At 48.5% G+C, this 125141-nt stretch overlaps 2 protein-coding genes and 1 pseudogene across 12 annotated transcripts; 2 read left to right on the top strand and 1 right to left on the bottom strand.

Annotated features, from left to right (window-relative positions):
* Positions 1–5755: 5755 nt before the first annotated feature.
* On the top strand, positions 5756–60495 carry Adcy7 (adenylate cyclase 7). 4 transcript variants are annotated; one of them, XM_021169503.3, is made up of 28 exons: positions 5756–5966; positions 28272–28379; positions 28810–28917; positions 39402–39822; positions 41448–41651; positions 42500–42667; positions 43343–43492; positions 43798–43946; positions 44998–45109; positions 46857–46984; positions 48217–48375; positions 48508–48640; positions 50626–50817; positions 51064–51098; positions 51565–51645; positions 51840–51912; positions 52934–53031; positions 54698–54782; positions 55018–55143; positions 55857–55955; positions 56553–56728; positions 57356–57521; positions 57678–57833; positions 58271–58417; positions 58998–59102; positions 59298–59412; positions 59918–60042; positions 60225–60495. In XM_021169503.3, the coding sequence occupies exons 4-28, from the start codon at positions 39652–39654 to the stop codon at positions 60369–60371; spliced, it is 3300 nt and encodes a 1099-aa protein (XP_021025162.1). In that variant the 5' UTR covers positions 5756–5966; positions 28272–28379; positions 28810–28917; positions 39402–39651; the 3' UTR covers positions 60372–60495. The 4 variants fall into 4 exon arrangements, with proteins under 4 accessions (XP_021025162.1, XP_021025164.1, XP_029336348.1 ...); XM_021169505.3 differs by lacking the exon at positions 5756–5966 and adding an exon at positions 22413–22513; XM_021169502.3 differs by lacking the exon at positions 5756–5966 and adding an exon at positions 27448–27499.
* Positions 60496–61816: 1321 nt separating this feature from the next.
* Positions 61817–94611, bottom strand: Brd7 (bromodomain containing 7). 8 transcript variants are annotated; one of them, XM_085843723.1, is made up of 18 exons: positions 94318–94610; positions 93931–94139; positions 90360–90489; positions 89964–90021; positions 87047–87191; positions 84337–84447; positions 79202–79386; positions 78142–78265; positions 77458–77533; positions 75903–76010; positions 75235–75370; positions 71900–72011; positions 69579–69635; positions 66578–66692; positions 66212–66355; positions 65358–65501; positions 64956–65020; positions 61817–62094 (listed from the first exon to the last, which is right to left on the bottom strand). In XM_085843723.1, the coding sequence occupies exons 1-17, from the start codon at positions 94364–94366 to the stop codon at positions 64965–64967; spliced, it is 1959 nt and encodes a 652-aa protein (XP_085699849.1). In that variant the 5' UTR covers positions 94367–94610; the 3' UTR covers positions 61817–62094; positions 64956–64964. The 8 variants fall into 8 exon arrangements, with proteins under 8 accessions (XP_085699849.1, XP_085699851.1, XP_085699850.1 ...); XM_085843724.1 differs by lacking the exon at positions 61817–62094 and adding an exon at positions 62171–62303; XM_029480489.2 differs by lacking the exon at positions 61817–62094 and adding an exon at positions 64788–64861.
* A 29223-nt stretch (positions 94612–123834) lies between these two features.
* LOC147002363 (small ribosomal subunit protein eS6 pseudogene) lies at positions 123835–124372 on the top strand (annotated as a pseudogene).
* The last annotated feature ends 769 nt before the right edge of the window (positions 124373–125141 follow it).

Here is a 125141-nt window from a genome sequence, read left to right as displayed (position 1 = left end):
AGGCCAGAAGAGGGCATCAGATCCCCTGGACCTGGAGTGACTGTTGCGAGCCATCTATCTTGTGTTAGGAATCCAGGTCCCCTTCAAGAGCTGTAAGCACTCTTAACCACTGAGGCATCTCTTCAGCCCCTAGAACGATGTCTTAATGTTTAATGTTAACATTAAAAGAGAAGGAGGAGCTGATTAAAAGCTGAAGTGGCCTCTTGAAATGGAATATCCATTTTCAGAAGATTGACCACTCAGTTTCGGCTGCGTACCTCCAGCTTGCACTTAGGGCGCCAGGAATGTGGCTTTTCTTGAGCACTCTTCAAAGGACCGTAAGGAGGGTTGCGCCAGGCCTCTCAGATTAAAATCCACTTCAACACCAAGTGCTTCCAAGTACCAGGCTTAACCTCGTCCCCACAGGCGAGGAGACAGGAAAGACCTGTCTGGAGTGAGGCAGAGAGCAAGGGTCTTGGGCCCTGCCAAGAAGGGTGCAAAAAAGCAAATACTTGGGGGGGGGGGAAGGGGAAGGCGTTCTGAATGTCTCCCCCAACTTCTAGGGGAGCCACTTCCAAAGTGGTGAGCCACTTCTGCCACTTCTCAAGTTATAGGTTTTGAAATTAAGTGTTGACTTCCCAATACCCTTAAGTCTCTGGGCTGGGGCCGCGCATGAGTAGTTTCCTGAGCACAGTGGTCACTGTCGCTATGACTCCAAATGGCTGTTCTTATCAGCGGAGCTGTGCGATACAGTGAGTGGGGCAGGGGACGTGGGTGTTGTACCTGGAATCGCATGCTCTGCGGTGAGCTACACCCTCAGTGTTTTTATTTTTCCAGAAGCGTTAGTTTAACACCTGAGCCTAAACTCCGTGGGTGTGTGAAACCTTGCAAATGAGCCAGCTGCACCAGGTGTTTTGTCACAGTCGCGGGGGTCGCCTGAGGCTTCGGGCAGGTGTGCTTGAAGTGCAGGTGTTCACTTGCCTGAACATCCCCCTCCTCCCCCGAAGCTTGCCTTTGCTTGTGCGCACCACAGCTCAGCTCTGTTTCCTGGACTTCCCTCTTGGTAAAGTCTTGGCTGGGTGTCTGCCCATCTCGTTTCCTGTGCGCAGGCTGTAAACGACTGAAAGGACTCTGCGTTTGTGTTCAGTTGGAAGTTTTGCTGGATATAGAGTTCTGACTGGGAAACGTCTCTCAGAAGCTGAAAGCATCATTTTCAGTGTCTTTAAGAATCCCAGATTGGAAGCAGAGGCAGGCAGATTTCTGAGTTCGACCCCAGCCTGGTCTACAAAGTGAGGTCCGGGACTGCCAGGGCTACATAGAGAAACCCTGTCTCAAAAAGACCAAAAAAAAAAAAAAAAAAAAGAATCTCAGATTGGCATGATCGTTCTTCCTCTCAGAACTTTGGGATTTCCTCCTTTCTGCCACGTTCTGAAACATTACTTTATGGACAGTGAGGTTTCTCTGTTGCACAGGGTACTTCTCATTACCAGGGTTCCACTGGTGGCTCACATCCTTCAGACACCTGAATTCTTTTTTTTTTTTTTTTTTTTTTGGTTTCTCTGTATAGCCCTGGCTGTCCTGGAACTCACTTTGTAGATCAGGCTGGTCTCGAACTCAGAAATCTGCCTGCCTCTGCCTCCCAAGTGCTGGGATTAAAGGCATGCGCCACCACTGCCTGGCGACACCTGAATTCTCATTTACTCCGATCTCTACGGATTTCCCAGGAATTCCACATTTGTTCAAATATTGGGTGACCTGCACAGAGAGCCTCTATTTGTCTATTTTCCTTCCATATTCATGAAGGTATGGCCAAGGTTGCTATGGAAATGTTGATACCAGGAACATGGGATGTCTGCTGGGGAAATTTGTAGGCACCCAGTAGGATAGCCCTAGAGATAGCCCATTTGAGCCACGGGAGGGGGCCCCTGAGGCATCTGGAGCCTTAGATTCACTGTGTGTCTTCTTGGGCTTGGAGCTGTCTTTTGTCCACTTGTATGGTCATGTTCACCCATGTTCACTTTTCTCTTGGCATTCTGGGCTCTGTACTCCTGCCAGAATGGCCTGTTAAGCTCTACTTATAGCTTGCTTTATCCGTCAACACCAAACCTTTCCAGAAACTGAGTCTGAAGGCTGATGAAAAAAAAAATGGCCTGCTAAGCTCTGCTTACAGCTTGCTTTATCTGTCAGCACCAAACCTTTCCAGAAACTGAGTCTGAAGGCTGATGAAACCTGTGGTCAGCTTTACCACACCAGCAGCCCCACTTCTCAGTACCCATCGCCTAGACAGATGTGTCACTTTTCTCGTTGCTATGGCCAAGTAAGTACCTGACAGACAGGGGGACAGGGTTGTTGTGGCCCATGACTTCAGTCCACCAGGCATGGTGGAAGAAACTGCTCACTTGGTGGTGGGGGATCAGGAAGCAGAAAACTCAGGCAAGACTAGAATCAGAGTGGATATAACCTTCGGAGGCTCACCTCCTGTACCTCACTTCTGCCAGGCAGGCCTCACAGACTCCTAAAAACAATGTCCCAAACATGAGCTTGTGGGTGTTTGGTTAACTTTTCTTGAGAAGACAAATTTCTCCTCCTCCTCCTCCTCCTCCTCCTTCCTCTTCCTCTTCTTCTTCTTCTTCTTCTTTTTCTTCTTCTTCTTCGTTTATTTATGGGGGGCTGGAGAGATGGCTTAGCAGTTAAGAGCATCAACTGCTCTTCCAGAGGTCCTGAGTTCAATTCCCAACAACCACATGGTGGCTCACAACCATCTGTAATGGGATCCGATGCCCTCTTCTGGTGTGTCTGAAGACAGCTACGTGTACTCATATATGTAAAATAAAGACTTATATGTTTGGGTGTTTTGCTTACATGTATGTATATGCACCATGTGAATGTCTGGTGCCTGCAGACAGTGTCAGATCCCCTGGAATTTGAAGACATCAACAGTTGTGAGCTCTATATAGGTGCTAGGAACTGAACGTGGGTCCTTCACAAGAGTCACCAGTACTCTACCCATTGAGCTCTCTCTCCAACTCCAGACATGAACAAGTTCTACTCGTCCCAGATAGAGTGCTAACAAGTCCAAAAGAACAACCCTGTCTGGCACAGCCTGGCAAACCACAGGGTTACTTACGAGAGTGTGGGTGACCCTCCCCCCGCCCCCAGGCAGCTGCATTATTAAACAGCTGCACAGAGGATTATGTAAAACCTGCATAGACAGGGTTTCCCCATTCAGCCTTCCGCCTCCCGACAGCCCTTCCCCAGACCACACAGCCAGGCATATACACAGCTGTGATGTGCACCCCGTAACTACAGCACTGGAGGTGGAGGTGATGGAGACAAATGGACACTTAAGAGTTCAGTGGCCAGCTACTCTAGCCAAACATAAATTCAGGCTCAGTGAGAGACCCTTTCTCTTTTCTTTCTTTTCCCCTCCTTATTCTTCCTCCTCCTGCTCTTGCAGACTACCCAAGTTTGGTTTTCAGAACCCACATGGCAGCTCTCAATTCTAACTTTTGCAGGCACATACATAGATGAGGCGAAACACTCATACACAGGGGCTGGAGAGATGGCTCAGTGGTTAAGAGCACTTGGTGCTCTTTCAAAGGACCAGGGTTCTATTCCCAGAACCCACACAGCAGTTCCAGGAGGCCTGACACCTCTTCTGGCCTCTCCAAGTACTGCATACCCGGTGTACAGATGAACATGCAGGTAACACACCCTTACACCTGAACTAATTGGGGGCTGGAGAGATGGCTTGGCGGTTAAGAGCATTTGATCTTCCAGAGGTCCTGAGTCCAATTCCCAGCAACCACATGGTGGCTCACAACCCATCTGTAGCAGGATCCAATACCCTCTTCTGAAGACAGCTATAGTGTACGCCTATACATAAAATAAACAATTCTTTAAAAAAAAAAAGCCTTTAAAAAAAACCTTAGAAAGTCAAGCACTCCAAGCCCTTACTGTGCTGAGTAAGAAACTCAGACCTGCCTCACTCAGTGACTGCCTCCACTGTACTTTTGGGAGACTCTAGTGTTGGTCACTGCTTGAACATAATTACCGACTGGGGTTAGTGTGTCCCATCGGGCTGCCATAGGGATGTCCACAGGAGAGGTAAGGATTGTGACAGTGCCATGTGGGTTGGCGGCGTGTCCTGTTGAGATCCCATTCTCCAGCTCTGATTTCCCGTCTGCTGTCAGACTGGTCACAGGCCTGTGTGATAATGACGTAAAATGACAGAGACCTAAGTCATTGTGTCATTCCCATCCTACCAAAAGAGTGATGGACTCCTTGCAGTCTGCTTAGAAAGGCCAGAGGATATGCCACCTCTGCACCAAGTCATCCCTCCCCCCCCCCATAGAGTTCTGGGACCAATTAGGAGGGCTCCCTGTATTCCAGCTTCTGTTGATACAGTGGAACTGCTAAGGTTCTGATGGGGGCTGTCATCTGACCACTGTCATGGGCTCATCTCTTGGGAACCTAGGCCAGGGCTCTTAGTGAGTATCTTAGTTAGGATTTTACTGCTGTGAACAGACAGCATGGCCAAGTCAAGTCTTAAAAAGGACAACATTTAACTGGGGCTGGCTTACAGATTCAGAGGTTCAGTCCATGATCATCAAGATGAGAGAGAGCATGGTAGCATTCAAGCAGACATGGTACAGGCAGAGCTGAGAGTTCTACATCTTCATCTGAAGGCTGCTAGTGGAAGACTGACTTCCAGGCAACTAGGATGAGAGTCTTAAAGCCCAGGCCCACAGTGACACACCTACTGCAACAAGGCCACACCTTCTACTAGTGCCACTCTCTGGGCCAAGCATATACATACCATCACTGTGAGGAAACCAGCAGACTCCAGTCTAGATAGCAAGTGTCACCTTGGCCATGTCACTGTGGCATGGCCAAAAAGCAATGCCTGGCCAATCTCAGGGAGGCTGGGTAGACTTGCAGAAGGTTGCAGTATGAGCCTTAGCTGGGACCTCAGGTCACCTGGAATGCAAGTCAGTTTACACCTTCCAGATGATTCCAACAGAGCCATCTCTGAGTTGGGTTGCAGGACTACTAAGGGAAGTGGACTTGTGACCTACTGGAGTCTCTTCTCTCTTCTATAAGAAGGGTGCCTGGTCCCAGGAGACCAGACAGGCCCCGCCCCTCTTTTTGTTCCAGGACCGCGCAGATCCCACCAAGGCTGTGCTGTGTTGACTCTGAAAAAAAAAAAAAAAAGAATGTACACAGCAAATGGGCAGTTCCATCAGCGTGAAAAGCCTTTCACAGACACAAGGATGCGGGGACAGCAGGCTTGGGAAGGGTTCACAGCTGGATGACCTACTGAGCAGACTTGATGGTGGCTCAGAGTAGCACCTTCTTGTTTACAAGACCAGCCTCAGAAGCAGAGCAGATTTTCTTCTCTTTCCAACTCTGGTGCCCCACCCCAGGTTATAGGGGTCACTACGAAGTTATACACCTACTTTATTTTGCTGGCTTTGTCCTTCAGGTCAGTAGAGTTGTGCCTGTAGGACAGATGGATGGGTGGTTCTCGCCTCAAACGGTCCTAGGAGATTGAGGTTGGAGCATCTTCCTTTAGCGGGAAAGCATGGGTTGCAGCCTGGAGCCTTCCAGAAACAGGGGCGTGGCCAGAGGGCAGGCGAGATCTGGAGGAAAGCCGCTGAGACATCACTCTCTGGTCTCCTCGGAGGTGGGAATGGGCTGGGCGCCGTGAACCACGTGGGAGAGGTACTTTGGGAACCCGGAGATGAGGTCTGGCTGGTAACCTAAGGCTGCGGGCGTGGCTCCCTCCTGCAGCCTCAGGGATACCGGAGATGGCCCAGTGCCGCAGGTGACAGGGTCTGAGGCGGCTACGCGGGGACCGTGTGGGGACGTTCCCGAGATCCCCAGCCCGCGCCCCGCACGGTCAGTGTGACCAGCTGGGGGCGCCCCGGCTCTCGCGCTCGCGGGCGGGAACTCCAGAGCGCCCGGGCCCTCGGCGGTGGCGGCAGGTGAGTGCGAGCGCGGGCCAGGACGCCCCTGGGCACGGGCGACGGGAGTGGTTGTGGGGGTCCTTGCCTCCGATCCCGCGGGACAGGACACACAGAGTGGGTCATGGGAGGCTCCGCCCGCGCTTCTCCGACCCGGGCGCGGGATCCAGGCAGGCCGCCTCCGATCTGCGCTTCCCCTCTCTCTGAAGCTTTCTTCCCAGCCCGGGGGAGAGGCGGGAGGCGCGAGGCTCTGGACCACCGGGATACCGGTTGCCTCATACCCCTCCCTTGGCTCTTGGTGGCAGGGAATATCTGCTCTGTGGCTGGGGGGCTAGCTAGGGGTCTAGGTGATCTGCTTAGAGTGACTAAGGGACACGCTCATGAAGAGCCATCACCCAGCTGGAGCCATCAGAAAGCTGGGCCCCTCAACCCTGCGAAAAGGTTGGGGTTCGCTGTGAGCCGAGTGGGGACCCCCACTGGCTCCGCATGCCTTCCACCGGAAGGAAATAGCAAGGTGCTGAGGATCTGGCTAGCGCTTGGATGCCTTTCTCAGGGTAGCTGCTCTCCTAAAGAGGCCCAACCCAGAGCTAAAGCTGGAGAAAGAATAGGACCAGAGCCCCGAGATGCTGGATGGAGGATAGGATACAACCAGTAGGGCTGCCTAGCCAGCGAAGTGGCCCAGGGGACTGGCTGGGCAGCCAGCTTTAGGCTCGCAGACAAGGGAACTGTTGGAGCTGATGCTGCTTTTACAAGTGGCCAGGGCCTCATAGCGTACATTGGTGACTTGGAGTTTGGTTGGACAAGGAAGGTCAGTCCCTAGATCTGTGAGGAGACAAGCTCACTCGGAAGCAGCTGCTGGGCCTACGCAGACTGGCAGGCAGCCTCCCCTGAGTGAGTTGGGTCATTGTCTGTGTGGACAGGTATCTCAGAGCCATCTCCTGTGGTACTGAATAGAGAGAGGGTCCTCAGGTACTGGGTCATCTTGGGGTTCTATGTCCTTGGGATTTGGGGAGTGGATTATCTTCTGGGGCCTTCTACAGAGGAGGCCTGAGGGAGGCTGAGTTCTCCAATACCAAAGGGTCCTGGACATGCCTTGTACCAATGTACCCTGAGTTAGGGAAGGCTGGACTCAGCGGCCCCACTGACAGTCGGGAAGGCTGACATTCCAGGGTCAAGGCAAGTGAAGCTAGGAGTAAGGCCTAGTCTTCTGGCCTTCTCTTCTAGTTCTGACGTGATGCTGGCGTGTCTGACCTGTGAACCGAACTCCCATGCCCAAAGGCAGAGTCTCCAATAGGGCTGAGATCACCTGAGGGGAGAAAGGCCATATTGCTTGTCCAATGCCTGCCTGGCCACCTCACCCTTCTGGTACCTTCTATGCACTGCATCTCTGTTCTTGGATGCCCCTCTTTAGTGACTGGGCATAGGGGGTTGGCCTATGTCCCCTTCCTAAAGGAACCTCAGTCACTCTACTGGTCCTACCAGCAGGGCAGGTGGGTGAGTTAAGCTAGTCTCAGGTGGTCCTGCCCTCCAGAGGCCACTGGATGATAGGGAAGGTAGGGGTGGTTTGTCCTTGCCCCCTGTGTCCACACTGCAGCCTGGCTTATCTGTGGAGTGTGATCTTTGTAGAGGAATCTTTGGAGAAGTTCGTTGATGTCATTTATCTGATTTAGGCGGTGTTTTCAAAACGTCACAGTAGGGGAGGAGAGGCCAATCTTTTTCCTTCTATGTTCATTCTGGTGAGTTCTCTACAGCAATCCTGGGCATGTAACACTTGGCTTTGCATGAAGCTGGGCATCTGCTGGAGCTCCCTATGGTGAGGTCATGAGGTGTTTTGGTCCCAACAAAAAGACCTGGGACACAGGCAGAAGGCCCAGCCTGAGGGTCCGCTATGCAGAGCAGGGTCTGGGATGTGTGCTGTGTCCCCTGCTGAGGGGAGGCTGGACAGAGGGCAGATGGCGAGATAACTGAGGGTCAGCAGATTTCCTTCCTGGGGACAGTAGGCCAAGGGTGGAGGTGGCAAGCTTAGTGACAGCTTTTGTTTGAGAGCCAGTGCTTCCTGGTCCCCAGAAGGATGAGTGGGGGTCTGGTTTAGGTTCTGGGGTGACTCCCTTGCCCTGTCCACTGGGCGCTGGCTCACAGTCCCCCTCTAAGACAGCTGAATTAAGTGTAGGCTCAGCCCAGTGACTCCTGCTGTTCTCCCAGGATGCTTCAGGCTGAACCTCCCTATATGCTCTGCAGTTATGTCTACTTCCCTGTCCCCACCCCCTCACCCCCCAGCCTTTGCTCTGGAGTTTCTCCCCCTCTGGCTTGCGCATCTCTAGCCTGTTTTGGAAAGCCTTCAGGTCCTGGCTTCAGAGATGGTGTCATCATCAGCCTGGCTGGTCTGTGGGTCAGGCAAACGATCTGGAGCTCTTGGGAATTTAGGCACTGTCTCTGGAGTGTTTATCCTCTTTTGCCTTTTGAACATAGTGGCCTGGACTGCTGTTGCTGTTCTAGGAAGAGAAAAGGCAAGGGCTTTCGAGATAGCCCAGTCAGTAAAGCACTTGCACATGATGGCCCAAGTTTAATCCCCAGAACTAGAAAAGCTGGATGGGTCAGGTGTGGTGGCACACTCGAGTGGCAGAGGCAGGTGGATCTCTGTATTCTGGGTCAGCCCGGTCTACAGAGGAGTTCCAGACCCAGCAGGGCTATGTTGAGCCCCACCCCACCCCCTCTCAGTTTTTCATGAAGGTTTCTGCTCTGTAGATTAGGCTGGCCTTGAACTCAGAGATTCATCTGCCTCTGTCTCCCAAGTGCTGGAATTAAAGGTGCTCCACCACCTCCTGTCTGACAGACCTCATCTAAAAAAACAAAAAACCAAACCAAAACAAAACAGTAACAAACCACACCACACCAAAAAGCTGAGTGATGTCACACACACACTTGTAAAGCCAGCACAAGAGGGACAGAGAGAGACAGATCCCTGGGGTTTGCCAGCCATTCAGTCTTGCCTAACTACCGAGCTCCAGGGCAATGGGAAAGTCTGTTTTAAGAAACAAGATGGTTTCTGAGAAGTGGACAAATATGTTTGACTTCTGACCTTTACATATACATGTATGTACCCACCGCATCCCCATATCCCTCACATCCAAACAAGAAAAGACAGGTACCTCTGTCCCAGTGGAAGTCTTCTCTGCCTGAGGACAGTGTTGATCTTCCAATGGCTAATTGGGGACACAGAATGAGGAGGTGGCACATGGCCAGGGCCATAGCCAGCCAAGTGTGGGAGCTGAGCAGGACCCCAGGTAGCATGCACAGAAAGGTTCTTCTTAATGGCCACCTGCTAAGTGAGATGGCTGTGCACAGCTGCCACCTGCTGCAGAGGGAGCCCGGTCTCAGCTACTTACAACGGAGGCTGCTGTTGACACACTGAGGCCTGGAGAGAAGTGTACAGCCCTGAGGGGTACCTCCTTGTGCTTAGTCCCCCACTCCTCTTTTCTTGTAGTGTGACTCTGGGCAAGCAATCTCTCTGAGCTAGGCTTTTCGTCTGTAAAATGGAGAGGGTAAGAATTAAAGGCCATGGACCAGCTCCGGCTGAAGGTTAGGAAAGAGACCTGAGAGTAAGCTGCAGCGTGGGAGCCCGGGACTGAGAAAGCTGGAAAGGCTATGACAGCAGCGTACTGGAAATGAGATACGGATGTTTTATGATAAGAACCGTGTGATGGATGGTGGGGCATTTGTCCTGGGTTCCTGCACCAAGCCCTGGGTTCCATCCTAGCACCACAAAAATCACACACGTGCACACACATACACTCACACATGTGCTCTCATGCATATGTGCATGCGCACACACACACAGACACAGAGACACACACATGCACTCATATACTCTTATGCTCACATACAAGCTCACATGCACACACAAAAGCATGCACACACAGGTTTACACACACTCTCATATACACACTCACACACATTCTTGGATGCATACACACACACAGTCTCACTTTCTCTTGTATGTGCATGCACACACACACACACAGGTACACACACAAGCACACACACACAGGTATACACACAAGCATACACACACTTACACATGCTCACACATGCGCACACACACAGGTATACACACACAACTATTAAAGAGATCTATACAGACAGACAATAAGGAAAACAGGTCAACTATACAAATCAGCAGAAAGAGTATAGAATTCTTTAAGACTTTCCTGAAATTTTTATTCTCCTTATTTCAACACACCCCAAGTATGTCCTGTCTCACTGTCAAAATAACTTGAGAGGCAGGTCTTTTTTTTTTTTTTTTTTGGTTTTTCAAGACAGGGTTTCTCTGTGTAGCCCAGCTGTCCTGGAACTCACTCTGTAGACCAGGCTGACCTCGAACTCAGAAATCCGCCTGCCTCTGCCTCCCAAGTGCTGGGATTAAAGGCGTGCACCACCACGCCCATGGAGAGGCAGGTCTTAGTTCTCGGTGTTGCAAGCAGGTCACAGCCGTCAAACGCCAGAGAGGTCGCTTAGTTTGCTCAGGTCCACAGTGCAGACTCCAGGGCATCCACAGTAGGAGCCCAGGAGTGCTTAGGTTTTTTTTTTTTTTGGATCGATTGCTACACAACTTTATACAAAACTACCATTTTCTCTTTTGACCAGGGGTGGGTGGGGCTGGTGCTTACAGAGGGCCCATGTAGTTTCTGCCTTACCTTGGCTTATAAAGGAAGTAGCCACTTCTTTTCTGAGCTTCTGGGTTATTCTCTGTAAAATGGGGACACATACATCTGGGGCCTCCTTCAAGGACCATTCTGCCAATGAGGATAGAATGGCTTTGGACATAGCTGGTCTAAAAGCCTGGGGACAGGGTCTTTAGGCAGGAGAGGAGCTCGTGGGAGGAGTAGTGGCCACAGGCATGGTGTATGTGACCCTATGCATGTGCACTGCAGTTTCTACCTCACAGAAGAGGGACCAGGCCCTGTGAAGATGGAGAGGGGCTTCAGTTGGTGTGACAGACAGGGAAACTGGTTTTATGACCCTCAGGAGTCTTTAACCAGGCCACAGTTGTGATTAGTGGATGTGAGAGCACCTTCTGCCTTCCGGCCGGAAGGCTTTGTATCATGGTCCTTATCTTGGGTTGGCTTTCATTACTAACTTCTGGAAACATCCCAACTTGATTATTGAAATAAAAAGTCAGAAACTACAGTGATAATGTGGGAATGAACCCCTACAGCCACATTTTGCTCCCCTCTTTTTGGGGGTGGGTTTTGAGACAGGGTCTTGATATGTATCCCAAGTTAGTCTTGAACTCTTTTTTTTGTTGTTGTTTTGTTTTTTTTGGGTTCTTTTGTTTGTTTGTTTGTTTCAAGACAGGATTCCTCTGTATAGCCCTGGCTGTCCTAGAACTCACTCTGTAGACCAGGCTGGCCTCAAACTCATAAATCCACCTGCCTCTGCCTCCCCAGTGCTGGGATTAAAGGCGTGTGGCACCACGCCCGGCTAGTCTTGAACTCTTGATCCTCCTGCCTCAGTCTCCCCAAGTGCTAGGATTACAGGTGTGCACTAGCATGCAGGGATTGGGTCTTTTCTTTTTAAAGAAGAGCATTGGATACTGGGATATGTCTTTTCAGCCTATTTCTTAACCTTTGGAGTTTGTACCCATGAGTGCATGCATGTATGTACACACACACACACACACACACACACACACACACAGACTTGTCCTGTCCTGGCTACACTCCATAGATTGAGGCAGGAGGACCACAAGTTCAAGGGCAGCTTGGACTATAGGGCAGGTTTCAGAAAAGTCTGAGCAACTTAGTGAGACCCTGTCTTGACTTAAAAGGTGAGGGTGAGCCTAGAGAGCAAGCTTTGTCAGCAAAGTGCTTGCCGGGCAAGTATGAGGTTGTGATTGGATCTCTAGCTCCTACATAAAAACCCAGGTGCAGGGACACACACTTGTAATGCCAAAGCTTGCTTGGAAGATAGTCTCAGGGTAGGCTAGCCAGCCTGTCTAGCCAAGTTGGTGACCTCCATGTTCAGTGGGAAAGCCTGTCTCAAAAAAAAATAATAATAAGGTGAGAACATGACTTTGGACGGCGTCTTAGTGCCAATAAGCCTCACATAGGGGCACATGTGCATGCATGAAATGACAGCTAGCACATATGTGGTCCCGTACATGAACATGTACACACACACACGCACACACACAGATCAAACAGAATAATCAAAAGCAGGGTTGGGGATGTAATTCAGAGGCAGAGTGCTTGCCTGGCACGTGTGGGGCTCTGGGTTCAGTCTCCAATACAAAAAAGAGCAGCAGAGATTTCCTGACTGCTCTTAAAGAAGAAGGCCCCATGAGCCTGCTCTTTGTGGCATTGGGGACTGGAGACTAAGGGTTTTCAGACAGACCAGCATTCAACCAGGGGAGTTTACTGGTTTTCCTGAGCCCTGCAGCTGGACCTTAAGAGTGTTCCCAATATTTTTCAAATTTGTATTTTTATTTATGTTCATGTATATGTGGTGGTGGTGGTGTGAGAGGGTGCCATATGCATGTGAGTGCAGGTACCCGCAGAGGCAAGGGGCATGAGGTATTGGATCCGCTGGAGCCGGAGTTACAGGTGGTTGTGGGTGGCCAACATGTATGTGGAGAAGGGAACACAGATCCTCTTTGAGAGCAGCCTGTACGCTTAAATGTTAAACTATCGCTTCAAACCACCCTCTGCTCAAACAGCCAGCAACCATATCCTTGCATGTAGTGGGAAACACTTTTTAGGCTAAGCTAAAATGGGTCCCTTTCTTGACACAGCAGTGGCTGCAGACAAACACTGGTTTATGTTAAGCTACATCTGGGGTGTGGACATTGCAGGCTCTGAGTGCTTTCTGCTACCTGGTAAGCTCCTTTGTGGTTGGAGGCTGAGACAGGGAGAAGGAGCTCCTTAGAGAGGGCTCTGCCAGGACAGGCATGAGATGCTGTTAGGACTGGAACCTGTAATCTGAGCCCAACAGATGAGGTGAAGTATGGGGGGTGGGGGGAGGAGTGCTCTGATTGACAGGTGATGGAGAGGCAGAGGCTATGCAACCTACTATATACTTCCAGAAAGACAGTCTCGAAGGCTGGGGGGAGGCTATGTTGGTCTGTCTTCCCTCCCGTTGGGAGCAAGGCACACTGGCTGAGGTCCCATTGAGCCACCATCCCTGTCAGGACCACACATTCCTCACCTGTAGAAGGTGCTACAAGTCACTGGGATGAGCCAACAGGCACCAGAGCTCTGATGGGGATGTTTTACCATTTCATTAAGGACAAATGAGCGTGTGCAAAAGACTCATCCCCAGCCTACATTGCCCGGCTAGCCTCGAGTCATCTCCACCCACACACTTCCCCTTCCAGACAACGGATCACTTCATCCGTAGAAGTTGGAGTCTGTTCTGTTTTACAAACAGATAATAATTCTGGAACACACACATGACCCTCAAATCTGTTCGCACTGATAAAGGAATGCAGTAAATTTATTTTAGGGTGCAGACTCCACACACACCACAATCAGCAGTGTTTTGTTTCTTGTTTCTTGTTTTTTGTTTTTTGTTTTGAGACAGGGTTTCTCTGTATAGCCCTGGCTGTCCTGGAACTCGCTCTGTAGACCAGGCTGGCCTCAAACTCAGAAATCCGCCTGCCTCTGCATTCTGAGTGCTGGGATTAAAGGCGAGTGCCACCCCGCCCGGCATGCGGTGTTTCTACACACTCACAGGGACCTAGCCAGAGAAGAAATAAATCCCACTGTAACAGCATCACAGCCCAGGAGAGTCTTAGCAATACATTTATAAAGGAGACAAAAGCTCTGCAGACTTTATCTGGTGTATCAAGGACTGATGAAAGAAACCGAACCAAAAAATAGATGGACATATATCCCATGTTCATGGATTGGAAGGGTTCATACTGTTAAAATGTTCAAATCACCCCAGATTGAGTAGAACCTCTATAAAAATTCCAACAACAGTTTTCATGGAAATAGGAAAAAATTACTGCAAAATTGATGTACAACCACAAGTGACCCCAAATAGCCAAAGCTATCTCAAGCAAAAAGACTCAGGCTGAAGATGCATCATGTCTTGGTTTTAAACTATGCCACAAAACGTATGAAATTAAGAGTATGGTGATAGCATAGCGGAACTGGATAGGGAACGCCCAGCAGTGAAGCTGTGTATTATGCCTGGTTCCAGCCAGATGCCAAGAAAACACAAAGGGACAAGGACAGCGAAAACTATGAGTATGAAATTAGGCGGTAAGACACACACACACACACACACACACACACACACACACACACACAGCCCAAAGATCAAGAGGCATAAAACCTGAGACTACAGAACTTCAAAACTTCTTGAAGAAGAGAGAGAAAGGGAGGGGGGCTGGGAAATCTGGATTTTAATCTCAGGTTATGCATGGGCAAGGAGGCAGCCATGAAAAGAAATGGTGTGAGAACTAGGAAATATTTGAACATCTAAGAAGGGGTTAATGTCTGAACTATATGAGATAGTAAAATAATAGCAAGAAACTAAGGAGCCTTATTTAAAATGGGCAAAGGGCATGCACAGACACGAGGCTACCAGTGGACAACGGACACACACCGATATGCTCGTTAGTCATCAGGAAAGCATACAGGCAAAACCACAAGGAGAGGCTACGTCACGCCTGTCAGAATGGCTATTAGCAAAACGATGACAGACGACTGTTGGCTGTCTGTGGAGACAGGAAACCCTTGTACAGTGCTGGTGGAAATGGAGTCAGTGTGGCCATTACTGCAAACCAAGAGGAGGCATCTCAAGAAACTAGGAGCAGAGCTAACACATGACCCAGCACTGGGTATGTAGCCAAAACCCTTGAAATCGGTTTGCTAAAGAGACACTATCAACACTCCCATGTCTGTAGCCACTCCATCTACCATTGGGAGGCACAGAGGCAGCCTCTGGTCCCATCAGCAGATACATGGTGGAAATATTTGTTACATAGTTATTCCATGAAGTACTATGTAGCCTATAAAAGGAAGACATTTTATTATTGACAATAGTCAGGAAAGGCCAAGAAGCACAAATACTGCCCACGTTCACCTTTGTGAGGTACAAAATAATCAAACTCAGAAGTAAGGAGTGGGCAGCAGGCCTCTTGATTAGATGGAACACTTTATTCAAGAGAGCAACGGCCCAGTACAGTGATTACTGTTCATAATATGCATGCCGTGCTTATGGGGACTTTCAAGTGCTCTACCAGGAAAAACAAACAATCCTGAGGTGGACACCACTGCTTGTGCTGTAGGTGCCTGGGTGCTCAGGAGGCAGAGCAGAGGCAGAGGCAGAGGCAGAGGCAGAGGCAGAGGCAGAGGCAGAGGCAGAGGCAGAGGCAGAGGCAGAGGCAGAGGCAGAGGCAGAGGCAGAGGCAGAGGCAGAGGCAGAGGCAGAGGCAGAGGCAGAGGCAGAGGCAGAGGCAGAGGCAGAGGCAGAGGCAGAGGCAGAGGCAGAGGCAGAGGCAGAGGCAGAGGCAGAGGCAGAGGAGGCAGAGGCAAGAGGATCTCCAGGAGTTTGGGGCCAGCCTAGTGTACACAGTGAGTTTCAGGACAGCCAGAGTTACATAATGAAACCTCCTGTCTCAAAAAAAACAAAACAAAACAAAACAAAACAAAAATAAGGGCTGGAGAGATGGCTCAGCGGTTAAGAACACTGACTGCTCTTCCAGAGGTCCTGAGTTCAATTCCCAGCACCCACATGGTGGTTCACAACCATCTATAATGGGATCGATGCCCTCTTCTGGTGTGTCTGAAGACAGTGACAGTGTGTTTACATATATAAAATAGATAAATCCTTTTTTAAAAAAAATCTTCTAAAAAAACAAAACAAAAGCTCAGATCCAGATGAGTCTTGTTGCTGCTGTATTTCTCATTTGCTGCATGCATGTGGGCGATGCTTATCTCCTGCCCACCTCACTGGTGGCTCAGTTGGTAGAAGGTTTGCCCAGTATCTCGGAGGCTCTGGATTCTATCTACACTACAACATAAATAGGGTGTGGTAGGGAAGCCCACAGGATTAGGAGTTCAAGGTCACACTTGGCACCGTAGAGTGTTCAAAGCCAGCCTGGGCTAGAGACCTTTTCTTAAAAGGCAAAATAAAATAAAAAGAGGCTAATTGCTGACATACAGTCATAATTTTTAAGGCCTAGAATATCTTCTTCTGATTTTTTTTTTCTATGTGGTCCTGGCTGTGATGTTTTTTTTTTTTTTTTTTCCTCTGTGTGGAGCTGGGTGTGAACCCAGGGCCTGGTGCACGGCAGGCTGCACTCCTTGCTCCAGTTGCTTCCCGGGCTGTGTTGGAAGGGATGGGTCTTCCTCTCTGCCCTCCCAAGGCCATTCTGAACTGGATACAGGAAAGGTCAGGCACTTGGCGGGGGCCCTACTGCCAAATCTTTCAAAGTGAAATCAGACATTTGGCTGGCAGGGCCACTGCTTTCACATCTGTTCGTTTAGGCGTCTCTGCTATTACTCAACATACCGTGACCTGGGTTGCCCTCTTCCTTCTGCAAAAGCCCTCTCTCTCAGGCCTGGCCAACATCTGGTGATCATAGAGCCATCGGGGGCGGGGGGTAGGGCTCTCTTCTTACCTCTCCTGAGACTAGGCCAAGCAGCAGGTAGGACGTTTCTACTCAGGGCCCCTGCTGGGGGGGGGGGAGCTGGATTTGGGAAAGCATGCTGTTTAGTGAGATGGACATTTGGAGCAGCTGTGATGCTCATCCTCCTGGACCACCAGAGACTCGGAGCCTTGAGGCCCTAGCTTTTCCTTAGCTTATCATGGCTTGTGTGACCCTAGTAAGTTCCTTCCCTCTGGAAACCCTGCTGTCTGTCTGTGGTATGAAGGCGTAACCAGAACATTGTCTATGTGCCCGGCCTGGACAGGAAGGGATCTCTGTGTGTCTCTGAGCCCAGGCTGGGAGGAGTTGGTTTGGAAGAGGTGAGTCTAAGCATTGGAATGCCCCTCAGACCTCAGGGAAAAATCCATCTGCAGGGAGGCAGAGTGACAGGACCACAAGGTTGGCAAGCCCCCTCTGACAGGCCAGCGCATGGAGTGACAGGAAGGTGACAGTGGACTGGAGGGAAGCCTGCTGCCTCCTGCAGAGTGGGCTCCATGCGCCTACACTGCACTGTCTCAGGAAGAAACTGCTGTAGTTCAGTCTGACAGAAACACCACGAGGTCCTGTAAATTGCTCTTGCTGGAGGGAAAGTCCCTTCTGTGGGGGCTCTGAGGCAAAAGACTAGAGGTGCTTTGGGTCCTTCTGAACAGGTAGGGCTGCCCTGTGAGAGGGAAAGAGGCCAGTCTCTTGGAAGCACATCAGACACTCTGCTCCAATCCAAGGTAAAGGAAGGAAATCGAACCCGGGGGAGCTCTGGTATGAGCCTTGGGCAGCTGGACCCAGGGGCTCCGATGGCCGTGAAGACCGCTCTGTATAGCTCTCTGGTTCTTTCATTGTGACACACTTCTCAGTACTTATTACCTTGTCTGTTGGCTTTCCCTTGGTTTCAGTGGTCAGACCTTCAGGCCTAGTGGCTCTGATTTGAGGTCAGTTGAGACTGTAGCCAGACTGCCCAGGAAGCTGCAAGCCTGATAGAAGGATTGGGAATCTGCTCCCAAGATGGCTTCCTCTAAAGGGGCTAATCCAAGAGAGAAGCCATGATGGCTTCCCTGACCTCAGAGGTCCCATGTGATTTTAGTAATCTTTTTTGTTTTGTTTTGTTTTGTTTTGTTTTGTTTTGTTTTGTTTTGTTTTTAGTGGTTGCAAAGGGAATAAGGGATATGTCAGATCTGAATACCAGGAAGCAGGGTCCTTGGAGTCCTCACAGGCCCAAAGCCTTATGAACAGCTCCTTATGGGAGTCTTGCTCCCCTATAAGCCATAGTGGTCCATCTAAAAGTCCCACCCATGCCTGTCCCTTCCTTGACTCTTGCTGGTCACAAGTACACCTCCAGGACTCGGGAGATGCCCAGGTTAGTGTTGCCTATTTTCTGTGGAGGGACCCATGGCGGTGAACCTGGGGCCTGGAAGAAGGCTTGCTGTACCTGACTTGACAGGATTTGTAGACCAGGAAGGGAAGGGGCCTGGTTGGATGGTAACGTAAGGGAGACAGGGTGGAAAGGGAGTTGCGCTGAGTGTTGGGATCTGAGGGGGTGAGAAAGGAGACTTGATCCTGAGGTACAAGTTAGCCATGTAAACTCCCACGAGGAGAGTGGGCAGGAGGCAGGCTCCTGGGTTTGGAACTGGGAGGATAACGCCAGCCAGCATCCCTGCCTGTCTCTTTAACTGAACCCTCACAGTCTCAACCATCAGTGTAGGATAGTCTTGACTTTACAGAGGCTCACTGGAATGCTGCGGCTAGGGTGAGGTCACACACACGGAAGCTAAGCTCTGTCTGTGAGGCTTCATTGCTCTGGGGTGAGGAACTGGGCTGGTGTGAGCTTCCAGCCGATTGCTCACAGTGTGCTGAACCCCTGAGGCAGGGGAGGAAGACCACAGCTGTGAGGTGATGGGACGGAGTGAAGGCGGCTTCTCTCCTCACGCCTGCTCCTGCAGAAGCTGCCCAGAGTTTGAAAGGCACTGGGGTGCTGTGGGGGTTTCTCCCGTGGGGGCAGGGTTCCACATCTGGGTTTGACAAACTGGGTCATGCTTTTTGCTCAGCACTCAGTATCATTTGTCGCTTGGCTGACTGTCAGTTGTGCCTCGTTTGCCCCTGCCAACCCAGCACGTGGCAGCAGCCCCATCTTGGGACCTTTCCGTAGAGACCAAACCCTTCCTGGCATAGAGATGACTTTTCCTGAGTTGGGACCCTACATCTCATTGCAGAGCTTTTCCGATCTGTGTACCCTGCTTGTGGTGTGGTTGTCTTCATCCTGCTGACTCCTAGCCTGAGGACTCTAGGTCAGTTTTGTGTCTAGCCCTGGAGAAGAGGCTGGGTGGAGCCCTGGACAGAAAGATTTAGTGGTGGGACCTGCAGAAACCAGTCTGCCTGTCTGCTGCTTCCCAGGCCCGAGGACACAGGGTTCTGGGGGAGTTGGGGGAAGACGGAACACCCTCACAGGTTTGGGAGCCCAATGGGTCAGGGTTTGGAGGTCCTGAGGACCTGGCTCCCATAAGAAGGTCCTGCCTTACTCCCAGGGAGGGTTGAAAGGGGTGGTGACGGTACAGCTGTGGAATCAGGCAGAGGTGACAATGGGTTCCCAGCAAGTTGTTATTCGGAGCTCTGTTGTGCATCCTCTGACCACCCATGCCACCCCACTCTGAGGAGGAGGTGGGGTCAGACAATGGGGGAATTAATGAGTTATTCCTGTGGAGTCAGCTGTGCTGCCCAGAACACAGTCAAGTGTCAGATGTGACCACAGGGGGCACCAGGGGTCAGTGCTGAGAAGACCTCAGGGAAGGGTGACATATGGGGTGAGGGCTGTGCCTGGGGGCGTGGGGTGCCATATCCTTCAAGGACAGATAGACAGGGGCCCAGGAGAGAGCAGGAAGCTCCTGCCATCTCTGGATGTCCAGTCTTCCGGGTCCCTCCTCCCTCCCACAGTTAGGATCCTCACCAGTGACCAAGCTTCTGCATGCTTTCCCCTGCTTCTGAGGTCACCTTTCAGAGTTACCAACGGGGCAGAGGGCTCCTATCTCCATTAGCCTGAGAACTTCCAGGCCCCTGGGTCTTCCCTACCAGAGGGGTGGAGCCAGCCTCCATCCTCTCCTGGGCTCTTCCTGCTTTCAAGCTCCAGTCAGGGTCTGGGTCCCTTCTCATCCTGGCTGTAGCCTCCTTTTGTTGGGCCTAACTCAAGTCTTGTCCTCTGGTGTAGTCCAGGCCTGTGAGTCTTAGAGTGCCCATGCCCAAGCCTCATGAATAAATGGCCATTTATCGGTGACCATGAGAAAAAGATGTGTAATTCAGACCGTCAAGGACACTGATGTGAAGGGGTAGAGGTGGAGTTACACCAGTGTGGTCAACACCAGAGGGAGAGGTAGAGTCCCTCTGACCCCAGAAGGTCCCTTGTGTCCTCTTGTCAGCAGGCTCCCTCGGGGCGCTGCCCTGGGAGCACCCTTCTTCTCACTCTGGTCATTGTGTGGGGACTTCTGATCAGCGAGCCACCTACTTACTGCAGTGTAGCTTGTGTGGGCCAGGTCTAGGAAGGCTGGCTTGTCTCGTCACTGTCCCTGGACAGGCAGGCTGCTTTCAGTTTGCCAATCGTGCACGTGAATCAGATGCGCACCTGAATGTGGAGCCGCGGGGGAAGCATCTGCACTCCAAGCATCTTCCCAAGTGTTTCCTTCCATTCCTGTCAGGAGGATGTGAGAGCTGGCACTGAGTCACATTCTTGTCAACACTTGGCATTCTCCTTCTAAGCCTCACTGTCCCAGTGGCACAGCAGAATCCTGGTGGCTTTTCATTTTTTGCTGGTTTGTGGCACTAGGTACCTTTCCATCATTTAAGCAGCATCGTTGCTGAAACATGTGCTTAATTTTTGTCTATTTTATTTTTTATTATTGTTTGTTTGTGACGGGGCCTCACTAGTCTGCTCATGTTGCTCAGGCTGATGGGAAATTCCTGAGTTGAAGCAATCCTCCTGCCTCAGTCCTTGGAGTATCTAGGACTACAAGTATGTCCCATCATGCTTGGGTGGAGCCTGTCTTTTAATTATTATTATTATTTATTGGTATGTATGTGTGTGTGAGAGAGAGAGAGAAAGAGAGAGAGAGAGAGAGAGAGAGAGAGAGAGAGAGAGAGAGAGAGGGAGAGAGGGAGAGAGGGAGAGAGGGAGAGAGGGAGAGAGGGAGAGAGATCATCTCACTATGTAGTTCTGACTGGCCTAGAACTCACTCCATAAACCAGGTTGGCCTTGAACTCACAAAGATCCACCTGCCTCTGTCTCCCGAGTCCTGGCATTAAAGGTGTGCACCACTATGGCCCAGCAATTCTTTTTGCTACTGGATTGTGGGTAATCTATTTTTTAAAATGTTTTATTACATTTTTATTTAGTGTGTGTGTGTGATGTTCACATGCAGATGCCATGGTGCACGCGTGGAGGTCCGAGAAGAATCTGTGGGAGAGGGAGTTGGTTTTCTCCTTCTTCCATGTGGGTTTCCAGGGTTGACCTCAGGTTCGCAGGCTTGGCAGCAGGTTCCTTTGGCCACTGTGCCATCTTGCTGGCTCTGTGGGTGATCTTAGTATCATCTTCCGAAGTCATTTCCAGCTATGTACGTGGCCGAGGCTCTTGCTTATTCTCTTCCTCTGGGACACCTCTTTCTTCTTTGCTTTGGAGCACCCAGGCCTAGGCGACAGTTGCTCGGTGAAGGGTGTGCTAATGTCTGGTTTCTCTCTGCCCTTCTGTAGCTTCTGTAATAGTCCAGAGTCCTGTGTGGTTCAACAGCAGATCTGCAGGCCACCCAGGATAGCCCAGCATAGGGACTCTGCCTCTGAAATCCCACCCATGTTCTGGTACTTGGCTAGTGTGTTCTGGATGCAGAGACACAGAGGATATAGCTCTCAGCAATATAGCTGCCTGTGGGAAGACAGCCAACAGAGGGGAAGGATGGAAGTTGGGGCTATACCAGGAATGTCCCACATTGTGGGAGGGGGAGCCATGCCTTGCTTTGAGGGGCTCACATGGGATTGGGTTGTCCGGAGAAAAGGTAGGCAATAATCCCAGGTTGGGTGCAGCCTGAGGACCAGGCAGGAGGACAGACAGTGAATGCTCTCTGTCTGTCTGCTCGTTGGCTCCCAGACCTTTGCAGTTTGCTGTGTTGGCCCTGACTTCCTCTGTGACCACAGGAAAAAGGGCAGCTGGATTTGCGTCCTGGGTTCATGATGGCCATGATCATTGTGGGTCTTCAGGCAGGGGCGCTGCTGTTTCGCAATCAGAATCCTAAGGTTGAGCCTGGACCTTACTCTTACCCGAGTCCTGACTGGGGCATATGTGAAGTGCAGAAAGACCTGTGATTTCTCAAATGGGTGCCCCAGGCCACCACCTCATTATGGTGGAATGAGTCCAGTGAGGGAAGGGGCCTCTCTGGGAGTGGCTGAGCCTGAGGCTCAGGCTTGTGCCCAACCGTCTGCTTTTATTGTTCGATAAGGACACATCTGCTCTCTGGTTGAAGCCGTTGTCTTGGGGCTTCTAATGGAAGTTTTCACTTCTTGTTTTATAATTAAAAAAAAAAATTGTTCCAGCTTCAAGCTTCAAATTTCCATGAAGTCATTGGAGCTGGGAGCCTGGCCTGGCAGCTCCCCCACTCCTGTGGCTGGCTTGCAGTCTGGAAGAGGGGCCCTCCTCACACCCCCCCACCACAGCGAGAACTGAGCAGAGCTCAGGGCCCAGCCTTAGCTAACTAGCCCTCTGCCGCTGCTGCGGAGCAGGAAGTGGTGGGCCCCTGATGTGACTCACTCTTACTAGGTAGCCGGTAGAAGGAGCCTTCCCATGAGTGAGACTGGACGCCTCTGGAGCCAGGGTATCAAGGTCCCAGCCATCTTCCCTGCAGGCACGGAACTTGGTTGGGCAGCTTCAGTGCCTCAGAAGAGCCAGGTAAAGTGTGATTCTGGCGTGGGATGGTGCCTGTTCTTTGGTCTGGGCCTGGGGAGCCAGCAGGACAGGCCTTGGGACCCAGGCTTGTGGGAAGGAAGTGAGCCGAGGCCCAGCTGTTGGTAGGGAGAGGGGCTCCTCACCTCCTTGGCCAGGCAGCTAGGAGGGCAGTTCCTCAGTGGGGAACCCAGACCGCTTGGTCCTGGCTTTTTCCAGCTTGGCAAAAAACAAAACAAAACAAAACAAAAAAACCAATACAGTTCTGCCAGGGTTTTAGGCAACGATGCTGCCTGCTCTATTCACTATGTTACATGGAATTCTGTGAACTGCCTGCTCTTAGATGCCCGAGGTTCTTTCAAGACTGTGATCTTTTTACATTTACAAGCGCACCTTGCTTTCCTCACAGAAAATTAAAATTACCAATTGCTGGGCATGGTGGCACACGCCTTTAATCCCAGCACTTGGGAGGCAGAGGCAGGTGGATATTTGAGTTCAAGGCCAGCCTGGTCTACAAAGTGAGTTCCAGGACAGCCAGGGCTACACAGAGAAACCCTGTCTTGAAAAACCAAGAAAAAATATCAATAAAACGTAGTAAACAAAGCAACAAAAAAATAACTCTGAATGTAGACGCTGCAGTGTAGCTCAGAGGCACGGAGTTCCATCCACAGCCCCAAAAATAAATGAGAGAAAAAATTTTCAGAGCATCTTCTGAAAATGGTACATACTTAAGAGACAGAAATCCAAGATGTCTAAGAAAAGGGAACTTTTCTTTCCCCCACTTGTCTGTCTCAAGGTCCCAGGTGGGGCCACCTAGCGGGGTCCCATGCACACAGCAGAGGGTGGAACAGGTGCCCCTTCTTGTTCAGGGGCAGGCCAGGCACCATTTTCCCTGGCCAGCCTCTGGGAGAGAGTGGCATGGTGTCTGGATATGGGAGTCAAGACAGGTCTCAAAGGCTTGGACTGAAGGCAATAGTATGGGCTCAGCCTAGGAGGCCTTACACCCACCCCCCAAGAACTCTGCAGCTCTCAGCTGTGGACTCACAGGTGATGTGAGGGGTGGTGTAGACCCATGGGCCCCAGGGCATGGACCATTTATTGTTGCTTGGGAGATCTCAGCCTTTAAGCGAATTAAACACATTTAAGAATTAAGTATTTAACGTTTGAGTGACTTTGGGGGGCAGAAAATAAAATGTAGAAAGATACTGAATCTGGCATGAAATGTGCTATTGTCTTGGAGAGCGGAGACCGCAGTGGTGAGGGCTGGGTTTCAGAGGAAGTCTGAAACACAGCACACTGCAGGAAGTTCAGCTTTGAGGTCTCTTCATCTCTGTGGAGTGCTGTGTGCTCTGGGACTCCCTGTACCAGGTGTCTGCGTGGGGAGGGAAGGCAGAGGTTGCACTGGAAGGAGGAAACGCCACACTATGAGAGTTGGAAGTGGCTTTGAGAGGTTTCCATGTTAGGACTTGGCCCTGGGGCTCTAGGGAATGGAGGTGGACGTGGTAAGGGGAAGACAGCGGTGACAGACAAAGGCCTCTCTGGGAAGGAAGACAGAGGCCAGCTTGATGCTGTCTGAAGGACATGTGAACACCCTCACCCTCTTTGTCCACGTGGTCAAAGCCATTCACTGCCCAGTTTACAGAAGAATCCGAGGATGGGGGTGTGTGTTCTCCTGGATCAAGTCTCCCCTCCTCCCATCCACTACCTAAGGGTAGTGGGCCACCATGCTGGAGGGTAGGGGTGGGGTCAGGACACCCAGTCCTTTCTGGTAAGGTACAGGGTCAAAGGAGAGAACTGTTGTGGACATGTGGGGGCACTAACAGTGGTGAGCTTCCTTGAAGAGAGGTGCCTGCACATAGTGTGACTGCTGTCTTTCGACTCACTGTGAGATGACTGGGTGACATGGGACTTTCCATATATATGCCTGACCATCTGATGTTGGTCCTTATTGCTGGTGTTATCATATCACAGGGTTCCCGTTTGCCTTGGGTGGGAGATAGGCAATGAAGGTAGGCAGAGCCAGTGGGTAGCTCTGGGACAGTCCATGTCCCTTGTTAGTCCCTTTTCTTCCTCCAGTTTCTCATCTGTAAGATGGAGCTGATGGCTCCCTGGAGGTAAATATGAGGTTCTGATACACACTCTGATGGTCAGCTTGTATAGCATCATCTTCCACTGTAGCTTGGGGGAGGGATGGTCCTCTGCTCTTGTCCTTTGACCTTCTGCCCTGACACCCTGGAGGGGGGGGGGGTGCCACAGCATTTCTGGCTAGCCACAGGCATCTGGCTCAACCCGCTGCTGCTCAGGGTTTCAGCATTGTGTCGTGGCTGGCCTTCACCAGTCTTGGTTCAGACCCACCCTGGCTGATGGGTCTGTTGTCCCTCGAGTCCTCTGCTAGGTGGACATGGTGGTGGGTCGAATGGGTAGCAGCCTGATCGCTGCTCTATTTCCCCAGCTGGCCTTCTTCAGGGATACTTAGAACAGAGCTTTCTTGCTGTCATCTGCTGTCCTTGCAGGATGTATGTAGTGTGGCCCCGGGTGTTGGTTTGGCCCAGGTCCTGTGCTCAGCACAGGATGGGGGTGGCCAGCCTGGGCCGAGTAGGAGGTTCACAGTATTGAGACTTCTAACAGTGTAAGGTTAGTTTCTCCTCTGCAGAGATCAGATGTGATCCCTGTCAGCCTCCCAAGTCTCCCTGTCCTCGTGTTCACTCTTGGCCAGCCCTCTGACTTGCTCACAGCACTGGCTTGGCATTCCCCTGCTGCTTGCCTGTGTGGTCTCTCTGCCCACCGTGCAGCCTCCACGCCGCACGCACTACTGCACTTAACCTGGTTGGCATTCCTTTGAGGGGAGCCCTTTCAGGAGTCCTAGGCTCCATCAAGAGGGCAGCTCCATGTATCTGCCTGGCTCTGTGGGCAACCTCCTGACATCTTTCTTATGCCCTCTCCTGTGTCCATCCCTGTCCCTCACCCCCACTCAGGGCTGGCCACTAAAAGGAATTCCCTGCCTCTTTGAAATCTCGGCTACTGTAGGCCATTTCTCAGCAGTGCTTGCTGAACTGCTAGGGCCACCTTCTTTGCTTTCTCCCTGGACATCAGCACCCAGCTGGTCCTTACAAAGTGGCCATGACAGAGGCCTGGCTCCTGGAAGGAAAGAGCTTATGCCCCCTTTGCGCAATGGCTGGCTGGGGTGTGGGGAGCACGATTCTCTCTGAAGGGTCAGAAGGGTGCCAGTGATGGATGCTTCTAGAGCCTGGATCATCATCTGGCCCACAGTGCCCTATTTGAGGCCCTTGTCTTCCAGGGCCATGGCCCAGCTACCTACTTTGGAAGTGGCTTAGTCTCATGTCCTGGGGTCAGATGACTTACGTCAGCTTCCCAGGCTGAGCAGGGAGAAGCACAGGGCTCTGGAGCACAGGAGGGACAACCCAGGGCCACTGGGCTCTGCAGCTATCAGGCCAGCATGCATTTCCCCATGAGTGCTGTGGGATGGCACAGCCCTGTCTACACGAGTATCTCTCGCTCAGCAAGGAGAATGTAGACTAGGGACCCATCCGATGGTCATGGGACCCATTCAGTGGGCATGTCTGTCCCTCTCCTTTATTAATTAATTAATTAATTAATTATTTCACTTTACATCCTGATCACAGCCCACATCCTCTAGACCCAATCCTGCCCTTACAAGTACCCCCATTGTCCCCCTCCCCTTCTCCTCAGAAAAGGGGAGCCCCCCTTGGGTACCACCATTTTCTAAGAATGCCACCTTGTCCTTTGGGCTTCAGTCTGTTCATTTCCATGGCAGGCTGGCCAGCCCTGCTATCAATCACAGGTGGCTGGGACAGGCAGCCCGCCCCTGCTCCCCACACCTGTCTCCAGGACCCCATCTGGCTGGGAAGGAGGCTGGAGGTGATGCTCTCATGGGGTCCCAACTAATGGGAGGCAGCCTCTTTTGAAATACTGAATGCCCCAGGGAGATGCATGGGGATGCCAAGGGGCTCTGTGGGAGCAGAATGGGGCATGGCTGCATCCCTTTCCCTGCCAGGGGAGTCAGGGGGAAGAACTCCTTGGTGGGTGGGCAGGGGTGGTCAGGCAGGAAGATGGATACCTCTGGGAAGAGCTTCCTGGTCCTTGTATGTCAAGGTTGCTTAGGCTGCAAACCTCATGCTTAGAGTAGGCTGGCATGACCCTTTGAGGTCATGGTGCTGCTGACGGTATGCTGCCTTTTATATGAAGCCCCTAAGAATTAGGTACCACTACCGGTTCATTCTTTGTATCTGGAGGCTGAAGCCCAGAGAGGTTACTAAATGTGGCTAGGCCACACAGCACCTTCCAGGTGTGTGAGCTCAGAACTTGCACTCTGAACCTCTAGGCTCTGCTGTTTTTCCATTGTGAGCACAGGCGGCAGCACCTTGTCCACCCTCCCATTTCCTTTCCTCATTTAGTAGTTGGTCACGTGGGTCCCCTGTCCCCACATGTGTTGCACAGGAACCCTGTGTTATTTTGCTTCTTGTGGCTTCAGCACCTTACCCTGGTGTAAGGCAGGAGTCCAGAGAGGAACTGGTGACGGGGCTGCGGTGGATCCCTCCGTTCTTTTAGCACTTGTAGACTTAGAGGGTGGCTTTATGGAGGTCAGATGGGACCCCCCACACTTGGGCCTGCCTACACTACTCACTGGGTGCTGGCGCTATTGCAATGTGGCATAGGATCTGCACGCCTGCCCTGCAAGATGCTGAGCAGTGCTCAGCCTGTGAGGAGGTACCTCACACCCCCGCAGCAACAGGCTAGGGCAACCCTGGGGAAGCCAGGTGGGAGGGACCAAGTGGTCTTCCTGGAGGAGTTGGCTAAGTGCATGTGCTACGAGGTGGGGTGATGGGCAGCATTTTCAGGCCACTCAGACTCAATGATGAAAGGGCGGGGCTTATTTGGGGAAGCAAAATCAGTCAAAACCCACAGCCACCAGGAAGACCCAAGAAGTTGCCGAGAGAGTTTTGGGCTGGGGTAAGCGAGGGGTTTGGGGGTTCTTGGTGTTCTGGCCCAGGTACAAGGGTCCCTGGAAGATTGTCCTCAAGGGAGGCCAGGGTTTAGGGAGCAGGGCCTGCTGGGACAAAGGCTCCATGTGTGAATCTCTAGTGTCCAGTCTACAGCCTAGCTCTGGAAGGCTGAAGTTTGGGGAGACCAAAGGAGGGTACCCATGCTTCACGTAGCTATGGAAAGGGCCTCTGGGTCCAGGGTGGGTCTAACTTTGGAAGTGAGTCTGTGGTTTAGAAGACACAGGAGTTGCTTTCCCTGAAGGCTTTTCCCTCTCAGGCTCTCAGGCCTGTCCCTCCCTCGTTACAGACAGGTCCTATTGACCTTATAGGGCTCTCAGGAAGCCTGGGAAGAGAGTCCTTCAGGACCTTGGGCTAGGGAGGCCTTTCTACAGCGAGTGCTTGCTGTGTGGGCTGTTGAGACTTCTGAGGTGGGTGGTAGCCTCAAGCTTGCTGTTGGGACAGAGGCCTTGCTGGACTCCCTAGGTGGCCTACTGGGTTCTGGTGGGACAGGCTGCTCACTTCTACCTATCAGTCCTTTGCTGGAAAAGCAGGACAGCTCAGGAACCCTGGAGTGACCAGGCCAGGAGAGGGCAAGGAAATGCCTGGGCCGTGGAGCTATGCAGAAGGAGGTGGAGCTGAACTGTTTTTTAAATTTTGTTCTCTGCCCAGTGTGGCCTGGAAACTGAGGCACATGGTCACACTCTGACACTGGGAGCCATCTTCTTGCCTCCTTTCCCCAGGGAAGAAGGTGTCTCTACCTGGAAGCTCCCAGGAGACAACTGCAGAGCCCACGAGAGCCACAGAGCCTTGACCTCATCTCTTCCCACCATCCAAGAAGGCAAAGTCAGGTTGGTCCTTGCTAGGTCTCTCCACTCTGGTAGTGAGGCCCCTGACTGCCAGAAAGGGGGAGGTGCCACCATGGCCTGGGGAGACTTCCTGGGGGAGGAGTTCTAAGCTGGGTCTGGGAGACTCCAAAGCTAGCATTTCCTAAAGGAAGTTCATTAGTGCAGTGCAGAGAGAGGCCCCTTAACCAGCAGCGGGTCTCCTGTAAGTCAGAGGTTTTCAGCCTGTGGGTCACAACCTTTCTGGCAAGCCTCTACCTCTAAAAATATTTACATTATGATTCACAGCAGCAGAATTACAGTTATGAAGTAGCAGTGAAAATAATTTTATGGTTGTGGGGGGGGCACCATGACATGAGGAACTGTATTAAAGGGTCGCAGTGTTAGGAGGGTTGAGGCCCACAGCTGTTGAATGCTGACTTGTTCATATGTATAGGGGCTTTAAACGGGAGAGGAGAGACGACTCGGCACTCCTCGTGATAAGGCCCTGTGGATGTGTGACTGGCTTGCTCTGTCCTGTGTGTCAAGGAATGCAGGTGCAAAGGTAAGAATGAGCCTGGGGTCTGGAGAGATGTCTCAGTGGTTAGGAACACTTGTTGGCTCTAGCAAAGAACCTACATTTGTCTCCCAGCACCCACATGGTGGTTCACAACCATCTATAACTCTATTCTAGGAGATCTGACACCTGACCACTGAAGGCACCACATGCCATGGTGCGCATACATATGTTCTTGGGCAAAACACACACATAAAATAATATTAACTAATTGGAGATGGAGGGATGGCTCAGGTGGTAAGGGGCACTGGCTGCTCTTCCAGAGGACCCAGATTCAATCCCCAGCAGCCACCTGGCATCTCACAACCGTCTGTAGGTCAAGTTCTAGGATATCAGGTGCCCTTTCCTGGCCTCCTCAGGCCAGGCATACATATGGTGCATACTACATGAAGGCCGAATACCCATATGCATCATGTAAAAAATAGATTAAAAAATAAAGTAATAAATCAAATTGAGAGAGAGAGAGAGCCAGAATGAGAGAAAATATATTAACCTGGACCTTGGAGTGAGGCAGGCCTGAGTTTGAATCTCAGCCATTCCAGGCAGCTTTGGACTGTAGGCGAGGATGACAGAGGTGTGTGCCAAGGTTAGCAGTGGCTCCTGGAGAGCCAACCTGTTTCCCACACTGGAGGCTCTGAGGAAGGCAGACCACTTTTTCTCCTTGTCATGTCCAGAGGCCACAGAACACTTCCTGTCTGTCAGCAAGCCTGAGAGGCATAGGGCAACGGCCAACACTGTTTGGGATGTCACCTGTCAGCTCCTCCTGCTCGTACCAGCATCCTCAGCCTGGTCCACAGTCACTGTATGGCTCCTTCTTTTGGGCCCAGCTGGACTAGACCCAAGATAACAGCTCTGCTGCTGCCTGGTACCCTCAAAGGCATCTTGAGGTGGTGTCGTCTGTTCTGTCCTCCAGGAGCCGGGCCACTGAAGCTGTGGGCTTCAGATAGGATTGGGGGAGGGGCTCCTTTCAGATCACTTCTTTCCATATCTCTGGTCCTTTTTGTTGGTGTAGTAACAGAGTCATGTAGATGTCCTCAATCTGTGCCAGGTGCTGGCTCAACATCTTGTCCTCATGACCCCACGGAGCCCTCTCAAAACCTTATGGTCAGACTGTTCTTCCCCATTTCCAAAAGAGGAAACTGAGGCACGGAGCAGTCATGCAGCCATATCCAATAGAGCCAGGAGTCACTTTTTCTATTAAAACTGTCCTTAATTGCACAGGCAATATGGCAATAGATAGAGAAGGTAAGACTAAGAACTGAGACTTAGCCGTTAGGACCAGAGAAGATTTTGGCAGGGGGCAGGGTTGGGTGTGTGTGTTTTGGTTTAGTATGCATCTACCAGGCATGACGTTGGCCCTGTGGAAGTTTCCCGGAAGCAACACACACCATGGGCATCTGCATGCGTTCTACCACAAAGATGTGTTATATCAGCCCTGAGTGGGAGACACACTTTCAGGCGTTTGTTGTCACCAACCATGGGACTCAGAATGTTGTATGGGTCCCCCCCCACCCCCACACACATGCAAGAGTGTGTACACCATCAATTATAGCAGTAGATTTGCTAAGTCTAAGGTGTCTGTGTGTACTGACACACATTCCTGCCAGGAGTAAATGTGAGGGCCCATTTCACAGACTTTATAGAGTAAGCTCATCTTTGCCAGTCACACTGGTAAAATAGTTTCTCATGGGAGTTTTAACTTGCATTTCCTATACTTTGTATAGGTGACGTCATATTTTTTTCCAAATGTTTAAAGGCTTTTAGGGTTGGCTTTTCTCTGTCCTTCCTGTTTGTGATCTTGCCTTGCTCTTAGTCCTTTTAATTTGAAGCCTCATCTATGAAGGGCATTAGCTTCCTCAGATGTGAGCTGCACACGTATTCCTCCCATGTGGGTTATTCTGTTGATTATTATTTTAACACTTTTTTAAAAATCAAGCAGTAAATGTTGTTTATCTAAATACTTGAATCTGCCAGTCTTTAGGACTCTTGAGTTTGAATCAGGTTAGGAAGGGTTTAGCCAGCCTGGTGGTAGAGGTGGTGCAGGTCTTTCATCTCAGCACTCAGGAGGCAGAGGCAAGTGGATCTCTTGAGTTTGAGGTCAGCCTGGTCTACAGAGTGAGTTCCAGGACAGCCAGAGCTACACAAAGAAAACACAGAGGAACCCTGTCTTGGGGGTGGGAAAAAAAACAGAAAAAAAGGGAGAGAGAGAGAGGGAGGGAGGGAGAGAGAGAGAGAGAGAGAGAGAGCAGCCTTATAGCATGGGAGTGCTTGCAGCCTCCTGCACCCTGTAGAGCTCTTCCTGTGTTGATGGAGACTCTGGCCAGCCCTTTGCCCTCATTAAAGACTCACACACTCATTTTTGCTGCCCTCTAGATTATTAGGGAAACAGCGCTCGACTCCTTCCTTCCATGCATCACGTGAACTCAGTGTCTGGGTGAGGCTGTGTGGGCTGGGTCTGTCAGCCAATGAGGTTGGGGAGGACAGTTAGACCTCCCCTTTCCGTTCTTCCTTATCAAGGGAGAAGGGATCAGAACTGTGTTCTGCATGGGTGTGAAAGTTTCCATTCTAAATGGTGGATGGCAACGTTTAAAGAAAGAATCATGAGCAATGCAAGGGTGGGGCCGGGGCCAGGAAGATGGCTCAGTGGGTAGAGGTGCTTATCACGAAGACTGATGATTTAGGTTCAATCCCGGGATCCGTGTGGTTCCCCTAGCTTGTCCTCTGACTTAACAGAGTAAATAAATAAATGTAAAAAAATAAGAGGTGGGGACAAGTTGATGCTCCTTGGAAAGTCTGGCTGGCCATGTGTCAGTAGGTTAGCACACTGTCTGGCTCCCCCTGATGCAGAGTCTCAGCAGACATGATATGGAGGCCCTGCTGAGTCCTCTGTCCCTTGGAGCTTGGCTTAGGCAGCTTCTGCTGGCCCTGGCCAGGTGCCTGGCATACAGGTGGTGTTACTGTTTTTGGAATGTGTGCCATGGGAATCAGTGAGGAATGAACGAATGACCAGCAGGTACTCCTCAGGGTGGATCCACCAGCCCTCAACAGATTGGTGGCCATAGCTGTTGTATGTGCATTTTAACAGAGAAGCTGTGCTGGCCCACTTCGATGATCTTGGTGCTCAGCATTTCTGAGCCCGAGGCTGAAGGATCTGGAGTTTGAAACAGTTTGAGCAATGTAGTAAGATCTTGTTACCAAAAATTAGGGGGTGAGGGACAGGGCGGGGTGGGCTGGAAGGATAGTTCAGTGGTTAAGGGCCCCCTGCTGCTCTTCCAGAGGACAAAAGTTTAGTTCACAGCTCCTACATCTGGGCTCATGGCTACCTATAACTCCAGTTGCAATGAGATTCGATGCTTTCTTCCAGCCTCCACAGGCGTCCCAATCCCTCCCTGACCCACACGTGGATGAAAGCCACGAGGGTGTGGGAGAGCCTGAGGAGGCTGGCTCCTGTTCAGCAGCGGGAGAAGGGAGGCTTGCAGGCTCAGGACCACTATTTCCCAGCCTGCCCCTGGTTTGTTGTCAGCCTTCAGATTCTTCACCAAGTGAGGCGGCTTCTACCCCAGGCCCAGCAGAGGCCAAGTAAAGCCGAGACCTCACAGGTCTGACATACTGCTTTTTTTTTTTTAAAGAGGGGAAATTGAAGCCCAAGTTAGGCCAGGGCCTTCCCCAAGGCCACACAGCAAATGGTGACTGATGTGACTGGACAGACTGGACCACGGCTGTGGCCCTGGGGCCAGGTGAAGCCAGCCTGGAGGGAACAGGAGGCTGACATTGGTTGCACTGGAGTCTCTAATGACTGTTCTGCCTGGGGCTTGGCAGGCTCTCCTCAGGAGATAGAGGAGAGTGAAAGGCACGCCGGAGCCTGGTCCTACCACACTTACCCTCTAGATTGGGCCTCACTGTTCGGTTTTGGTCCTGAAGGACTTCCTTGGTCTAGGTTGGCTCTTAGCTTTGGATTCACGTGTTTCTTTGTCCTTGCAAGCTTGGTCTAGCAGGCTTGCAACTTTGTAGATCCCTTGTCTATCCAGAGGAAGGTAGGGCCCTTCCAGGGTATGAGTGACACCGTCTGTCCCTCCACCGCCAAGTAGAGAGCTTCCTGAACCCCACCACTTGAGACCTCTGTAGTGTAGCAGGCCACAGGCTCCTCTGCTCTGCTAAGGGAAGGCCCTTGTATGCTTTGGCTGATGGCTGCTTTCTCTGCCTTGCTTGCTCCCTCGAAGGCCCTGTATCCCCACCCTGAGCTGTTAATAGGCTTACACTTGCCATTATTTCAAAAGGCTTGCTGGGACCAGCTGTAGGGCAGACAGAAAAGCATATCCTGTCTGGCCCCAGTGAAGAAGCTGGGCTCTGACCAGCAGATGCTGAACAGGAGGGGAACATGAAAGCCATGATCTCCAGGGCTGGCTGAGAGGGGAGGCACAAGGAGAGAGGCCTTAGGATGGGATTACTTGGTCCTGGGAGTTCCTGGCTGCTGCTGCTGCTTCTAGTAGCATGTGCAGAAAGTGCGGGCTCTTCTGGAAGAGATGGCTTGGCGTGAGACACTCTCAGCAATGAAGTCTGTTGGTGGAGGTGGACCCCAACGGCTGCACGAAGACCTGGGAACAGGGTCTGTTGTGGGTGTGGCAAGAGTAGATTGCCAGGCAGGGTGGAGCTGGGGCCCGGTGGGGCCTCTCTTCCTCACAGTCCTACGGAGGGGCCCTCATGCCTCAAGGCCCCCACTTCCCTTTTCTGAGGACGCTAGGGCCCCAATCCTCCTGCAGCTCCGTTCTTGCTGAGGAAGCTGGACTGGGCTTCCTGCTGGCTCTGTCTAGGTAAGGAAGTGGCTACACGGATGGGTGTTTTAGGAAATGCTGCTGCTGTCTTCCATTAGGGGGTAGAGGGGTCTCCCAAGCAGCCTGAAAGCCCAGCTCTGTGCTAGTCTATGACACCCCGGCCTCCTGCCTCGCATCACTGTCTTACTCAGGAACGTGGGCTAGCCAGGATTGGTGAGGAGGGCCGGGCCCTGCCTGGAGTATAGGAAAAGAATAAGTGTGTGCCTCAGAGGGCTTCCTGGATGCGACATCCCTCCTGGATCCATTGCTTCTTGGGCAGAGGGAAGTATCTGATGACCTCCACTTAACCCCTACCCCTTTCTAACCATCGCATTGTCCTGGGCTTATGGGATAGGGCCAAGAAAGGGGTTGGCATTTTGAGGGGTTATGTATGATCTTGCTGGTTGTTAGCTCAGTGAGGGAGAGAGGCAGGGTGAAGAACGGAGTGTGCATGGCCTGTGTTCAAATCATAGATTTCTGTCTCTATAGCTTTGTGATCGTAGTAACGATTGAGCGCCTCTGTCGCTCCATTTCCCACATCCAGGAAATAGGATCAGCAGGCCTACAGACGAGTGTGCAGAGTTAAGGACGGCGCCTCTCACTGAGCCTGGAGATTTTTGACTAGGTTGGCGGTCACCAAGCCCCAGAGAGCCACTTGTCTGTGTCCGGCCCCCCAGTGTTGGATTTTCAAGAGTGTGCAAGGCCATGCCCAGCTTTTCACACTTCCACTCAGGTCCTCGTGCCTGCACGGTACATTTTCTTACTCACTGGGCCATTTCTTCAGTCCAGCGGAAGGGATGTTGAGGGAACCACGGCCAAGCGTTAATGCATTCGAAGACGAGGAGACTCTACCGAGGAGCCTTGAACCCTGTCCTGGTGCAGTGTGTCTGGGTCTAGCCTTGGAACTGGCTCAGGGTAGAGCCCTGCCCAGGGAAGAGGCTGCTGCTGGGTTGCTAGTCTCAGCAGGCCAAAGGGAAGCTTTGCTTCCAGCGGTAGGCCTGCCCAGCTGGTCCAGAAGTGGGATGAGAGCCTTGGGTGGGCGAATCCTTGTGCCTGGTGCAGCCCATTGTCTGCTTCCGTCGCAGGCCACTGTTGCCCGGGAAGTGGCCTAATTAAATCCACAAATAAAAATGATTACCAGCTCTGATTTCCCATGGGCCTGGGTGGGGGTGGGGGTGAGGTGTAGGGTGGGGGCTCTAGTCGCAGCTCCTCAACCTGGTTCTGTGCTTGAAGAGTCTGGTCATGTCTGGGAGCAGACGTGGGAAGTGCCTGTGCAGAGACTGGGCCTAGCTTTGCTTGAGAACTGTCTCTGGAGACCTGTCTCTGCCATTGGTGTCTGGGGTTTTTCAGCCCAGCCATCCCAGCCCATTGGTGTTTGGCACTGAGCCAGAGGGTCAGGCAAGCCTGCTGTTTGTGTGCTTGTGGTGTTTGGTTGGGTCCCCTAGAGTGGCCATGGAGAGGCCTGGGCCCAGGTGCTGTGGTTTGAATCCCAGCCCTTCTGGCACGCCACCTCCAGCTGGGTGATGTTAGGGAAGCTACTGTGCGTCTCTGGGTTCAGCTCTGCATTTGTTCGGAAATGGTGTGAGTGTGTGGGCAGTTACTTCAGAGCTCCTTCAGGCTGCCCTGGCTGGGCACTGCTCAGGGATGGGCCTTTCCCTCTTCTGCAGCTCACAGCACAGTGCTGGGCACAGACAGCTAGTGCTGAGTTAGCACTTCCTGTGGATCTGTGCCTGGCTTGCCTAGATATAGAAGAGTTCATGCTAACTGCCAGCCTCTAGGAGACAGTATTCTCTTAGATAGCAATCTGCAAACTTGGGAGGCCTTTGGGAAGCCTCGGCTCATGTTCAGGACCCCCGGCTAGATTGGTGCCTCTGGACAGCTGTTTGGGCGTGGGCGCCTCCCCTCTGCCTTAGACTGAGGCCTTTCCCATTCTGTGTCTTGGCCTGTGCTATAAAGGCAGGGAGGGAGAGAGTGGGAGGAGAGCCCAGGGTCCTCACAGCAGTGGGCGCTGAGCCGGCTCCTGGGGACCCTGGGCTTTAGCCACTGGGGGCTTTGTTCTCTCCTGGACACCTCTCTTTGAAGTTTTGATTGGCAGCTGGGCATTTGTGCCTTTGTGACCTCCCCGAGTCTTCCCATGTCCAGCAGCCCACCCACCCTGTTCCCTCCATCCTGTTATCCCGACTGTGAGGCACACCAGGTCAGATGCCTGGTGCAAGCTGTCTCTTCCATGGGAATAGAGCAGCTGTCTCCAGGTGGAATCTTTGTGTGGTCGCTCTGTTGTAAAGTCATTTCTCCTTTTGGAGGTTGAGGAGTTAGCATGTGGGTTAGTCAGGATTCTCTAGAACAGCGATTTGCAACTTGTGGGGCGTGAGCCCTTGGGGTTGAATGACCCTTTTATAGGGGTCACAGATATTTACATTAGCAGTAGCAACATTACAGTTATGAAGTAGCAACAACATGAAGAAATATATTAAAGGGTTGCAGTGTTTGGAGGGTTGAAATATATTAAAGGGGGGGCTGGTGAGATGGCTCAGTGGTTAAGAGCGCCGACTGCTCTTCCAAAGGTCCCGAGTCCAAATCCCAGCAACCACATGGTGGCTCACAACCATCCGTAACGAAATCTGATGCCCTCTTCTGGAGTGTCTGAAGACAGCTACAGTGTACTTACATATAATAAATAAATAAATGAAAAAAAAAGAAATATATTAAAGGGTACACACACACACACACACACACACACACACACACACACACGAGATCTATTAGAATGGCTTATAGGCTGTGGCACAGCTGTCCAACAGTATCTGGCTATCAGTAGAAAGTCCAAGAATCCAGTAGTTGTTCAATCCACAAGGCTGACTGTCTTAGCTGGACTTCAGTATAGTCTGGAATCCTGAAGAAGCAGGCTCTAATGTCAGTGAAGGAATGGACTAGAGAGTGAGAGTGAGAGCAAGCAGACAGCGAGCAGAGCTTCCTTTGTCTCTGTCCTTTGTATAGTCTGCTCTTCCAGAGGACCTGGGTTCAGTTCCCAGCATCCACATGGTGGTTCATAGCTGTCTGTAACTCCAGTTCTAGAGGATCGACACCACCCTCACTCAGACATAGATGCAGGCAAAACACCAATGCACATAAAATAAAACTAAACCATCACAGAATTATTTGTAAAGTCCAGATTAAAGAAGCGTCTTCCGGCTCCGGATAATTTAATTGAGACAGATCCCTCACAGGTGTACCCAGCTGCTTGGGGTTTCGGTGAGTCCAGATGTAGCCAAGTTGACAACCAAGAATAGCTATAACAGCCTGTGCCACAAGCAGGTAGCCTGGGCTGGCACGTTGCAGGCTGGCTAAGAAAGCCTTTGGGAATACACAGTTATGTTGATGAATGATGATGACAAGCATATTGCTGCTAGCTGGAGTCCACCTGTAGTAAAGACTGCCTTGTCCCTTCCTGACTTTACTTTCTGTCCTATGAGGTAGAGTCTGCAAACTTCATAAATCTGTATTGGTGGGCCAGGCATGCTAGCGCATACCTGTAATCCCAGTTATATAATATAGGATGAGGCAGGAGGATGGCATGTTTAAGGACTTCTTGGGTTACAGAATGAGTTGAAGGCTCAATGATAGAGCTTGGGTCCCTTTAAGAAAACACGTCTCAAGCCTGGTAGTGGGGGCATACTCCTTTAATCCTAGCACTCAGGAGGCAAAGGCAGGGGGATCTGAGTTTGAGGCCAGCCTGGTCTACAGAGTGAGTTCCAGGACAGCCAGGGCTACACAGAGAAACCCTGTCTCAAACAGAAACAAACAAACAGCAAACCTACGAGAAAACTCATCTGGGCTGGGGAGTTGGCCTGGTGGTTAAGAGTTATAGCAGTGAAGTTTAGATGAACCACTTTTGTGCTCCCAGCCACCCGCCAGAGTCCTCTAGATTCACAAATCTCTCTCTCTCTCTCTCTCTCTCTCTCTCTCTCTCTCTCTCTCTCTCTCTCTCTCTCACTCATGCCAGTTAATTTAAATGCCTTGACTACCTCAAAGGTGAGCAGTTCTAATCCTCCCCTCTGCTAGCACACATTTCCCTCCAGTACTCTTGGCTTAACACCCTCTAATTCTGTATTTTCTATATTTTATCTTTGTTGTTCTGACTCCTTCTGGGCGGCTCCCTAGTCTTTGCTGCCTGAGGAGCTTTTGGGCAGCTTTTCCAGGGGCCTCATTCCTTCTCACCTACATTTCGGATGATTTCCCTTCTATAGTTCTAAATCTGATCTGTCCCTTCCGAATCCTGGTGACTCCCTCCTTCCTTTCTCCCAATTCCTAGTCTGCGAAAATCTAAAGGTCCCGCCTCAGTCTACCTGCCCAGCCATTGGCTGTTGGCTCTTTATTGATCGATCAAAAAACAATTGGGGACAAGGATATTCAGCATTTGGACACGCAGATTCCCAATTTTGGGGGCTGAATTAATTCAAATTGTTAGAACCAATATCGAACAGATTACTTGGGGCTCTCACAGAGGGCCTGAATCCAGTTCCCATAGCTCATATTAAGTGACTCACAACTGCTCTGGGGCATCTGATGCCTTCTTCCGGCCTCTGTGGGCGACTTTATACATGTGGCATACATACACTTTCACACGTAATTAAAAGTAAAAATAAATCTAAAAAGGAAAACAGTCTCATGTAGGTACCTAGTAACACAGTATAATACCGAGTATGCTGGTTTGTATATATATAATAGAATACCTAGTATGCTGGTGTATGGATGTATAATAGAATACCTAGTATGCTGGTGTATGGATGTATAATAGAATACCTAGTATGCTGGTGTATGGATGTATAATAGAATACCTAGTATGCTGGTGTATGGATGTATAATAGAATACCTAGTATGCTGGTGTGTGTGGTGTGTGTATATATAATAGAATACCGAGTATGCTGGTGTGTGTATATATAATAGAATATACGGAGCCTGTGGCTCCTTGGTGTCCTCAAAGCATCTGGATGCTGAGATTCTCCTTAAGTCTTGGGCTGCCAGGATCTTAGTTTGGGACCCTGTGGATCTGAAGACATAGACGGAGCCCCAGGCATCCAGAGAGTATGCTGTTCACACAGGGACCCTGGGAACAGAGCAGAGGTTAGACCAGATCCCACACTATGGTCATCTGATCGGGCTGGGGGCTCTATGTGAAGCTCAGGGAACAAAGGAAGATGGAGCTAGGAGCTCTGTGGAGATCATTAGAGATTGGTGGCCTAGCCTCATAGCATGCACAGGATGCTGGGAAGTCAGTCACCAAACAGGAAGTGGCTTAGTAAGGCTTTGGGTGGCGGTGCACTGTGCCAGTCTCCAGGTGATGAAAGAATGTGGTCTGTGCCACCCACTGTAGTAGCCACAAGTTTGGTACACCTGTGGCCCTTAGAAAGTGACTGTGTGACTAGGGGGATGGGGGCGGGAATTACTTAGATAGGGTCTTGTTATATAGTCCAGGCTGTCCTCAAACTCAGAATCCTCCTGCCTCAGCCTCCTGCGTGCCACCACACCTGGCTTCCATAATTCCATTTTTAATGACTTTGAATTTACATATGCCCAGGTACTGTGTGGAGCTGTAGTTCTCAAAAGACCTCACCTGGCCCCGTCTTCCCTCATGCCAGCCCTTCTGCTTTGTCTCCACAGAGCTGAGGACCTGGAAGTTTCTGTCAGCTCCTCCTAGACACCCTGAAGACACCAGTGAGCAGAACCCAGTGGCTGGAGCAGGTGTCACATGCTCATGGAGCCACGGGCTCTAGGTGCCTCTGTCCAGTCCTGCCTGATACCCTCAGAAAGGGTAGAAGCCTAGGCCACACACTAAAGTGTCAGCTGACAGATGTATCTCAGACCGTGGGGCTCCTGAGCAGGCTGCTGGATCAGGCCACTGGAGAAGAGGATGCCAGCCAAGGGGCGCTACTTCCTAAATGAGGGTGATGAAGGACCCGACCAGGCAGCGCTCTATGAGAAGTACCGGCTCACCAGCCTGCACGGGCCACTACTGCTCTTGCTCCTCCTGGTGGCCGTGGCCACCTGCATTGCGTTCATCAGCATTGCCTTCAGCCATGAGGTAAGGCCCCGGGCAGTGGCACCAAGCCTTCCCACTCTGATGGGAAAGCTTCGGCATGTTGATGCCTGCCTGGAGCATCATCTCCTTCCTTTGTGAACTGCTAGGTGGGTTGAAAACAAGCCCAAGTGAATTTGATCTCGAGTCTGGTTGATTTTAGCTATTATATTAATTGTACAAAATAAATCACTCTCAATTTTTTTTCACCATGAAATTCAATCTCTTAAAAGATCTGGGTCAAACTGGGTGGTGGTGATGCATGCCCTTAATCCCAGAACTTGGGAGGCAGAGGCAGGCGGATCCCCATGAATTCAAAGCCAGCCTGGTCTAAAGAGAAACTTTCAGGACAGCCAGGGCTACACAGAGAAACGTTGTCTCAAAAAAAAAAAAAAAAAAAAAAAAAAAAAAAAAAAAAAAAAAAAAAAAAGAAAGAAAGAAAGAAAGAAAGAAAGAAAGAAAAGAAAGAAAGAAAAACAAATAAAGAAGAAAGAAAAAGAAAAGAGAAAGAAAAAAAGAAAAGAAACAGAGGGAAAAAAAAACCAGATTATATGTTACTTCCTTCCCTTGTCTGACCATGGCAGGCATCACTAATCAATCTCTGTATTCCTCTCTGAATCTATAATCTCAGAATTTTTTCTTCCTCATCTTCCTTTTCCTTCCCCCTTTCCCTTCTCTTTTTTCTCTTCTTCCTCTTCCTTTCCCCTTCTTTCTCCTCATTATCCTCTTCTTCCTTTTTTTCTCATGTATGTATGTATAGATAGATAGACAGACAGACAGACAGGGTGTCATTATGAAGCACAGACTAGCCTTGAGTTCACATCCTCCTAAGTGCTGGCGTAGAATCTTTACCACTGTTGAGGCAGATACTATGGGCACTGCTCCTGACCCGTCCCCTTGCTTTGCTGAAGCCACTAGCTTTGTGCAGCTGTCAGTCCCTCAGCATGTGGCCAGTATGACTGAGAACCTGTTTTCTGTTTATCTTCATGTTCTTGCTGATTGTAGTAAGTGCAGTCAGAAGTTCCTGAACTAATATCAGAGGCTGCAGGGAGTTCTGTTTCAGGGAGCCAGTGTCCTTCAGGGAGTGGAAAGGGACAACAGGTCCTTGCAGCTACAACTTAGATGCCACTTTCCTGTCATTTGCCAGAGGCTGGTGGTGCCTTCATCCTCCTCTTGCCCAGGCTCTGTAGGGGACCCAAGATCTCTGGGTACATTTATTTTCCTGACCCTTCTCTCTTCACCTCTACTCCAGTGCTGTCCCTGTGTGGGATACCTGTTCTTTGTGCCCCTCCAAAGCCCTCCTTAGACATAAATTCCTCCGGGTACTTAAACAAGGCTTTGCCTGAGAAGAGCCTGGTTCTGGCTCCTGTGGTCACCCTTCCTCCACAGGGAGCAGTGATCTCTTAGGGCGGGGTGGGGATGCCTAAGCTGATGCAGTGGCTGGGAAAGGCACTTCTAGCAAGCAGAAATGAGAGTGCACACAGGCCCGAGGTAGTGGGGAGACCAGGTGTCAGGGGAGCGCAACACTGCTGTGTGGAGGGTGCTTGCTATGATTCTGGGTAGACTTCCTGGATGAGGGGGTGCTCCATTGGAGAAAGTCCGAATACTCTGTGTGTGTTTGCTCTACCCAGGATCTCCGCAGACACCAGGCTGTCCTGGGCACTGCGTTCCTCATGCTGACGCTGTTTGTGGCTCTCTATGTGCTGGTGTATGTCGAGTGCCTGGTGCAGCGGTGGCTGCGGGCCTTGGCGCTACTCACCTGGGCTTGCCTCATGGTACTAGGCTCCGTGCTGATGTGGGACTCTTTGGAGAATGAAGCCCATGCGTGGGAGCAGGTAATGGTGGGAGCTGATGTCCCTGGGCTTGGGTACCAGCATCTGGAACATGCAGTTGGCACATTCTGCCCACTCGTAACAGTGGACTCATGGAAGTGGGCCAACGCAGCCTGTAGCAGGGGCTCTCCCTGCAGACTATGGTGCTGGAATTCAGATGGCCCTGAGTTGTCTCTCTTCTCAGAGGAGGCCCCCTTAGAGTATCTGGCATTTTGGGTAGAACCTGTCTGGTTAGAGGTGACAGAATTCCAACCCAAGGAAGTGAAAGGCATCAATGGGTTGGTGTGCCAGGAAGAACCGAGTAGGGCTGGCTCTTGCCTTAGCAGCCTGGATACTTTGGCCTCTGCTTTCTTCTACTATCCCCAAGTGGAGGCTGAGATGGCTGCTCACTTACTAGGCTAGCCATCCCAGGTAAAGGCTGGCGACCTTTCTCAACCAGCTTGAACCTTGGGGTTGAGTTGCACTGGCCTGCCTGACGAGTCACAGTTGCAGAGAGGTAGCACGGCATACTGTGATCACAGCATGTTCTTTTTTCTGCGGTTGGCTGGGTCAGGTTCAGGAAACCATAGGCTGAAGGGCCAGGGGAGTGAGGCCACACCACCTGTGGGAGGCAACAAGGGACCCAGCCCCATCCAGTGGTTACCAGGCCAACAGCCAAGGGCTCCGACACACACAGTAACTCAGTATTCAGATGATGAGCAAGGTGGTCTAGGTCCTCCTGTCCTGCTGTGTATCTCTTACTGTGCCTCACTGTGTAGGGGAGAGATGAGAGGTCCCAGGTTGGGGATGTCCCAGGTAACATTCGGATGAGGGTCCTAGATCATGTGACTCTCTGGGTGCCCTGTCCCCAGGTGCCTTTCTTCCTGTTCGTCGTCTTTGTGGTGTACGCACTACTGCCTCTCAGCAGGAGGGCAGCCATCGTGGTAGGCGTGACCTCCACGGTCTCCCATCTCCTGGTGTTTGGAGCTGTGACAAGAGCCTTCCAGATGTCCATGTCTAGCACTCAGCTGGGGCTGCAGGTGAGGGTGACAGAGGCTGGGTGGGAGCAGGCTCTGGCCTGGTGGGGCTTGAACTTTGGGACTGTGCTTGCAGGCGGGTGGCTACAGGCAGGACCCTGTCCGGGCTGTCTTAACTGCTGGTCTAGGATATTCTGTGGACTCAGGCCCTAGCTGCTGCTCAGGGTCCTGCTGTGGTGAGATCCTGCCCTGAGCGTCAGTCCCCAGGGTCCTAATGTGGTGACACTGTTGAGTGAATATGCTCCCTGCCCCACCCCCTTCATGTCACTGCGGTGTAGGGATGTGTCTTCCTTCTGACTAGCCTGGATGGCCACTTTTGGGGGAGAGATCTGAGCTCTGGGGAGCCAGCTGGGTGCTGTGCCTTCAGTGGCTGGGTTCGGGGCTCAGTGAAGTGACCATCTCCTTGGACGTCCTTGACATCCTGGATGCTTAATGACCAGGGCATATGTCTGGTAGGGTAGAAGGCTCAAGTCCTGGCCCTGTGGTCACAGCATCTCATTAGGGATCAGTCATTGTCTGGGTTTCAGTTTTCTGCCTAACCCTGGAAAAATGACAACCTAAAGAGTATTTATAGGTCAGGCAGCAGGGACGGATGCCACCATGTTCTCACCATGTGGGGTTAGTACGAGCCAATGTGCCGACTGGACAGTGCTGAACCTTGCGCTTGGCTGCCCTCAGCTCCTGGCCAATGCCGTTATCCTCCTGGGTGGGAACTTCACGGGTGCCTTCCATAAGCACCAGCTGCAGGACGCGTCCAGGGATCTCTTTATCTACACCGTCAAATGCATCCAGATCCGTCGGAAGCTTCGTGTGGAGAAGCGCCAGCAGGTAGGGACCGGCATCCTCTCTCCCGCTCCCGAACTGCTATATGCCCCAGCTTGTCCACCCTTCACTGGGCTGAGTACTGCCTGTGTGGCCCATATGACTGATCCCTTGCAGGTTTTGTTCCTGGGATCTTTGGAGAGAGGGGCGGCATGTACCCCACCATGCCACATAGATATAACTGCACAGGAAACAAAGGCTTTGTGGGCAGAACTTGAGGGAAGAAAGATGTCTAGGTGGCTAGCCTAGGGCCTCATAATACTCTGCTTGTCCCTGCTGATCCCCCCACTGGTCTGCCCTCCTCTGTCCAGGAGAACCTGCTTCTTTCAGTGCTCCCAGCACACATCTCCATGGGCATGAAGCTGGCCATCATTGAGCGCCTCAAAGAGGGTGGTGACCGACACTACATGCCCGACAACAACTTTCACAGCCTCTATGTCAAGCGGCACCAGAACGTCAGGTGGGCAGCTTTGGAAATGTGCAGTGTGCATCCTCTGGGGATTTGGCCACCATTCCCCTGGTTCTAGGGAGATAGTTCACTGTAGGGAGCTTCAGTCTATACAGGATTGGCCCTTCCTTGGGCCTCAGTTTCTCCTTGTTTCTTCGGGGGATGGATTAGACCAGGGTTATCAAAGGGCTAGGGTGGTATAGGGGTAAGAAAACCCAGTGTCCCTCTAAAATGATAGCAATCCATGGGAATTAGCTGGACACTCCGAAGAGGACCTTTCTAACGATTTTTCCTAAAGGAAGTGAAGCCCCCAAGTTTGGTGACCACATGCCCCTGGCCTTACCTGGCTTTACTAATTTGACAGGGGGTAGGATCTCTTGTGAGGTGTAGTGTGGTCACTTTGAGTTCCGCCTTGGTCTCTGCCCAAGGGCCAGAACTATATGCCAGCAGACATCTATCAGCATAAGTCAGGGATCCATCTATCTGTCTGGGAACTTACAGGCCATGGAACATAGTGAGTCCTGAGGGCATTAGCACTTATCTCCTGGAACCTCAATGTTAGTGTTTTGCAACCCATGGATCGAGACCCTTTTGGGGGGACCACCTAAGACCACTGGAAAACACATATTTACATCACAGTTCACAGCAGTAGCAAAATTGCAGTTATGAAATAGCAACAAAAATAATTTTTTGGTTGGGGGTTGGGTCACCACAACATGAGGGACTATAAAAGAGTCACAGCTTTAGGAAGGTTGAGAACCACTACTGTTCAGCTTGCTCACCTGTGGTTCTTCAAGGGCCTGGGGAGGGTTGGAAGGAACTATATTCTAGGAGTTCAGGACTCTTGACTCCCTGGGTGCAGGTTCAGGGAGAGTGAAGGATGCTGGGAGCTGAGCAGTGCCAGGCTGTAGATGGTCTGCTCCGTGCGGCTGTAGCGAAAGGCTCTGGTACTAGGACAGATCAAGCTGGCTGGGGATACCTCTTCTGGCCTTTGGAGCTGAGCGGGGGAAGAGGCAGAGCCACCTCTCAGGGATCTGATCCAAGCCCTGTCCACCCGGACTAGCATCTTGTATGCAGACATCGTGGGCTTCACGAGGCTGGCCAGCGACTGCTCTCCCAAGGAGCTGGTGGTGGTGCTCAACGAGCTGTTTGGGAAGTTTGACCAGATTGCTAAGGTGAGCCTGGGCATGCCATTAGCTGGCTGCTGCCTTTATATGCTGCATGAGCAGAGGGTAGGGGTGGGGGGGGCAGGGAGGGAATGGGGGATGGGGAGGGGGAACTGAGGCTGAATTTTATTGTCTCGATAGTAGGTGGTTTTCCCAAGTACTCCGTGTGAGTGGTGTGCCAAGGCACAGAAACTTGTTCCCACCTTAGCAGGAGAACGGGTTACAGTGTGCGCGCCTAGGGTGTGTATGGGCCCAGAAGTTCAGCTGGGGGCTTAGATTTGCAACCTGCAGGAAATGGAGTCTACTCTGGCAGTTTTTGCCTTACCTGGGGGTCTGGGAGTAACCAGAATGCCTCGGCCTCCTTCAGAGTCTCAGCTTGACAATTTCTAGGTGAATGGTGTAGTGTGAAGCCAGTCTGCTCTACATAGCAAGTTCCAGGCCAGCCAAGACTACACAGTGAGATCCTGTCTGAGAGAGAGAGAGAGAGAGAGAGAGAGAGAGAGAGAGAGAGAGAGAGAGAGAGAGAGAGAGAGAGAGAGAAGCCTGTGGGGAGGGGAACAGGCCTCAGGTGGAACAGGCCTCAGGGGAACAGAGCTCTCCAAGGTATGGACAAGTCTCAGTGTGTGCAGAACAGAGGATGAGGGGACAGACAAGGACACAGTGGTCTAGGCAAAGACTGGGATTTGTCCTTCCTGTGCTGAGAAGCCTGGGAAGTACCAACCAGGAATGGCTTTTCATCCTTTACCAAATCTCTCCGTGTTGGTACTGAGCCATGTGTCTGGGCCCGCCCTCTGGCACTCACAGCCCACGAGTTCTGTGCTTCCAAGAGCAGTCAGGAGGATCAGTTAAACACTGACTGGACACAGAGACGGGCTGGCCTGGACACGGTTGGCCCTCACCCCTGGCGGAGGAACTTAGCGTTGCTCCAGCCCTGCACTCCTCTCCAGGAGAGCCAGAGAGCAGGGCTGCCTGTTGGGGCACCTGGGATAAAGGGGGAGGGTCAGGTGCAAGAAGCTGTAAAGTAAATGCCGGTGTTCACCCCAGGCTCCTCCAGGTGACTTCAGCACTGTGTCTGGTGCGACTGCTGACTCCCATCCAGGGCCCTCCTTCCCTGAACACTCCTGTGGGGACCCAGTTTCACCCTTGGTCGGCCCCTCTCTGCTCCTCCCTTCCCCCAGGTGGAGCAGCTCAGCATCTCTTGGTTTAACTCCTGCTGATCTCTGTGTAGAATGTCTGCTACAATTCCTGCCTGACTTACTCTAATTCAGCCACGCTGGTTGCCCTAGTTTGATTTCAAGTGGGTTCCTGGCCCAGGGGCCTTTGCACATATGTGTTGGGATGCTCTAGTACTGTGTGGGCTGTGGTCTCTTAGGCCCATAGTCTTTTCCTAGTGCCTCATCTTCTAAGTGCATCTCCCAGTTGTATTGATTTAGTTCCAACCTCCTGCTAGCACATGCGCTCCACGGCTACAGGATTTAACTCTGTAGTTTGCTGCTATGTCCTGTTACCTGGCCAGGATTACATGAGATGATGAAACACTGTGTGGAGAAACAAAGGCAGTCCTTCCTGCATAGCCCTTCCCAAACCTTGCTTTCATCTGGGTTCCTGGTTAGGTCTCTCCGGGTCCTTGGCCCCCACTCCTCTTGCCAGGTTCTGTAGCAGCTGCTGAGCAACAGTTGAAGGTGATCCTGGCGGGGAGGAATCCGGCTAACCCCAGACCTGCCCTGAGCGTGCCCCTTGCTCGTTTACCCTGCAGGCCAATGAGTGCATGCGGATCAAGATCCTGGGTGACTGTTACTACTGCGTGTCAGGCCTGCCTGTGTCGTTGCCCACACATGCCCGCAACTGTGTGAAGATGGGTCTGGACATCTGCGAGGCCATTAAGTAGGTACCCAGGGCATAGAATCATGTGCCCTGCCAAACTACAAACGGAGGTGGGGTGGATGGGGCTTACCTGGATTCTCACAGCGTGCCATATGGAAGATTTAAACTCCTTCTGTTGGCCTTCCGTCTCTGGGCCCACCTGTGGCTTCAAGTCCTAGAAGTGTCTAAAAAAAATCTGAGCTAGGCCAGGCACAGAGGTGCACACCTTTAATCCCAGCACCGAGGAGGCAGAGGCAGAGGCAGGATGAGTTTGAGGCTAGCCTGGTCTATATAGCAATTTCCAGGATATATAGAGAGACCTGGTCTCAAAAAGCTGAGCTGGCTCCACTCTTCTTAGGACTAAGACAGTAAGAGATGCTCAGGACAGATAGCAGGAAGGCCTTCCAGAGGCAAGGTCCAGCTCCAGGATCCTGTCTGCTTCCCGCTCCTCTGAGAAGTTTCTGGTGCCAGAGAATTCACTCTCCAGCAATAGGGTGGCCTGGGTCTTCTGGGCCCTTCTGCTGGCATCGATCTGATGGTGAGGCGTGCAGGAAGAAAGGAGCATGAGGTGGTGAGGTGGTCTGTCTAGGAGCAGAGGAAATACCAACCCAGGACCACTTTGCTGTGCCTCCAGAACTGTCCCCAAGTGAGTCCAATAGTTGTGCAGAACGCCCAAGATGCCTGCCATGTGACAATGGCTGGTCACCACTCTGCACTCTATGGAGGCAGCTTTGCTCTTGCTAGCTCTAGCCTGGGTAGCTTCAGCTCATCCCCAGTTCTAGCGATGGACACAGGTGCTGGTGGGCCTGTGTCCCTAACCACCAGCTTGCCTGTGGTGTGCAGAGCTCTGCTCATGCCCAGAGGTGCATCCTTATCCTGGAAGGCTCCACCCTAGAGGCTCCTTATACTGTGCGGGGCTCTCACTTCCTGTAGTTGGGATAGAGAAGCCCCCAGAGTCCTTGTCTATGCTGGGTCTTGGGTAGGGCTTAGCACCCCCTACCTACACCCTGGCAGCCTCTTCAGAGCCAACCAGGACTGCTAGGCAAGGGACTCTAGGGACAGAATGAGTTCCATCGGCATAAGTGGTACCCTAAGTCTTACACCCTTGAGCTGGATGTGAGCTTGCACACTCCTGGAAACAGGATGCTTGGCCTTTTTGAGGAAGCTCTGTCTCCCTCCCTGGTGACCTGCAATACCCAAGACCTTCAGTGAGGTTCTGAAGCAACAGTAGGTGACAGACATCTTTGCTCCAGGCAGGTGCGTGAGGCCACGGGCGTGGACATCAGTATGCGTGTGGGCATTCACTCCGGGAATGTGCTATGTGGGGTCATCGGGCTCCGTAAGTGGCAGTATGATGTGTGGTCCCATGATGTGTCCCTGGCCAACAGGATGGAGGCAGCTGGAGTCCCTGGGTGAGGCTCAGCAGGGCAGGGACAAGGTCAGGGTGATCAGGGTGGGGCTGGGTGTGGAAGCAGAGGATGGAGCAGGTATCCCCCAAGTGGGTGCCTGGGCCATACTGTTTGATCTGACATGTGTCTCCTCAGCCGGGTGCACATCACAGAGGCAACATTGAATCACCTGGACAAGGCGTATGAGGTGGAGGATGGGCATGGGGAGCAGCGAGACCCCTATCTGAAAGAGATGAACATCCGAACCTACCTGGTGATCGATCCCCGGGTACGAGGGCTTGGGGGTGGGTGGGAGATGGGCAGCCTGGGGGCAGGTCCCAACTATTGGTCATTGACCCTCAAGACTGTGGTGAGGTGGTAGAGACTAGTGCCCTCCTCCAAAACAGGAGGGCACTTCCTTGAACTGGGAACATTCAGGCATCGAGGAACGACCTCTTTGTGTTGCTGTAAGGTATGGGAGCAAGGGCCATGTCAGCAACTCCAGGCACATGCAGTTCCATGAGGCTAATTGCAGGAGTCAGGAACCCCTGTGAAGACTCAGGGAAGCAGGGGTAGCCAGGCAGCCTGCTCCTGGAGTCAATAGGTCTGGGGTTCTTGGATGGATGGCTCACATTGCCTTGTCTCTTGGAGCCCATCTCTCCCTGCTGGCCCAACTAGAGAGGCAGCTGTGCTTGTCTGCTGACTGCTCCAAGCTGGCAATCTGCTGCTTTTGCTGTCTGTGGCCTTGACCTCCAGAATCATCCTTGGACTTTTCTCAAGAATGCTGGCAGGGGCTTCTTCCAGCTCTCTTGGTCCTGGCCCTTGGGCATCCTGCAAGCCCACCTAGCCTGCACTTTCTGCTTTGGCTCCTTCATGTCCCCTTTATCTTGCCAATGTCCCCAGGGCAGCCACTGCACACGAGAGAATCCCTCCTCCTTGGTCTTCCGGCCTGCCACGTGTTCCTGTTTATTTATCCTCTTCCTTATTTATTTCACTCTGTGCTGCTAAGGACCACGGGCCCTCCGGCCTGCGGACCACCCAGCTCTGCTCTGAGCATGCACGTGGTGGCTTTGAAATGGATGAAGTCCCAACCTCAAAGACATTTGCAGACATAGTTCCAAAGCCCACCCCCAGGGCTGCCAGACTGAGCCAGGAGAATTGCAGGATGCTGGCCAGACTCCAGCCAAGCTCTAGAGAGACAGCAGCATCTGTGCGGCCCCGCCCTGGTCCCTCTCGCCAGCTCGGGTCCTCTGCTCACTTATGTAGCTGGCAGTTTAGAGGGGACTGTAGCAGTTTCTCCTCGTCCCTGTCTCCAGCCAGCATGGGACCAGAGTTACTAGCAGTAGAGGAGCCTCAGAGGAAGGTTCTCACCTCCAGACCTAGCAGCTCACCCTCACTGTGTGGCTTGGCTGTCCTCTGCATGGACCCTAGGACTTGCGTGATGGTGGGCGGTGAGGGTTTAAAGAGGTTTCTATTCCCAGAGACTCTGGAAGTTTCCAGTAAATTTGCCATTGTGCTTTGGCCCGGTCTGGGGCTGTAGGTGGCTGCTGCCTATTGATGTTGGCAGGTCTGAGGGGACAGACAGCTCTGAGGGAGGGGTCCAGGATGCTGGGAGTGGGAGAGACAAGAGTCTCAGCAGACACAAGGTGGCCTAAGCTTGTGTCTGATGACTTTGGGGCTCTTTCTTTTCCTCTCTTGTCTCCTGCTATACCTGGCGACCCTGTCTGAGCCCAGGCATGTGTTAAGGGGGACTTGGGGCTCAGAGGCACAAGGGCAGGAGTTAGAGCTGGACCCTCACTCAGGGTCTGGCTAAGCCACTGAGATTCCAGCATGTGTTGGGCCCAGCAAGCATGTGGCCAATGAGCCTGGAGCTAACATGAGGCTGGGTGTGGCCTTCAAAGGCTGCCCTAGAGTGGGCCTGTGCCTTAGTGCTTGTGTCTCTGGGTTCAGGCCAGCACACATCTTTTTTCCCGTTCCTCTCACCGGAAGGAGCATGTGTGAGCCACATGTGGGTGGGCCGAGCAGGGCTTCTGATTACCCCTTCCTCAAGAAAGCCCGAGCTTGAGCTGTGTGGCCATCAGCCTCTTCCTGGCCTGGGGCAGGGATGAAAACTGAGGGCTGCAGCTAGTACCCAGGCCAGCCCATGCTCGAAGAATACTATAGGCTCAAAAAAAAGTAACATTTTCCCCTTTACCAGACCAGCCAGTGCTCCGCATGTGTGCCAGGGATGATCAAGAGGGGAACAGGTGGGACACGTGATGTCTGTGCTTACAGAGCCAGCAGCCACCCCCACCCAGCCACCACCTCTCCAAGCCCAAGGGGGATGCTACTCTGAAGATGCGGGCTTCAGTGCGTGTAACCCGCTATCTGGAGTCTTGGGGGGCAGCCCGGCCCTTTGCACACCTCAACCACCGGGAGAGTGTGAGCAGCAGTGAGACCCCCATCTCCAACGGACGGAGGCAGAAGGTTGGTTCTCTCCCACCTGGTTCCTGGGTTAGGATGCTCCTGAGAAGGGGCAGTGAACAAAGGCGCGGTCCCAGCCTTGCCCCTTTAGCTGCATTGTGGGTAGTTTCTGCCAAGCCTCCCTTCTGGTATTTGGAGAATGCTCCACTGGGGCCTGGAATCTCCTAGACTCTCCTGGTCCTTCCAGTCCCATGGTGCATGGGGGACAGTGTTCAGGGAGTGATTACCGGTTCTCTTTCCCACTTTCAGGCCATTCCTCTGCGTCGACACCGTGCCCCTGATAGGTAGGTACACTACCTTCCCTGTACACTGCTTATCAGGTGGAGCTGTGCCAGGCTCCTCCTGAGGGTAGGTGCCCTGAGCAATCTCTGTCTGGGGCAGCTCCTACAGGCCCAGGCCAGGCCAGGCCTCCTTCTCTGGGCGCAAGACTTACAGGTCACAGGTTCTTTGAATGGTTGGGGTGGAATGCCCAATGTGTGTTCACCCCAGGGCCGGGCCAGCGGGTTGCTATGTGTTTGTTGGTGGTGAGGAAAGGTGTTTCTCTGGCTTCTGTGCTGGTCCTGCCCAGCAGAGGTGGCCTTGGTCTGGGGGTTAGGGATGTGTCCTCTGCTTCCTGCTGGGCTGCTGGCCCTTCACTTAATATCTGCTGGCTTCATGAACTCAGGGACCCCATTGGTGAGTCCACCATCCACACCCTAGCCTCCAGGCAAGTGGGTCCTTGGGGTAATAAGGTAGAGGCTCTAATTCTAGGAGTGCATCCCCCAAGGGGCGCTTGGAAGATGACTGTGATGACGAGATGCTGTCAGCCATTGAGGGGCTCAGCTCCACCAGGTGAGGCCTGTGGCCCTCCCTTCTTCCTCCTCCCTCCTCCCTCTTCCCTCCTCCCTCCCAGGGCAGGGCTAGTCCCCTCATGGTAGATATTGAGTACTGGCTCCGGCCAGTAGCTCCTTCCCTTGCACTGGGGCTGCCTCTAAGAGTGTGGCTCTCTCTGGCTCTGTGGGTGTATTGTGCTGCCATTCCCCTAGGCCCTGCTGCTCCAAGTCTGATGACTTCCACACCTTTGGTCCCATCTTCTTGGAGAAGGGCTTTGAGCGTGAGGTGAGGATGGGGCAGCCGCCACAGGAGAACAGGCCTATGCCTGGTGGGTGGGGCATGAACTGCTGGGTCCAGAAAACCCCACAGGGTGGGGAGGCTCCTGGAGATCTCTGCACTGGGTGTTGGGGTGGACAGGGTTCTGTGCGGTCCCATTTGTGGCTCTTTCCCTTGTCCTCACCCCTTTACCTGACACCAGAGATCTGTCCCTGAGGTTTGGGCCAAATCAGTGCTTCAAGCTTCTAGGAGAAAGACACCCCAAATTCAGTCTCCTGGTGGCGACCTGTAGGACCTCCTGCCTGGTGGCTGTGACACTTTTTGTGCTCTAGTGGCCGTGTAGGTCTAGAGCAACTCACGGCTTCTTGAAAGCCCTGGGCCCATATCAAGATCTAATCTACCTTTTACCCCAAAGTGGTCAGGCAGGTGGTTTAGTTAGGAGCCTGCAACCTGGAGGTTCTGAAGCCAATTGTCCTTAGCTTTAGGCTGTGACCGTCGAGTAGTGTCCTGGCCTTCAGAGCCTGGTGTCCAAGACTGAGGGAAGGATCCTTCTCCCTAGGGATCTGAGCAAAGTTAGGAGGAAGAGAGTGGAGGGGCCTTCCCCTGCCTGCGGGTCACATGGCCTGAGTCTTGGTTGTTCCTCTATTATGGGAGCGTGCTGATGTGGTAACAAAGCGGTGCCGTATGGAAGGCAGCCTCCGGGATCTCTACTTGTTTGTCTGGGGTCTAGGCCCAGATAATACTTTTTGGTAAGGGGTGAGCTCAGGTCAGTTACAGCCTCACCTGGGGGCTCAGGCTTGGTTCCTGCCCATAGGGCCTGAGAAATGAAAGCAAAAGTCTTGTTGGATACAGGGCTGCCCATGCAGGGAGGAACAGTATAATGTTGGCAGGCAAATGACTGTGTGGAGCACCACCTTGAACTCCAGGAGAGGTGGCAGGCATTTTATTTTAGAATATGAACTTGGGGTGAGGCATTGAAGGGACTTTGCTGGTAGCTGCCTCTCACACCCATGTCACCCTGCTCCTCCAGTACCGCCTGGTGCCCATCCCCCGGGCTCGCTACGACTTCGCCTGTGCCAGCCTTGTCTTCGTCTGCATCCTGCTCGTCCACCTTCTAGTGATGCCCAGGTCAGCCTGTGATGGGGAAGATGGGCAAGCCCACTGGGGTGATAGGGGTGGTGACTATGGTAGGACCCAGCAGAAACTGGCAAGGCTAGCAGGGAGGAACCAGGGACTTCAGCTATAGGTCCCTCACCACTGGAGCAGGGGGATGGCCCCAGAGTTGGAGTTTCTGGCCCTTCCTTGCAACTGGGTATGAAACTTTCCCATGTTCCTCTGTCTCCAAGTCTTGTTATCTGGGTGGTCTTGGCCTTAGCCTCTGGAAACAGTGGCCTCATCATTCCCTCTTCCAGATGGGGAAGTGAGACTTACAGGGATTTTGACATCCAGCCTGGACCCCAAAGCCCTGAAGTGCCTGCTTCAGGTTCTGGTGGGGACAGGGACAAGTGGCTAAGGCCAGAAGGAACAAAGCTTAGTCACAGATAGCTTCCAGGGGGCAGTTATGACACACACGTGGCTGTCATTGTGGCTGTGCTTAGTAAGGTGTTGAGATGGCTCTGCAGGTGAAGATACCTGCCACCAAGCCTGACAACTTGAGCTCAAGCCCTGTCACCCACGTGGTTAAAGGAGAGAACTGATGCCAGTGATTCTCTTACCTCCATATGCATGCTGTAACATGCAGGTGCCTACACACACACACACACACACACACTCACATACATATTCACATACACACACACTCACACACACTCACACAGACTTACACACACACACACAACACACACTCATACATACACACTCACACACACATACACTCACACACACATACACTCACACACATACTCACACTCACACGAAGGCTAAATAGAAAGCAGGTATGGCCGGGCGTGGTGGCGCATGCCTTTAATCCCAGCACTCGGGAGGCAGAGGCAGGTGGATTTCTTAGTTCAAGGCCAGCCTGGTCTACAAAGTGAGTTCCAGGACAGCCAGGGCTACACAGAGAAACCCTGTCTAGAAAAAACCAAAAAAAAAAAAAAAAAAAAAAGAAAAAAAGAAAGCAGGTATGGCGAGCTAGGCCTGTGATTGCACAGCACTCTAGCAGAGGCATGAGGATCGCTGCAAGTGTGAGGCCAGCCTGGTCCACACAGTAAGTTCCAGGTTGACCAAGGCTGTAAGACCCTGTATCAAAACCAAACTAAATAAAATATTATCTATGGATGCATACACTTTTATTGAATCTATGTATGTTTTGCTTACATGTGTGCTTAGTCCTGAGGCCTTCAGAGGAGGGTGTCCGTCCAGTCACCCAGAACTGCAACTTTAGATGGTTGCGTACTACCACGTGGGTGCGGGGAATCAGATCTGGAGCCTTTTGCAAGAGCAGCAAGTGCTCCTAACCACTTAGCCATCCCTCCAGCCTGCTGCTCTCCAGCCTACTGCTCTCCAGCCTGCTGCTCGCCATACTGATCTCCCCATACTGACGCTTTTGTGTTTTCTGTGCCAGACAGTCCCAGAGGCTCACGATGTGACTCATTTCTTATACACTTGGCCCCTAGGGGGACTTGATGGCAACCTTGACCTTCATGATTGTTGTTTGTGGGACATTTGGATTCATTTTTTTTCAAGGTCTTCTTTGCTAGAGAAAGAATATCCACTGGGGAGGGACAGGTGACCATGTGCTGGAGAACCGGGACTGGTGGAAGGGACTTGGTCTCAAGTTTCCCCTCCTTTCCAGGATGGCAACTCTGGGTGTGTCCTTTGGGCTGGTGGCCTGCCTGCTGGGGCTGGTTCTGAGTTTCTGCTTTGCTACTGAGTTCTCGGTGAGTGAGTGGTTCACGGGAGTTCAGGGGACTCAGTCTCACCCCTATGACCTCTCCTTCACCTTCAGTCTTGCTCGGGGCAGCAGTTGGGTGCCATCTTACCTTCAGGATAACTGAGTCCCTGCAGGCTGTCCCCAAGTCCTCAGCCTCCCAGTCTCCTTAGTGCCACCCATCTTTCCTGAATAAGGCTGTCCTTTGTCCCCTGCTGCTTTGCATGACTTTCCTCTCTCCACAGAGGTGCTTTCCATCCCGAAGTACACTCCAGGCCATCTCGGAGAGCGTGGAGACGCAACCCCTGGTCAGGCTTGTCCTGGTTGTGCTGACTGTTGGCAGCCTACTGACTGTTGCCATCATTAACATGGTGAGTTATGGGGCCAGGACAGCAAGCGCTAGCAGGGCTGTGTACAAAGGATATTATCTCCTGGGGGAAAGGAATCACCTTTGACCTGGGAAACCCAGATCCCAGAATCCCAGTCTTGTTACCTGAACAGCTCCATCTGCCGTGACTCCCTCATAGCTCTGCAGTGATCTGTGAGGTCCCCAGGGCAGGCTTTGGGCTCCTCACCCTTCAAGGGAGGGCTTGAGGCATGTGGCAACTCTGCAGGTATGTGTTGGGAGCCAGCTCCTCCTTCCCACCTGCTTTGGGACTCATTTTCCTAAGTAAGGGATGACGTGCCCTCTGATCCAAGTCATAGGCTGGTAGCTGCAGAGCAGCCTGTAAGAACTCACAACAGATCTCCTCCGTAGTGCTCCTGATATTGAACACTACAGTCTGGGGAGAGTGCTCTATGCCTCTCTCTCAGGGTCCAGAAGAATGGGGCTCCTGAGAGGGCTGACCCCAGCCTTCTCCCATGCCTGCCTGGGCTGCTGCTGCTCCAGTACCTCTATTCTGTATCCCTTCCCACCCCAGCTACTCCATACATGGTGGCTGCTGTGGACACAGCCACTCACTGTGCTCAAAGGCACCCAGCCGCAGAGTACTTCTGGTGTCCATAGTTGTCTTGGGTCACCTCCCTTGGGCCTGGCAGGTCTGAGTCCCTATATATGTTCTAATGGCAACCTGTCTCCCCTCAGCCACTGACGCTTAACCCAGGCCCAGAGCAGCCTGAAGACAACAAGACAAGCCCACTGGCTGCACAGAACAGAGTTGGGACCCCATGTGAGCTCCTCCCGGTGAGCATGCTAATCCTGGCTTCCTCCAGCACCCAACTCCTGGCTCAGTCCTCGGGAGCTACTGGTTCTCATTGGGCCACTGTGGTCAGAGTGGCCCTCTCATGGCTCAAAGCCTGAGTCTAGAGACTGTGGAGAGGGAGAATGAGGCCAGTGTCTTTAGCATACATTTAGAAGGCTGGGTCCAGGTAGCCAGGCTTGTTCCCTGTCTGCCCAATGCCAGGGAAACAGGAAACTGGGTGTTGGTTCTTTGCTCTAAGCCTTGGGGGTAGGCAGGGAGTGCAGACCATCATCAGTTGCACTAGAGGGTGTCTTTGGGTCACTTTCCCTGCACATTGGAGAGGTTAATTGAGGCCTTACTTCAAGGAATCAAGGGCCAGGCTCAGGTCAGCTGACATAAAACACAGTCTGTTGCCCAGAGAGGCCATGAGAAATGGCAAAACAGGAAGTGACCATCAGCTTCCCTGCTGGAAAGAGAGCAATGGGCCAAGGCTGGTACAGACCCCTGGCTTGGAGCCCTCAGCAGGAGGGAGTCGGCAGTGGACTGTTAATAGTAGCCTGCTCCAGGTGACTGACACTGGACGTTGTCCCCACCCGCAGTACTACACCTGCAGCTGCATCCTGGGCTTCATTGCATGCTCTGTTTTCCTGCGGATGAGCCTAGAGCTGAAGGCCATGCTGCTGACAGTGGCCTTGGTGGCCTACCTGCTGCTCTTCAACCTCTCCCCATGCTGGCACGTCTCAGGCAATAGCACTGAGACCAACGGGACACAAAGGTGGGCCTGATCCGCTGGTGTCTTTCTGCAGCCCACTACCGCAAGCTGGTTTGTTTTGACATAGCACCTGATCAGAGCAGGATGCATCTCTGTCCATGGCCCAGTGGACTAGACGCTGAGCAAATGGTGTAGATCCTGCTCCACAAGTGGGATAGTGACTGGTCCAGGCTCCAGATCTTAGCAGTTGAGCTGGGTGTATGGCTTACTGATGGGTTCTTGGGGAGGCCCTCCTATTTCTGGGTCAGTTGAAGGGAGCCCTGAGCCAGCTTAGTCTGAGCTGTGGCCTGGATATCCGTGTCAGACGTGCAGATGTCTTTGCCTCCTGAGCAGGTACACTCCTGTGGGTTCCCAAGGGTTCTGATGCCCTCAAGGCTTTGGACTGAGGAAAAGACTTGACTTTCTTACATCCTATGTGGTTAGAAGCTCAAGGACCCGGAAAAAGAATTATCTGCCTTTCTTTGGCCAGGTTCTTATGCTATTCTAGTGGCTGTTCTCCCTCCTCAAGAAGAGCTACTGGCTGCCTTCAGACCCTCACTCAGCAGATGGGCCTTCTGGAGTGACCCATAGGTCCCCTTGCGGAGGTTTCCTCCCTACACAGCTGCAACTGTTTATTCCCTACCCCCTTAGGACACGGCTGCTCCTGTCTGATGCACAAAGCATGCCCAGCCACACCCTTGCTCCGGGGGCTCGGGAGACTACCCCTTCCCCCAGTTATTTAGAGAGAGACCTGAAGATCATGGTCAACTTCTACCTGATCCTGTTCTATGCCACCCTCATCTTGCTGTCTAGACAGGTGTGTAGGCTCCCTTGCCCAGCCTCTGCTGAGCAGATGTGGAGGGCTGGATGGGGTGGGCAGTATTGCAGATAGGCTGGTCCAGCACCCTAGGTCCCAGGCCTGGGTGGTGTGTCACAGGTGTGACAGGTATGACATTGGTTTCCTGGTTTGAAGATTGACTACTACTGCCGCTTGGACTGTCTGTGGAAGAAGAAGTTCAAGAAGGAGCACGAGGAGTTTGAAACAATGGAGAATGTGAACCGCCTCCTCCTGGAGAATGTGCTGCCGGCGCACGTGGCTGCCCACTTCATTGGGGACAAGGCAGCAGAGGTATGTGAAGGGCAGGGTATTCTAGGAGTCTGTGAGCAGAGCTGCCCTGTGCCGGCAAGGCCTGGGCTATCCAGAAGTACCCCCTGAGAGATTGCTCGGTGTAAAGGCAGGCTTGCTGTCCTATGGCCACCAGGGGCTCTGGACAAGACGCTTTACCTCCTTGGCCTTGAATTCCACTCTGGAAAAACATTGTGAGGTTCAAGCATGCTGAAGGATCCGTACCTCCACGGGGTGCATATGGCAGAGCCTTTCTTATGTAGGACACAGACCCAGTAACAGCTCAGCATAAAACCACCTCCCAACCGGAGTCCTGCCTTAGCTGCTGTCACACAGTCACAGCCCACACAGCCAGCCAGCCTGGACTGACCCCTCCCCCGCAGCACTTGTGCCCCTGGTTAGTGGTCTCCTGGTCTTGTTTCTCCCCTGCCCTGCTGCAGGACTGGTACCATCAGTCTTATGACTGTGTCTGTGTCATGTTTGCATCTGTTCCGGACTTCAAAGTATTCTACACTGAGTGTGATGTCAACAAAGAAGGACTGGAGTGCCTTCGACTGCTGAATGAGATCATTGCTGATTTTGACGAGGTACAGCCTGGCCAGCCTGCTGTGCAGCTCCCTACCTGTGTAGTAGCAGGGGAGGGTAGAGGCTCACTGGTGAAAGGCAAGCTCAGCTATGTGTGAGGCTCAGGCTCCATCCTTAGCCCTGTCAGAGAAAATAAACAGCTAAACCAAGCATGAGGCCAACCAGCTGGAAACTGTATTCCATTAAATACCAAGAGACAAACTTATTTATCCAGTAAGCAGCCTTTTATTAAATCTCTATTGGGCAGGTGCTAACAGGTAGCTTTCAGTCCTTCCAGAACAGATCTGACTAAGGCTAAGCCCATGCTGTCAACCATCTCAGGAAGTTGGCTTGGGCTGAACTTTATGGGGCACACTAAGCAACGTCTAAGTAAATGATGCTGGGTAAGTTTCTCTGAGAAGGATCAGAATCCAGAGAAGGGAAGAGATGAGGACGGTGGGTGCCATGTTCTCACCTGCAGCCATGAACTCGGATGGACAAGGCCATGCATGCCATGTGTCTGCACTGTGTATCGGGAGTGGGGGAAGGGCCCTCTTCCTCTTCTCAGCATCAAGGATACTACAGCTCCTGGTTGTTTTGCAGCTCCTGCTAAAGCCCAAGTTCAGTGGTGTGGAGAAGATCAAGACCATTGGCAGCACCTACATGGCAGCAGCAGGGCTCAGTGCCCCCTCAGGACATGAGAACCAGGTACTCCAGGCCTGTGTCAAAGTAAATCCTATAGGCCACCCCCAGTCCTATCACCTTCTAAAGTTTCTGCATTAGGGGGCAGAGGCCTTTTGTGGCATAGCCTGGAGACCCTGGTGGGGACAGAAACCCCTTGCCCACGGTGTGCGCCCTCAGTCAAGGTTGCATGGAGTAGTTATGCAACCCCATGTCCCGCAGGACCTGGAGCGGAAGCACGTGCACATTGGAGTCTTGGTGGAATTTAGCATGGCCCTGATGAGCAAGCTGGATGGGATCAACAGGCACTCCTTCAACTCCTTCCGCCTCCGAGTCGGTAAGAGCCACAAACGGACGCTCAGCCTTGCCCACACCCTCTTGGTTGGACGGTGTCCCTGCCCTCCCTCTGCTATGAGGTTTCGGCAGGAGTTGGTTCTCTTTCTACCTTGTGGGTTCTAGGAATTCAACTCAGGTCATCAGACTTGATAGTACTGGAAGTACTATCTTGCCAGCCACTAACCCTACCTTTAAAAAATGTAATAATATGTAACTATATAAATGCAGGGCCAAAATCATGGCTGCAAATAAATGACCTTAAAATAGAGAGAATAAGACAAATGTATTAACTCTAACTACCCATAGTTAGCTTTAAGGATAAGCACCTAAAGCCTATTTCTTTTTATTAAGGGGAAATTAGTATACTAGGTAAGAACTAGTGAGTCTGAGTATGGACAAGAGACAGCTGGAGAGAACAGTTCCAAAGAAACCCCCCAGTACTCTCCACCCCTTTCTGTGGGCTCTCTCAATGTCACTATAAATGGCTAACTGCAAACCATCTTAAGGCATAAACCACGGGCCTGTGATTGCTGGAGTGATTGGAGCCCGCAAGCCTCAGTATGACATCTGGGGAAACACAGTCAATGTTGCCAGCCGCATGGAGAGCACCGGAGAGCTTGGGAAAATCCAGGTAAAAGTCCACTGGGAAGGACTGACCCTGGGAAAGACACCCCAGAGAAGGTATCGTGCTCTAGGACCTGGCCCTTCCATCACTTGGCTGTGTGGTTCTGGCCATCATTGTCAGGAATAGACAAGACACTCTGCATGTTAGCCATCCCTTTCCTCTCTGAAGACAGGGCTTTTTCATTTTAGGTTACCGAAGAGACATGCACTATCCTCCAGGGACTAGGATATTCTTGTGAGTGCCGTGGGCTAATCAACGTCAAAGGCAAAGGGGAACTGCGGACTTACTTTGTATGTACAGACACTGCCAAGTTTCAAGGCCTGGGGCTAAACTGAGGTGGCTGGTGGTCAGTCTCCTTCCCCGAGGGAGCCAAGAATGTAGCCCCATGTCTGTCGCAGTGGCTTCTTTGGACTTGCACTACAGGATGGCTTTGACCTGTGCATCAGATTCTGTTTGAAGCAGCTACTACGTTGTACACAGAGGCTCTGTGCTTCAGCCTCTACAGTTCCAAATTAGCTAGACCACTGGTCTACTTCAGGCTGTGTTCATTTCCAGGGTGCTGGGGAAGAGACTTCAGTGCATGACCAAGATAGACATCCACCTTGGTGGCCAGTGAACAGCACTCACAGGAGACAAAAGCTCTACTGGCTACAGGAGGCTCAGCCAGGCTGACTAGCATGGGTTGCTGCTTGCTTTCCTCCCATCAAATCTACCATGGGATGTTATTCTCTCAATTAGGCATTCTGGTAAATGGAGTTGAAAACGGTGTATATTGGTGGGTAGTCTCAAAACAGCAGAGAAAATGTCTGATCTACACTTGTCACTTCTTTCCATCTCTGGCTTATGTTTGAAATGGACATGTCATAAACGGAGTTTTAGTTTTACCACTGACTCTTAGATGCTAGACAAAGATCTCCTCCTTTCTAGTGTATTTTCTCTTGTTAACCACAGACTACATGTAAATAGGTCTGCTGTCTAGTGTCCGTTTATAGGATCAGATTGGCTGCAGGGACAGAGTTCTGAGGAATGGGGCTCATAGCAGCAGCAAAGCTTTGAATTTGCAATCAAGCATTTTTTGATGCAAGTCTTTTGGGACAAGGCTCAGGAAGTTTAAAGTCTAGAAATGAGGTATGATGTTTCAGTTTTTCTGTGTGCACTTTATTTATTTTGGAGTCAGGGTCAGCCTAGCTTGGTCTCAAACTTCTAACCTCCTGTTTCGGTCTCCGGAGTGCTTCAATTACAGATGTGCACTACTATCTCCAGCTGTTTCTGAGGGAAAGCCTGTGTAGACAGGCGTGGACAACCCTGTCCCACTTGCCTTCTCTCCAGTCTTCTGAGCTGACTGCAGAGCTTCAAGAACAATCCACTTGGCAGGAACACGTGTTCAGGACTCTGGCCTGTGAACTGAGCCCCTCAACAAAGGCCAAATGAGTCAAGGCAAAAGCCAGCTTTGTGAGATGGGTGTCTTACTGTGCTTTAGCTCCACAGCATTCCAAGAGAGATGACCAAACACCCCACTCCTTTTTGGAAATGACTTCACTGCCACAGAACGCACTACATCATGGTCTTCTTAGCTAGCAGTCACCAAGGAACCTCCAGAGTCTACAAATGATATAACTGCTGCAGACAGGGTGCTAACCAGCCAGGTTTACCTGGGACTTTAGTCCAAGGCTGAGTAGTCCGGGACATAGAGGGGAGAGATAGGAACTGTTGGCTTGTGCTGTGTCCTGTGGAGTTTTATCAGCCCAGGAAAGAAAGGCTGATTTTAGTTTGCACAAAGGAATCTAGTAGTGGTCAGGGCTTCCCAGCAAGGCATCTCTGGGAAGTTAGTAAAGTTCCTGGTGATGCCCGCAATGCCGTGCAGACAGAGAGCAGGACAGAGCTTCCTTCCCGAGGCTGACACATTTCTACTCTTCCAACAGCCAAGTTACCTTTTCCCTCCAGCAACAGAAATCTTAGCTTGAGTTTAAAAGTAATTGGCTGCCATTCATGCATTGTTTCTTTTCAACTGAAGCACTGTGCCTGGAGTATTTTATTGTTCAGGTCCTAAGAGTGTAACTGACAGAAAACATCACTTGGGACTCATGCATACATACTTGGTTTCTACTTTCCAAGTAATTTCTTTACAGGTGTCTTGTTTTTTCACAGGAACTTTGTTTTCTTTAAACCCTTCTGTGGGCCAAGGATTCGTTTCAGGATCTCTACTAAGGCAACCTTCACTGCCTACAGACAGTAATACGCCAAGTCTTCTGACTTAAAGACACTTCCTGACAAAAAATGATTGTTACTGTGTACTTCATAGATAACAGGTCAATGCTCCGAGTGGGTACAAGCAAGTAACTATGGTTTGTTCTGTATGTTTAATATTTATAGACTTCTAACATTTGCTTCAGAGTTCTGTTCCATTTTCATAAATCATCAGTGCCTGGCTCCTTTTTATATGTTCAACCAACAATTAAAAAAAACCTGAATGTCCTAAGGTGTTTTGAATGAAAGTATTTCTGGGTCTTCAGGAACTACTGGTGAAGAATGGGTTAAATATCTGAACAGGGTCTCATGTAACCCAGGCTGTCCTCAAATCTTCAACTCACAATCTTCCTGTCTCCATTTCTAGAATGCTAGGATTACAGCCAGGTTCCTTGTGTGCATGCAGGCCTGCTTGTGTAGAGATCAGAAGACAATCTTGGCTGTCAGTCCTCACTCAACTCCTACTTTGAGACAGGGTTTCTCGCTTCTGTTAACTTCGAGCTAGCTGCCCTATGAATTTCCAAGTCTCTACCTCCCACCTTTCTATAGGGGTGCAGAGATTATAGACATGTATGCTACCACATCCAGATTTGTACTTGGGTTCGGTGATCCAAACTCAGGCTGTCAGGTTTGCATAAGCACTTCAGCCACTAACCCCCTCAGCCCCACCCCTCCATGGCCAGTTTGTATGGTGCAGAGGATCAGACTCCAGGCTTCACGAATTCTGGCCAAGTACTCTACCAACAGACCTACACCCCTCAGCCCTTCAACTGTAGAGACTAAAGTCAGAATCTAAAAAACTTATATAAACACACTTGAATTGATGTATTTTATTAGCATACCTGCCTACAAAAGGATCACCCTGTAATTTCTGGAGAGAAACAAGTTTTCTTTACTGTTCTTGCTTAATATTAATTTCAAATCAAGAAAATAGGTATGTCTTCCTGTCTAGACGTTTTGCAGACAGGCTCTGTAAAAGGGTAAGACATCTGTTTGCTAAACTAGGTTCTATCTACATTGACATACTTATTTTAAAATCATGTGTGTTCATGTGGCTATGTGCACACAGTACCAGTGCTTGCAGAGGAGGCCAGAGGTACAAGGTTCCCTGAATTGTAACTTATAGGTGGTTTTGAGCAATGTGGGTGTGGAGAACTCAACTCCAGTCCTCTGCAAGTGCAGTGTGTTCTCTTAACTGTTGGGCTCACTCTCCTGCACTCTCATCCTCACCTTTTTTTTTTTTTTTTTTTTTTGAGGCACGGTCTCATAGCCCAGCTGGACTCAAATTCATGGCAATCCTCCTCTCTCAGCCACTCAAATGCTGGGATTATAAATGCAACCTACCATACCCAGCTTGCCTTTTAAAGAGGTTATATCTGGAAAAACTATTATTTCTCTCAGTCCAGTGACGTGTGATATAAGGGTACATATCCGATGGTCTCCTACCTAATGTGCTCAGGCACTTGACCTGTGTATTTCAGAACAGGGAAATGATTTTGGGGCACAAATGAAACACAGGTGGCCTTTGGAAAACTGACCAGGAGCAAGCTCTCCACTAACTCTAGACTCTGATGTGTCTAAGGGTGACTTGGCCCATCTTACTTGGTTCATCCATTTGCAAATGCTCCAAGTAACTGGGAAAAACAGAAAGAAGGAAAAGAAAACACACTAGACACGTTTTATCACCACCAACCTCCTAGCAGAGCCAGCAGCTAATAACCATGAAGGAGGACACCATTCCCATTAGGTACAGAAAGGGGAGCCATAGTGGGAAACTTTAACATTATCTTGAGTGTGTTTACTTTCATGGTGTTAGGCTACAAAGTCTCAGTGGACAGAACTATGCTTAAAAAGTTGGGTCCTCAGCCACTGAGATAGTTTAGTGAATAAAAAATCATTTTCTGAGAAGTCTGATGTCCTGAGTTCAATCCATGGAATCTACAATGGAAGCAGAAAGTCATTTCCTAACAGTTGTTCTAAGCTAGGTGGTGCACACCTTTAATCCTAGGATTCAGGAGGCAGAGGCAGGCGGACCTCTTAGACAGCCTGGTCTACAGAGCTAGTTTCAGGACAGTCAGGGCTACACAGAGAAACCCTATCTCAAAAAACAACAAAAAACCAAAACTAAACCAACCAAACAAGAAACCCCAAAAGGGGGAGGGGCTACATGCATGTACTTATATGTACGTAATACACATTCAACAACATAATAAAAAGTCAGACCATCATTAGTGGCAGTCTGAAAGGCTATCAGGATGCTATGCTCGTAAGGCTACTTTCTGAATGTCACTCAGATGAGCTCTGGTAGGGCAGAGCTTATTACTAGCTGCTTATAATTGTTCTAGTAAGAGTGGTAAATATGAAAACTTGGGGAATTAATTTATTTTGAGGACTGCTCCTTTGAAAGATGACCATGAGAAAGGCTGGTGTGTGTCCTAGGTGTCCATCCTCGGAACCAAGGCAGAGTAAGGCAAAGGGTAATTCAGCTGACACGCCAGCGAGCCTCACAGTCCCAGGTTCAGCTTTATTTCCTAATACAAGGCCAATCTTCGGAACATTAAAAGGAACTGTCCCAAAGCTTAATTAAAACACAATTTACAAATAGTTAATATCTTCTGAAAAGCACCTCCAAGTTCAGAATGAAAAACTATGTACATAATAGAATCAAATACCAGGCTAGTTCAGCTTGCGTCAGGCCCACACTCAGCAGTGCTGGTCTCCTTAGGTTCTTCACACTCTGAAGGAAGAAGACAGCACTCAGCATTTCATCCCACTGTGCTAGCATCCAGGAGAACCACTGCTGCCAGCCCTTCATGCCACACTCACAGCCAAGGAGAAGCCTGGCATTAAGTCATCACAGCAGCTTTGACAAACATATCAAATCTATTCGTTCTTTAAACAAGATGGAAAGGAAACTAAAAGATGCCAAGATAAAACCCATTACTTTGCATGCTAATCTCAAAAATTAAATAAAACAAATCAAACCAGACAAGAGCGCTCAATGTCATCTTAAGGAAAAGGGTCCGTGTCCCTTTTATTCACAGAAGTCTCACCCACACAAACAGGGCACCTACCTTCTGTCAAATCTACACAGCTGTTTCCCACGATGGGGGAAGGAACAGAAATCCCCATTGCTTTTCGAACTCCGTGTATGCTTACAACATCACCTGGAGTCACTTGCTGTGTGAGTTCTTTGAGGTTATTGGTCACTTGTTCAGCTGGGAAAAACAGGGGGAAACACTCAAAGAACCGAAGTGGTTCCTGTCATCATCTTTTTTTTCTTTTTCTTTCTTTTGGTTGTTTTCAAGACAGGGTTTTTCTGTGTAGCCCTGGCTGTTGCTGAACTCAGAGATCCACCTGCCTCTACCTCTCAAGTGCTGGGATCAAAAAGCGTGTGCCACCACCACCCAGCAACATTTTTCTTCTTTTAAAAGAGTATTGCTATGTAGCTCTGGCTGGCTGTAGATTCACAGCAATCCTCCTGCTTCAGCCCCACAGGGGCTGAATGCCACCTAGATGTGTGCATGTATGTAGTATATGTGTGTGAGCACACACATGCACATGCATATGGACGGTATCTTCCCAGTTAGTTTCCATCTTATGTTGTAGGGCAGGCTCTCCCACTGAGTTAGTTCTAGGGACCTGCCTATTCCCACCTCTCACTGAGGTTAGAGATGCACGCCACTGTGCTTTCACACACGGGGATCTGAACTAAGGCTTTCATATTTTCCAGCAAACACTTGACTGACTGAGCCAATTACCTAGCTCCTGATAATTAAAAAAAGAAAAATCCTAAGGAACTGTAAATGTTATCAGTCCTATACTCATGGTGTGGTACTCCCCTCTGCTTACTTCACAGTAAGCCACTCTCTGAAGTCTTATTTCACGTACCCAGCCCTGTGCTACCTCCCATCCCTGGAACACATACCAAGATACATTTCTCTGTAAGAAGGACCCAAGAGACAGATCATATTGGGAGGAGGCCTAGTGCTCAGTCGCTCATTCTGTGCCTCCTGGAGCTCCCTGAGCAATCTTGTTGTCTCATCAAGCTTCCTCTGGAACACCTCAGCCTCTGTATGGTAAGAAAAAGACACTGAAGAAAAGCAAGGCAACCCGTGTTTATCTGTGGTTCCAGGCTCTGCTATGGTTAGCTTCTACTTCAATTGAGGCCAACAGTACAGCTATGTGCTATGATTCTCTGGAGCAAATATTAGGTTCATTAGTGCTGACATGGCAGCACATCTACCTGCCTGAGGTGGACAGTTTCCAGCAACCTGTGGTCCCGGACACTCACCTTCGGAGTCAAAGACTTCAGCTGGAGCACCAAAGGTTGTTACGGCTTGCAGTGCTGTGAGCCTGTCCTGACCGCTGGACTCCAAACGCCCTGTTGGCTCTATTTGTGTAATCTGCTTCAATAGGAAAAAAAGTTACTTATTTTGAGTTTGCTAAACCATGACAGTGCCAAGTAAAAATCAGTATGATGGCTGTGCTTACAAGCAAAGTCATTCCACCTAGTCACCTTACAGCCATAATTTTGGTTATGTCTTCCAAGAACTCTTTTAAAATGCTGTTCTCAAATCTTGGCCAAAAAAGCGTCTGTAAATCCACACTTCTCTGTAATGACATGACAGCTTATGCAATTTGCATCACTCGATTCATATGCCAACCATCCTGAAGTACTAAGAGCCTGTCACTTGTCTAAACTGTTACTTGATTTTGGTGACCATGGCAATGCCTGTTTCAGAGGTAAATGTTTCAGCCCAGCCTGCACTTGCTGTTTGCACTTCGATAGATCTATAGCATTAGCAGCTCCCTGGCCTTCCTCAAGCCCCAGAGCTTGGTTATCAGTGCTGCACAAGAGAACAAGTCTTAAGAGTTTTATTTTTAGACTCATAGGACTCAGAGTTTCCATAACTTCAACACAACTTTAAGGAATGCATCACCCAATTAGTAAGTAACCAAAAGTTCATGGTTCCATTTCTACTTGGGTCCTGACGGCACCTCACCGTCTTCACATGGCTGAAGAGCATGCAGTGCACAAAGTGTGGACTTGTGATTTACCATTGTAGCTGAACCCCTACAACTCTATTCAACAGTTTTGTTTTGTTTTTTTAAATCGGATTTCCTTTCCTGTTCTTTCACTAAACATAAGATCTTGTTTGGATCCTCTTTTCTGAAGACGGTATGTCTGTCTACCTCAGGACCACCTACTTTATTTGGACCTCATATCCCAAGTTATCCTTCCTTTAGCTAAAGCTTAGTTTGAGCCTGTCCTATCTTAAACATCCCTACATACAGCCTAGTGTCCTCAGGTTCTGAACCCCACTGAGGTTCACCCTTTGATTCTTCCATTTCACTGAGACTGCTCAGGTCAAGATTATGATATCACTTCCAAGGGCCCCTCACTGGGCTTATCTGCAACTCTTGCTGAACCTGTTCCATTTCTGTTAACCATCCTTTCATGGGACTCATACATTATTCAACTTTGGATTTTTCCAAGGTTCTACCCTTCAATCTTTTCCATGTAACCCTGGAGAGTCTCACTTGTATGGCTGAAATAAAAATTAATTTTGTATCACACCTGTCCGATTCACATGGAGACTTTGGACTTCCAGGCCCATACCTCCAGTAAAGTTTCCAAAACACTTGCCAAAACAGAAACTCCCTGGGACTCTTCTCTCAGAAGTATGCCCCTTTCCCTGCAGTCTACATGAGCTACTACTGCTATCATATCACCTATCATATCATGTGCCTCCCCAGCAGGTCTTGCTGGTTTTTATCCTGTTATTATGTTTCTCTTTGTAGTGCGGAGGAACCTTTTCTTCTGGTTTATTTCCCCAGTTCAGAGTCTCTTCCTTTATGTTGTTAGGCTAAGTTATTTTTTGCTTAAGACAAGTGCCAGAGCCTTTTTCTAAACAAACAAAACAACAGCCAGGAGTGGTGGTGTACATCTTTAATCCCAGCACTCTGGAGGCAGAGGCAGGTGGATCTCTAGGAGTTCAAGGCCAGCCTGGTCTACAGAATGAGTTCCAGGACAGCCAGGAACAGAAAAACCATGCCTAGAAAAAACTAAACCAAACCAAGCCAACCAACCCTCCTGCAAACAACCCAACAACCCAGGGTCTATTACTCTCTGTCCAACCTGGAGCTCACACTGTAGACCAGGCTGGCCTTGAACTCATAGAGATCCACCTGCCTCTGCCTCCCAAGTGCCAACATCAAAGGCACGCATCACTGTACTCTAAGTCTGACAGCTTTTTAATAGTCTTTCTCTTCATAATCTACCACAGCAGCCTATCTTTTATCTTCCAAGAAGCAGTTCAGCTTTTTACACTGCACACCATTGGGTTTCCACATATTCAGTCTCACTATTTTTTTGGGAGCCCCGAGTCACCTGCTTTCTAAGCTCAGAGCACGTGCCCTGCCTGCTGGGAGAGTAAATGTCTCTCATCTTGCAGGTTTGTTTCTGCTCCTGAGAAACATGAGCTCCCCAACTTTGAGTATGCATGCTCGGAAGTTACACTGTGGTAATAACTCTGGGCTCCCTGTAAGTTCTTATCTACTACATGAGCTACTTATAAACTTCTCAAATGACTTCTTTTACTCCAGATAATACTCAATTAACATATCTTTTATAAAAACAATCATTGTGTGTGTGTGTGTGTGAAGTACACACGCTACAACACATTTGGTATTTGACAATAGGGAATTTTTGTGGAGTCATTTCTCTCCTTCCACCTCTCTATAGTGTGGTGGTTTGAATAGGGTTGGCCCCTGTAGACTCATGTTTTTGAATGCTTAGCTCATGAGGAGTAGTAGTATTAGGAGATGTGGCCTTGTTGGAGGAAGTGTGTCACTGTAGAAGTGGGACTTCGAGGTCTCATATATATGCTCAAGTCTGGCCAGTATGATCCAGAGCCTCCTCCTGGCTGCCTGGGCAACAGTCTCCTCCTGGCTGCCTTTGGATCAAGATGTAGAACTCTCGGCTCCTCTAGCACCATGTCTACCAACATGCTGCCATGCTTTCCACCACGATAATGAGCTAAACCCCTGAAAACATAAGCCAGTCTCAATTAAATGTCTGCCTTTATAAGAGTTGCCTTGGTCATGGTGTCTCTTCACAGCCATGGAAACCCTAATTTAGACCTATAGACTCCAGGATTGAGCTGTCCCAGGCTTGTGTGAAAAGCATCTTTACCTGCTGAGCCATCTCACCTCACCAACCCCAAGTAATACTGCCCAATCATTTAGGTCTCTCAAACTTATTCTCCATTTAAAGGATAAATTGTAAGCACCTCTGCTTCTTTTGCTGTGTCCAATGCTCTGGTCTGGCCTTCATCTTCAGGAGATGACTGTATGGATAAAGGAAAACTTTTATGCAAACAGTATATGCAAAAATCAAGGTAAATAGAAAACTTAACTTTGTGGCAAGAGAAAAGCAGCATACTGAAGTATATGGAAAATAAGGATATATGTACTTTAAATGACTTATTTATTTTAATTTTAAGTGCATTAGTGTTTTGCCTGCATGTATGTCAGGGTGAAGTGTTGAATCACTCAGAACTGTGTACTAACAGTTGTAAGCTTCCATGTGGTTGCTGGGAGTTGAACCCAGGTCCTCTGAAAGAGCAGCCAGTGCTCTTAACTGCTGAGCCATCTTTCCAGCTGCCAAGTATATTTTTAAACCAAAATTAATTAATATAATCACTTTGAGTTTTTTTTTAAAGATTTATTTATTTTATGTATATGAGTACACCATAGCTGTCTTCAGACACACCAGAAGAGGGCGTCAGATTCCATTACATATGGTTGTGAGCCACCATCTGTGGTTGCTGGAAATTGAACTTAGGACCTCTGGAAGAGCAGCCAGTGCTCTTAACTGCTAAGCCATCTTTCCAGCCCTCAATTATATTTTAAAACCAAAATTAATTAATATAATTATTAGCATTCTGAGTTTTTATGAGTTGCTAGTAATGCTAAGATCCATGCCTGATTATATATAGCCGAATGTAGTGGTACATGCCCATAAACTAGCAATTGGAGGCTCAGGCAGAAGTATCATAAATCTGAGGTCAATTAGGCCTACACAGACCCAATCTCCAAAAGAATTATTTTTAAAAGAATAATGTTATATATTTAAGATACTTGGTAAATATTAGATAAATGTCTAAATATATAAAGTCTTTTGAACACATTGAATCTTTGACAAGGATAGGGAAAAACTTTAAAGAGGCAATATTCTCTGACAGTAGAGGCTTACTGTAAAATAAACACACTCCACAAAATATAGATGGTCCCTCATGATTTTATGCACATTAATGTAATGTAGTTCATACATAAAAAGAAATACATCTAGCCAGGTGGTGGTGAAGCCTTTAATCCCAGCACTCAGGAGGCAGAACCAGGCAGATCTCTGTGAATTTGAGGCCAGTCTGGTCTATAAATTGAGTTTCAGGACTGTTATACAGAGAAATCCTGTAGGGGTGCAGGAGGGACATCAATAAAAGTGTTTTATTTCTTTTTTGAAGGTTTATACTCTGATTTAGACCATTTCCACTTTCTAAAACATGTAAGTCATATATTTTTTTACATGTGTAACTCTTGTGTTACTTTGTAGGATATATTTGGGAAGAGAAACTGCTATTCAAAGGACAGAAAGATCATATTTTAAATATATTCCTATCGTCACCAAATCAAAGCAATTTGACTTTAGTTAACTATTAATTCTAATTAGCTGAGTGGAAGGGTCAAGTAGGTTTAATTTTGAACAGATGAAAAAGTATTTTTTAGGTTTGATCAGTAGTTCATGTGGCAGGATTTTGAAGCAGAAGCCACTGACTAGGGTTGCTAAGACACCCAGGGAACCATCACCAGTTGTGCAGTTACCGACAGGGGGCTAAGGCACTGGGGTCATGGTCACCATGAACAGTTATGACTTCCAGGGCTGCCTAAGAGCACTTGCTCCTCAGAGGCCTTAGGTCTAATCACCAGCCCTTACACAGCAGCTCACAACCATCTGCAACTGCAGTTCCAGGAGATCCAACAGGTATGCGTGTGGGATACATGCATGCAGACAGGCGAAACATTCATATAAATAAAAAAAATTTAAAAATTAAAAAGAAAAAAAAAAAACAGATGACTTCTAAGACTCCTCTAATTTTGTCATAGAACATTCTAGACACCAGAATTCCTCTCCATCAGCAGGAAACATTTCTTGGTTCTAGTCTCATTTGAATGATTCCAGATTATAAACAGTCTTGAACTGGACTAGAGAGTTCACAAATATTGATAAAAGATGCAACAGGGAAGGTTTTCCTTTCTGAGACTCCCAATGCATTGCTCTCATGCACATTCCCTATCCTGTCAGCCAGCTTCATCCCCAGCTCAGGAATTCCGAGTCTTACCAAAATTAGTAGAGAATGGCCACGTTCTAACTCCCTTGGATCCTGATAGCTGACTTATTTCTTTCCTTTCATTGTTCTCCGCCCACAGCAGGCTGTCCTTTTCGGGGAATGGAGTTCAGCTGTCATACTGGCTAATCCCTGGTCTCAAACACTGAGTGTCTAGCACTTCAAAGTCATTTATAAACTGCCTGTTTCTTGAGCAGTGTGCTTACCATGTCCAAGTCCTGCAGGCTCCTGGAATGTCCTCCTTTTGTTAGAACATCCAGTAAACTATCTGCCATAACATACGGGTAATCTTGGCATGTGGCCAAAAACTCAGAGATGCTGAAAAAAGAGTTGGAAAGAAATCACTTCTATAGAAGTAGTCTTCATGGCTCGGACCCGCGAGAGCCGACTCTTCCCATCAGACGCCCTTGGTCCATAGACCACATTATGAAATATGTTCTGTTCAGAGACAGCGTTGCACCTGCATACTTACCAGTGATGACTCTATCACCATGAGAGAACACATACACACATACAATGAAGCAGAAGTGAAATGTTCCTGAGCATCCTCTGAAGAAAGCAAGGGGTCAGCAATGGGTCTTCTTGCCAGTTCCCCTTAATAATCTCATTCACTTAAGGATTTTCATATGTATCAAAACTTCTAAAATCACACCCTTGTTGCATAAACACACATCACAAGCTAAATGTCAGCTACTTTCCCCAAGCACTGTTCTAAAATCATTTTCCTTTCAGTAAATTGAAAACCCTGATATGATCCCAACTTCTCTTACTCTCCAGTTAAAAGCCAGCAACCTACTAATTACTAACCACAATGGCCACTTCCCTGGTCTATTTGTTCATGCCTGCTTTCTGCCCTAGCAGCCCAAGCTTTGTATAACTGCCAGATTGGTCACTTCAGAATCACAGCCAGATTGGGTCACTATTCTGTGTGCCATTGACTAGCTCCCGATCCACCAAGTACACAAAGTTCTCATAGCAATCTCTTCCCACAGTGACTCCTGTGACTACTCCTTTCCCCTCCAACCTGTTCTGCTCCTTACAGCTCTTCCTGATGCTCCTGGCTGGGTCAGGCCAGCTCGAAATTCAGGTCCCTTGCTTAGCTACTTCAGAACCAGGATGCCCTCTCAGAGAGAGCGCACTGCTGGTTCCCTCTCTGGTCACTTTCCTGACCCCAGCATTACTTCTCCCTGTCCCTCTTCGTCTTGCTCCAAAGCTCTGTCACTATCTGACAGGAGGGTACAGTTCTGTTATGGAATTCTTAGTGCCTGGAACAATGTCTGGTACACAGAGGCATACACTGCTGATTTGTGGATTGCCTCACTGAGTAATCTAGAAGGAATGTGCCCTATTACATATAGTCTAAGGATAGCAACTCCTCAATCTGAAACCACAGCCAGTCTCTAACTTAGGGAACCCCATCTAGAAACAACACATAATATACTAACATGTGAGAGATCAGAGTTAAATGCACCCCCTTCCAATACAAATAAACTCAAAACAACAAACCCCCCAAACCAGGAGACTGGTTAATGTACTGGATAAAATTCTTGAGCACAATAATAGTTAAGAAGTTACCAGTGCCAAGAAGAGAAATTTCAGGCTCAATGTCCAATCCCAGGACACAGTCCTGGTAAATTGAGAAGGTATCTCATCAAACTGAGCAGATACAAAGTATCTGCAGAGGGATACAGACCCTCGGATTCAAGTTTGTACTATAGTTTGGCTGTACTATAGTTTGGTTGGTATATTATAGTGAAACTGTCCTGTATGTGGGATGCTTTAGATATTTCATGACTTAGGGAAAATGCTTTGTGGATTCTTAAATGAATCAAGCCTGAAACATAACTGACATGCACTGTCTTACAGCAGAGCAGGTTCTGACAGAAGCAACTCCTCAACTTGAGTATCAGGAACTCCTTTAAAAAGGGTTTTCTGACAGGGCAGTGGTGGCACACGCCTTTAATTCTAGCACTTTGGAGGCAGAGGCAGGCAGATTTCTGAGTTCAAGGCCAGCCTGGTCTATAGAGTGAGTTCCAGGTCAGGCAGGGCTACAGAGAAACCCTGCCTCAGAAAAAAAAAAAAAAAAAAAAACTTTAGCCAGGCGAGGTGGCACATGCCTTCAATCTTAGCACTCTCGAGGCAGAGGCAACCAGATTTCTGGGTTTTAGGTCAACTTGGTCTACAGAGTGTTTAAAGTGTTTTAAAACTTAAAAAAAAAAAAAAAAAACAACAAAAAACCCCCAAACACTACCCACATTCACTACCCTACCCCTTGCAAAAAAACAAAGAAAAGAAAAGAAAAGAAAAGAAAAGAAAAGAAAAGAAAAGAAAAGAAAAGAAAAGAAAAGAGGAAAGGAAGGGAGGGAGGGAGGGAGGGAGGGAGGAAAGAAGGAAAGAAGAAAGGAAGGAAGGAAAAGAATTGGCTCAGTAGTTAAGAACACTTGAGAACCTGGATTTGACCCACAATGCAGGTGACAAGTGTCTGTAACCCCAGTCCCAGGGAATCTGATGCCCTTTTCTGTCCAACTCTGTAGATGTATCTTTTATTCTCCTGTAGTACTTTCCATCTTGGAGGCTTACTGCCTCTGTCTGCTAACCTAGGCCTAGTCCTGGAAGCTTCTAGCCTCCATACAATCAAAGTAGGCCTAGACTGTTTTCAGCCTGAGACTCACTGCTGACTAAGCTCATCCTTTCTTGTTCTTTCTGAGCTCTGGCTGGCTGGTTCAACTCAGCTGCTCTGGCTCAGCTGCACTGACTGATTCAATCTGGCTTCTCCTAACTTGTTCTGCTTGGCCTCATACTAACTTTGGCAAACTATTCTAATCTGGCTCCTTTTCATTCTCTGGTTCATTCTGTCTTCACCTGTGTCTAGCTTGTCTTCTCTTCAACCTGTCTCTGTAAAACTCTCCTGGGAAGACTGCCTCCTCCTATTTCTTTTTCTTCCTCTTTTCTGCCTGCACTGCTCTCTTAAGTAGCTTCCCTTTCTTCTCCTGAGTGTTGGGCGTATTCTATCTTGTCGAATCTTTCTCTGATTTGTCAGTTTGTCTGCCACTCAATTAGACATCATTTTCAAACATGGCTACTTCCTTTTACCAAATAACTTTACCTTCACTGTTTGGGATAAAGAAGTGTATTAACGGGTTGTTGGCATTCCAGCCAGAGGGATTAAAAATGTATGCTAGAGCTGAGCCACACCACAACTAGAAACAACTTTTTTTTACAGTAAATAACACAACCACAGTGTGGTTAACAGTGTGATCAAATATCCTGGAACACAACTCCAGCAACAGGCCGGTATGTATGTGGTGCACATACATACATGCAGGCAAAACACTCATACACATAACAAAATAAATAAATCTACAAAGAATAGGTATTGGAAAATACTACAGAGGCCAATTTCAAGAAGATATGTTCTCTCTAAAGATTACTGAACACATTTTCTAACATTTAGATAACTTTGTAAGTGTATTTATAAACCATACATTACACATTAATATTTCAGAAAAAAGCATGTTCAGGGTATTAACTGGGGGCTTACCTGAAATTGTCTGGGAGGTCAGAGTCTTCCCCATATGTTGAGTAGATTAAATCAGAATCATCTTTGCTAATATTGGCAAATGTAGAGTCATAATGTGGGGCATAAGAACTGTAGGGTCCATAATTCAAGTATAATACTGTCAAAAAAAATTAAATACTATAGTATCATTTAAAATCATCAAGCACATTTTGGTTTTATTAAAAGACAATGCTTTCTAACTTCACTGGCCTGTATCATAAATCTAAGAAAACTCCCAACAGTTACAGTCACCTCTCAGCATACTTGGGTGCTGACCGTAGCCTCTACCCAGACAGCTGTTCTCCATTACACACCACATCATATTCAGGCAAACTTGTAGAATCCAGTGTGATATAAGTAACTGCTATACTGCACTGTTTAAAACAAAGTCTGTCATTTATTCTGTCCTTTCCTGATCTGTTTGGATGAGTATGTTGAGGGTGGATACAGGGGGCACCTGCAGCACGGACACTGAGTACTACTGCAGAGGAGGAAGAAACTCTGCATGCTAACAGCCAATTTTCCAGTTGCTTTTGAAGCTGGTGATGAATTTCTATTGCAGAAATACCATCAAGAAAGCCAGTGAATGAAGCAATGAAAAACAATGACCGTTTCTCTTCCCAACTCCCTGAAGCAGGTAGTGGCCTCACCTGGGGTTACTCTGTTCCTTTTATCCTCTTTGAACCCCTGCAGGGTGTTCACTCCAGACTGCAGTCTTCCAGTTGTCATCCCCAATCTCACAGGGCAGTAGCCTGGCTCTAGGACAGAAAGAAAACCCTGAGCACAATGATGGAGGCACTTTAATCTGTATCTCTGGCTGTCCTGGAACTCTCACTTTAGACCAGGTTGGCCTAAAACTCAGAGCTCCATCTGCCTCTGCCTTCTAAGTGCTGGGATTAAAGGTATATGCCACTACTGCAAGGCTTTCTCTATATTTTTAAGCTAAGAAAATCTAAACTCAGAAAGGAATGTGGCTCAGACCATAAGCCGGGTCCTCTTCATTATACTGCACTGCCTTATGGCATTCTTTATCATCATGTTACACTTCTAAAATTAAATTTTTATTAAAAATAGCCTCAACAGACTGGATACACCTATGACCCAACATTAAGAAAGTTGAGGCTTTTTGAGTTAGGCTCTCATGTAGCCCAGGTTGGCTCTGAAATGCTGTATAGCCAGGAATAACCTTAAACTCTTGATTTTCTACTTCTATATTCTACACGCTGTGATTAGAGACATTTTGTTCCCACACCTAGTTTCTATGGTACTGCCATGGCAAGTCAGTAAGCACTCTCTATCAACTGAGCTAGTCCCGACTGGTCACTGAACATAGGCTTACCCCTTCCGTTTCCAAAATACCAAGTTCTTCCTTTGCTTCAAGGTTTCTCACCAGGGGTATCACTGCTATTCCTCCAATCCATTAGCTGCTCCCTTATAACATCAACCTACTTCCTAACAAATGTTAGGCAGCCACACCCTCCCTCAGATATATGGCAGAGCTAGTCTTCTGATTGCAGATAGACATTTAAGGAGTACTCAAGTCATGACAAACATCTCTTTTTGTGATGTTTTCTGTGTACAGAGTATTAGGGGAAGGGACTTGTCTCACTTGCTTCATTTCATACATCTTGTTAACGTATGTTGGGCTCCAAAGACAGTGACTACTGGACATTACTTCCTAAATGTAGGGATTCTGTTATTCTCCATTTCTACTGTCCTACTATTCTTCTCATGACAGCATGAAAACACATTATTTATTAAACAAGTTAACCTATGCAGAAGTTAAGCTAGTTGTTACCATAAAACCCAGAGCACCCAGACAAGTCCTTAGTGGTTAATGGTTGAGCCTTGTGCTAATGGTCTGAACATGAATTGCTGCTCAACAAGGCTGTATGTACTAAAAGGCTGCACACATCTCCTCTGGGAGTTCTACGAACTTGAGGAAGATCGTGACCTTGCCCTCCTGTCCCCACTAGGGAGGAGCTGCTATTGCATGCTCCACCCACCTAGTCTACCTCTGCAGAAGCTCAGAATCAATGGAGTCAAGAATCCTCTTAAATTGTGTAGCCAAGGAATAAGAAGTCCTTTTTCCTGTGAGCTGTTTGGCAGGTATTCTGTCAAAAGCAAAGTCTGACTAACATGCCAGTTTTCCTGTCCTTTGCAAACAGTACCAGGTTCACACAGAGTCTTGAACTGTGGGCCTACCTCCCACAATGGGATCCACAGGATGGAGAAGCCCCAGTGTTGTTGTCCCATCTGGTTTTCTTCTTTCAAATTCACACTGAAATGACAGAAGTATCAGGTGGAATAAAGTATAACGCATCTTATATATACAGAAGAGTAACCATCAGATGCATGCCACAGGCTAGCATCATTAATTCAGAACACTGACTTTCATAGCTATATCTACAAGATACTGACCGGCTTGAGAAATGGAAGATGAGGAAATCTAATTTTGAAAAGCTATGTGGCCCATTAGTTCTCCCAAACCATAAAACAATAAAACCAAAAAATTATCAAAACTACAAAAACTCACAAATTGCTGAGGGTTGAAGGGGGTACCCATGTATGAATCTACTTGGTTTAAAACCAATGTAATCAATATAGCATAAGTTCCAAAGACCAGGATGTAAGTTGTTTAAAGTCTGCTGCCAGGCATGGTAGTGCACACCTGCAATTCCTCCAGCACGACAAGTGGCGGAGACAGCTAGATACTGATTTCAAGGTCAGTCTGGTCTTCATAAGTGATATTTTATCTTTAAGCTCCCAGGACAGTCATACTTTACTCACTCTTCTGTGAGTACTGTAGTGATGGAAAGATCTATGACAGATACAGTTAGTACTGGTTTGAGAGACACTGCTAGTGGGTGGAAGGAAGGACGCCCTCACCTGACTGTTTGCCAGCCGCCGTGTTAGCTTGCCTCCTGACTCTTGGACAACGCGCTCAATCTGCTCATGCTCCCTTTCTGAGTTGCTGCTTCTCCATCTGTCTTCAAGCACATCTTTGTCTTTCCTAACACACATGTTAATACAAAGTTAAAAAAAGTAGCTAAATAAGATGAAAAATATTAAAAGGCATCCCAAAGATGAATACAGTTCAATGGAGACACTTGCCCTACAGTCACTGATTAAAGCATCACTCCCCAGACACCTCACAGAGAGCCCTAGTGTTACTTCTCTTACATTTTTTTCTGGATACAATCATGAAAGTAAATTTTAATTCAAATACTCTTTTGAAGTTAAACTTTCTTTGTACTATGAGAGCAAAACCCCAAACTGTTAATTCTAGCTCTCCAGTATGGGTGGCAGTGAGGGGCCAGGTGTGAGTGGGTGGCACAGACCATAGTATACTGGTGTCCAGCCATGCCAGAGGCCTGCCCAGACACCAGGACCAGAGCTCTTCAGTGGAAAATGTGTGCACATCTCAGTGTCAGCCCATCTACTTACAAACCCCTCCATCCTTATGGAGTGAAGTTATATAGAACACTGTTTATATTATAGTTATACAATAGTTTTATTGAAACGAACTCTCTGACACTATAACTCCTTAATCTGGTGTCTTTTTTTTTTTTTTTTTTGGTTTTTCGAGACAGGGTTTCTCTGTGTAGCCCTGGCTGTCCTGGAACTCACTTTGTAGACCAGGCTGGCCTCGAACTCAGAAATCCGCCTGCCTCTGCCTCCTGAGTGCTGGGATTAAAGGCATGTGCCACCACGCCCGGCTAATCTGGTGTCTGAAAACTAATAAAAATGTATATTGGGAACTGATCTATGAGATGTTTGGTCAACTCTACATAGTGCTCTCATGACAAGAGGGTATCAGAGTATTCAAATGCACTTTGATGGCAAGAAAGGCAGCACTGACTCATGGGGACTAGGTATCCCAAATCAAACTTGAATCAATATTCCTGTCTTGCTTAAAATAAAGTAACTCCTATTGCAAACGCATCACCTTTTATTGTCCTTAGCGGGGCTTTTGAAGGCTTGTGTTTCAGCATCGCCAGAGTCTTCCCTCTCGCGCTGCCAGCAGCCGCTGTCCTCCCCACTCTGACAGGCATCTGTTCTTTCTTTCTGCTTTCGAGTTTTCTGCAAGTCTGACATGAAGTCTATACTCTGCTTCAGGCTCTGAATTCTCTCCTAAAAATATTAAAAAATATTTATTGTATGACTGTCACCGAGCAATGCACCTCTGCCATGAGAGTCTGCAGTATTACAGAGGGAAGAAAAATAAGTGTTGAGTACATCAAAGGAACCAGTGATAACGTCCACTTAGTTCAGAAAAACAATCTCCAGTCTAGGAGGAGGCTTTACAACTATATATACTATAGCATGAAAAAGTTAACAGGTGACAAACTGTGATTTGGACTAAGAAATCATACAGGCTTATCTTTTGAAGGCTGAGAGTGACTGAGGACTTATCTGGAACATACTCTGGAATCGTATGGGGAATCACCGATGGTTAGCGTTTTGCTGTGTGAAAACAACACGCACTGGGGTAAAGTTGCTAGCACACTCTCTTTTTCTTAGTGCATAATGCTCTCACTAACCAGAAAAAAACAACAAACAACAAAAACAACTTAGTTCCTATGTTGTAAAGCAAATGCGTAATTTTCCACTGCAATAATGTGCTGTGAACATTCCATTTGTTGTGGGTTTGAGGCATCTGGGTATATTTTAAAGAGGACAGATTTGCTCCTGTAGACTGTTCTGCCTTTTAACTCTGAGAGTTCCCACCAGATAAACCAGAAGTACAATCTTCTGAGTTCTGCACTATAGCAACATGGGAAGCGCTGGAGAAATAACAGAGACTGGAAAGGAATAGGATTCTAATAACAACAACATAGTCCAGAAATGAATGATGCCCTAAGGCCAGAGAAATAATGCCTAACCCCCAGGCCTTTTCTCATGGACAAGTAGTACAGCCGGTGAGGGAAACCCTAGAGCATGACGCCTGCTGCTTTCACAGGGGTAAAACAGGGTCACATATAGTTCAGGGTGTCTCATCATGCAGCTGAAGATGACCCTGATCCTCCTGCCTTCCTTGCCCTCCTGTCTGATGCAGTACTGGGGATTGAACCTAAAGCTTAGGGCATGCTTTGCAAAGTACTGAGCCAATTGAGCTGTCTCTCTCCAGCCCCTTTGGCTTTTAAAGTAACTGAAAAACTACGTGTGATATATCAGACTATAAATCAATGAAGACACAATAGAGGCCAAGTACAAACTTGCTCCCTATCTTCCAGAGAGCAGCAGTGCTTGCAGTTAGCATTTCAACTCTCTTCTCAACATGGCATATTTTCAGCAAACTGAGTGCATACTCAGTATTTGATAAATAATTTGTCATTATATAGTCTTTAGGATGCTTTATAATAATTACAATATGTAACAGTCAACTAAAAACAAATGACAAGATATTTAGACTCTCAGATTCCCAAAAAACATTGCCAATAACCCTCTCAGAGCCTCTCATTTATTCCTCCCAGGCACATTCCTATAGTGGAGGATGAAAGATGCGTGCTGCCAAACTGTCTTCAGGAAGCCTTTATCAGTTTGTACTAGTATTTGACAGATTTTCTGAATCGGTGCCAAACTGAACAGTATCATTAAAACAGAAAATCCCTACTCATTATGCTTTTAAAAATGGCTATTTCACCGGGCATGGTGGCACATGCCTTTAATCCCAACACTCAGGAAGCAGAGGCAGGCGGATTTCTGAGTTCGAGGCCAGCCTGGTCTACAGAGTGAGTGAGTTCCAGGACAGGCAGGGCTACACAGAGAAACCCTGTCTCGAAAAACCAACCAACCAACCAACCAACCAAACAAAACAACCCCCCCCCCCAAAAAAAAACCCCAAAACAAAACAAAACAAAAAAAACCCAAAACGGCTATTTTACTCTATACTTCTAAACAGTGAATTGGCTATTTACTGTATACATCACTGAGGTCATATCTATCTGAGGATCCTTAGCACTTGATAAACAGCTACACTGACTTAGATCATAATATTCTCAGAGTAAGTTCTTAATTTCCATTCCACAATTTTGTAAAGCACCGAATATAATAAAAACATTTAGAGATATTGGTAAATATAGTGTGCCTAATACTAAAGTATATACAAGAAAAAATTTCTAAATTTAGAAATGTTACAGGAAAAAAAACCCTGAATTTTACTTTGAGAGCAATGGCTCTTCTTTTCTTTCTCTTCTCTTTTCTTTTCTTTTGGAACCATGCCTCCACATAAGCATGTTGTTTAATATAACCTTTCCAAGATAGTCTCACTAAATCCTGGCCTAAAGCCACCTTCTGTCTTAAGAGTCCTAACGCTTGATAGTGTTTTTCTCTGTAACAGACAACTTTGAGTTGAGCACCAACCCCACCTACAGGAGAACTAAGCAAGGTTGCCCAGCCTCTAAGTGACAGGAGCAGACACTCATTGGTCTGATTCCAAGGCTACCATACTACAAATACTGCTATGAGAACCAGAATATAGCATTCTACTCAGTATTTTCAGTGATCTTTCCTTTGCTTTCTGTTGCTATTTTAAGAGACAAGTACTTCACTGTGTAGCCCACATGGGCCTCAAACTCCTGATCCTCCTTCTATCTCCCAAGTGTTGAGATTATACTCCCATGCCCGGCTATCAATTCTTTCTTTATAAAAATAGCACATGTATTAAGAACTAATATTTGGGTGTAATGGAAAAAGTGACGACTGTTACCATTTTTCAATGAGTACTCACAAGATCTCTTTGAAAAGATACCATTCATGGAAAGGAGTGTAGACTCTAGTCTCTTTTGGGAGTCTACACTGCTAGACTAAGTAGTGTTAACTCACAAAGTCTAAATTTAAAGATTTATAAACCATTGTTGAACAGATCCCTTCCATTTAGAGTGGAAGTCAAAAGAGGGCTGCAACACAGAAGGATTACAGCTCCAAGACATCTTAAAAAAGCAAGACAAGGAGAGAGAAGAGAAAGGGGACAGGCTAATCCCTGCACCCAATAAACTTTATAAGATAGTGTTTTACTTGTTACGCTGATTATAGTATTCAAAGAAAATAGTGGCAAATCAGAACTGATTCAAAGAAAAGAAAAAAACCTAACAAACACCACTAGTTTTCCTTGAAAATTCATTACTCACTGTGTGGTGGCACTCACCTTTAATCCCAGCACTCAGGAGGCAGAGGCAGGCAGATCTCTGAGTTCAAAGCCATCCTAGTTTACATCCCAAGTTCCAGGACAGCCACATAGAGACCTGTCACTAAACAAACCCAACAAAACACATACTCTCTCTGCTCCACCTACCCCTTCCTATCTCATATGTATTATGGAGTGAATGAAGACGAATTGCACAGTGTACTTTTACAACAAGCAGGCTTCTTGTTCTATTCTAGCTTCCGGGAATCTTTCTAAAAGAAACAAAACATCTTACATTCTCCTTCACAAATTTTGCTAAACATAAGTGAGCGGGAAGTGGTGTTGTCTAAATATTAGGAATGCAAGGTTAATCATCAATTCAAATGACTTTCTCAGAGCCAAGCCTATAGACATCCTCTGTCTGCACACCGAAGCTTTCTGTCAACTGTAGAAATGGAATACAGGTGATTCAGAAAACCTAAGTGAATGCATGTGACAAAGTCTGCCATCCTTGAATTGCCCCAAGCCTGAGCTTACGCTTTTCATTCTGATTCCTTTCTCCTACCAGTCTCTGGAGCACACAGAAACTCCTTTCTTCTTGGTATAATCCTCCCCTATCTGGTTCCACTCTCTTCCCTATTTTTGTTCTTATCTGGAACTGGAAAAGTCATGCTACAAGTTACATTGGAGACTAAAATTAAAGTTCCCCTCCCTTTTTATGGGTAGACTCACACACTTTGTTGCCACAATTTGTGTGCAGCACAGTTTAAGCTCTCTCCTACAGAAGGATGACGGCTCACATAAAAGGATCACCCCATGCAACTCCAGCTGCCCTGGAACTCACTGTGCAGACCAGGCCAGCTTTGAACTCAAGAGATCTGCCTGCCTCTATCTCCCATCCAGTGGCTCACATTCTTTATTTTATTTTTTTATTTTTTTGGTTTTTCGAGACAGGGTTTCTCTGTGTAGCCCTGGCTGTCCTGGCACTCACTTTGTAGACCAGGCTGGCCTCAAACTCAGAAATCCGCCTGCCTCTGCCTCCCGAGTGCTGGGATTAAGGGCGTGCGCCACCACGCCCGGCTTCTTTATTTTGCATTATCAACCTTCAAGGAAGGAACTGCTCTTGTAGAGGCAGCTTTGAAAAATTGCAAATTAGTTCTCATTTGTGTATTTTGTTTCTTACTACTCTGAGCCACTAGGAAGTGCAGGGCTGATCAGGACACTAGATTCCATCACTAAGGGAAACTCAACTTTTCTCCTAAAAGAACTCATACTTCACCCACTTTTATTCTGAAAGTCAGGCTGCTGTTTCTCCCACAACAAAATAAGTCTGTCAAGAGCCTATGGGGAAATAATTAAAAGGAGAGGCTGGGGATGTAGCTCAGGTGTCAGAGTGTTTGCCTCACATGCACGAAGCCCCAGGTCTGAGTTCCAGCACTGAATAAAACTGGGAGTGGTGGTGTATGCCTAACCTCAGTCCTTAGGAGGTGAAGGCAGAAGGATCATCAGCCTTGGCTAAGTGGTTTACTCACAGCTAGCCTTGGCTACATAAAGCCTTGTCTTTAAAAACCAAAAGGAAGGCTGGTGACACTTGCTACCAAGGCTGACAATCTGAGTTTAATCCTCGGGATCCACATATCAGGAGAAAACAGACTCCCCACATTTTGTCCTGACTTCCACACTCATAGGGCGGCAGGCCGGTGAGCAGGTGTGCACATGTGCGCGCGCGCACACACACACACACACACACACACACACACACACACACACACAAATATATAAATACAAGTAGTAACTTTTGAAAAATAAATGACTATGTGAGCATCTACCTAGCTTTCTTGACATAAAAGTTCTCCTAATTTCTCACTACTTTAATATGGTTTGCCAACAAGGAACACATTAACTTTAGCAAACACAGTTTGATAGTATTCATTAGTTTGTGAGAGTTTCTTTACCTGACTGAGAATTTTCATCCCTGAGTGCAACAGCTTCTTTGCAGCTTTATAATAAATGGTCTCTGGCTTATTGTAAATCATTGCATTAGTACACATTAGCTTGAAGTTATCCTACAAAGGGAAGTAAGAGGAAAAAGGCATTAGAAACAAACTCTTTAGTCTTTCTCTAAATTCATATAGGCCCTGCAAAAACTTGGGAAAAAAACATAAACTAAAGGACAAAAGAAGACCATCTTTTTCTGTCACCATTTATTAAATAGCATCCAGTCAGTGGTCATACAGGCCTTTAATCTCAGTACTCGAGAGGCAGAGGCAGGTGGATCTCTGTGAGTTCTAGGCCAGCCTGGACTACAGAGTGAGTTCCAGGACAGCCAAGATTACAGAGAAACTCTGTATCAAAAAAATAAAAAATAAAAAAAATTTAAAATCATACACAAACAATTTGAAGAAAATATTTCTCTCAAATTAAATAATTCAAGCTCGGTAGAAATATTACCCTTAGTTTTTAAGATAATGTTGTTTCTATTTATGAATTAAATATTTCACTTCAAATTTTAATTAAAAACTGGGACCAGAGTTAAATTCTAACAATTTTTTTCCCTGCCAAACCCAAATAAACTGATAAAAATGTTAAAATATTTACACTAAAGTGTTTAGACACCACTATAAATTAAACATAATCTGCAGACATTATAAAACCATGTGAATATGAAATAAACTACATCTCCTCAAGGAGTGACAACACGTAACTGGAGTAGCCAAGTTATCAGAACTGCAGTGGGGCTTACACTTCAAATATGTGTATGTCCTAAGCAGAGCCCCACCCTTTGTCCTGGCAAGGCATCTGCACATCTGTAAGCACGTGTGATCATGCCACTGTCTTACTGTTAAAATGGGGGAATACCCTACAAAGAAATGACCCACAAACCTCCAAATCCCAAACAAAAGCACTCAGACCTCACTGGTTAGCAGTGACGGCACTTACAATAAAAATACATCAAGTTAAAACCAGATGGAAATAGATGTGAACATTTAGCTCTGGTGAAAACTTTTGCTAACCTCTAGACCTGTCAGAATCCTCTGTGAGCTAGAGGAGTGTAACAGGTAAGACATTAGACTGTTATGTACACTCAGTAAACTAACACTTGCTTATATCTGGCAACAGTGAGTTGATGAATTGGCAGGAGATCACCTTAATGATTCTATGTCTTGTCTGTTAAAGCAATTTATGGTGCTGGAGCATAAACCTAGGAACCAGCTATATCCCCAGCCAAGGTGGCTAAGATTCTTTAAATTTTAGCTGCTATGAAAGTTAGCATTATTGTACTTTGTGTAATGGCACTTGATCACTCAAAAAGTGGAATCTTTCTGCATAGTTTTCTGCCTGTGGAAAACTCCAGAAGGCTAAAATAACCCCTTAACTTAAACATACTCAGACGAGAAACTACTCGCTCCTGTGAACATGTGGTGATTTGAATAGGAATGGCCCCCAGAGACTCATGCTTGGCCCATAAGGAGTAGCACTATTAGGAGGTATGTCCTTGTTGGAGGAAGTGTGCCACTGTGGAGGTGGGCTTTGAGGTCTTACGTGCTCAAGTTAGGCCTAGTGTCACAATCTCCTCCTGCTATTTACAGATCAAGATGTGAGAACTCTCAGCTCCTTCTCCAGCTCTTTCACTTGGTGAAAATGTCAGGAAAAAATGTCCATTATTAAGAAAAATAATGGAATTAAAAGTTTTCCAAGTAAGTGGATTATTACCTACATCCACTGAAGAGAAATAAGAATTAGATGCTAATCTGCATAAATTTTAGTTGATTCACATGAGTGCATTACGTGTGTGTGCATGTGTGCATGTGTGTGTGTATAGGCCAGAGGTGGGTGTCTGTGTATGTCTCTTCCCTCGGCTTATGAGGTAGTCTCTCACTGTACCTGAAGCTCTGTAATTCAACTAGACTAGCTGGCCAACAAGCCTGTAAGATCTGCCTATCTTTGCACAGTCCCTTCCCACAGTGCTGAGATTATAGATTCCTGGCGTCAGGCCTGGCTTTATATAGGTGTTAGGGATTCAAACTCAAAAGGCCCCATTGCTTCTATAGCAAGTATTTAGGCCACTAGGCTTTCGTGGCAAGTGCCTTAGCCATCTCAAGGGCTCAGATTTGCAGATTACTAAACAAAATTTATTTATTTACTTATTTATTGAGGCAGGACCCCCACATAGTTCCGTCAGTCTTGGAACTCAATAAGTTGGCAGGCTGGACTTGAATTGACAGAGATCCATTTGCCAAGTGCCAAGATTAAAGATGTATACTACCATGTTCCACAACTAAATACATTTTTTTAAAAAAAAATCACCTTATTTATGTACCATGTGTGTACTCCACTATCCACTGTGGCACATGTGGAAGTCAGAGGACAATTCTGTAGAGTTGGTTCTCTGATTCATCATGTTAATCCTGGGAATCTGATACAAACTTGCAGATTTCTAACACAATTTTCTATTCTACATAGATTCTAAGAGTTTAACTTTCAGTTTAAACGCATTACATTTTAGTCTACTTCTTTAATAAAAACCTAACGAGCCAGACCAGGTGGCTCATTAATCCTAGTTCTTACAGGTGGAGGCAGGAGAATCAGAAGCTCAAGACCAGGCTGGGCTAAACAAGATCCTACCATTTCATACAACAAAATAAAATTACTAATTACAATTACCTTTAGTTCTTCTATGGACTGGTAGTCATTATTCTTGATCTTTTCTTTCATGGTACTAAAATCCATTGGGTGTTTAATAATCATGGAGTAGCCAGGAGCAATAAAATCCGTCACAGGAAATGAAAAGAAAGCACTTGGGTCTTTTCTGTGCAGACATATAAAAAGTAACATTATATTTTATTTCTACCACAACCTACTGCCACAACTACTGGCACAGAAGCAGAAGACAGACCATGTAAACTCTCATGTATAAATCTGCATATGCTTTTCACTGAAAAATTATAGAAATGATTTTCATTATATAATGACCAAATTATATAATAAGGGTCAGATACCTTAAACAGCAATACTCTTAGAGTAGCAGCCTTCTGTGAGTAATCTAGACAACTGTCTCAGCCTGGTTTACCTATGAATATAAACCCACAACCTTTCTGGGTCTATACCTAAGAGGTGTGCATTCCTAGTCCACATTACATATTTTCTCAACCAATAAATTAATATTTCTATTATGTACATGTGAAGTCCCTCCCCCACCCCAAGACAGTTTAAAAATTCCTATTGGACTGTGGTGGGAACTATGGCAGGACAAGGTTAGGACTAGATATGAGAACAGAGACAGGAACTGACAGAGGGTCTGGTTCTTTTGCTCTGCTCTCTTTCCCAAGGCCCTGACAGCCTGCTTGGGCTCAATCTGCAGCAGCATCCTCTGGCTGTCTATCTTTCCTTCCAGATAGGCAGCCAACTGGAGGCAGTGGCCTTAGGAAGTTAGCAATTTGTGACCCTCCTGTGCTTTTAGTCTTGTGCTGACTCTGGACCCTTAGCCTACAGGCCTGAGCCTCTCTTCTGTCTACCTTCTGCAAGTACTCAAAACTGACGAGGTCAGAGCTCACATGGGACAAATGTGGGAGGAAATCCCAACCTAATAAAAAGGGTGACTGAGATGTGCACACAGCGCCTCCAGGGCATTTAAGTCACCTCCTCATCCAAAGTATCTCATCACAGAGCAGGGCTTATGAATATAATGGAAAAAGGGGCACTGTTTCTCTAATAGAAACTGAACATCTTCGGGAGATAGATCTCTGAGTTCAAAGCCAGCCTGGTCTACAAAACAAGTTCCAGGATAGTTTGGGTTGCTACACAGGGCAACTCTGTCTGGAAAAAACAAAACAAAACAAAACACAACCCCCCAAAACCCTAAAGATCTGAGTTCAATTCTTAGGGTCAATATGGTTGAAGAAGAAAACTGCCTCCTAAAATTGTCCTTTGACATTTGCATGTGTGCTATAGCAAGTGCATGCATGTCCATGTGTGCACAGACACACAGACACAGACTCCTAGATGAGAAAAAGTCGTGCTTTCTATCATAAGTTCATTCTCAACTGTGGCTGTGTATTAGAAGAGGAGCTTTCAAAAATTAATTAGGATAGGCAAGGCTCACCCCAACCTCATTGTATCAAGGCCCTCTTAAGGAAGACGGGCACCAGGCACTGGTGTAGCCAAGGTTCAGTGTGGTATTGGGGTTTGAGTACATGGCAGTGGTATTTTTAATGCTGTCAGGATCATGCTCTACAGTCTAGCTTCTTAAACTATAGGGTGTGACTCAATATGGCATTGTATAACCTCGGGTGGAAAAGGGGTCAAGAAAAATTTGGCAATAGAGAAAGGTTTCTGAAGGTACAACCAAAAATTAACTCAAAATCAAACTTCTCTGAATCCAAGGTGTCTGTTAGCACTTCCTGTTGCGTGGCGCGGCTTCCCTGTAGGTTGGCCCTTGCACATATAGGCAATTCATGCCACATGATGTGACAAATGCTGTCTAAATTAATGCTCAGATTTAGGGGCATTTTATGTTACCAACTGCAGCATTTTTGTTTGTAATTATACAAGCAGGGTTTCCAATTCTTACTGAAGCAGTGGTTTAGTTACAGACTCTTACAGTGTCTTATCACCACTGCTCAGCAGGTGGTTGTCAGGTCAGAGGGTCTCTTTAGAATGTATTGTCTTAGAATGTATGATTTTAAAAACTGCTATTTGAATTGCTTTAAGTTTCATAAAGTGTTAAGATGAATTCTGGCTTGATGTTAGGGCTGAATTCACAACGATTTCTGGATTGTCCCCAAAAACTTCTTTTTGTGCACAGCAAAGCAATATCCTCAGCACTGGCAATTAAAAATTAAATTATGGGTCAGCTCTGAAAACCACTGAAAATGCTCTATGTCCTAATTACAGCCATCCAGCTAAGGCACAATTCATTTGTAAGAATACACACATCTGTCATTAGTATGAAAATTCACTTTAATCTTTAACAAATAGTAAAAATATATGCACACCAAAGAATGTTTTAAAATAAATTTCAAGCCAGGCCTGGCAGTGCACACCTTTCATCCCCGAATTCTGAAAGTAGAGGCAGAGGCAAGAGGATTAGAGTTCAAGGCCAGCTTGCTTTACAGTGACCTTGAGCGATGTAGACAGACCCTGTCTCAAAACCAAAGATAAACAAATAAAATAAATTCCACACTTCTTTGTATGTTTGATCTGTCTACCTATTTGACGTTCCATTTGAGGCTACATAAAATTTCTTGTGTGAAAAGAGATTATAAGTGGAAAAAAAGTAAGCCCAATTTTATAACCTCTAGTTTCAAGTTTGAACACGAGGAACTAATTTAGAAAGGAGAAACCTGCCGTTTCATAACGCCCTTCAAGTTGCCAGTTAAAACAGACCAAATGAAAGTATGTGTCACCCTCTTGGGACTGCTTTTGCTGCCAGGCAAGGTACTCATAATTTACGTTCACATCAAGTCTGTTTGGGTCCAGGCTACACACTCTGACTTTAGAAAACTAAGGCAGCACACTATGACTGACTTTAGATAACTAAGGCAGAGGTGTGGTTTGGATCCTCTTTTAATTACCACCTTACCTTTGCAATTGTCTCATGAGCTGATTCAAAGCTTCCTGAAGGGGTGTCTGTTCTACTTCTAAAGCAAACAGGAAACATGTGTCAAAAAAAAAGGGCATAATCTAGCACTTCAGTTTTCTATTTATACAACTCATCTATTTTTACTAAATACTTCTCTCAGGAGTGCAATTTATCACACCAGTGTTGAAGGCTGAGAACCAACTCAACACCAAAAGCTAACTTAGAGCTTTCATGCAGCAAGAGAAATAAGAGAACTTATAATAAACTCATTACAAGTCTTTAAGTTGTAACTCGAGCTAACGCTCAGTCCCTTTCTCTCCCCCCTCCTCCTCCTCCTCCTCTTCCTCCTCCTCCTCGTCCTCCTCACTCAGACAGACAGCTCAGAGTAATCCCAACCTTCTTGTTTGGCTAATGAGCTTGTGAGAGGCTTCTCAGGAGGTAAGTCTAATCTTATAGGGACATGACACTGGAGATCTCTGTCCACCTCATTCTCTGCACGGTCTCGATCCCGCTTCTTTTTATCCTCCTAAATAGAACAAAGGGAAGCAACTTAGAAATATTTCATAATCAACATCTTTAAATACATATAATTTTAGTTTCAAAGGAGAAAAAAATCACTGAAAAGAATAAATTCTAAATTAAGAAAACGTAATGTATTTTGCTGCCATCTACTGGATAAAGTGAACATGTTCATCAAGGAAAATAAGCATATTTCCTTATGACAGAAATAACTGACTAGAAAAATAACACTATTCACAAACACAATATTCTTCAAGCAAACCTAAAAGAGTCCCTTCTAGGGAAAACATAAAATATTAGTGAGCCAATAAATAGCAGAAAACCTGAACAAGGAGATATACCGTGTTAATTAAGTTAGTTGTCCCCACAGCCATCAAATTCCAAGTAACACCACTCAGAACTGTAAAGCCGTTCTCCACAAAATCTGAGAAACCAATTATACCTTTTTCCCTGAAGAGTGAATGACTAAAAACACAACAGTTTTGAAGAAGGTCACAGTGAGACAAGGAGCATGGAAAAGCATTTGCCCAACAGCAGAAAGGCTGGCAAAGGCCTCATCTCCAGTGCCACAGGCACAGAAACAAGCAAGGAAGCCAAAGCTACAAACGACAGTAAACCTTAACAGCACTAAACATCTTCATAGTGTGACCGTGAGACAGCGTGGACACAGGGACAGACAAGCAGAACAGACAGACAGACAATAAATCTAGAAACCAGTCACACACAGAAACTCCCAGTAAAGTAAATGTACAAAGCAAAACTCAGACCTTCAGATAAATAATTCCGAGATCCAGGAGTAGGAGTTTTTCCCTTAAATTTGACTTAAAGATGTATGTATGTATGTATGTATGTATGTATGTGCCTAGGTATGTGCATGGACACTACATGAATGCAGTGCACATGAAGGCCAGAAGAGGGCATCAAAAATCCTGGAACTGGAGTAACAAGCAGTTGTGAGCTGCATGCAATGAGGGCTGGGAACAGAGCACAGGTCCCTTTGAAGAACAAGTGCCTCTTAGCAGCTCTCCAGTCCAAATCTGAAATTTTATTTATAAACTCGGGTGCTGCAATAAAATCAGTAAAGCAAGCTAAACTACAGACTGGGATGAAGTATGCGAAACACAAACACTCATGAAAGGGAGACCAGGAGTAGATAAATGTTTACAAATCCATGTAAAGAGAAGACCCAAATGAAAAAGACATCACAGGGAGGATGTGAAACCTAGCACAGGCTCCCAAACTCAGGAGTTATAAGCTTCAAAACTAAAAGGCAGGGCTAGAGAGGTCCATCAGCAGTTAAGAGGACTGGCTGCTCTTCCCAGAGGACCTGGGCTTGATTCACAGAGTGGCTCACAACTCCAGAACCATAGGATCTAAGGCCTTCTTTTCACCTCTAATGGGCACTAGGCATTCAGTGGCATACGGATGTACACACAGGAAAACACCCATCCACATTAAAAAATAAAACAAAAATTTGAAAGATAAGTCTCTCTAATGGGCAAAATTTAAATGTATGAACAAGTTGCTATAAAAATGTGGAGAAATAAGACACTGATGCTTCTCAACCTTCCAGTGACCCCAGCACAGTTCCTCATACTGTGGTGACCCCAGCCACTGAAATTATTTCGTTGCTACTTCGTAACAGTAACTTTGCTGTTACTGCTAGGTGACCTCTGTGAAAGGGTCATTCTGAGACCACAGGCTGGGAACCAGGTGGCTGGTTGGTCAGGGACCCCAGAGTTACTGACCTAAAGGGACAAAGTAGAGCCTGAGAACAGACTGCCAAGCAGTGCCCACCAAAGCAATGCCCATGTGACCTGGAAACTTTTAAGATGTACATTCTTGAGCTCAGAAGATAAAGTTCAGTTCTCTCCTAAACAACACAAAAAAACTAAGACAGAGAATAAAAAAATTAGAGGGAAGACAGTGATCAGAGAGGTACTCTAGTCACTAAACACCTGTGTAAAGTGACGATGACACCAGGAGAGAGGCCATCCCAAAGTTCCAAGAAAGCAAATGCTGGTCACAGGCTAACTCAGGACACTGACCAGCAGCCAGAAAAGACATAAAGTCCACTGAATTGGTGCCTACATAGGGCAGCTTACAGCTGCTTGTAACTCCAGCTCTAAGGAATTTGACACCCCCTTCTGGGCCCCACAAGTACCTATATGCACTTGACCCCATGCCCTAAATTTTAAAATTCTGAGAGAAAATATCTTTCAACTTAAATTTCTATTCTGACGCAAACTCTGCATCTGTATGAGAAGTCTACCCAAGGGCAAGGATTTTTAAATATGAAAAGCATACCAAAATCTACCTGTTCAAAGTTTTTCTTAGGCTTCTCAGCCAGTGATGGTGGCACACATCCATAATCTCAGCAATAGGAAAACCAGAATGATGGACATACACTGAGTTCTAGGCCAGCTGCATACCTGATGCCCAAATGCCCACGAATATAATCAAGACGAGACTTGTCCAACTCATAGATAAAACAATTTACATGTTCACTTTCAAAACTCTCAGTTAAAACAAAGACTCATGCCTGTGTGCTTTTAGGAAATGAAAATACAAGCCAGCCGGACCCAAGACTGTGACTATTGCCATAGTCAAGCTAAAGGTCATAAAATTCTGGGCAAAAAGGAATAAATTTAAAACATTTCTTCCCCCCCCCCCCCCAAAAAAAATAATTTAAGATATTTTAAAGAGACAATCTCTAAGGCTTGGCCACTCATCAATGACTGTATAAAGCAAAGAAAAATTCTAAAACTAAGTCTCAGAAAGGATGACTTTCAAAAAGTACTAACGCATTTTAGTAAGCACTTGAGGGCAGCTAACATTTTGGAAGGGCAAAATTCTAGGGCAATTACAGATATGGGTGGGCTCACCTTTGAGAAGAAAGTTAACCCGCACTATTCAACCTACCTGGCAAATCAAGACATTAGCTACTTACTCTTTTTCTAGTTAATGAAAACGGTTGTTTATTTTGCACTAAGCAGCACAGGTTGGCCTCAGTCTCCTGCGCGCTGAGATCACGGGCACGTGCCATCACGCCGCGCCAGCTCCATTTGGCATTAAAATAACTTATTTCAGAAGAACACTTGGGACACCTGTAGATCGCCTTCACTTCTGAAGAACAGCTATGTTTGACAAACCTCCCAGGCTTTCCGGTGAGTGACTTCTCACCCTTCCAAGACAATTATAAAAAAACAGCCTTTGAAGGAGTCACGGAAGACCAGGACTCGGCTGCTTACAGGATGTGTGGGGACAGCACGGGTGCTCGAGAGGACACTTGGGACAAGACTTGCTGAGCGCCCAGGTGACCCAGGCTTCTGGACTGTCTCACTCCTCCACAAAGCCAGACTTCCCAGACGTCTGGGTGTCGCACTGGAACAGGCTAAGGAGGCTGGGAGCTGGAGCCGGGGGCCATAAGCAACAAAGCCCCCTTTACCTTGACTCTTCTCCGTTTTCTCCCCTTCTCTTCCCCCGGAGCCTGCTTCTCGCCTTTCTTCCTCTTTTTCCGTTTTCTGTCCTTGTGTTTGTCATGGTCGCTTCTGTCTTCGAAGAGGCTGGAGTCGTGCCCGGAGCTGCCCGTGGAGAGCTCGGTAACCTCGCTCCCCCCGACTTTGAGGACCAGCTTCAGGGGCTTCTCCACGTACTCTGAAACAAGAGCAGGACGCGGGGCTGAGCCGGGGCCGGCCGCCCCACCTCCCCACGAACCCCCGCCGGGACCGGCAGGCCCGAGTCGAACGCCGCCCCGCCGGGGGCGATCTCCGCGGGTCGGGGCCTTGCGGGCAGGGGACGGCGCGGCTCCGCGGGCAGGCCGGCCGCTCCTCACCCTCGTAGAAGTGGCGGTCCGACTTGTGCTTCTTGTGCTTCTTGCCCATGTCCGACCGGGCCCCAGAGCCCGCCCCCCGCGCCAGGCCCAGGCCGTGCGGCGCCGCTTCCGGTCCGGGCCAGGCGAGCGGAGGGCGGGAGCGGGGCCCGCGAGAGCCCGCGCCGCGAGGCAGGGGGACGGCACGCGCCCGGCGGCGCGAGGTCCCTCACGAGAAAAAAAAAACACGCGCGGGATGCGGCCGAAGCGCGACACCAGTGGCGGGAGGGCGAGAGGCCGGCGAACCGGCGGGAGAGAGAGGCCGCCGAGCGGACGGGATGCGGGCTGCGGCGCGTGGCGGCCCCTGGCGGCCGGAGGCGGTGTTGCAGCCTGTGGTGGAGGGCGGGGCTGCGGCTGGGGGGCGGGCTCAGAGGCGGGGCCTGTCTCTATGACTTTCTTTTTCCATCCCTGACGCTCTTCCCTGCTTTCCTGAATCCTTTTAACTTTCCTTGGCTTTTGTTTCTTGTCTTTAGCAATATTATTGAACTCCATCTGTACAGGATCGGGCAGACCCAAGAATATGGGTTCTGCCAAGCCTAACGATCTTCGTTCGTTCTCCAGGTTCCACATGAAGGAGAGAATCGACTCCTGAAAGTTGTCCTCTAATGTTTACATTCATATATATTCTTGCACAAATAAATAAATACAGAAAAAAACCAAAACAAAACAAAAACAAAGGCTTGTTCATGATAGAATAAAGCCTCCAAGATGTTAACTAAATGAAACGCACCAAGTGTGCAGCAGTGTTGTTCAAAAGTGAGACCGGAAGTGAAGGAGTGGTCTGGATTCAAAGGCTGGAAACATAGTACTGCTTACTTTATTTCAGGTGACCAGGACGGTATAGGGGTGGATTCTCTTAGTCTTATGCTTTTCTTTGTGGTTTAAAAACAATTTATATGCTAAAGTAACTAGAAAGAAAAGAAAGCCAAGGGTCTAGAAATTATCTAGAACTTGCCTCCAAAAAGGTGATGAAGTTGCAGCTTTTGGCTCCCCAGGGAGGCACAGGCTGCCTGCTGTTTTGTCTGCTTCTCACCCCCATCAGTGCCCTTCCTGTTCTCTTATCTCTGGATGCCCAGCCTTTCTGGGCAGTGGCTCACTGACAATTTTACCCAGATGGGCCACGTTAAGATCTGCTTGTGCTGGGTGTGATGGTGCATGCATGCATGACTGTGCTGGCGTATCCCAGCCCTCAGGTTGAGGCAGGAGGACTGAATCCCAGACTAGCCAGGGCTACATAGTGACATGCTATCTAAAAATAGAGCTCACTGTTGCATGTGCAGAGATGTCTCGCTCTCTCTCTCTCTCTCTCTCCCTCTCCCTCTCCCTCTCCCCCTCTCTCTCTCTCTCTCTCTCTCTCTCTCTCTCTCTCTCTTGCTCTCTCTCTCTCTGTCTCTCTCTGTGTGTGTGACAACTTTACAAAAATAGCAAGAACAGGTAATATTCATATTCCCATTTTATAGAGGAGGAAATGGATGCCCAAAGAAATAAGATAGGGGTCAGATGTAGAATCAGTATTCAAATCCAGGCTTGAACTGGAGTCACAATCCTTTTCATTAGTTAGTACACACAGTGCAAAGTGTCTTTACTGCACTTTTAGCCTTCTAGTGGTCTATACGTTTTATAAAATCTCATTTTTTTCCTCAAGAAAGAATCTAACCGATCCTTTCTACTGTACTCAGAAGTGGACTTGAGAGTGGAGAGAAGATACAGGAGGTAGGAACACTTGCTGCTCTTCCAGAAGACCTGGGTTCAGTCCCCAGTACTTACCTCCATCCACCAGCTCACAGTCCTGTGATCCCAATCTCAGGGTATCTCCTGGCTCTCTAGGCACCTGTGTTCATATAGTGCACATAGATCCATGCAGTCATACGCACACACATAAATTAAAACAACAAACAAAAACCAACAACAAGTTGGACTCTTGGATGGCTTTTTCCTGGAAGGTTTGTATGTTTATCTTTGTGTGTGGTATGCTAGGTATGTAAACCCCTGTAGGGAACCTCGAAGTCAGCTCAAGACACTCCAAGACCAAATTCTCAGCACAAAGATTTAGTTGCTTCAGAGGTACAAAGGTCAAGGAATGAGAGACAAAGACCGGAGATAGAGGACACGGAGAAGGGGACAGGAACAAGGGAGAGGAGTAAGGGGTATTTGCCCTTGACAAAGGACTGCCTCTGGATACAAGGGAGACAGACAGTGCTTTTAGGTAAAAGAAGAAAACTGTGTGTTAAGATGAGGTGTTTAATTTTGATTGTGCATGTTAATTAGGTGAGCCAAAGGGGGCTTTTGACGGTTGTACTTCAATACTTTGATAGCTGGACCTTGGTAGGCAATCTCAGGAGGAGGAATTAGCCAAATAAGGGAATAAACCTTGGTGACTAGCTTTATATATTTAATCTAATGGTTTTGAGCAAGGTAGAGGGAATGGGGAGAAGGACAGGGCCTGTTAGAGCCATGCTTGCCTCACTCGAGCTGGCCAGAGTCCCTTCACTGTCACATTTTAGGTAGTGCCGAGCTACCCCTAGACCTGTAGCTTACCCTTGAATTCCAGTGTTGAGATGATAGGCTGATATTTTAGGACCCTGCCATTTGCAAGTGATAGGAAACCGAATTTGAGCTGGGCTTAAGGCTCTCATGTTTAATCCAGTACTTGGCAGGCAGGAGCAGGGGCAGGGGCAGGGGCAGGGGCAGGGGCAGGGGCAGGGGCAGGGGCAGGGGCAGGGGCAGGGGCAGGGGCAGGGGCAGGGGCAGGGGCAGGGGCAGGGGCAGGGGCAGGGGCAGGGGCAGGGGCAGAGGCAGGCAGATCTTTGTGAGTTTGAGACCAGCTTGGCTTACAAAGAGTTCCAGGCCAGTCAGGGCTGTTGCCCTGTCTTGATAAACCAAGAGGAGGAGGAGGAAGTGGAAGAGGAGGGGAATGTGGGGGAGGAGGAAGAGGAAGAAGAGGAGGCAGAGGAGGAGAAGGAACAAGAAGAGAGAGAGAGGGAGAGGGAGAGAGAGAGAGAGAGAGAGAGAGAGAGAGAGAGAGAGAGAGAGAGAGAGAAAGAAAGACTCAATGTGAATTATTTCAAGTCAATAAAAAGGAGATTTACCAGTTACTTGTCTCAAAGGGGAGAGTGGTAAACAAGAATTTGGTGCTGTTGGTCCCTAGCTTCTGTCCACTCCTACCCCATATAGCTGGAAACATGACCACCAGCTGTCGCTAGGATCTTTATGTGTCCTGACAGGGGGTGGGGTGGGGTGAGGTCTTAGCTTCACCTGGAAAAATCTCAGTGGATGATGCTGGTTGGCTCACTTGAGACATCTGATTTGTAGGTGCTTTGGTCCAGCCTGGGTACCAGGTGACCAAAAGGAAGAAAATCTGGGACTGGGCCAGGGAAAGTGAGGCTCCTCTAGTGAAGGTAGCTACGTTTTCCCAGAAGCCAACTTTGACTCTGTTGCCTTTGTGCTACAACCTCTGTGTGAGGTTGAAGACTCAGGCTGTGTGGGCAAAGGAACTCTGCTGTAGTGAATTCAAGTCCCCAGGGCCCTCTAAAGCAGGGGGCCTCAGCCTTCCTAATGCTCAGTATGATTCCTTACTCCTGTTCCCCATGGTGTAGTGACCCCCAACCGTAAATGATTTTCATTGCTACCTCATAACTGTCATTTTGTTACTGTTATGAAATTGTCATGTGATACCTTTGTTTCTGATGGTCTTAGGTGACCCCTGTGAAAAGGTCAATTCAACCCCAAAAGGACCGAGACCCACAGGTTGAGAGCCGCTGCTCTAATGAGCACTCGGGTCAGCTTTTCAGTGGTTGGGTGCAGGGCTTTCTGTTTGAAGACGAGTCTCTGAGCCAGTCACCTGTGGCATGCCTCCTTCCTCCAGGCTGGACTTGGCTTTCCTGCCTGTGCCTGGCCCTGTGTGCTCTCTAAGGGCAGGGATAATTCTGTTCTCTTGGAACATATGGGGCAAGTCAACCACTACTCACTCTCCCGATGCTTCTTAGAGGTCTCGCTCTCTCTCCTCTGCCCTCACCCCTGGATGCCCTGTGATGGAGAAAGAGGGCCTGCTTGCTTCATTTATATTGCAGGGTTAGTAGCTTCTGCCTTTAAGAATGACCCTCCAACAGCTGTTGAGGAAACTAAGAGCATGCAGCAGAAGTCTCTGCTCACAAAACTTTTCTGTAAGAACTCCAAGTCATCCACTTTAAAATTCCTAGCTCAAACCCTGTACCTGGCACATACCATTTGTGCGCCAAATTGATTTTTTTTTCTACTTGCGACATTCAGATAAGACCTAAGCCCTGGCCAATACCCCAATCATAGTCTTGGACAGACACAAAAGCAAAGAACCCAGCCTAGCTGCATCCAGACTCCCGACTCAAAGAAACTTATATTTACTTGAGCTGCTAAGTTTGGGATATAGTAGGATATGAGTTTGGGATAAGTTTGCTATGTAGTAGGCAGCTAAAGTAATATGCCCAGTGGGGACGCTCCATGCTTGCTCTGCATCTGCAAAAAACAAATTAAAAGAACATGGACGTACTGAATTGTTGCACACAAGATTGTTTCCCATCCTTATTCTGACTTGGCAGAAGGAATGATAGAATGATAGTTCATCTCTATTTAATAGGTGGAGACACTGAGGCCTGGTAAGTCAGGTGACTTATTCCAGGTCACATAACTTGCTGGCCTGAGACTTGAGTCATGCCTACCTTTCCCCCAAGTTCTATTTTCTAACCTCTATGCCACATGGCTCTTTATAGACAGGTCCACCTTGGGTTCTACATGTTTGCAATAGAGTCAGCCTCCGTTAAGGTCAGGAAGAGGATACATATTGCCGGTGCACACCTGCTAAACAGCAGTGGAAAGTAGTGTAAGGAGGAGAAGGTGTGGCTGCTATTCAGGCTTTTGTAGGTCCTGTCAACAAGGACAATGGACGAAGTCACCTGTGCTAGAAGGTGACTGTTTCCTCACTGGAGTAGTTCTGTGATGTCAGAAAGTCAGATTTTGTGACAGCTAATGGTATATCTGTGACCCTAATCTGCTTGAAAGGGACGTTTCCTGGAGAGAGTGGAGATGGAGAACTATCTCACCGAAGAGCAAGGCTTCAGCTCTGGGAGAGGCCGAGGCTGGCTCTGGGCTTTTATTAATGCCCTGCTCTCAGCTTTCATCTCTTGCCTTGGCTGCTCCCTTGCAGATGGCTGGCCTCTGGGATCCATCATGGAAGCAGGGGGCTGCCTTCTTTACCTCAGTGATCTGAGCTGGCCAGATTCCTAGTCACTGCCTTGACTCTGTGGCATCTGCTGTATTCTGAAAGTTAACCCAGAGGCTGAGCTTAGTGACCTTGCAGCAACTCCCGAGTATTGTTTAACAGTGGCCTCCAAAATTGAAACAGTCTATCCTCCAGGGAAGCTCTTAAAACACAAAGGTAAACATCTCAGCATAGCTTCAGGAAGTCCCTGAAACTGACTAAACTCACTAGGCCCCTACCTACCAGAGTAAGCAATAAAAGGTGAGAGTTCTGTCCAAACAGAAGGCCAAGCTGCCAAAAAGATTCAGACAAATCAAGCTACACAGAAGACTCTGACATCAGACAAGGCTGCTCAGAAGAAACAGAAACCAGCCAAGGAGCCTGGGTTAAGACTAGTAACAAAGGAGACCCTCCAACCTGTTGAGCTGCCTGCAAGCTATGCTCCAGATTCCCAGCTTTGTGAGCTGTCACATGCTGGAGTGGGCTTTGGTGATGCATCTGTCTTTGAGTCATTTCTGCACCTGTAGTAACTCTTCATCCATATTCCTGTTGTCAACCCCAATTCAACTCATTAGGTCCCCAAGTTGGACTTTTGTGGTATCCATATTTTGATCTGTCGTGGGCTTCCTATCTAGGGTGAGTAGATGTATGTGTTATATCTTCCCTAGGAAAAGTTTTGTCACACAACACAGGAGGACAGTACCTATGTCCATCTTGAGGAGGGTGGGGCTGGGCACAGTATAGGTAGTACCTCATGAAAGCCATCTAGATGGGACTGACTACAGGTCTTCTTTGTATTGAGAATACCTTGTTGTGACTGTGGCAAACAGGGCTGGGCTGTAGTTCTGTAATAGAGTGGTGTCCAGAATGGACAAACCTCCGAGCTTCATCCCAGCACTGGGAAAAAGTACTGACCAGCAGTTATTGGTTAGCTGGCTAGTTGGTGAGAGTTAGCATTGAATCCCAGGCCAGGGAAACCCTACAGTAGTTCTGGGGAAAGACAGCTGTCCCAAGGCCAGGGTTCATACTTACCAGTTTTGTGACGTTGGGCACATCCCAAGGGGCTCTCCCATTCAGAACCTCTCTGTCTCCTTCAGTCAGACTTGGTACAACAATATGATGGGTAAAGGGGTTCTGTCCAGGTTGAGCATGGCAGGCATGGGTCTGGCAGGCTTTGCCCTTCTCCCTGATTTCCTTTGCCTTGCTAAAAAATTTCAGTTCAATTCCCAAAGCTGGCTACCAAGGTCTATTCCCTTATTTGGCCAATCCCTCTTCCCGAGACTGACTACCAAGGTCCAGTTATCAAAGTATTGAAGTCCAGCAATCAAAAGCTCCCTTTGGCTTACCTAATTAACATACCCAATCAAAATTAAATACCTCATCCTAACATGGGGATTCCTCCTTTATTTTTATAAACTGCTATTTTCCTATGGGCCATGTCTGTCTCCTCTCTATCCACAAGCAGTCCTTTGTCCCTATCTGGGACAAATATCTCTGCCCCCACTCCTTCCTAGTCCTCCATCTCCTGTCTTTCTCTCTTTTTCCCCTGCCCTTTGTCCCTCAGGGGCCAATAAATCTCGTTTGTGGGGAGAACTTGGTCTTGGGTGTCCTGAGTCGATATTTTTCCCAATGATGGGTATAAGGATGAAAGAACCTGAGACCAGTGTGCCAAGGGCATTGACTAATATATAGAAAGTGCTTGGAAAATGTCACTTCTAACATGACGTTTTAAATATTTGTGGTCCTTTTTAAAAACGTGATTCAGGCAGCATCAATGCTGTCCCACTATTCCTGTCTCAGTCAAATCCAGATCCACATATGGGCTCCAGGGCCTTGAACTTCCCAGTGTGAGGAGATGAGGTGATGACCCTTCCCCTCCCCCAAAGTACCTCTTCCCCCCACATTGGCCTGCTTACTTGCTTCTGCTCCCTTGGACTTTCAACAGGTACCCCACACCTTCCATAGAACTGGGTTGAAAACAAACCATTTTTGTTGAAAAGCCGAATGAATAAATGAGCCTCCCTGTGTTAGGATTATGAACCCCTCCAGCCCCTTCCTTGCCTGGGTGGGGATCTTTTCTGGGGAACCAGAGATGAGTTCCTGTTTTTGTAAGGAGCCTCTGAAGGAGCTAGGTGCAGGTGGCCACTGGGGGGAGTGGCATTCCCAGATAATCTGCCCAGCTCAGCCTCTGCCCTCTGAGCCCTGCTCCTGAGGGAAGGATTGCTGTTCAGTGGTTTGAGAGGCTTTAACCCTAGTGCTTCCATGAAGAGAGGATATACTTCATGCCACATCTGATGGCCTGGCCACCTGATCCTGGAGTAGACTGTGACCTCCATTTCCTGTAGTGGAGGGGCTAAACTCCTTGGCCTGGTTCTGGGAGATCCTCTGGGGCCCTCTTAAGTTTTTGTGTACACAGGTAGGTGACTCAGGTGAACATAAACATCACCTTTGTTCGCCTTACTCTTTAAAGCTTGCTCTTTTAGCAGGAAGGCAAGCGAAGAGCTCTAAGTGCTGGGAGTTTCCATTCCTAGCCGTGTCTCCTGGGTGGTAACAGAATGAACTTCATTGTGTAAAGTGGGAAAACCCAAAAAAGAATGGCCCTTGGAGATGTCTGGGCATTGTTGAGGAGCCCTGCATAGGGACAGATGGTCAGCAGCTCAGAAATGCTCTTGCAGGTGCTGGCTTATGTTCTGATAGCGTTCCTTTGAGTTTTCCTCTGAGGACAGATCCAAAACCTTTACAGCAAGTGCTTGGCAGGTAGCCAGATGTGGCTCCGGGCTTAGACTGGGATGCTCTTACTGATGTCAGAGTTATGGCTTTGCTCAAACCTGCTGTGAAATTTGGATGTGTGTCTTTCCTCTCTGGGTCTCAACATGACCATCTCCACCGCAGAAGGAGGGCCAGGTGGAGGTTTTCAAGCTTCAGTGTTTGTGAGAAAGTGTTTCTGGTCATTATCAGTCTCAAAAAAAAAGTTTTATTTAAGAAATCTGTAAACTAGGCGCAGTGACACATGCCTGTAATCCTAGCATGCAAGAGGCATAGGAAAGACAAGCAGGCATTTAAGTTTGTCCTCGATCACACAGCAGGATCGAGACCTGCTTGGGCTGCATGTGACTCTATCTCAAAAAAGAAAATTGTGTGCATTTTAGGTTTTCCTTCTTGATTTAGTTATTTAGACTTTGTATTGGTGATTTTCGAATTGCTGGGACCATAGTATTGGAAAGAAACAACTTAAGGGGGTAGTTATTTTGGTTCATGGTTTCACAGGGTCCATAGTAGCGGGAAAAGCATAGCAACAGGGACCCTTGATGGACAGTATTCTCTTCATGGCAGAGAGAGAGAGAGAGAGAGAGAGAGAGAGAGAGAGAGAGAGAGAGAGAGAGAGAGAAGCCTTCAAAGCCCCACCCCCAATGACCACCTTCCCCTAGCCAGTCCTTACCTCCTAAAGATTTCCATGTCCTCCCAAAAGAATTCTACCAGCTGAGGAACAGTCATTCAAAACATGAGCTGGGGGCCAGTTCTGATTCAACCTGTAACAGATAAACTTCACCCCTAAGCAGTACATGGTCCTCATAGACTTGAAAATCCAGACAAGACTGAGGGAGAACATTTGCATTGCTCAGGATCTTACCACGTTCTGTAACACTTTGGAATATGTCATTCCAGAGACTTTCCAACTGGTTTCCCACACTAGAATTCGATAGTGATTCTCCTCGTCCTATCTTGGCAATTTATCCATAATGCTCCTTTATGGACTATTCTAGAGGTTGGCTTCTCAAAGTGGGGTCCATGGACAAGTCCATCGGCACCCCCAGAGAACTGTGCAATAACAGAGACCACTTCAGAGTTGTGGAACTGGAATCATATTTTCAACAAGATCCCCTAGCCATGCACACACAGGTATTAAAGTTTGGGAAGTAACACTCTAGAGTATTGGTCACTCCTAGACTCTATTTTCTTGAACAAGAGGAGACTCCTTCTGTAAAGTCCAAACAACTGGACATGCAAAGGGACACTCTGAAAGACAGACAGACTCAGATGCCCTTTGGTTTGACTCAAGAGCTCAAGGAAAGATGGAGAAAAGCCAAAGGACCTTTGCATTTATTTTAAAATGCTTCTGATTATTTAAAAAAAAAAGATGACAGCTAGGTGTAGTGGTGCAAACACACAATTCCACCATTTAGATGATAGAGACTAGAGAATCAAAAATTCAAAGCCGGGCTGGGCTACATGATGAGTCTCTCTCTCTCTCTCTCTCTCTCTCTCTCTCTCTCTCTCTCTCTCTCTCTCTCTCTCTCTCTCTCCCTCCCTCCCTCCCTCCCTCCCTCCCTTCCTTCCTCCCTTCCTTCCTTCCTCCTTTCCTCCCTTCCACCCTCCCTCCCTTCCTTCTCATGTCATAATCTACTTCGCTTCTCATCTGTGATTAGACCTACTCTGTCTAATCTTAGTCTCTTGCATAACCCTCCCTTGACCACAGGGGAAGCCTTTACACATGCTGTGCCAGACTCTGGAGTGCTGCCTTTCTATTCTATAACTCTGGCTCCTTCTCATCTTTTACTGTCTTAGGAAGGAGCGCTTGAATCCTGCTTAAGTGTGTCCTCTTCCGGCTTCTCAGCATTGGATGCTCTTGTCTTATTCTGCTTTAGTTTCCCTCATCTTATTTAATTTTTGCAGAGCTAGGCATGGAAACCAGGCCTATATTGTAGGGGTCCAGGAATCGCCTCTACACAGACACTGATCTCAGTCAAACAGGGATAGTGTATTGAACACACACCTTGGGACTTCAGTCAGGGCCACAGGTCAGACTCTGGAGCTGAGACACCGACTTTAAGCCAGAATGTTACAGAGCTTTTAAGCCTGAAATCCACAAACATCTGTGCCAAGTTCCCCCCCCCCCTCCAAGTCAGGATTTAGGGATAGGGAACTTCTTTAGGAATATGTCTTTGTGGTACACATATCCTGATCCCATTGGTTGTGGTGGGGTGACTTGCCTAGCACTCCTGTCTCAACTTGCCAACCAGGATGTCATGTACCCATGTACAGTCTCCTTCTGCAAAGCAGGGTGTCAGTTACCCATGTACAAGTCTCCTTCTGCAAAGCAGGGTGTCAGTTATCCAGGGAGGTCTTGGCCTCACTGGTGCCTCCCGAGTGCTGGGATCAACAGTGTGTTCCACCACCTCTAGGCTTCTTTCTTTGTTTTTGTAAACAGCACACTGAAGTGCAGTCTGTGCTCCAGCTGCCTGCGCTGTATCTGTTTTTCTGGTCCCTGCTTCAGATACTTGGGATGTATCAGTTTGTCCATTCTGCTCTCTACTTTAGCCGTTCCACCTGACCCTGGCATTCTGCTCATCTGGGACTGTCTTCTCCTCTAAGAGCAGAATTGTGTCTTCTGCCCACAGCCAGTCAGTAGGCACAGCAAGACAGCCTAGGACTGACTGGTCCAGGAGTAGCCATGAGACCCTTACAGCCTCTGGTACAGAGATGGGCACTGAGGCTGGCCTTGGTGGGAACTTTCCATTAGCCACTTTGTCTTGCAATGACTAAGCTGACTGTATGTTAGCCTGGGGCTCCTGAGGTTCCAGAGGAGGTGGTCCTTTGGAAGAGCCACATTGGAAAACAGAGGCAAGAGACCTTGGATCAAACCCAACCTGAAGCTTATATACCTCTTAATCTTCTCAATCCAGCGAACCCATAGATTTCTCTTCTAAGTCTGGCCCCTTTGAACTGGACTCTCATCCTTTGCGATGGCTGAGTATTGCCCGACACAGGTGTGCCACCCCCATGTGCTCCTGTGCACACATATGTACATCTTTCATTCTTTCACCTGGGGTTCACTAAGTGCATCTTCTGCCTAGAGAGCCAAACATGACCCATATCCAGAGCCTACAGTGGGACTGGGACACACAGCCCCTCATCTCAGGAGTGCTGAGAACAGGGACAACGGAAGCTACTTCTCTGCTCAGATGTCTTTTGGAACAGTCTCAGGCAGCACGTCACTGGAAGCCAGTGCCAAACAGAAGCACACATCCCTTGTTCAAAATGATTGACAGTTTAACGAGGGTTGGTGGCACAGTACCAGGGAGGCTGGGGCAAGAAATTCAAGGCCAGACAGGCTATAGAGTGACTTCAAGGCCAGACTGAGCAATGTAGTGAGACCTTATCTGAAAATAGAAAGTAGCCAGGTATGCTGGTGTATGCCTTTAATCCCAGCACCTGGGAGAGAAAGGTGGAGGAATCTTTGTGAGTTCAAAGCCAGCCTGGGATACAAAGTGAGTTCCAGGCCAGCTAGAGTTACAGAGTGAGACCTTGTTTTGAAAATCCAAAAAGTACTCTTCCCCTTAAAAAAGGAAGGGGCTGGCGAGATGGCAAGCAAGAATGCTTGCTGCTCTGGAGAGTTCGGTAGCTCACTTCCTGGCATCCATGTTGGATAGTTCACAATCATCTGTAGCTCTTCAGGGAATCTGATCTTCTAGTCTCTGTGGGCAACTGGACTCACACACACATACATCCCCACACATTGCATAACAAAAATAAATGATAAAATCTTTTTAAAAGGTTAAAAAAAAAAGAGGGTCTGGTAGAGAGTTCAGTAGAGAGGACACTTGACTAGCACATATGAAACACGGCTCAACTACCAGTTACACATGTGCACACATACGCACACACACATGCATGCACATGCACACACCCAATGCATGCATGAATCTACACAGGCACGCACACATCCATGCATGCATCTATGCAGGTGCCAGGGATGGGATTCTCAGCTCTCTCAGCTTGTGAGGTTAGCAGATATATGAGGAAGTTACCATACTGCCAGGACTGTGTGCTTAGCCCCTCACAAATCTCTAAGGATGACTCCTGAGTCATCTCTACCTTGAGTGGAGGTGGAAGCAAAGGAAACGCTTGTACAAACTTGTGGTTAAAAAAGAAGATGGGCTTTCCTGGAAGGGAGAGATTGCCAGGGGACAGAAATATCTCAAGTGTGAGCCCATGGCATGCAGGAGAAGAGGGCCGGGTACTGGGTGGGCTTCTTGTTTTTGACTGGAAGAAGGGCAGATGTGGAAGAGTTTAGAGTTGGTTAAAAGGGATCAAGAGAGAGCAGAGCTAGCCAGAGGTATACAGTAAGGTCGTGGCTCTGTGACGTTGAGCTCCACTCTGTCCACCAAGGAGCTTAGTGACCTCAGGTTACTGATGTGACTGTGTGGATACAGGAATGATACACAGGCAGTGCAATATAACTTCCAGCAAGTTTGCATTGAACAGCCAACGCAATGGTGCCTATGGAGATTTTTTAAATAAACTATAATAGTACAGCCATAATCCATATGTTCTAAAATACAACTTGTTTTTTTTCATTTCATAACTCTAAAATCAGGATGAATTTTATAATCCACAGTGTAAAAGAATTTCACTGGATTGGCAACTTAATCATTTTTTTTTTCGGGTCCATTTTGTAATCAGCACGGTCTCACAGACAGACTGGGCAGAATGAGAATCAAAGCTCTTGTCAGGACTATATATCAGTAACATCTATGTGATCTACATGGGTTGAATTGCTCAGGGAGCAGGATAGGAGAGCAAGATGACGGGAGGGTGTGATGGACCAGGGGTGGTCCCGCAAGCCCACCCTGAAAGAGTTCCAGAGTGCATGCCACTGCCATCTTCCAGATGACAGAAATGGTACCTTTTTTCTCTGTGCCTTCATATCCTGGCACAATGTTAAGATTTAATTAGGCAATTTTCAACCAGAGGGTCTCGACCCCTTTGGGAGGATCAAATGACTGTTTTATAGGGGTCGCTTAAGACCATCGGAAAACAGAGGTATTTACATTATGATTCATAACAGTAGCAAAATCACAGTTATAAAGAGGCAACAAAAATAAGACTGACGGTCACCACAACATGAGGGACTGTATTAAAGGCTGCAGTGTTAGGAAGGTTGAGAGCCACTGACAATGCCTTCTAATTGTGGTGAGGACAAGTGCCAGCCAAAGGGTTTGGTTGATGAGATCTGATTTTGTTTTTGCTGTGCTGGGGTTCCAATCCAGGGCTTCTCCAATGCAAATCCTAGACAAATGCTCCACCACTGAGCTACAGACCCAGCCCTGCGAGTGTTCTTGTCAATCAAGCTCAATCCTTACCCCGGCGGTTAACTTAGAAGCCTGTGGCTAACAAGTGGCCGTTGTACATCTTCTTCTGGAGCTGTCCACCTGCTCCCTGTTGCAGGGTGGGCTTGCGGGACTACACCTGGTCCATCCCATCCTCCCGTCATCTTGCTCTCCTATCCTGCTCCCTGAGCAATTCAGCCCACGTCTATCACATCCTCTGGCCTCAGTGATGAATTAGCCCAGGGCTGAACAGATAGGATGAGGTTTTGCGCTGTGTGGCAGCTGCCCAGTCCAGGCCCCTTGACACCTTCTGTTTGCATTCATGCTGACTCCATTTCCAGCTGCTCATCCTTGGTCTCTGCCCTCAGGCACCCTTGGGCAGCTGGGGCCTGTTCTATCCATGTGTACAACTGGGGGGCAGCCAGGGGAGCTGCAGAGAGAGGATGCTTGGGTTGAAAACCTGTGTTCTTAGCCCAGGCCTTGGGATTCCCCTCAATTAAAGAGCGGCAGAGGCTGGCGAGGGAGCACCTGAATTTCTCTGAGATGCATATTCTACCCTGGGCCTCCTGGATCCTTTGTGAGGTTAGGCTGTCTGCATTCCCAGAGAGTCTATACTCTATAGCACCCCTTGTTGGTTCCAGATCCTCTCTGGTCCATGTCTTCATTCTCCTGCCCACGTTCTGTTGCTATTTTCCAGGGAATGTACTGCTTGTGTTCAGTGTGTTCAGGTCCTTGTTTCAGGACTTCCAAATGGGAGCCCTGACAAAGACACCCCTTTTGTTGTCTGTGTTTATGTGATCACCCTTATCTTTCTTATTAGCTGTCAGGAGTAAACACTTTTCGGGGCAAGAGCCAGGCTGGGGCGAGCAGAGCCCAGAATTGACAGGTGACAGGATTTTGATGAGCGCCAAGGACCACACACCTCTGTTCTGCTGCTTTAGGAGCAGCCTCGTGGGATCTTGCTATACACACCAGCGCTTTCTCTTCTATAGCCAGCCGCCCCTACCCCTCCAGAAATCCCATTGTCCACAGCTGCACAGCGTGTTCTGGGCTTCTGAGCCTCACACCAGTCAGTCTCCCTTGGGGTTCTCTCTTTTGGAAGTTGTTCGGCTGCGTATGGGATGTAAAGGGAGTGAAAGAATTCATCTCTGTAAGTGTGATTGGCCGTGGATAGAAGGGATATGCGTTTGGGTGTGCGCTTCTTGGCAAAGACTCGTTTCTCAGGTACAGCCTTGTCTACAGAGAATTCACGTGGGAACCCAAAGAGGAATGGAGGCCACCTTTCCTTCTCATCTCTTTATGATCTCATACCATCCTCCTTTCTGACAGTCTCGCCTCTCTGCTCTTTCAGGACCTAATAGAACCATCACGTTCTGTGCTCTGACCCCATTTGAGTTCTCTACAATAAACCTGAAGGGCCCTGCTCAGCTGCCAATAGGGGAATGTTTCTTGAGCCAGGTCCAAGCTCCTGTCCAATCAGCTGTGTTCTTGGTCTTTGGGCAACTGGTCCAGTGAGACAGCCTCAACATCTCTTCTCTACTTCCCATTCCTTGTTACAGATGAAAGCTCTGTGAGCCAGCTTGCCGGCAGCTTCAGAGTGGGAGAGGTGACAGCAAGGAACAAGAATCAGCAGTGATGGAGCAAGCCTTCACAACCACGTGACCTCTTTGGTAATGAAGTTCCACGGAGTAATAAATAACCAATGTTCCGGTCCTCACGGCAAGCCTGAGTCATCTGATGCACCATCAGCCCACGTGTGAACCCTGAAGATGTCAATCAGTTACCCCAGGAACGGTTTAGGAATTGGATCAAGAAGTGCAATCTAGAACAGAGTGCCTAGCCACTGCTGCTCACTGCCTGGCATGACCAAATCACCTTCTGGGACAGGAACCCTCGCATGTGACCCCCGTGGCCACAGAGAGACAAGCCCGGTGCATTTGACTGTTAATGTGCTAGGACGCCAGGTGGTCCCTCTTGCTCCACTCCAGCCATCCAGTTCCTACCCTGCATCCCCTCCTCCCTTGTATCCAGGCAGCCCCAGCGCAGCTGGAGGCAGCCCCTGGGAACCACCAGCGGCTTTATGATGTGCAGATGGTGTTTCCGCCAAGCCCCTTGCTTTTCATGTCGGTGGCCTCTGGGAGCCGTGCCAGCCCAGATGTCCCTGATCGTGAGAAAGCCTCCCCTGGCTAGGCTGGCATGAGATGCCAGGGATGGGGCTCCAGGCCAGCTCCCTCGGCTTGATTCTCTAGTGAGAGGACTTGGCCGGGAGCCCGAGAGGAGCGTGATCCTGGGTCACCTGTGTCCCAGTGTGGATTAGGGTGGTGTATCTCTCTGAGCTCACACAGATGATGTACACCCAGCTTCTCGGAGGTATGAGGGATGAGAGATGAGGAATGAGGGATGGATTGCTTTCCCCCATACATGTTTACCTGGCTGTGTCAAGTTATCTCTGAGTACAGGCTACTTCCATCATCAGCGGGAGTGTCCTCCTGGGATAGGAGCAGTTCTACCCCATAGTGAGAGACTGGGCCAGAGTCAGGAGCTATGTCTTCCCCACCAGGCCACAAGTTGGCACTAGCAGGGATGAAGCTGTTGTCTGCTGTCAGACTGCAACTTCCTCTAATCTGGAAAATGGGACACTTCCAGCAAATGTTTCCTTCCTTCCTTCCTTCCTTCCTTCCTTCCTTCCTTCCTTCCTTCCTTCCTTCCTTCCTTCCTTCCTTCTTCCCTCCCTCCCTCCCTCCCTCCCTCCCTCCCTCCCTCCCTCCCTCCCTCCCTTCCTTCCTTCTTCCTTCCCTCCCCTCTCTCCCTCTCTCCCTCCCTCCCTCCCTTCCTCCCTCCCTTCCTTTTTCTCTTTTTCTTTTTAAAATTAAAAGCATTTCAGCTTTGGGGCTAATCAAAGCAAGAACCTTTGGTTCATCTTTAAAATGTTGTACTGGGTATTGCACACCAGGCAAATACCCTATTCTTGTGCTACATTCCCAGTTCCATGATTGTCAGCTTTCAAAATTGAGAATGATGTGCCTGTCTCTTCCATCACGATTAAATACTCCCCAGGGGTGGATTGAGCACTGTCTGAACCAGATCAGGAGCCTCAAAGAGTGGATAGTGGTCCCTCTCTGTCTTCTCAAGAGAGAGATGAACACTTCTGTTCCTGAAGGATGCTGTTTTAGATTGGCTATAAAGTGTCCTCCCCGAAGACTTATCGTTAAAGGCTTGGTCCCCAGTTGCTGCTGATGCTGACAGATGTCTGGGTTGTAAGAATATTCTCAATGGCTATTCCATGTAATAGTGCATAGTTAACTGGTAGATGTAGCCTGGCTGGAGGAAGTGGTCACTGAAGAATCTCTGAAGAGTGTTCCTTGTTCGGGTCCTTCTCTTGTTCTCTGCCTCCAATCTGCCATTAGAGGCACAGTTGCCCACTATAGCCTTCTTCTGGCTTAGCCAAAAATCCATGGAGCCAACCATAAATTGAAACTTCTGAAACTAAGCAAAACAAATGTGTCCACCCCAACCCCTGCCCCAGGTTTTTCACTCAGACATTTTGTAACAGCAATGCAAACTGAAAAACGGGTGTTCAGCTCAGAGAGAAGTCTGCTGACCATCCAAGGGGGTGGAAAGTTCAGCTGTGAACACTTGTGTGCTTCCATAAAGAAAACTATAGCATCTATCTATCCTCAGATGCTAGCCACAGAAAAGATGCCTAAAGGATAGCATACTCTGTGGGATGCCGAGATAGGTCATCATGTTTCAAAGCAGGGACACGGGTCCTGGTCCCAGGCCCTGGAGACAACTTGTCTATCCTGTCTCTCTTTGCTCTGGTCAGATACACCATCAGGGAGTGCAAAGAAAGACTTTTGCCAAGCTTCTTGGAAAGCATGGGGATGTGGGGACAGTGCCAGTCACAGCAGGTGCTGGTGTGGGATGTAAAGGAACCACTAAGGGGTGGCTGGGCACGGGGGCACAGTCTGTACCGAGACCTACTGTGTAACCCAGCTCTGACTAAGAGCTCAGAGCTCAGCGCTCAGAAAGAGCTCAGGCTGATGGACCACTGATGAAGTGACTACGTGAGTGAATAAAGATCTGGGTGCAGGCCATGTTCGACATTTTGTGGGATCTTTTCTCTTTTACCCTTCTGCACCCCATTTTCTTTTACCATTTCACACCCCCCCCTAACGCTAGATAGAAGAGAAAACAAGACAGAAGGGAAAGAGGTGGTGTTATCATTAAACTACTTGCTGCTGATTAGGGGCACCAAGTTCCTTGGGATACGTTTGATCTTTGCAGTCAGGATATCTAATTTCTTTTTTCTTCTTTGTTCACAACCATGGCTTAACAAACCATGGTAACAACAACCAACAGTTACCAACCAACAACCCACTCTGTCCCTCGGGGCCCTAGCACTTACAGACCCTCTGAGAAGTCCCCAGAATTCCATATGTTACACAATCACAGAAACTATCTGCTGCCAGTAAAATCACGCCCCTGCTAGAGCATGAGGCAAATCATAGTCAGCTGCTGTGGGCAGTCTGAAGCAGCCCCTTATCCCACACCTGGGATTAAAATGAAAGCATATTCTTATAATACTTCTGTTTTTTTTTTTTAAACCAAACTTCCAAAATCATCACTGTGCCTGGCCCTGTTGTTAAGGGATTCACATTCTATCAAGGAAGAAGTGGAGTTAATATCCCTGGAGACCTACTATGTGTTAGTTACCATTGAAGGCTTTTTCACATACACTACTTTATTTTATTGACATGTATGAATGTTTTATCTACATGTATATCTGGGTACCCAGTGCCTGCTGAAGCCTGCTGAAGAAAAGGGCATTGAATCTTCTGTAACCAGAGTTGATAGGCAGTTATGAGCCACAATGTGAGTTGGTGGGAACTGATCCCAGGTCCTCTGCGAGGTCTTTGCCCACTGTGTCATCCCCCTGACCCACATTACCTTACTGAATCTCCAAAACAAGCCGGGAGGATACATTTTATTCTTTTCCACTCACAAATGAGGATCAGAGGGGCAAAGTGACCTGCCCAAATGTCACAGCTGATGGATAGGGAAGCTGGCATCTGGTCTAAGCCTTTATGACTTCAGGCATGCATACTTTTCCTGGAAAAATATTATGGTCTTTATTTCAGAGGCACCCAAGAGAGATGGAGATGTGACATGTGAGCCACGGGCAACGGAGGCTCAGAAGGGCTTCAGAGGAGAGTCATCAGTGATGGGTTTTAAAGGATGAATAGAAGTCTATCAGACAATGAAGGTGTGGAAACCAGCAAAGGAGGGTGAGTGAGGGAGTTGGAAGATTTCCCCCCAGGAACTGGTGGGCTGGGAGCCACCTCTGCTTGTGCACTCAGCCCTGCAGCCCCCTCAGGGGAGAAGACTCTCTTCTCACTCTGGGAGGAAACAGATAGAACCCTAATCTCAGGCCAGGAAATCTGTTGTGAGCCCCTCCTGACACCCCCTGCCAAACCAGCTGTGTTTCTGAGAGGAAGGAAGGGTGGTGTGGGCCACCTGGGATGAGAGCTTCCTCTGAAATAGACAAGGCAGTGGGGAGGGCTGATACTGGCAGTACATTTGGCCGGGGCAGGCAAGTTGTCTGGAGGGCCCATGTGTGTGATAGGACCCTTGCCCCTGCCCTGAAAGCAGAAGTGGCTTGTCACATCTCCTGCTGATGGGCTCTGGGTGTCTTTTCTGTGCCTGGAATTTGAGGACAGCTTGGCATCACTTTTGTTTGTGTGGATGTGCACAGTAGGGCTTCAGTAGATCCTTGGAGGTGGAGCAGTGGTCAGATTTCATGAATTGACAATTTTGCTGAAATGCGGCAGACTGCAATTCATTTCTTATCTGGTTCGTCAGCCCGATTGGAACCCCGGGTTTAAGGAGATTAGGAGGGAGGATTGGAGGCCTCCAGCCATCCTACCTTTTAAATTGTGCACGCGTTTGGTTAGCAAGGACTTAAAATAAAGGCAGAGGTTGAATTGGGTGCCTTGTGTGGAGACGAAGCTGAATTAGTCAAGGTAGTCAGGTGGCGAAATGGAGGGCCAGCTGTTCTCTCCACACTCCACATGAGCCCTTTAATAGTGCTTGCTGAGCCCCCTTGCCATTCTTTTCTTCCCATTCTAGCCCGTGCATCTTCTTACTAGGAGAAGTTGCATGGGTGGTGGGAATGTGGGACATCACCCCAAGTCCTCGGCTGAAGCTCCGTCTACTAAGTTGGTGTTTGTGTTTGTGTTGCCCTCTCCAGACTGCTGTCCAAGGCAGTTTGTTCATTTGGTTTTTTGTTTTTGTTTTTGTTTTTTGTTTTTTGTTTTTTTTGTTTTTTTTTTTTTTTTTTGAGAGCCCGTCTTTTGTAGTCCAAGATTGCTGTGTAGCTGGGAGGGACCTTGAACTCTTGATTCTTCTAACTCCACCCCTGAAGCACTGGGCTCACAGGTATACGCCACCCCACTAGCTCAACAGAACATTCTTGGTTCAAGACTGAGAGCTGTAGGCTCAACACTGCCACCTAACAGAATGTAAGGGTCCGATCATGACAGCAGTTTCTCCAAAGAAGGAGCCCAGGCTCACGCACACAGTGAGCCAAATTCCAGCCATGGTGGGTGTTATTAGAGGTCAGTAGTACCTTGGCAGAATCCTTGCTGGGCTCAGTTGGCTGAGAGAGACTGTCTGGTGGGACCTAGCCTGGAAGCACCTGCCCAGCCAGGATTGTCACTGACAACAGTGTCATGGCACGGCTAACAGGCTGTCAGCTGCAACCAGGGTAAGGCCTTTCCATCTCTTGCCCTCTCCACATGCATCCCCATATCAGCTTCCCACCGGGGCTCTACTTCCACCAGCATCGGTGCTCTTCCCGAGGGAACACGGGAACACACAGGTGAGGCAGAGTCCCAGTGATTGAAGCCTCTACATTCAGTTGTTGAGTGACCCAAAGCCACCTCCAGTGGCCATCAGTCTGTCTCTCAGCCCCCACCAGTTCCAGCCAGTCCTCTCTCTCGGCAAGCTTCAGCCTGGAAGGCTCTATCCACTCCAGTCAGGCCTGCCTGAGGTTATCTAGGTGTTCTGGTGACTTCTGAGGGCCTCGCATGAAAGATAACGCCCAAATCAACAAATCTGCCATTGTGGCTTTGAAGAGACTGTTTCAATCACTTTATTTTGTCTTTATGTCAGGTTTGCCAGATGGCGCGGGTCTTTCTGAGGTCCTGTTCCGAGGGGGCGCAGGCAGAGCTGGTGCAGCTTCAAAGCTCCTTTTTAATCTTTAGCAACATCACAGCGGCGGGAAACTGCCTCGGCTCCCTCAAGTCTCTCCCACAAAAGAGGCGCGGCCCAGGCTCTAATGAAAGCCAGATAAAGGGATGGCTGGAATCAGAAACAGAGGGAAAAGAGCAGTCGTTAGTCTTTCTTGTAGCTGTTTCAAAAGAAATTCTAAGACAAATTATGGCTTTGGGTGTTTTTCTAAAGGACTGAAGCAGGGAGAGGCGCCGGGGGAGGAAGCTTTGACCCCTCAGCACCCTTCCCTCGCATGAAAGGCAGAGGAGACTGAAGAAAGGCCGAAATACAACAATAAACTTTCCGCGTGTGTGCGTGGGGATGAAAGGCGCGTGGCATAATTAGGGGCGCGGGCTTGGGGCGGGCGGCCGGCCTTACCTTGCCGCCAGCGCTATTAATGAAGAGGCTGTCTTCTTTTTTCTCTGGAAGGGGCGCCTTTGGTTTTCGGGAACAGGGTGGGGTACCAGGCAACGTGACTGACATTGGATGCAGGCTAGGAATAATGTGCCTTGTGCCACTCTGCCACATAAGGGGCCCACGTGCTCCCCGGGGACTGCCAATACTCTGTCACAGGTGAGCCGAACGTAGATGTCTCTCAGTTTCTGCTGCCTTTAAGGTTTCAAGGCCCTTGTATAGAGAGTCCCTGGGCAGAACTGTTAGTCCTGCAACCCCAGCCTTCCCTCTTGTTCTTGGGAAGGGGGAGAAAAAGAGAAAAGCCATTAGTTATAGTTACTTGCTGTCTATCTGGGTTATGCAGTGTTCTTGTTGTTTGGTTGTTTTGTTGCTTTGTCTTAAAAATTTATTTATTTATTTATTCACTCATTTAACATGTATAGCTGTTTTGCCTGTGTATATGTCTGTACACCATCTACATGCAGTACCTGGAAGAGACCAGTAGGGGTGTCAATCCCCTGGGGTTGGAGTTACTATGGTTTTGAGCCACCTTGTGGGTGCGAAGAATTAAGCCCAGGTCCTCGGCAAGAGCAGCCTGTGCTGAACTCTCTCTCTCTCCAGCCTCTGATACAGTAATGTCTTAGAGCCACATGGCAGGGCTTGAGGGGACCAGAAAGCTAAGTTTTGATGGACTGGCAGGCAGGAGAGATAAAACCGGACAGGATGAGGACCTCCTGGGGAAGTCAGGTGGACATGACCGGCCCCTGAGCATCCTTGTCAGGGCACCACTGGCCTGGAAGTTGATGAGGAACACTTGATCCCGGGATTGCCTCCCCACAGGGCTGTAGCATGGATACTTAGACTAAGGCTCTGGCTGGGAAAGGGCTCATCAAGGTCACGCAGCTGCTCAGGGACACATAAGAGATGCACTGAAGGATGCAGATGCTGGGGTTCAGAGCTTTGTGTAAAGTCTGTATCCAGTGGGAGAGGTAGATGGAGGGATCTGGCCCCCTCCCCCACCTGCCACTTTGCAAGGCGCCCTGATCATAGGCCCATTGCCTCTTTCCCATGATCCAACTCTTCAGATGCTTCATCAGTGACTGAGTGAGGAGCTGAGGTGCTGAGAAGTAGAGGACCCCAGGTGACAGAAGAGCTGAGGTCGGCTCAGGGGAGAGGGCTGGATTTGTATCGGGTGTCTTACCTTGGGGCAGAGGACAGAGCCAGTTGTCCTAGCCAGTTTGCCAGGGCTCTGGGCTGTTTCAGTGTGTGTGTGTGTGTGTGTGTGTTTGTGGGGGGAGGGGTACTTCAGGTTGGAGGTTGTAACCACATGGGGAGGCAGACTGCCACCGCTCGGCTGCCTGTACAGGCACATAGGCCTGATCAAGCAGTCCCTGCAGGCAGCACTGTGCAGTGGGGAGGTTCAGGTACTGACGATGTCTCCTGGGACTTGAATCTTGGCTCCTCAAACTCTTATCTGGGGACTTTGAAGACACAAACTACCCTTCATATGTTCCTCATTTTCCTCATCCACAGAAAGAGACCATAATTACACTCACCTTAAGGGCTGTCATGAGACTGGACGAGTTCCACAGCAGTACCCAGAACACAGGAGCCCAACAACCAAAGCTGCTTTGATTGGGGAGCTCTCAGTCTGCAATGTCAACCAGAACAGGGCTCACGAGCCACCAGAGATGACAGCCCCAGGTCAAGCTCAAGTGTCAGGAGGGTCCTCTGGTAATGGTTCTTTTCTTCTCCTTCTTTCTTGTCCTCTAGCAATACACCACTGTTTCGTGGCCTTGCTGCAGTTCTGATGTGGGGCTGATCCTGCTGTGGCCATGTGACCCTATTTCTCAGCCCACAGTAATTGGCTTAGGAAGATCTGTGGCCAATGATGCTAAATGAATCCTCCCTGAACTTTGGCCCCACAGTACTAAAGAAAATACACTTCCAAGCTGGTGTGGTACATGCTTGTTACCCAGTGCTCAGTGCAGAGCTAGGAGCAGTGGGAGTTCAAGGCCTGTCTAGTCTATATAAGTGGGATGCCACCTTCTTCATCTTTGTAAAGGAAGTTTTGGCACCAGGAACAAATGAAACTCTTTGTCAAAAAAAAAAAAAGGTGGAAATAAGATGGGGGAAGAAGGGGTAGAAAGAATAATCAAAGAGGCAGCTCTGTTCATACCCTTGACAGATCCAAACACCTTTGCAATTGTCTTAAGGTTTTACGGCTGTGAACAAACACCATGATCAAGACAACTCTTATAAGGACAGCGTTTAATCAGGGCTGGCTTACAGGTTCAGAGGCTCAGTCCATTATCATCAAGGCAGGAACATGGCAGCATCCAGGCAGGCATGGTGCAGGAGGAGCTGAGAGTTCTATATCCTCATCCGAAGGCCATTAGGTGAAGACTGGCTTCCACATGGTTCGGAGGAAGGTCTCAAATCCCACCACTACAGTGACACACTTCCTCCAACAAAGCTACAACAAGGCCACATCTCCTAATACTGCCACTACCTGGGCCAAGCGTATTCAAGCCACCACAGCAATCAAGAGGTTCAAATTGAGATTCTTGCAGTTCAAAGGGTCCTGATCTATGGAGACTGGCCTGTGGGTTGAGGGTGTTCCCATCCATGATTCCAATGTTTCCAATCCTCCCTTACCTAGGAGCTTACATTCTCAGATGATCTGCATCATGGGCTAGTGTCATCAGCCGTGGGACCAACTGGACTGAGGTGTGGTTGGTATGGCCACAGTGGCATGGAATGCTCCTGAGGAAGTAGTCAGTGTGCCGAGCTGGGTTCTGGTATGGGGAGTAGATAATGAGAGGTGAGCACTCCCAGCAAATGGTGCAACTCTGGCTAAAGAAGCCCTCCAGGGAGAGAGACTCAAAGCTGTGCTGGAAGAACAGCACCCAGTATTGTCTAGCTGGGATGCTCGTCAACTGAGTGATGGAAAGGGGACTCGAGCAGGTGAGTTATAATAGGCTCAGGGCAAGAAGCTATTGAGTTTCTTCTACCTTGGATTTTATGGGCTGGAAGTGAGTGGCACGGAGGTATTTTATTATTATTATTATTATTATTATTAATTTTAATGCTTCATGTGTGTTTGTGCTTATGTGAGTGTCTGATATGTGTGGGTGAGTGGGCACATGTGTGCCACAGTGAGTATGTGGAGGTCAGAGGACAATTTTATGGAGTCAGTTCCCTACTTCCATCTCTCTGGGGGTTTTGAGGACCACAGTCAGGTGGTCACGCTGTGCAGAAAGCACCTTTACCCTCCAAACCGTCTCTCCAGTGCAGCTCTGTTCTCTTTTAAAGTTGAAATCATTCAGGGCTCCCTGGAAGATACGGTGGGGAGACTGAAGTTCAGGGCAGGTGCACTCACGGTGGTGTGGAGTTGGATGGTGGTCTTGGGTACAGGCAGACATCACAGGAGTTTCTTGTATGTTAGCTGAGCTTGCTTCTTGGACAAATCACTCCATTTTCCTTGAGGAACTCCCTGCTCCCACCTCAGGCCTCACAGTTTGTTTGCGTGGGACTGATCCACACCTGCGAAAACCCTAGAATGAGCTAGCTATTGATCCACCCTTTCAGCTCAGTGCTGGTCGCAATGCTGGCCATGTGTCCACTTGGACCACATAGCCAGGCTGGCTGTGTTGGTCAGATGAGTTAGGGAAAAGGAATTCTACGTTCTACTGGCCCTGGGGCTGACAGGAAGTGAGGCTGGGACTTCTGGGGCCCATACGAGGCACATTGGAGTCTGCTATGTGCACACAGCTGTGTGTTCACGGGAAAGGGAGTGACAGGGCAGAAAGAAATGTGTAGACCCGAATATCCAAATGGATGACTATTTTGCTAGTAGTCACTGGACCTATGGGAGAAGCCATTTCTACAGTAAGTGTGGAGAAGGAAGCAGTGATAGAGAAAAGGTGAGACCAAGGCCCGAGGCCATTATTGGAACTCTTGACTCAGGCCTCTCACTGGAAGGTTCGGGTACCTGTGGCAATGACTCTGAATTGAGGGTTCTGTAGTTTGGTGTTAAAGGTCCTGAGAGTCATGTGGCCATTCAGGTCACAGCCACAGCCTGAAAAGCTATGTGCACACAGCTGTGTGTTCACGGGAAAGGGAGTGACAGGGCAGAAAGAAATGTGTAGACCCGAATATCCAAATGGATGACTATTTTGCTAGTAGTCACTGGACCTATGGGAGAAGCCATTTCTACAGTAAGTGTGGACTCTATCAGAATCTCATCACTAGATGCTTCAATGGTGGCTGTTTCCCCATGGTTAGGACAAAGGAACAAATCTCAAGATTGGTCCCGAGGACTTGACTAGCAGCCAGCTCCATTCTGGCTGAATTTCTGACTGAGCTATCTTCCCAAGAGGATGTTCTCCCAAGAGATCAGGCCTAGTCTCTTAAATAACATTTTGTACTTGCTAGAATTCCACCAGACCAACATTAATCCTTTCTGAGGATGGAGCCTCCATGACAGGTATAAGTAAAAGATTGTCACCAAAGGTGCCAGGCAGGGTGGTGGGCTGGGAAGTGGATTGGGGCTGGGGATATGTGGGGGAAGGATCAGGGCAAGGGGACAGATTGGTAGGAAGAGGCTAGAGACTAGGGTGAGGATGATCTTGGACTCTGGGACATCACCCTGGTGGGTTAGTCACACCCAGGAGCTGACTCTGAGCAAGTATTTTTAATGTAGCTAATTAATTACTTTTAATTTTTGTTAATTAGGTTGAGCCAAGTGTCTCATGCAATCTTGGCAAGAACTTTACAGTGAATCGAGCGCTATCTTCCCAGCCTGTTTTCCCATTAAATAGAAATATATTAATTTTGTTGTTTTTGTGTGTGTGTGTGTGTGTGTGTGTGTGTGTGTGTGAAGGTACCTGTGGAGGCCAGAAGAAGGCTCCACTTCTTAAAAGCTCCAAATCCTTCACACCACCACACAAAGACCAAGCTTCCAGCACAGGGGTCTTTAGGGACAGTCCACATCACACAGAGATGGTTCCCATACACTGGCTCTAGTTGGCTTTGGCACAGCCCAGGAAGCAAGGAGTGGGAGGGAGGAAGACAGTTAGAAAGGGAGTGTGATTGAGCCAAGCACCTGTGAGCATCCGGGGCTTTCGTACTTACAGAGAGAGTGGAAGGGATGCGTGGCTGTGCTGTTCTGTCTAGGGGCCAGACTACGACACTTGGCTGCGTCCCCACATGTCGGGCCGAGGCTCTTTTCCAGGGGCTGGTAATTGGCTGATACAGTTCTTCTGTCTAGACCAGGGCCGTGTTTGCTGGAGAAAGAGACCTGGGGGCTAACTTGGCAAGCTGGGGCCAGAGTGGGAAGAAATGAGGTCCTTGGATTGTTGCCAGCAGCTGGCAAGACCTTCTTTCCAAACTCCTTGCAGCTCTCTCCACCAGAGCTATGAGCCAATAAGCTTCTGTGGTTTATAACTTTCCCAGTCTCGGGTGTTTTGTTAAAGCAACATGGAAAAAGGATGGGGGTGAGGCAGGGGGAAAGGAGACTAAGACAAGCACCAAGCTGGGCCATAGCATGCCAGCCCCTTTGGCTTTTGTGCTAGATGTCCTACCTGTGGCCCATCCTCCACCCCCTTAAGTATGGTACAGTATGAAGGACTTATCAGTTTTAATAGCTGGATGAAGGATCACAGAATATAAAAATCCAAATGCCAGCAAGCAGGTGCTAACGGCAGAAGGGAGGCAATCTGCATATCTGACCCCTTCCTGTCTCCTGAGCCTGAACCCTGGACATCCCCTTATGAGATGGTCATTCCTCCCGTTCTTGGCTAGTTCCTCTCCTGGATGGCTGCTCTCAGGCGTGGAGATAGGATCTCACCTCTGCTCTGCTTACACCCAGTGGCACAGAAACCAGTGTTGTTCCAGCGTGAACAGAGCTTTCCGGCACCCCAACACTCCTCTGGTCCCTGCTGTGTCCTTTCTCACCTCCAGGGCTGAGGTTCTAGCAGACTTCAGGAAGCACCTTGATCAAGTGGCTCTTTGCTGAAAGGCCTCACCGGTGGCTCTCTGTGCTGTGAAGAGGGACCTAGACTCCTTGTGGCTCAACAAGAGCCTGCAGGAACTGGGCCCAGAGAAAATCTAGTGGTTTTCCCCATTCAAACAGCCTTTTCCACTTGCATAATCAAAGTACTTCTAGATCTTTGAAAACACTCTTACTTCCAGGCCTTAATTCTGTGTAGGCTCTTCCCTCTGTCCCAATATACTTCCTCCCCTGGCACTTAAATGTCACTTCTGGGCAGCAGGTGCTACTGAAGCCCTGGGTGCGGCCTGAGCTTGCTGGGATGGGCCTGAATTACTAATTGTGTCTTTCCTGTGAACAGTAAGCTTGCAGGTTAGGGCCATGACTGATGGTGGCTGTGCTACACACCAGGCATGGACCCTCTCACCCGGGCTGCATCGTCAATGTCTGGGGAGCAAATCAGAGGGCTAACTTCCCCCTAGTCCTCACATAGGTATGAATCTAGAGAACTCTCTCTGCTCCTGAGTCCAGGAGGAGACAGAACTTCTGTCCAGTGGCCCTTGTGCACTTAGGTCCTTGAGGAAGAGAAGAGAAGAGAGAGAAATGGCCAGGGGGAGGGAGGGCAGGAGGAAGCATAAAAGAGCTGCTTCACGGCCTGGAAGAAATGTGTCTGCAAGTCTCTCTCATCTCTTGTCCGAGAGTCACACAGAAGAACTTGGAGTCCCTGTCAAAGTTTCAGGCAAAAACAATAACTTGGTTCTGACCTTGCCTCTCTTCAAAAAGCAAGTTGCTGCTGAGCTGCAACATCAAAAAGAATAAATAATTGTTTTTCTTTTTTGTTGTTATGATATGGATCATCTGAGCGGTTAGTGGTAAGCAAGCAGCTTTGATTCCGCTCTGGCTCCCCAGCGCTCCAGTCCCTCTTTATGTCAGCAGGCTCCTGTTTCCACCCCAGGACAGCAGAATCCCTTGATTAAATTCATATTTGTTTTAATCTTTCCCTGTGTCTGATCTCCAGCTCAAAGATGGTCAGGGAAAAAAAATCCGGCTGCCCTGCTGTGGCCACGGGAGGGCCCGTGTCAGGTCCCACACTGTTTCTTCTGCCCGGTGTGATAAGGCAGCCAGCCTGTGGTGCCTGTTTGGGCCCATGGTGCCAGCCCCAGGCCAGCATTGCTGGCAGCTGGAGGGACACCCATGGAGCTGCTGGCTACAGGAAACCAAAGGAGGCCAGGCATGAAACTAGCCATGGCGGTATCAGCCTTGGACTGGACCCCCGAGCTGGACTTGGAATTCCAGAATTCTCTTTACTTTTTTTTTTTTTAATTTTAAAATGAATTTAGGGCCAGGTCAGTTTTACCTGAGTAGCCATGTTAAAATCATATGTAACTTTATGTTTTTCTTTATTTTATTTTTCTACAGTGTTAGGGATCAAACCCAGCCTCCCCTACCCCCACTCTCCCAGCCCCCCAGTGCTAGTACTCTGACACTGAGCTCAGCGGTGAAGATATTTGAAGTTGAAGAACCTACGGAACTCGGGTGCACAGACTAGAACCTGCTTGCTCTGTTGCCAGTCACTGCCAGTTGTCAGGTTTCTCTACACGCTCCTTGCTACTTCCTCTGATCTCCAACACGTTTGGTGAGCAGCCTTAAACACGCAGTGTGGCTTTGAGCATAGGTGTGAATTAGGATCTCATAAACCTGACGCGGATCTCAAATGTGCCACGTATCCAATCACAATGGCCTTCTGATCCTCCTGCCTCTACCTCCCAAGTGCTGAAAGTGTAGCCTTTTGCCACCACACCTGCTTTTACACAGTGCAAAACTCTGGCTTCCTGTATGTCAGGCAAGCGCTCTGCCAATGCAGCTACATCACCCTGGATGCATGTTTTTGATTGTGGTAAGATGCACATATGACTTACTGCTTAGCAAATGCATTTATGTATATAGGAAGGGTCAGCTGGTCCTTTTTATTCAGGAATTCCAGACTCAACCAACCACTGATAGCATTAAAAAACAAGGCTAACAAAACATCGAGGAGAGAGACGGCTCCATAGTGAAGAGCCAAAGGCTGCTCTCCAAGAGGAGTGGGGTTCAATTCCCAGCACCCACATGACTCTCACAACTAACTGCCTGTACTTTGGTTTCAGGGTATCTGGTGCCCTCTTCTGGATTCCTTGGGCACTGCATGAATATGGTACACATCTGTACATGCAGGCAAAACACCCATATACTTTAAAAAATAAAAAATGAGCCGGGCGTGGTGGTGCATGCCTTTAATCCCAGCACTCGGGAGGCAGAGGCAGGCGGATTTCTGAGTTCGAGGCCAGCCTGGTCTACAAAGTGAGTGCCAGGACAGCCAGGGCTACACAGAGAAACCCTGTCTCGAAAAACCAAAAAAAAAAAAAAAAAAAAAGAAAAATGGCTTTTTTTTTTTTTTTTTTTTTTTTTGTGGTGCCTCCTTACCAGTTGGCTGTGTCAAGATGAAACTGAATATCTATTTCCCAGCCACTGGCTGTCAGAAACTTACAGGCGTGTATGTTGAACACAAGCTTCGTGCTTTCCACGAGAGGCAGCTCATGGCTACAGAAGCAGCTGCTCATACTGTCGGCGAAGAATAGAAGGTTTGTGTGGTCCGGATTGGTGGTGGGAATCACAAACAAGGTTTTCCCACAAAGCAAGGTCTTTCAACCCACCACGGAGCACAGCTGCAGTTGAGGAAGGGACAATCTTGTTATAAGCCTAGGAGAACTGGAAAGAGGAAACCTGTTCATAGATACATCATGGATGCCAAATGTGAATGTTCTGAATTCGGTTGTTATAATAAACAAACAAACAGGAGGAAGGGATATCCCTGTACTAACAGATTGGCAGTTAGGGCCTTAAAGAGCTTGGAGAATCTGGAAGCTTTTCAATGTCTTTAAAGAAGATGCTGTCTACCAGCGTGTTGTCAGAAAGTCCTTAAACAAAGAAGGTAAAAAGTCCAGGTCCAAGCCAGGCAGTGGTGGCACATGCCTTTGATCCCAGCACTTGGGAGGCAGAGGCAGGTGGATTTCTATGTTTGAGACCAGCCTGGTCTACAGAGTGAGTTCCAGGACAGCCAGGGCTATACAGAGAAACCCTGTCTCGAAAAATCAAAACAAAAACAAACAAAAAAAAGGTCCAGGTCCAAAGCACTAAGACTTAGCATCGTATTACTCCACCCATCCTGCAACCCAAAACTGACAAATTGCTCTGCAGAAACAATGTGCTAACACGTATGGTGGTCGAGCAGGTCATACTTAGGAATATACATGTATGTAGATACGTGCATGCAGTAACAATTAGTGAAAAAAAAAAAGAGTCCATGAATTTGAAGGAGAGTGGGAAGTGGTATTTGGGAGGATTTGGAGAAAGAAAATGAAAGGGGGAAATGTTTTAATTATATTGTAATTCCCCAAATTAAAAAAGACCACTAAGAAGGAGGCTGAAGACTATGCTAAACCTTTGGCCAAGAGAATATAAAGGAAGCCAAAGAAAAATGCCAGGAACAGATCGCCAAGAGAAGTCAGATATCAGGGCTGAGGGCTTCTACTTCCAAAATCAATCAAAAATAAGGCGTTCAGAGTAACAGATAAATTATTAGACCTCCCCCTCCAAAAAAGAAAAAGAAAAAAAAATCTAAAAGGCCCAAGGAGAAGGGTTGCCTCTGCCTCCCGCTGAGCACTTTGGGCACTTGGGTAAGTTCCGGTAAGTGACGTGACGTGGGCCTACTGCTTGCCTAGTTCTTTGTCAACGTGACTCAAGCAGG

The sequence above is a fragment of the Mus caroli genome, unplaced genomic scaffold, assembly GCF_978045245.1.
Source record: "Mus caroli unplaced genomic scaffold, Mus_caroli_1 scaffold_10, whole genome shotgun sequence".
NCBI lineage: Eukaryota > Metazoa > Chordata > Mammalia > Rodentia > Muridae > Mus > Mus caroli.
The sequence above is the reverse complement of the archived record's forward strand: the minus strand, read 5'-3'. Positions and strand labels throughout refer to the sequence as shown.

Coding starts and splice junctions, on each gene's coding strand:
- Brd7 (XM_021169604.3), bottom strand. CDS start 94,366: ATGGGCAAGAAGCACAAGAAGCACAAGTCGGACCGCCACTTCTACGAG. Junction 69,636..71,899: donor GCCTGCAGGACTTGGACATG/GTAAGCACACTG, acceptor TTATCCATACAG/TCATCTCCTGAAGATGAAGG. Junction 66,356..66,577: donor TGAAGTCTTTGACTCCGAAG/GTGAGTGTCCGG, acceptor CTTACCATACAG/AGGCTGAGGTGTTCCAGAGG.
- Adcy7 (XM_021169503.3), top strand. CDS start 39,652: ATGCCAGCCAAGGGGCGCTACTTCCTAAATGAGGGTGATGAAGGACCC. Junction 57,834..58,270: donor TTGGGGACAAGGCAGCAGAG/GTATGTGAAGGG, acceptor GCCCTGCTGCAG/GACTGGTACCATCAGTCTTA. Junction 58,418..58,997: donor TCATTGCTGATTTTGACGAG/GTACAGCCTGGC, acceptor GTTGTTTTGCAG/CTCCTGCTAAAGCCCAAGTT.